Source organism: Theropithecus gelada, chromosome 5 (assembly GCF_003255815.1).
Source record: "Theropithecus gelada isolate Dixy chromosome 5, Tgel_1.0, whole genome shotgun sequence".
NCBI lineage: Eukaryota > Metazoa > Chordata > Mammalia > Primates > Cercopithecidae > Theropithecus > Theropithecus gelada.
In genome coordinates this window covers 144,460,100-144,604,278 of record NC_037672.1, presented here as the reverse complement: position 1 = coordinate 144,604,278, position 144,179 = coordinate 144,460,100, and the positions used below count along the sequence as shown (strand labels likewise).

The 144,179-nt window shown below is 39.9% G+C and overlaps 1 protein-coding gene and 1 pseudogene across 3 annotated transcripts; both read right to left on the bottom strand.

The window, feature by feature from the left end:
• Nucleotides 1-59,254: 59,254 nt before the first annotated feature.
• On the bottom strand, nt 59,255-122,144 carry EDNRA (endothelin receptor type A). Of its 3 annotated transcripts, XM_025386249.1 has the most exons (8): nt 121,682-122,144; nt 116,902-117,392; nt 83,469-83,596; nt 71,426-71,624; nt 68,136-68,288; nt 64,259-64,392; nt 63,725-63,833; nt 59,255-61,730 (listed from the first exon to the last, which is right to left on the bottom strand). In XM_025386249.1, the coding sequence occupies exons 2-8, from the start codon at nt 117,319-117,321 to the stop codon at nt 61,590-61,592; spliced, it is 1,284 nt and encodes a 427-aa protein (XP_025242034.1). In that variant the 5' UTR covers nt 117,322-117,392; nt 121,682-122,144; the 3' UTR covers nt 59,255-61,589. The 3 variants fall into 3 exon arrangements, with proteins under 3 accessions (XP_025242034.1, XP_025242035.1, XP_025242036.1); XM_025386250.1 differs by lacking the exons at nt 71,426-71,624; nt 83,469-83,596; XM_025386251.1 differs by lacking the exons at nt 59,255-61,730; nt 63,725-63,833; nt 64,259-64,392; nt 68,136-68,288; nt 71,426-71,624 and adding an exon at nt 76,228-77,279.
• Nucleotides 96,813-97,544, bottom strand: LOC112625177 (annotated as a pseudogene).
• Nucleotides 122,145-144,179: the final 22,035 nt, after the last annotated feature.

The window sequence follows — 144,179 nt, the reverse complement described above, 5'->3', positions numbered from 1 at the left end:
TATGAACATTCAAAATTCTCTCTTCTAGCTTTTTGAAAATATACAATAAATCGTAGTTAACCATTTTCACCCTAATGTCTGCAGAACACCAGAACTCATTCCTCCTCTCTAGCTGTAATTTTGTATTCATTAACTAACCTCTCTCCCTCCTCCCCACCCACCTGTCTTTTCTAGCTTTTAATATCCACAGTTCTACCGTCTGCTTCCATAAGCCTACATGTGAAAGGGAAGATGAAGTGCTAAAATTTCCTTGGCATAACATAGAGGGAGAAATGTAAAGATTTTGGAAATAGATATACTAGAGTAGATTTTTCATGTGTAGCCCACCCAACCACTCTCCTTCTAACGTTATCTCCCCAAGAAGGGGCCTGATATGTAGGGATGTTTGTGATCATAAATATCAAAATAGAGTCACTTATGACAAGTGACTCAGGCCATGGTCAAAGTGGAAACCATGTGCAGGGTGAAGGGAACTAACCACACCTGTTGTAATTGTCAAAGAATTGTTTTGCGTGAACACTGTGGAATAATTTTTAAAAATGATTAGTTATCATATGATTCAGTCAAGAGTCCAGCTGAAAACACATGGTAAATTAAATCGAGTGATTTGAAGAGAGTTTAATAGGTTATTCACAAAGGTGTGGGCGAGGAGTATGGAAACCATTTGGGATGGTGCAGTAATGGGACAAAAAGGAGGAAGTAATGACTTCTAACGGGAGGTAGACAGGCTGTGTGAATGAGCCATCTGAAAAGAGCTGCGACCTTCTGTGCAGGAATGAGCCCCCAGAGGGGAGCTGAAACAATGAATGCTCAACCTCCCTCTCCTACCTTGTCTGACCTCTGGTTACTGCCCGCTCTTGGCCAAACCTGATGGAAGCCAGAGGACAGGGAAGCCTGTTGTAGTCCAAACAGATGAGCCTCCCAGGGCACGGAGCACAGCAGAGAAGGGGTCTGAGACGATGGATTTGGTGTGACAAATGGAAGAATTCCAACCTGACATAATGAAAGAGAAAATATTTAAAACACACCGTAGCACAAAATATTCCAATTCCCCAATGCTTCCATTACTGCATAACATTTTTTCCCTTTTTTTTTTTTTTTAAGTGAAAGGGAATGAGCTGGAAATTAGATGTTTGGGACATAAATCTACCTACATTCATATGATACAGTATTGTTTATTTTTATTCTGCACCTATATAAATATTAATCATTTACATTTTTCTTGCTAGTGTCCATCTGAAATTGGCTGATACCACGTCATCATCATTCCTATTTTACCTGCAGAGAATGTGATTCATTATGATTTTTGAATATGCCCTCATTCTCCTGTGGCCACCGAAATGGCCTGCTGCAGATTTGACCCAATTATTTCAATCATCTTCACGTTTGATTCTCATCACCATGGGTCGAATGAACGCTGTGGCCATCGACACTGATTATGAAAGGGCTTGCAGGGATGAGATAGGCCGTGCCACAGACTAATAATCTGGCACAGAAACATTCTCAAGAGTCGGTTTAGAAAAAAATCAGTGGAAAAGAAGATGCTGATCCGTTGAAATTCTTTTCCATTTGAATTTTCAGCTACACCGTCACCAGCATTAAAAAAAAAAAAAGAAAAAAAAAAAGTACAACAACAGGACAGGTGTCCTGAAATAGGTGCCCTGTCTTTGGAAAGAGAAAATGGGTGACAATATCCAGATCTGAAAGTTACAGCAACATGAAGCTGACCAGTCTGGTTTTGCTCAGGGAACCCAGAGCCGAGCCTTGTGTATTTTCTGAAAGAGGTGAAGGAAGGCAGAGCGAAAACAAAGTTTGAAACCAAAGACTAGTACACTTTTATGCCAAAAAATATAACACCAAAATGAAGCCTGGTAGCCCAGTTTTCTTTCGAGTTATAGGTAATTCTTAATATTTCTAGTAGTTAGCCAGTATTGTATTGTATTGTGTTGTATTGTATTGTATTGTATTGTATTGTATTGTATGTTACTGTATATTGCATTAGCCATACCATTGTTGTCTTTACTCATGGCCTGAAAGAATTTCAACTTTAAGAGGAGATTGTAGTTTCTTAATTAGATTATTTTAAGTGTGGGAGATTATATGTGTGTGCATGTGCATATGAATATACAGTTACAAACTCTCATACCTAGCAGGGTTTTGTTTTTCCCCAAAGATGGTTTATGACACTAGACATTTTCTTGTTGTGAAAGCTTATTGATATTAACTCATTTCTGTTTATAATATTTATATTGTTTTTATAAATACATCTTACATATATAATATGAAAGATCATATTTATTTAGAGACCACATAATCTAGTTTATTGCTGATTTAAATAAACAGATTTCTTTAGCCTTAACTGGCAGCTCTTTTTTCAAGAAAAGTTAAGAAATCTTACAACTTATATTTTGGTTACTATTTCAATCACTGTTTTCTTTTTTTTTTTTTTTTTTTTGAGACGGAGTCTCACTCTGTTGCCAAGCTGGAGTACAGTGGCGCAATCTCAGCTCACTACAACCTCCACCTCTGGGTTCAAGCAATTCTTCTATCTTAGCCTCCCAAGTAGATGGGATTACAGATACCCACCACCATGCTCCTTCTCTGCTGTGCTCCGTGCCCTGGGAGGCTCATCTGTTTGGACTACAACAGGCTTCCCTGTCCTCTGGCTTCCATCAGGTTTGGCCAAGAGCGGGCAGTAACCAGAGATCAGACAAGGTAGGAGAGGGAGGTTGAGCATTCATTGTTTCAGCTCCCCTCTGGGGGCTCATTCCTGCACAGAAGGTCGCAGCTCTTTTCAGATGGCTCATTCACACAGCCTGTCTACCTCCCGTTAGAAGTCATTACTTCCTCCTTTTTGTCCCGTTACTGCACCATCCCAAATGGTTTCCATACTCCTCGCCCACACCTTTGTGAATAACCTATTAAACTCTCTTCAAATCACTCGATTTAATTTATCATGTGTTTTCAGCTGGACTTTTGACTGAATCATATGATCACTAATCGTTTTTAAAAATTATTCCACAGTGTTCATGCAAAACAATTCTTTGACAATTACATCAGGCGTGGCTATTTCCCTTCACCCTGCACGTGGTATTTTTAGTAGAGACAGGTTTTCACCATGTTGCCCAAGCTGGTCTCGAACTCCTGACCTCAGCTGATCCACCTGCCTTGGCCTCCCAAAGTGTTGGGATACAGGCGTGAGCCACCACTTTTTCCTTTTTCTTTTGCTCAGTAGGAATCTAGTACTACTTTTCAAGCTTTTCCACTTTTATATCCCTAATGGCAGAGAAGATTGAATACCTGTTTCCCAGGGGTCTGAGTATTGCTGGGAGGTACCACAAAAGACAAATTTATCTCAAATCTTATATTTTATTTGAAGAATTTATTGGAACTTTGCAATTTATGTGCATGTGTATACCCATGCACTCATATATAACATATAAGATTAAAGCAAACATATTGTTTAGAGTTTTAATTTACTTACCAATAAATCTGGTAAAACTGTGGCCATTTTTGTCTTGGTGCTCTGGATATTCCCTAATATACTGCTACTCCTTTTATGCACCAAGTTTGAAGAGCCCTAGGCATGCAGGTGGCCTGAATGTCTTTCAGCCATCCAATAAAATATTTACTGAGCACCCACTATTGCTCAGCACTATACTGAGCAATATACTGAGTTACTGTGGGGAACTAGACACCCATTTTCTTGGCTCTGCACCTCTGCCTATGCCAGCCCCTTGTTTAGAATGCCCAGCCGGACATGGTAGCTCATGCCTATAATCCTAGCACTTTAGGAGGCTAAGGCAGGAGGATACTTGAGCTTAGGAGATTGAAACCAGCTTGGGCAACATAGTGAGACCCTGTCTCTAAAAAAAAAGAAAAAAAAAAAATTAGGCAGTGGTGATGGTGCATGCCTGTGGTCCTGACTACTCAGGAGGCTAAGGTGGGAGGATTGCTTGAGCCCAGAAGTTCAAGGCTGCAGTGAACTACATTGCGTCACTGCACTCCAGCCTAGGCAAAAGAGTGAAACCCTGTCTTAGAAACAAAAAAAGTCTTTGGAAATAAGCCTGGGGAACACAGGGAGACCCCCCCGCCATCTTTACAAAAAATGAAAAAAATATATTAGCTGGGTGTGGTGGCACGCACCTATAGTCCCAGCTACTTGGAAGGCTGAGGCGGGAGGATTGCTTGGGCCTAGGAAGTCGAGGCTGCAGTGACCCATGATAGCACCACTGCACTTCAGCCTGGGTGACACAGAGAGAGCTTGTCTTAAAAGAAAAAAGTGCCTAACCCCTTTCCCCTCACTTATCCAACTTCCATCTATGAGTCTATCTTCCCATCTCACCTTACATTTCTGAGAAGACTTAAACTATTTTATTTCTGGATGAGCACAGTGGCTCTCCCTCAACAGGGCAACAAGGTGGCTGAGCAGGGAGGCGTATAAGTTTCAAGGCCTCTAGCTGAACCCAGGACTGATATGCAAATTAACATCTGAGAAAGGATGTTTTTTTCTTATGCTAGCTAGGCTGGATTGCCCAAATTGTTTGAGTGATCCCTGTCCCTCTTAATGCTTCTGTAAGAATGCAAAGTGGCAGGGGACCTGTGGCCTTCTCCTGGAGCACAACCATGGTGTATCCAGTTATATTCTTTCTGAGAGTTGGACGGCAAGTATCCTGAGTATGCACACATCGTGTTCCCCTTGTACCATTTCTTTGAGCCTACACTGTGTGATACAAAGTCCTCTTGTTACACAACAAGGACTATTTGGGCATTTCTTCTTACAAAGACATGATTTAAATGTTTTGTGAGTCTTTGCAGACCAGACTTTTACTTCATTTAGGGATCTAGCAGAGTTTTTAGCAGGTAAGAGACACTCAACAAGTGACAGGTGGATGCAAGAGTAGAGTACACTGCACATTTGAATTGTACTATCTTAGAATCGTATTATCTCCCATAACTCTTATTGCTCTTATCCCGGGTGTACACCATTGCCCATTTACTTTTACATGCATTAAGCATGATGCCCAACTGAAGAACTGTTGAATGAATGAGCAAATGATGGAATGATTGAAGGAATAAATAAAATCCAGGCTTTGATTCCTACGTCCTCCATGATACATTTTCTGACTGTTGCAGTCCCCAGAGATTACTTCCTACTCTGTATCATTCATTTAGGGTATTCATTCTTTCATAGGCTACCATAAATGGTTGGCTGTAGTCTATGTCTGTGTTCCATTCACCCAACCAGGTTTTTTTTTTTTTTTTGAGATGGAGTCTTGCTCTATCACCCAGGCTGGAGTGCAGTGGTACGATGTCAGCTCATTGCAACCTCCACCTCCCAGGTTCAAGCAATCCTCCCACCTCAGCCTCCCAAGTAGCTGGGGATTATAGGCATCTGCCACCACACCCAGCTAATTTTTGTAATTTCTAAGTAGAGACGGGGTTTCACCATATTGGCCAGGCTGGTCTTGAATGTCTGACCTCAATTAATCCACCTACATTAGCTTCCTAAAGTGCTGGGATTACAGGCATGAGCCACCACGCCCAGCCCACTCAGCCAGATTTTAAAAGGCTGGGACTATGTCTTACACACTTACATCTATTCATTCTGCCTGGTACGGTGTCTTGTAATAGCATGCTCAATATGTGTTAGTCGTCAATAATGAAATTCTGTGAGGACAGTAATGAACTTCCAAGCTGTTGTTCCATTTTGCTTTGACCTTTCTGGTAGAAGTTCTTGAATCTGAAGTAGTGTCAATAGCAATTTACATGACTATAACACATACAAATTTTAGCTTTGATTACGCTAAACTAAATGTATTCCACGGTGAACACGTTATGCTTTTTCTATGAGAAAGAAATTAAAAGTATCTTTTTATCATATTTACTGTAGTGGATGATCAAGGATGCAAGGTGGTGTGTAATAAGGAAAAAAGCACTGTGCCAGGAGGCAGAGTTGTTTCCAGGTGTGTAGATTGGTGGTCATTTTGTGTCTCTGTCACCTGTGAAGTGAGAAAGGCCATGGTAGACTATAGCATGGGAAGTTTGTTGATATGCAGTATTGGGGGAAAGCCCACGGCATAATGACAAACAGAGTGATTGGAGCCCCTTGGAACACTGGAAGTCAAGGAGCCCTCTTTGGAGCCAGGCCAATCTTACTATACCTAGTTTTGGGACTTAGGTGAGACATAATGTTACCTTACCACCTGCAGTGAACGCTGATGGAGCTGCTTTGCTCCACATTTACTTTCTTCTGAAAACCGTTCTCCCCTCCCCTATCCACAATGGCGTAGCAGGAGCAGCTGTGATACCATGTGACCCAGTCCTCTGGCCAGTGAGTACCTTCTCAGAATTTATTGGACTGGGCATGAAGAGACAGAGCTGAGTCTCTCTTCCCTTGACATGTCTGAAGAAGCTGCAAGGAATCATGCTTAGGAGTTGTCAGCAGTTAGGTTTCCTGCCATGGAACAGGCCAGTCTAAAGGGAGGCAGGTAAACAAGCAGGTAACTTGAGAGCAGCAAGAGAGGCAAGATACCCTGAGAGCTTGTTGGTATCTGAACTCATGTTTCCAGTTATTCTGAGATCCAGTCTCATTCCTGTCCTCAGTTCTGTGAGGAGCCCCAGGACTTTAATAACAAATTCATCTTTTGCTTAGTCATTGTGCTGGATTACACCATGGCAGGTGGGTTAAGCTGGGAATTACATTTCATGCATAATTCTGGGTTAGAGTTGGCCATAGAGGAAGATGCACAAGATTTGGAAGGTGGAAAAGAAGCAAAGACCATTATTCTTGGAAGGTCGTCATCGTCAGATAGTTAGACACAGAGGTGTCTGCGTCCCCGTTTATTCTTCCTCTCCTCCACACTGTCCAGCTTGGCTTCCTGACTGCCAGCACAACTCACCAAAAGCAGACTCACTCCCTTCTACCCCTTACCCGGGTGCTTGGCTGCAAACCCATAGGGGTGGTAGCTACACAAAGGGAACATCTTCCCATAGACCTCTCTGAGAGCTCCCGCTTTGCAGTCTCACTGAAGTGGCTGGGTATATTTGGTGTCTCAGATTTCCCTGCAAGCTCCAGCTTACCTACTCATGCCAGTGCTTTCAGAGGATTCATTTATGACTGTTTCTTAAATTCTCTGACTTTCACTTTCTCAGCTGCTCTTACATTTGTGTGAGATCTAATTCCTATAATAAATCTTTTATTCCCATAATACTCTAGTGGCTCTGCTTCTCTGATTTTACCCTAACTGCTATAGCTAGTTTGTGTTTCTTTCAAAAGCCGAAATGATAGCAACCATCTTTTCCTAGATATTTTGCATTCTTAAACAAAAGGACACAAAATAAAGGGAAATATCAAGACAATACTTTGAGAAAATATGTAATAATAATAATGATAATCTTTTTGAGACAGGGCTTGCTATGTTTCTCAGGCTGGCCTTGAACTTCTGGGCTCATGAGATCCTCCCACCTCAGCCTCCAAAGTAGCTGGGACTACAGGTGCATGCCACTGCACTTGGCTTTATGCAATGTTTTTAAAGGAGACAAATTTTAGATTTTCTTGCAACTTTTTTTTTTTTTTTTTTTTTTTGAGATAGAGTCTCACTCTGTCTCCCAGGCTGGAGTGCAGTGGTGCAATCTTGGCTCACTGCAACCTCCGCCTCCTGGGTTCAAGCAATTCTCTGCCTCAACCTCCCGAGTAGCTGGGATTACAGGTGCCCGCCACCATGCCCGGCTAATTTTTGTATTTTTAGTAGAGACGGGGTTTCACCATCTTGGCCAGGCTGGTCTTGAACTCCTGACTTCATGATCCACCCACCCTGGCCTCCCAAAGTGCTGGGATTACAGACATGAGCCACTGCGCCCGGCCAACATTCTTTATATATATAAAGGACAGACGGATGATAACTCATGGTGATTTTATTAAATTTGCCTATTATGGCCTGAAATTCTTGAACCCAATTGAGAAAGATAGGTGTGACTTCTGCCTTTCCCAGGCAGGTAGAAAATGACACTTTAAGGAAGGTACATTATGAGAACATCAAGCCTTGGGATAAGGAGGATGCACCTTAAACTTGGATTAGTGACCATGACCTCAACTTTATCACTATAGATTGAGCCAGAGGAGCAGAATCACCAGGAAATGTGTGCATGTGCATGCACGTGTGTGCACACACACACACTCACACTCACACTGTTTTTTATTTTATTTTATTTTATTTTAACAGATATTTAACCTGATGTGATTGGAATAGCTGGTTCAATAGTCTCTTCAAAGGCTTTTGTCTTTGTGTCTGAGGATGGAGCTCCAAGTCCAATCTTCCTAAGGCTTTGATACCTTCCTCTGCACTATTCCAGGAAAGTTCTTCAGACCAAGGTATACTAAATTCCTTAGACACACTTGGAAGAGCTGCTTCTCTTGACAAAGAAGGCTCAACCAAATTTAGAGGTTCAGGTCCCCAACTTCATTGGAATCTGCCAATATGTCTCCATTCCAATTTTCTAAGAGCCTACTCATTTTGGGCATGTGAAAATATCCCTTCTGAGGTGAGGGATAAGTTGTTGCATCTGTCCTCTATAAGTTTTCTATTGCTAAGTCACAAATTACCAGAAACTTAATGGATTAAAATAACCCATATTTATTATCTAACAGTTTCTGTAGGTCAGATGTTGGGGCATGGCATGGCTGACTTCTCTGCTCAGGTATTTACTAGGATGCAATAAAGATATTAGCTGGGACTGTGATTGTCATCTGGGCTTGGCCATTTGTTGCTTTCCTTTTCTGGAAGCTGTTTTGGAGATCTTCCTTTGTTAGTGGCCTCACACAGGAGGGTGTGCAACTAGAGCAACATTTTACAAGTTATTCAAGGTAACTGCAAAGAAACTAGGCATGGAAGGCAGAGAGAGGGGAGGAGTAACACACTTGGGGTGGTCAAGGAAGGAAGAACTTCAGTAATGTGATTTTTAAGATTGAGCTGTTGGCACATGCAGACCACATTTTGATAACGAGCTAGTAAAGCTAGCTACTTAAATTTTTTTGGTAGCAAGTGATCAAAGTTTTATTTTATTTTCTTTAAGAAAAAAATTTGTTGACATAGTTGGAAAGTTCAGAAGCTCAGCTAACTTCAGATGTGGCTGGGTCTAGGGGTTCGTAGTGTGGCTGGATACGCTTGTTTTCTCAGATTTCCCTGACACCCACGACAAATTGGGGGTTGTCAGCAGTTAGGTTTCCTGCAGTGGAACAGACTGGTCTACAGAGAGGCAGGCCTGAGAGAATTTCTCTTCTCCAGGTTTAGCCAGGCCCTTTCCTAGTCTGCATCTCATCCTTTAATCTTTCAGTGTTAATTTTGAACTCCTACCTCCTAATACGGACTTTAATTGTAGCAGAAAGAAGTGCTTCCTGTTATTTCTGTAGAATAATTTCATGGATAGTGATTGGCTTGGCTCCAGCCACATTCCTTTTTCTGAATCACTGTGCTATGCACATGGCATGGGGTGAACAAATTGGCCAGGTCTGGGCTATGTGCCCTTTTTTGTAGCTGGACTAAGGGTGGGAGGACATTGATGGGGGCAAGGTGGAATGGGTCCAACCGCACATGTGCTGCATGGAATGCAATCTCTACAAGAAATACAAATGGTGTTTCCAGGTGCAGGGGGAGGGGATGTTGAGCAGGCGAAACAGCAGATATCTTCTACACTCAATAACCATTGGCTTTGGTTCTATAAGGTCATGGAGAGTGCTGGGGAGAGAGGAGAAGAGATAGCGCCTCACCCAAAGGTTTGAGTTACTTTTGTCCACCAAGGGGGAACATATCCATAATTCCATATCATTCAGAAAAATCTTCCCAATGTATAATTTTTAGAGAAATTATGGTATCTTAAGAGTTATTTTAGTCAGTTTCTTATGTACAACTTTCTAGTTTCTTGTTAATGTTTCCATTTTCCCCATTATCCAAGCACAGTAAAGGAGCTTTCTTTATTCTTTCTCCTCTCTGACCCATCAGATTTGACAACTCCTGCTTTGTAATGTAGTTTACACCTTCCTGGTCATTATTCTGGGTGAGATCTTTATTACCATAGACACAGCCTGTCAGGAGTCTACTAACTAGTCTCTTCACTTCAAGTAATCCTGCCCTGTACTGCCAGATGAATCTGATAAAATCTTATTTTGATTATGTCAATTTTCTACTTTCACAGCCTGCATTTGCTCCATATATGTATTCAGATGAACTCCGTACTTTTTACCTGGTGTCTTAATCAATTTTCTTACGTTTACAACAGAATAACTGAAACTGAGTAATTTACGAAGAAAAAGAATTTATTTCTTACAGTTATAGAAGCTCAGAAGTTCAGGGTCAGGGGACTACATCTGTTAAGGGCCTTCTTGCTAATGAAGACTCTCTGCAGTCTCAAGGTGGTGCAGGGCATCACTTGGCAAGGGGATGAATGTGCTAGCTCAGGTCTTTCTCTTCTTATAAAGTCAGGAGTCCACTCTCGTGATAACCCATTAATCCATTAACCCCTTAATCCATGAATGGATTAATTCCTTCATAAGGATGGAGCCCTCATGATGTAATCACCTCCCACAGGCCCCACCTCTCAATCCTGCCACATTGGATTACATTTCAATATGAGTTTTGGAGGGGACACATATTCAAACAATAGCCCTTGGCGTCCCCAGGCCTCTATAATATGGCCTGGTCCCCTCTATCCTGTCCTCAGGCCATCTTTCTGCTTACAGTCACAGCAAACATGCCCAGTGCTGCTTCTGCACGGTGCCTATTCATCCTTCTCACTCACAACTCTCTCCCCTCCCTGAGTCTCCCATTTGAATCTAATCCATTCACTATGGCTCAGCCTAAGTCCAGCCGCCTGCGAGAAGATTTCTGTAATATTCCCAGTTGACCCTTGTCTCTCTTCTGAACCCCATAGGACTTCTTCTCTGAACTGCCTGTCACACATTTCCCTTACTCTCTTGTGTCACTAGTTATTTTTCATGTATAACTGTTGTGTGTTCTCAACTCCCTTTTCAGTACTTCAAGAGAGTCATGTCCTAAAGCCTGTTGTATTATTGTCTGTGGGTCACAGGGAGGTGGTGTGTTGCAGGAGGATGGCACTTCTTTTTTTTTCTTGAGACAGAGTCTCACTCTGTCACCCAGGCTGGAGTTCAGTGGTGTGATCACAGCTCACTGAAGCCTTGAACTCCTGGGCTCAAGCAATCCTGCCTCCTTAATAGCCGGGACTACAGGCATGTCACCACACCCAGCTAATTTTTGTATTTTTTGTAGGGATGGGATTTTGCCATGTTGCCTAGGCTGGTCTCAAACTCCCAAGCTCGAGCAATCTGCCTGCTTTGGCCTCCCAAAGTGTTGAAACTTCAGGTGTGACGCACTGCTCCCCGTCCAAAGATGGCATTTCTATTACTGTGTGACTTTGGAAAACGCTCTGAGCATGAATTTCCCCACTTGCAATTTGAGCATAATGATAGCTACCAGGCAGGACGGTGGAAAGGGTTAGCCAAGATGCATGTAAATGGAGACTCCCAGGGGCTGGTATATGATAGGAGCACAATGCTTGGTAGCCAGAGGCAGTGCTGAGTAAGGGCTGAATAAGAAGGCCCATCACTATCCATCTTGGTGCCTTCAGTATCTGGCATGCTCCCTGAACCTCTCATCTGCAACTGAGGATTTAATTCAATCAGCATTTTGTTTTAGTTTGAGTTCCCTCAGAAGCAGACCATGAGACAAGAATGTAAATGTGAAGGTTTATTTGGGAGGTGACTCTAAGAATCATAGAAAGGGGAGTGGGGAGGTGAGGTAGGGAAGGAAAGGAAACCAACACAGGGTACATTAATGGGTAGGTTACCACTGAGGGCAACTGGGCTCCAACCTACTGGGACCATCTGAAAGACTTTGTAGAACATGCTCAAAATCATCACCAGAGAGACAGGAAGTGAGTGCCTTTACCACCAAACTCCATCCGCTGTGGCTGCTCACAGGGGTGCTGACAGCCCTATCCTTCCGGACTTTTCCTCCTGATAGTTGAGTTCCTGCAGCAGAGAGAGCTCCTGGGCAGAAAAATTCAGGAAAGAGTTGCCAAATTCAGCCAGTAAAAACACAGAATGCCCAGTTAAATTTGAAATCCAGGTTAACAACAAATACTTAAAAAAATGTGTGTGTCCCATATTATAGATATTTAAAAATCATTTTCATGGGATATACTTAGAGTAAAAAATTGTTTATCTGAAATTGAAATTGAACTGAACATTCTGTATTCTACCTGGCAGCCCTAATTGAGGGGCTTGCTTGGGGGATAAGGGTGGAGTAAAGTGTCTACTTTTATTGAGTATTTATCATGGGTCTAGAGTGGGATTTCTTGTGGGAATGCAGAATTAATGAATAAGTCTCCAGACCCTGCCTTGCCCCTTGAAGTTGTAATTAGATTTGAATGAAAGATGTGTGTAGAACTGCTTTGAAAATGATAAATGCTGCACAAACAAATTACACAGAATTATTCACTTTTAAAACTTATTTTTTAAAACATCAATAGTGTGTCTAGCATAGTAGCTGCTCAATTAATATTTGTCATGTCAAAATGAATTATTATTACTTTTTATTCTTTTATTTCTATTATATTTCAATAGTTTTGGGGGAACAGGTAGTGTTTGGTTGCATGGAAAATTTTTTAAGTGGTTATTTCTGAGGTTTTGGTGCACCTGTCACCTGAGCAATGTACACTGTACCCCATGTGTACGCTTTTATCCATTGGCTCCCTCCCAACCTTCCCCCTGAGTCTCCAAAGTCCATTATATCATTCTCATGCCTTTGTGTCCTCATTGCTTAGTTTTCCATTCCTATTTGTTTTTCCATTCCTGAGTTACTTCATTTAGAATAATGGTCTCCAACTCCATCCAGGTTGCTGTGAATGCCATTATTTTTTTCCTTTCTGAGGCTGGGTAGTATTCCATAATATATGTACATCCCACATTTTCCTTACCCACTTGTTGCCTGATGGACATTTAGGCTGGTTTCATATTTTTGCAATTGTGAACTGTGCTGTTAGAGACGTGTGTGCAAGTGTCTTTTTCTTATATTGACTTCTTTTCCTCTGGGTAGAAACCCAATAGTGGGATTGCTGGATCAAATGGTAGTTCTACTTTTAGTTCTTTAAGGAATCTCCACACTATTTTCCATAGTGGTTGGACTAGTTTACATTCCCACCACTAGTGTAAAAGTGCACTCTTTTCACCACATCCACACCAACATCTGTTCTTTTTTGATTTTTTAATTATGGCCAATCTTTCAGGAGTAAGGTGGTATTCCATTGTTGTTTTGATTTGCATTTCCCTGATAATTAGCGATATTGAACTTTTTTTTCACGTGTTTGTTGGCCATTTGTATATCTTCCTTTGAGAATTGTCTGTTCATGTCCTTAGCCCACTTTTTGATAGGATTATTTGGTTTTTTTTTTCCTTGCTGATTTGTTTGAGTTCCTTATAGATTCTGGATATTAGTCCTTTGTGAGATGCATACAAACTGAATTATTATTATGGGCAAATAATACTATTATTTGTTGATTACTGTCATGAGACTCAGGCAAGGTTGTTTTAACACCTCCCGGGATCCTAGATCTATGCTTATTTTTGGAGTCTTGCTTCATATTATTCATATTAAAGTGAATATTCACATTATTCATAATATTCATATGAAAGTTAATATCTCACACTAATCAAGGGAAACATATATATATTGCTTAAGCATTTTTTGACAGCATTTATGAATTTTAAAATTGTTTAGCTGTGTGTGACTCATTTAAGTTTAGCTTTGATTTCTTAATTCAGGAGAGGAAGAAGATCCATGAACTTGGATGAAAAAAAATCTGTTTTCATTAACTTCAAACTGAAATTTGTAATTTTATTTATTTAAGAATATAGGCCATACATCACATTAATATTAACAATATCTCTCTCACCAATAGAAACGATAGATATATTCATGTCACATTACAGGGATTTTGGATATCCCAAAACATAATTTATACTCATTGCTACTTTGGATATATAGTTGTTATGTTGTTATTAAATCTTGTTATTAAATGCATTAACAAATAAGCATATATTTACAAATTAGTATTTTAAAGTTTCTTTTTTTTTTTTTTGAGATGAGTCTTGCTCTGTTACCCAGGCTGGACTGCAGTGGTGCAATCTCAGCTCACCACAACCCCCGCCTCCTGGGCTCAAGAGATTCTCCTGCCTCAGCCTCCCAAGTAGCTGGGATCACAGGTGTGTGCCACCACGCCCAGCTAATTTTGTGTGTGTGTGTGTGTGTGTGTGTATGTTTGGTAGAGATGGGGTTTCACCACGTTGGCCAGGCTGGTCTGGAATTCCTGACCTCAGGTGATCCACCCGCCTCAGCCTTCCAGAGTGCTGGGATTACAGGCGTGAGCCACTGCACCCAGCCGAGTTTTTAAGTTTTTTGAAAATTTCATTTAAAAATACCTGGCTTTCTTTGTGGGGTATTTTAAAAGATTATTTTTTAAAAGGTTCCAGGAGCTTCATTAGGCTTCCAAAGGGATCTATGGCACAAAAGGGGAAAAGATCCCCTACTGGAGCCTCTTGGGTAAAACAGCCTGGGGCTCAGGCTCTGGGTGACTCTCTCCTGGTATTTTTTCTTTGTTCTTTTGTAGAAAATAGTGGGGACTTAGCAGGCTCAGGCGAGCGCAATTGCAGGCAGAAACAAGAGAAAGTTCAAAATACATCTAAACTTTACTCGAAGATTTACTGGTTATCAACTCAGAAGACTTTGGATCTAGTCCAGGCTTACCTTTAATATTCTCACAGTAGGTGCATTTGCTCATTAAATCAGCAAACCTTTACAAAGGGCCTATCACCAGCCTGACCCTATGCTTGGGCATTGGAGCAGGCAGGCCCAGGGTTCAGTTCATTCTGTCACTCACCAGCAGAGTGACCTTGAACAAGTTATGTCATATCCTGAAGCCTCAGTTTTCTAATCTGTCGAATGGAGACACTGATTCTGAATTTAATAGGGTGGTTGAGAGGATTAGATATGAAGATGGGTATAAAGTACAATAAACACATAGAAGATTATAGTTACTATGAATCACCATTTTGTCTATAGACTGTTGCATCAATGTGCTGCTAGTTGTGAAAGAAAAGCATGTAAAACAGTCTTCTCTTGTATCACTGATGAAATATTTTTCTTTTAAATGCCTTTGAAACATTGTTTAGAGAACTGTAAAAGTAATTAAAAAGGGGAAATGTGAGTGAAAATTCATATTCCTGAAAATATATGAATGTTAAAAATTGTATCAGGTGATATAATGACTCATCAATAACCTTACTAGATTATTTATTCTTAAAAGGTATATTTGACCAGGCTCATGCCTGTAATCCTAGCTCTTTGGGAGGCCGAGGTGAGCGGATAGCTTTGAGCTCAGAAGTTGGAGACCAGCCTGGGCAACATGGCGAAATCCCATCTCTACAAAAAAATATAAAAGAAAAAAATAAAAAGGAAGTGGGTGTGGTGGCTTGTGCCTGTGGTCCCAGCTACTCGGGAGCTGAGGCTGGAGGATGACTTGAGCCAGAAAGCAGAGGTTGTGGTGTGAGCTAATATCACGCCACTGCACTCCAGCCTGGGCAACAGAGCGAGACCCTAAGAAAAAAAAAAAGGTATATTTTAAAAACTTTAAAAAAGTTCTATCTGTAATTATGATTCTAACAGAGCCATCCCACTGTTTTCTCTCCTGATACCATGTTTTCTAAAAGTCTAAACACAAGGTTTTCCTTCATTTTGGTTTTGAAATTTTGACCATTTATTCATAAACCATGCTAAAAACAGCAACTGCCACCAGGTCGCGCTGTAGTTCCACAATGAAAACAGGCTGGGGGTCTAAGGAATTCTCGAAGGTCTTAGTTGTCACATCATTTCTGCTTTTTTGAAGCAAAGAGAGGTGGAAACAAATATTTTAAAGGAAAAAGAAAAGATTTGCTGAAAATAAATAATTTCAAATTCACTATAATTTAAACGTTGATATTCAGCGAAAAAGATTTTATCAGAGAATGTTGCTATTGCTACTTTTAGAAAAAATTGCTTTCAACTCAGTCCTGTTATTTTCCAGACGGAAAAATATAAAACAAATAAATAAAAACCTTGCTGAAAGTTTTCTTTCCTATATTCTCTAGTAGTTGATGGATAATACTATTTTTTTAAAATCCCAAGATAAGGTATATTTTATTTAAAAATTGTAGTGATAGCTTTGATATAAACCAGGCTTTAGAAAATACATAAACACTTCAACTTAAAAACAGTTTTTTTTTTTTGAAAAAGCCCTTTTTTCTTTTTTGGTCTTATTTTTCCCAAATGTCAATATTTATGAGTCAGGGGTTGTGGGAAATGTTACCTAGAGCTACAAGAGCCAGAGATTGCCCTCTCATATCCCTGGGGAGTTGAGCATGAGTGCCAGAGGGCAATGTTTGGCTGGAAGGACCCAAGCCTTTCCTTCTTTGCACCCCCAGTATGCCCTTTGAAGTGAAAGACATTTCTGTACTCAGCTCTACTTCATAGGAAGTCAACTCAAGATGAGCAATGCACACACATTGCTGTATACCCTTTTAGTATAAAAACAGAGGCAGACTAACAGAAAACCGAAAAAGCCAGAATTAATGCAGGCCATTTGGAGTTTTGGAAACCCTTCTGATAACTTAAGTCACAAATCTAAATTTCTGGATGAGACTATTTTTTGATCATGTCACTTTCAGAACATCAGTCACTTGAAGTTTAACCCCTTTTAGGATTTGGGTGGTATTAATAGTTTTGTCAATGGCAAAGACAGAAGGCCATGAGAATGAAATCCTCACAGAAATAAGGTAAAAATCACTAAATATCAGTAAGTTATGAAGCTTACATTTGTTTTGAAAGTGAACTGTTACACATCAGCATAATGAACAAAATGCATTATTTAATCCAAGTGTTTTAGTTTGCTTCCTTACAAATTGTCAGTTATTAGGGACTGAACAAGAAAATAAAAGCTGAAAATGAACAAGATTTACTGAGCACAATACGGGGGAACTGGGAGATATACTGGCAAATTGGAGCCACTAACAAGTTAAAAAAATCAGAAACACTTTTGAAAACCAGAAAGTCACCAGTAAAATATGTGTCTAAGGTCAAATGAGCTGTCCTGATGTTGATTCTCAATTTCCTCCTGCATTTAATCGAAGGAGCTTCTCTTTATTTTTTTTTTAATTTAAATCTTTAACCCCCATAGATGGTTACGTCTCCTAGAATCTTTTAGCTGAGGATTATAACTTTTTCTTTGTTCTATGAACTTTAACAGTTCTTTATTTAACTTGATTTATTTTTAAATGTCCCACCCAAATACTTAACTGGTTCAAGCACTTAACTGGTTTCCAAAGACTTGTATAAATAACAAGATAAAAATTCATAGAACATTTTATTTTCCCACATTGGGAGATAATAGTCCTGTTTCATTTTTAGAAAAATATTGCAAAGAATTATTGAGGTTAATGAAAAATTAGGGGAAATGATAGCATCAGGTTAGTTGGGGAGAAAAGGATTCTCTCTGGGAAGAGACTTTCCTTTCATTTTCCAAACACATGGGTGTGGCCTTTGGCTTTTTCCTCCACCCATGATCAGCTAATTCTAAATGCATTTTCTCCACTTGCCAATGGTATGCCAGCATTTCTGCTGTTTACATTCTGTAGCCTCTTTTTTTTTTTTTTTTTTTTTTTTTCTGTATATGGGGATTAAAATATTTAGCTCGGAGATGTTGAGAGCATTAAAATAGTAACATGTTCAGCCCTTGGCGTACAATAGGTATCCAATGTGTGAAAATTTCCTTCCTCCTTTCTTCATTAACAGGAACACACACACACACAAAGCACAAGTTTACCCATATTAAATACCTCTACGAGAATGTAATGCAAAACTTATTTAAGTTAATTTGTACAGCACTTACCGTTCAGCATATACCATTCTCGCAACCCAGTTATAGATATGCTTAATGAAATTAGCATTGGAATCAAGACTCTGAAATTAAAAGTATAAATTCAGGTGGGTAGAGTTAGCATTTAAATATTTTGTATATTTAATTAATATTCATATGTATATTTGTTTATCACTACATTTATGTTTAATTTATTATTTATCTTAATTTATGTATAGTATATAGTCATATGTATATTTATGTTTATCAGTTGGGCATAGAACATACATTGATTTCCAGATTATATACCTCTGAGAATGTTTTAAGTCTGTTTTGGAATAGGTCACTAAGGCATAATTCTATGAAGGTATTTCAGGTTTTACACTTCTATTCACTCCAAAAATGAATTGTTAAATAAAATTTGATACTGTAGGAAGCTGAAAATAGTCAACTTCCCTTAGCTAGCCACCAATAACAGAGTTTTTATGAAAATCAAGCAAGGCGAGGGTGGCCTGTTTTTCTCTAAGAAATACATCTGTATAAATGAATGTCATCCTTTTCAGAGAAGTTGCTTTGGGAGTCTAGACACTTCTTTCAACTGTACTGCTATTGCACTAAACGTTTTAGAAACTGTTTTTGGAATTACCTTTAGGACTAGTTAAGGAATCAAACAAAGTAAAAGCTCATCTCATTATATTGTAGGCTACAGCACATCTATCCAGTCAGTTACCATCTGCCTTATTAAATGGCTTGGTTGTTTCCAAAAATGAAACTTATCCTGATGAAAAAAAAATTTTTTTTAAAACTACCGGGACATTCAAAGCAATTCCCTCAGTGTGTGAAGGAAGGAAGTTCCTAACTGGAGTTCCAAAACTGTTTTGAAAATCGCTGGAATGTTGCTGCCTACTTTGATGGGGACATCATTCATTTGCATAGATAAATTCAAGTACATTTGTTCAAACCCAGTGTCATTGTCTTATGGTCATATCTTTTGACGGTAACTATTTATAAAGTGAAATAGGGATCCTTTTGAGCTGAGATAACTCATCAAAAGACAAATGCTATTATTTAAAAAGGAATCATTGTGAATTTTTAACTAGAGTCTGCTGTGTTCAGTTACAGGCTCCAGAAACTTCTGAAAACAAAAGGAGAAAAATACAAAGGCCTTTGTGCGCAGATCAGGCCTGTGATGTTCCTTTTATCCTCACATGGATTTGTTTAGCGAGTTAATGCAGTGCTTGTGTATGTGATTAAATTTAAGCCAGTCATCATGGAATACAATTATGAAGGCTGCGGGGTCCATATTTTGAAACAGAAGCAGGAAAACAACATGAACTTGTTAGAGGATGAATCCAGACTTTGATCTTAGCAAATACATAAACAGTAACAAGATAGAAATAAAAGGTAAAAATATTTGTAATATATTTATGTTTGGTTATTAATAAAAAGGGAGATTGGTGAAAAAGGCAGAGTCAAAAAGAAAAAAGAAAGCCTCTGCTTAGGTACTTCGTTAAACCACATAAAAACTGTGAGAGTCCTGAGCAAATGAAATCTGTGACAGAGACTGAAACCCTTGAACCGGGCCTCCAAGGGCTTCATGGTTTTATAGAGGCTGTTACAGACCTGGAGCTTTTCTGGCATCCCAATCTCAGACCCTCCAGACTCAGGGGCTGCCAAACTGCTAATTTCCCACAAAACTTCAGTAGACTTGTAGTCTCTGACCATCCATCCATGTGCTACATTCCCAGTAAAGCTATGCATCCTTTCAGATTACCCATATTGTGGAAACCAGTATCTGAACAAACCTAGGACCCTTTTGCAAAACTCGGTAGCTGTGCTGTGCAAACCACGATTGCACTATTTCCCATTTGATTAGACATTTTCATCTGGAAATGATTTTTGGAATTAACGTGGTGTCTATTTCTTTTTTTTCCAACAAAGCTTTCTCTCTTTTAAAACAAATCCCATGAATAATTTACTCTGCTGCCAGAGATGTGCTTGCTTTTATTTGTATTAAGGCCTGAAGTGTCTGGTATCAGCATCCTTGTGCCCCTCTGGGCTGTATGACCTTATGACCTGCATAGTCCTGCCAGGTCGCTTTCAGGGAAGGAAGGACTCCTGATGGGGTGGAATGAGCCTCCTGAAGTGTCCACACCTTCTCCATCCTGGCCCAATGCCAGCCTGTGTTCAGGCTGCCTCAGATCTCCACAGAAAGAGTTAATGATACACAGCAGAATATCTGGGCAGATGAATAACAGATGAGTTTCCCAAATCTTGGTAAAACAATGATGTAGAAAGTTGGTGAGGTTTTAGAGATAACCCCCAAAGGTTTATATCACAAAATATATTATTCTTTCCATTTTTCACCTTCCCTGGCTAAGGAGGCTAAAATTCTTCACTAAGTGAAGGAAGTCAGACACAAAACGTCACATATTTATGTGAACTCTCCAAAATAGGCAAATCTATAGAGACAAAAAGCAGATTCATGGTTGCCAGGGGCTGAGGGCAAGTAAAAGGGAGAGTGACTGCTTACAGGGTTTCCTTTGGGGTGATAAAAAATGTTCTGTAACTAGATAATGGTGATGTTTGTAGAATATTGTGAAGGTAATTAACAGTTATTAAAATGGTAAGTTTATGTTATATGTATTTTACCACAACTTTTTTCTTCCTTAGGTAAAGCACAGGTGAAATACAAATAGGAAAATTTGCATTTTACAGAAAGTAATTGTTAAGTCATTTGCACTCATCAATATCTTAGTAGTAATTTTTAGGGCAATTAAGGGGTCTCCTAGTTAGTCCCTGATTATTGGGCAAAACAAAAAAATTGGTTATTGGTGAAAATGGATGAATGGGCAAAGCCAGTGTAGCACATGTGAGGAAAGGACAAGAAGGCAGGCTGGGGTAGACTGACCTAGTGTAATGGTGAATTTTATGTGTTAACTTGACTGGGCCACGGGGTGCCCAGTGCCTAGATATTTTGTTAAACATTACTTCTGAGTGTGTCTATGAGGATGTTTCTGGATCAAATGTTTTTTAACTGTTGTTCAAAGACATTGGTCTTCTGCTGTTGATCAGACTGGAACTTACGCTATTGTCTCTCCTGGTTCTCAGGCCTTTGAACTTGGATGGAACTATACTATCAGTTCTCCTGGGTCTCCAACTTGCTGACTGCAGATCTTGGGACTTCTTAGCCTTCATAACTTCATGAGTCAATTCCTTATAATAAATATCTTTATGTTTTTATCTATCTGTATCTATGCATGCATTTCTAACTAAGGATATATGTATTTCTATCTATTGCCTATTGGCTTTGTTTCTCTGGAGAACCCAAACTAACACAGGTTTTGGTACCAAGAAGTGAAGTGCGGCTGTAAAAGATATCTAAAAATGTGGAAATGGCTTTGGAGCTGAGTAATGGGCAGAGGCTGAAAGAGTTTTCAGGTGCATGCTTGAAATATGAATATAAAAAGAGATTTTGATGAGGTCTTAGATGGAAATGATGTTATTGGAAACTGGAAGGAAGGAAATTCTTGTTATAAAGTGGCAAAGAACTTGGCTGAATGGTGTTCAGGTGTTTTGTGGAAAGTAGAACTTGTGAGCAATGAAATTGCATATTTAGCAGAGGAAATTCCTAAGCACAGTGTTGAAGGAGCATCTTCATTCCTCCTGAGTGCTTATAGAAAAATGTGTGGGCTAGGCACAGTGGCTCACACCTGTAATTCCAACACTTTGGGAGGCACAGGCAGGTGGATCACTTGAGGTCAGGAGTTCAAGACCAATCTGACCAACATGGCAAAATCCTGTCTCTACTAAAAATATGAAAATTAGCCAGGTGTGGTGGTGCATGCTTGTAATCCTAGCTACTTGGGAAGCTGAGGCAGCAGAATCACTTGAACCCAGGAGGTGGAGGTTACAGTGAGCTGAGATCATGCCACTGCACTCCAGCCTGGGCTACAGAGTGAGACTCTGTCAAATGTGAGAGGAGAAAGATGAATGAAGAAGAAATTGTTAAGCCAAAACGAACCAGAGCTTTAAGGTTTGGAAAACAATCAGCCTATTCATATTGCAGAAAACTGCGAAAGCATGTTCTAAAGAGTATGCCAAGGGTATGGCTGGATTATGGTTTGAGAAAGAGTTTATGGGATGATATGAGCAGAAACACTGCCAGTTTGAACTGAAGAGGGTGGAGATGGAACAAAATGAAGGAAGGCTCTCAGAATTCTTGGATTCTGTGAAACAGGACTGTAAAGTTATTTGGCTGTGAATGCATGCTATTCTTCAAGGAAAAGGAAGAATGACTTCAAATGGTACTCAGAGATCATTAGGGCTGTCACTCCCACAACAGACCCAGGGGATAAGGCTATCTCCTCTTTGATTTCAAAGAGTGTGGCCACCCCTCTTGTTTTAGAAGGTGAGAAAAGCCCTACTCAGTGTCTTAGGAGTGGGCCCACAAAGTGTCACCTTGGGGGCAGGGCCACTCAGAGTCTCAGGTGCATTACTTTCTTTTTTTTTTTTTTGAGACAGTGTTTGGTTCTGTGGTTCTGTCACCTAGGCTGGTGTGCAATCTTGGCTCACTGCACCTCTGTTTCCTGGGCTTAAGCCATCCTCCCATCTCAGCCTCTAGAGTAGCTGGGACTGCAGGTGTGCACCACCATGCCTGGTTACTTTTTGTACTTTTTGTTTTTATTTTGTTTTGTTTTTTGTAGAGATGGGGTTTCACCATGTTGCCTAGATTGGTCTTGAACTCCTGGGCCCAAATGATCTGCCTGCCTCAGCCTCCCAAAGCGCTAGGATTACAGACTGGAGTCATTGTGCCTGGCCTTGGGTGCATTACTTCTTCAGTGGGTCCTGAAGGTGGGAGTGCTACCCTACTGGGCACAGAAGGCAGAGCATGGGACCAAAGAGAATTATTCTTGAGCCCTAAAATTTGATGGAATTCACCTTGCTAGGTTTTAGATTTTCTTGGGACGTGTCTTCCATCTTCTGGCTTCTCCCTTTTGGAAGGAAAATATCTATCCTATGCCTGTCCCACCATTGTATTTAGGAAGAAAATAGCTTGTGTGGTGAAACTAAATACAATTTAAGTCAGATATGTCAGATATGGGTGAGACCTTATCTTTGGACTTTAGACTTGATGCTGGAATGAGTTAAGGCTTTTGGGGCTATTAGGGTAGAATGAATGTATTTTACACACTAGAAGGATATAAATTTTTGTGGTCCATGGCAAAATGTTATGAAATGAATGTTTGTGTCCCCTCAGAATTCATTTGTTGAAGCCTTACCTGCCAATGAGACAGTATTTGAAGATAGGGACTTTGGGAGGCAATTAGGGTTAGAGTAGGTCATGAAGGTGGGGCCCTATTAAGAAGACGACTTTTTTTTATTATTCCACTTGAGCACAAAGGAAAGACCATATAAGGGCACAGTGAGACAGTGGCCATTTGCAACCCAAGGGCAGAGACCCCTCACCAGACACCAACTTTACTTGTCCCTTGATCTTGGACTTTCTAGCCTCCAGAACTGTGAGAAATAAATTCCTATTGTTTACATTACCCAACATATGATGTTTTATTATGGCAGCCTGAGCTGACTAAGACACCTGGTGCATCTCAGTGGGGAAGGACAGAACAAAATGAAAGTGTGCATGAGCTGGGAGAGGGCCAAAGGCAAACCTGCTGCCTTGTTCAGGCCCCGTCCTGCTTTGGACCAAGAGATCTCAGATTGGGGCAAACATGTGGGTTTATCAGAATGGCAATCCCTCCTGTAAGGTTCCACTCATCAGAAGTTCACCAGGCATGGGGAGGCATGCCCTGCAGAGAACCCAGTAATAGCCATCTACCAAGGTGACTAAGACATCACCTGTCCATAAGTACCACAAGAGGCCAAAACTGATCAAAGTAAATACAAATTTGAAAATCTTTGATGGGGAATGATCATGTTCTAAAACCCAAATTCTTGAGTTAATAATACACTGTGAAATATTTAAAGGTTATTGCAATTATGCATGTTTATTTCTAATGATGATTGCTCAATGACTTCTAGATGCTGGGAGGAAGTGGAATATGGGGAAGAAAAGATTCTCGCTCCCACGTATTTTCATGGAGAAAGACAAATAAAAGGTCCCAACCACACATTCATTTTCTATAATTGTACTTTTCAGCAATTAGGGTCAAATGACTTCTTAGTATTTGTCTGCTATTACTTTAAATGGGTAGTTCAAAGGAGAAATAGTCACATCTCAATGTTTTGTTAAATTATAAAGCAGCAGATTGGACAGAAGCCTCCTTTTGTGAGCTCCCTGACAGTGCAGGGGTAGATTAGATTGGCCCTTGCAGTCTAGCTTTCTCTTATCTTTAAAGACTTGTCTCCTCCTAAACGTTTGTCTTCCTCCTGTCCTCCATCCTACATAGCCCCTTTGCTGCTGCCACATTGAACTACTTAATCCCCATTCCCAGAACCCTGGGGCCCTTTGAAGAGTCCATGCTTTGCACATGCATTGCTTTGGCCTGGAAGTTCCTCTTGCCTTCTTCGTGTGACACAATTCCTACAACCTCCTAACACCCCAAGGCATTTTATGAGCTGTAAGAAACCTTAGAAATCACATCACACTGACCAACAATGTGGGTAACAACTCTTGGAAGAATCTAAGTTGGCTTTTTTACTGAGTCTTTACTTTGGGTAGCAAAGTTATCTTCTGAACTCTTAACTAAACTAAGTAAAAAAAAAAATACATAAAAGCATTTTGTAACAGCAGATTCCCTAAGGGAGGTTGACTTTGCAGATGCTTGCTCTGTTGTGGGAAGCACAAGGAAATAAGAAAACACCCTGAGTCTTACCACACCAGCCTGAGTGGTCCTCTGTAGCCATTTGTGCTGCTATAACAAAATGCCACAGACTGGGTAATTCATAAACAATTGAGATTTATTTCTCACAGTTCTGGAGCTTGGGAAGTCAAGAACAAGGTACTGGCAAGTGGTGTCTGGTGAGGGTCTTCTTTCTGTGTCCTCACACGGCAGAAGGTAGAAGGCAAAATGGGGCCTTTAGCCATATTTTAAGGCATTAATCCATTTACAGGGATGGAACTCTCATTATTTAATTACCTCCCCAAAAACCCCATCTCTCAATACTACCATGATGGGGGTTAAGTTTCAACATGAATTTTGAAGGAGGAACATTCAAACCATAGCAACCATGGAAAACAAAAAGTAAGCATGGTTGTGCCCTTCTGTGGAAGACTGAGGGTCTGAATGTGCTTCTGGCAAGAGAAATCATGGAGGAATAAAAAGAAAGCACATTACTTGTGCTATTATCTACCTCTGGGTTAAACTGAACAGTGAGATCAAAGTGGTTTGTTTGTTCTACTAGTTTGCTTATTACTAAAGCACTTGTTTATTTTGTTTTGAGGTAGTTTCTCTGGAGGGATTGAGGGCAAATCTGAGTGGAAATTACTTGTTTTTTCCATGTAATCCTATAATAAGTACAAGTTGTTTTTTTTTTTTTATAGTCTTTTGGTTCCCACAAAGAGGTCTGTATTTTGTGTGTGTGTGTGTGTGTGCGTGTGTGTGTGTATTGTGTGTGTTTTGGCAGGTGGGGAGACAGGAAGCTGAATACAGAGGGGCTAAATGTTGAGAAAGTGAGAGTAGGAAAATAGTCCATGGTGTGTTGGAAAGTGAAATAGAAGTAACACAAGAGTATCAGGAAAAAGGAAAGAGAAGCTCACAAGTGATAGTGTGGGGAAAGGACATAGGGTAGGCAACATAGTAAATCAGAAGGAAGCCGAGCTGAGTTGAATAGTGATGTGGTTTGGATCTGTGTCCCCACCCAAATCTCTTGTTGAATTGTAATCCACAATGTTGGAGGTGGGGCCTGGCGGGAGGTGATTGGATGATGGGGGCAAATTTCCCCTTTGGTGCTGCTCTTGTGATAGTGAGTAAGTGCTCTTAGGAGCTGGTTGTTTTAAAGAATGTGTCACCTCCCCTGCCTTCCTCCTGTTCCGGCTGTGTAAGACATTTCCTGCTTCCCCTTTGCCTTCCACCATGATTGCAAGTTTCCTGAGGCCTCCCCAGAACCTGTATAGCCTGCAGAACTGTGAGCCAATTAAACCTCTTTTTTTTTTTTTTAATAAATTACTCAGTTTCAGGTGTTTCTTTTTCTTTTCTTTCTTTCTTTCTTTTTTTTTTTTTTCTGAGACGGAGTTTTGTTCATATTGCCCAGGCTGGAGTGCAATGGCACAATCTCAGCTTACTGCAACCTCTGCCTCTCAGGTTCAAGCAATTGTCTTGCCTCAGCCTCTCCAGTAGCTGGGACTAGAGGCATGTGCCACCATGCCTGGTTAATTTTTGTATTCTTGGTAGAGATGGGGTTTTACCATGCTGGCCAGGCTGGTCTCGAACTCCTGACCTCAGGTGATGCACCTGCCTCGGCCTCCCAAAGTGCTGGGATTACAGGCATGAGCCACCACACCCAGCCTCAGATATTTCTTTACAGCAGTGTGAGAATGGACTAATACAAATAGTAAAGAGTATTGAAGCCATCCTCTTCATTTTGAAGATGAATGAACTGAAGCCCTTAGAGGCTATGTGAATTAGCAAATTGGTTAAGGCCGGAACTAATGTGAGCCCCTGTCTCCTGTTCCATGAAGTACATGGCTGTGTGTGGTGGGTGGAGGTGAGGTGGGAGACCTCTGAGCTAAAGACAGAACCATGATATGATTTTTTTTTCCTGTTCATTATTGTTAAAGGCTATTTTTAAAAAATTTGTTTTTACTTTTTTTTTTTTTTTTTTTTTTAAGATTCCGGAGGTACATGTGCAGATTTGTTACATGGATACATTATGTAATGGTGAGGTTTGGGCTTCTAGGGTACCCATCACCTAAATAGTGAACATTTTACTCAATAGGTTATTATTATTATTTTTTGATATCCTTCTCCCCTTCTCCCCCTCTTTGGAGTCCCCAGTGTCTATTATTTCCATCTTTATGGCCATGTGTACCTGCTGTTTAGTTCCCACTTATAAATGAGAACATGTGGTATTTGATTTTCTGTTTCTCAGTTATTTCACTTAGGATAATGACCTCCAGCTCCATTCAGGTTGCTGCAAAGAACATGACTTCATTCTTTTTCATGACTGCGTAGTATTCCATGATATATATATACTACATTTCCTTTATCCAGTCTTCCATTGATGGGCACTTAAATTGATTCCATGACTTTGCTCTTGTGACCAGTGCTGAAATAAACATGTGAGTGCAGGTATCTTCTTTTTATAATGATTTAAAAGGCTAATATTTTAAAAAGGTGAATGTTTATATCATGCATCCAATATAAATATAAAATGAACACATGTAACAAATTTTAGTTAACTCATTAATTGTTGAGGGAACCCATAAAATGTTACTGGTTGAAAGAATTCAAAGTACTGCATACATACATATAAGCAGATAAAGAATGTTTAAATGAATAATTAAATGTGACTTGGCATAGATTTTATTTACATCATTAACTATTGAGAGAACCATTAAAAACTTACAACAGGTTGAAAGGAGAATTTAAAGTACCACACACATATATAAGAAGATAAAAAATGCTAAAATGTGCTGGGTGCAGTGGCTTGTAATCCCGGCACTTTGGGAGGCAGAGATGGGAGGATTGCTTGAGCCAGCTTAGGCAACATAGTCACACCCTGTCTCTACAGAAAATAAAAAAAGTTACCTGGGCGTGGTAGTGCATGCCTGTAGGGTGAGGAGGGAGGATCACTTGAGCCGGGGAAGTTGAAACTGCAGTGAGTTGTGACCAGGCCACTGCACTCCAACCTGGGTGACAGAACCAGACGGTGTCTCAAAAAAAAAAAAAAAAGCTAAAATGAATTTAAAGGCATGTATAACATTGACCTATCCACAGGTGATAATCAGTTGCATTCCAATACAACTAATTTGCATTTGTATGGACAAGAATAATTTGTATTATTTTTGGCTTTCTACAAATTATAGAGTTGTAAAGTAGTTAAAATACGATGAAAGGTAGCAATATCATGGGAAGAGTATGCTGTATAGAACATTCTAGAAAAGAAAAGAAATTTTTAGAGAAAAAAAGTAATCTTTTTTTTCCACGTTCCAAAGTCTTACACAATTTTTCTCAGCAAGAGTACATAATTGGAGCTGAAGGTGCTCCCTCAACTTTTTTGGGTCACAGAATAGTTGGTAATGATGGAAACCAGGCCAAGAAAAGAGGAGGATTCCAGGAATACATCCAAGGTCATACCACAGGCACTTCCGGTCAGGGTGCCACTGCTGCTGTTGTCCTGCTAGACACTCAGCACCAGCGTTGCCAGATGACTCACGTGGCCACCTGACCCTGCATCTTTGCAGTACATTCTCAAGTTTCAAAGTCTAGGAAAGGGGCATCGAGTTGACTCAGATCCCATGCCCTCACCCTAGCTGCCCAGACTGGGAAGAAGGAATATGAAACCATGTGGTTTCACTATGACGAACCAAGACCGACACAATGGGGATTTCTCGCCACAAAGGAAGGATATGTGATGTTCGCTAGTAAAAAAGAAAACGCAAATATTTACTGCAAGCACTATACTAGAGATATACAAAACGATCAGAAAGGATTTAAGCTTTTTCTGGAGAAAGATAACATAATGAAGTGGGAAGATTAAGATCACATCTCTATTAAAAATACAAAAATTAGCTGGGCGTGGTGGCGGGTGCCTGTAGTCTCAGCTACTCGGGAGGCTGAGGCAGGAGAATCGCTTGAACCTGGGAGGCGGAGGTTGCAGTGAGCCGAGATTCACGCCACTGCACTCCAGCCAGGCAACAGAGTGAGACTCCATCTCACAAAAAAAAAAAAAAAAAAAAAAAAAAAAAAGAAAGGGAGAAAAAAAAAGAGCTCTAGACTCATATACCTAGGTCTAAGCCAGGTTTCACCAGGCTGAGTTGTGGTGGGAAAATTGCAAACCTCTCTGAATCCCAGTTATCTCATTTATGTTAACATTGCTATCTATCTCAAAGATGCTTACGACTCTGCATAATCTGGTCTATTGCTGTTTCTATGACCTTATCTTCTTCTACTACTGGTCTCCTTGCTGAAATCTGCTTCAGCCCTCCTAGCTTCCTTGCTGTTCTTTGAGCACACAAACATCCATCTGCTGTAGGCCCCTTGTATTTGCTTGCTTCCATGTCTGAAAAATGTTCCCCCATATGAAATTTGTTTTGTCACCTCCTTCATTCAGCTCTCTTCTCTCTCGCTATCTCTTTTGAGACAGAGTCTCACTCTTGCGCAGGTTAGAGTGTATTGGCACAATTCAGTTCACTGCAGCCTCGACCTCCAGAGCTCAGGTGATCCTCCCACCTCAGCCTCATGAGTAGCTAGGACTACAGGTGCACACCACCATGCCCAGCTAATTTTTGTATTTTTTGTAGGGATAAGGTCTCACTATGTTACCCAGGCTGATCTCAAACTCCTGTGCTCAAATGATCTGCCTGCCTCGGCCTCCCAAAACACTGGGATTACAGGCATGAGCCACTACATCTGGCTAGCTCTACTCTCAAATGTCACCTTGGCTTTGGTAATATCTTCCCTGATAACTCTGACAAAAATTACAACTTATTTTACCTGCCACTACCTTACTTTATTTTTCTCTATAACATTTGTTACTTGTGTCTCTCCCTTCTCTAAACTGTAAATTCCATGAGAATAGGAAATCAAATCTGTTTTTGCATGGTTGTATCTCCAGAGCCTTGAACAATGCCAGGAACATAAAAAGTGCTCAATAATATCTGTTTGGATGAATGAATAATTGCAAAGTGCCTGGCATACAGTAGACACCAAACAAATGCTGATTATTGCTATTTTTATCGGACTCTGATTTCTCTTCCCATACCCTGGCCAGCCACCCTTAAGCTGACCTGCTTTCCCAGAGGACTTACGATCTAGTAATAAAATTTACCAGTTCAGACACTCAATCTCCTAATTCAACAGAAAACAACTAGAATATTGTAGTATTCATTTTAGTGATCACTTTTAGGATTTCACACTTACTCTTTGTTTTTTAATGTGTCTGATCTATGGTGGTGCTACCAAATGATTTGTATTAGCAGCTGGAAAAATCTAATAAAATTACTTTGAAAGTGCCTTTTGGGCTAGGCGCAGTGGCTCACGCCTGTCATCCCAGCACCTTGGTAGGCCGAGGCAGGAGGATTGTTTGAGTCCAGGAGTTTAAGACCAGCCTGGGCAACATAGGGAGACTCTATCTCTACAAAAAATATATATATAAACTAGCTGAGCATGGTGGCACATTCCTGTGGTCCCAGCTACTTGGGAGGCTGAGGTTGGAGGATTGCTTGAGCCTTGGAGGCCAGGGCTGCAGTGAGCTGTGAGTGTGCTACTGCACTCCAGCCAGGGTGACAGAGTGAGACTCTATCTTAAAAAAAAAAAAAAAAAAAAAAAAGAAAACGAAAAATCAAGGTGCATTTTGAAGCACATAAGAGAACATTTAAAAAAAAAATTTGTATCTATAGTAGGAAGACTATATTAGAACATAAGACCGCACATGAGTATGTCACTGTTTTAGTCAGCATTCTTCAGAGAAACATTATAAGAAGTTGGCCTATGCAATTATGGAGGGTGGCAAATTCCAAGATCTGGAGGGTCAGTCAGCCAAGGTGATATCTGAGAGAAGAGGTGAATGAAGAAGATGAGGGAGAAGTCATATGGGAGGACATTTTTCAGACATCAAGGAGAGCCGATGCTTTAGTTCCAGCCCAAGCCTAAAGTCCTGAGAACAGGAGAGCTGATGGTGTAATTCTGGTTGAAAGGTCAGCAAGCTCAACATCCAGGAGTTTGAGTTTGAGTTTAAGGCAGAAAAAAAGCCAGTGTCGGCCGGGCATGGTGGCCATGCCTGTAATCCCAGCACTTTGGGAGGCCAATGCAGGCGGATCACCTGAGATCAGGAATTCAAGACCATCCTGGCCAGCATGGTAAAACCCCGTCTCTACTAAAAATACAAAAATTAGCCAGGCGTGGTGGCAGGTGCCTGTAATCCCAGCTACTCAGGAGGCTGAGGTAGGAGAATTGCTTGAACCTCAGAGGTAGAGGTTGCAGTGAGTGGAGATCACGCCATTGCACTCCAGCCTGGGTGACAAGAGGGAAACTCCATCTAAAAACAAAACAAAACAAAACAAAAACAAAGCCAGCTCCATGTTGAAGATTGCCAGGCGGAAATAATTCTTTTACTTGGGGGAAGGATCAGCCTTCTTATTCTGACCAGGCCCTTCAACTGATTAGGTGAGGCTCACTCACATTAGGGAGGGTAATCTTTCCTCAGCCTACCAATTTAAATGTTAATCTCGCCAAAAAACACTCTCACATAAACACCCAGAATAATGTTTGACCAAATATCTGGGCACCCAATGACCCAGTAAAGTTGATACATAAAATTAACCATCACATTTAGGCTGGGTGTAGTGGCTCACGCCTGTAATCCCAGTACCTTGGGAGATAGAGGCAGGCAGATTGCATGAGGCCAGGAGTTCAAGATCAACCTGGCCAACATGGTGAAAACCCGTTTCTACTAAAAATAAAAAAAATTAGCCTGGTGTGTTGGTGCACACCTGTGGTCCCAGCTGCTTGGGAGGCTGAGGCAGGAGAATCACTTGAACCCGGGAAGCAGAGGTTGCAGTAAGCTGAGATAGTGCCACTGCACTCCAGCCTGGGTGACAAAGTAAGACTCTGTCTCGAAAAAAAAAAAAAGTTAACCATCACCTTCACTCTATCTTTTATATCTATCATCAATTCTTTAGTTGTCATGGAATAGTTGTTATAAAGGATAGTGGGAAACAACGATCTCTTGAGTGAAAATGTGTAAGTCAGCTGCTGTATGTGGATGGACCCATTCAGTGCATGTGTGGAGGCTTTTAATGCTGAAATTAGCATAGAGATCCCATTGACAATATAACATCAGGACTACAACAAGGTCTGGGCACTTGCATTCTAGCTCCTAGCTAGAGATTCAACTTTTAGCAATTCATTTAACCTTTTTGGATTTGGTTTTCTCTTCTGCAAGAGAGGGGGTAGGACTAGATGATTTTTTTTTTTTTTTTTTTTTTTGAGACGGAGTTTTGCTCTTATCACCCAGGCTAAAGTGCAGTGGTGTGATCTCGGCTGACTGCAACCTCCACCTCCCAGGTTCAAGCGATTCTCCTGCCTTGGCCTCCCAAGTAGCTTGGATTATAGGCACCTGCTATCACGACCAGGTAGTTTTTTGTATTTTTAGTAGAGATGGGGTTTCGCCATGTTGGGCAGGCTGGTCTTGAACTCCTGAACTCAGGTGATCCACCCACCTCAGCCTCCCAAAGTGCTGGGATTACAGGCGTGAGCCACCGCGCCCAGCCAACTAGATGATTTTTAAAGATCACTTGTAGCCCTGGAATCTTTGGTTTTAGGTAACAGAATAAGCTGTGAGGGAAGCCCTCTATGCTGCTAGTAGCGTGACACACAGGGACAAAGACAACACATCTTTGGAGTTATGTATGGCAGTGCTGTCTGTCTTTGAAGCTAAATGACAAAAATAATTTGGCCTGGATTTTATTTGTTCCCAGTTGGCTGAAAATAAACAGAAGTTATTCTAGGAACAACTGTGTCTTCTTTATTCTCTATTCTATTCTTTTCTTTTCTTTTTTTTTTTTTTTGAGATGGAGTCTTGCTCTGTTGCCCAGGCTGTAGTGCAGTGGCATGATCTCGGCTCACTGCAACCTCCATCTCCCAGGTTCAAGCGGTTTTCCTGCCTCACCCTCCTGAGTAGCACACTCTCCTGGCGTGCACCACCACACCCAGCTAATTTTTGTGTTTTTAGTACAGATGGGGTGTCACCATGTTGGCCAGGCTGGTCTCAAACTCCTGACCTCAAGTGATCTGCCCACCTTGGCCTCCCAAAGTGCTGGGATTACAGGCATCAGTCACCACACCCTGCTGTGGACTGTCTGGCTTCTCTGTTCTTTTTTTTTATATATCAGATAGAGGGACTCTGGGCATTTCATGCAGTCACCAGACTGCAGTGAAGGTGCCAGGCTCCAGATCCATGAGAGCCAAGGTGTCTACTCTCAGCATCTTGCACAGCGCCTAGCACAAAGTGGCCTCCCATAAGTGAGACATTGAACAAATGCACATGTTTGGCCTCTCGACATAGCACATGAAACACCCTGGGGTACCTGACTTAGTTCGTCCACACTGCTCTAACAAACTATAGTAGACTGCATGGCTTGTAAACAACAGAACCTTATTTCTCACAGTTCCAGAGACTGGAAGTGTGGTCTGGGTGCCAGCATGGTAGGTTCTGGTGAGGGCCCTCTTCTGGATTGCAGGCTGCTATCTTCTTCTTGTGTCTTCATATGGAGGAAAGAAAGCAAGAAAGATCTCTGGGGTCCCTTTAATAGGGGCACTAATCTCATTCATGAAGATTTCACACTCATGACCTGATCGCTTCTAAAGGTCGCACCTCCTAACACCATCACTGTAGGGATAAAGCTTCAATATATGCATTTTGTGGGACACAAACATTCAGGCCACTGCAGTGCTTGCCCCACTTGGGAGACTGCAGTGGTTTGGTCAGTTGCAGTGCCTGTGAAGCCCCTCTCTCACTACTGCCCTGCGCTGTGCTTTCCTAACAGACACCAGATAAATTCTACCCTCCCTTCCATCTCTGTTACTCTGAATCTCTGATACTGGTGTCAATAGCCTCCTTCCCCAGGTGCCAGGTGGGGTAGCCCAGACACTCAGTCTTCTGCTATACCTTGACTTCCCAGCCAAGATGGTGCAGGTAGGTATGAATAACTTTTATTAGTGCAGCCTTGGGCAGGAACCAGAAGAGTGGGAGTTTCTGAGGGTATTTCTTCATCCAGGCCTCTTGCCCCTCGTGGCCATTGAGAAAAGGAGAACTTTTGAAATCAAAGAGAGCCTCATGGAGGAGTGAGAGACTGGGGGTCTAAGTATGTGGATGGAAAAGAATTGCATTTTTATTTTTATTCATTTCCAACTTAAAATTAACATTTGCTTCAGTTATGAATATAAAAAACACATCACAGTGGTACTAGCAGTACCTATGACTTTGTCACCAATAGAAATCACAGATATATTCAAATCATATTAGTTACTGACAAATCTCACAAAATACTATCTATGCTCAGGCCGGGGGCAGCTGCTCATGCCTGTAAACCCAGCACTTTGGGAGGCCAAGGCGGGTGGATAACTTGAGGTCAGAAGTTAGAGCCCAGACTGGCCAACATGGTGAAACCCATCTCTACTAAAAATACAAAAATTAGCCAGGCGTGGTGGTGCATGCCTGTAATCCCACCTACTCGGGAGGCTGAGGCAGGAGAATCACTTGAACCTGGGAGGCAGAGGTTGCAGTGAGCCAAGATTGCACCACTGCACTCCAGCCTGGGTGACAGAGCAAGATTTGGTACCCCCCCGCCAAAACAAAAAACAAAAAACAAAAAACAAAAAAGCAAAACTCAAAAAACAAAAACCACCTATGCCCATCACTATGCGAAATTATGATAGTTAGATAACCTGCCCCTAGATTTTATTATCTAATGTGTTAATAAAGAGAACATATATTGTCTCATCACAGATTTGTTTTTTAAAAATTATTTTAATAACTATGTTTTAATGTAATTGGTGTTCATATAATTCTATGCATGAAAAAATGCATTGAAGAGATTTCTTCACTAGACTTCCAAGGGATCCATGATCCAAAAAAGATTAAGAGTCGCCTGTACAAGGAGAACCTTGCACTGAAAGAAATTAGTCATTGAGGTGGTATTGGTGGCATAGCATTTGCTGAACAAAATATCTTACTCAGGCATTTTCATGACATTATTGTAATACTACTTAGCAGTATTTTGATAGCCGAATGGTTTCCAACTTATACTTAGTTCCTTATTAGGCTCAGCTAGTTTCAACATGTGAGAATCAATAAGTTAGATATAAAACTATTTCCGACAACAAATTAAAATGTTTTCTTAGAAAAGTTTAATCCATTGGCATCTTGACAGATACATTCCCTCTTTGGTAAAGACGCTAGACTCATTGAATGGCTTAGTATCTCACTTTGCCCTGTGTGTTGTGGGGTAGAATTGTTTATTCCTTTAAACGTCATGTTATTTATTTATTTTCTCCACATATAAACATTTCTCTTTGGAGAGATCAGAAGATATAAATTATTATCAATTTATTTAGATAGAATGCTTTTATTTGGCTTTGTATACAAGCTAAATGCTCACAAAAGGTATTAGATTCATGAGGCTGGAGACTCAAGTCTTCTGTTTATCTACTTATTTGGGAAGATCTCTAAGCCATTCAGTGTAAACATGCTTGCCCTGTGTAGCTAATTGACTCGAAGTTGACTCCGGAAACTTTAGAGCTTTATCCAAGAAGCCATAAAACACCAACTACCACTTTAAATCATTGTATAAGTAGCTTCTTCCTTCCCTTTCCTCTTCATCCTTTTACCTTTTCTTCTGGGATCTCCAGGAAGCCACATATTGGTATTCTCAGACTTTTCCTCTCCTTTTTGGATCCAAATACTTAAAGTGCCCACAGCAATCTCCTTTCTAGTCTTTCCTCAATTCATTTTGTTCTTCTCTCTACCTCTTCTCTTAGCCCTACGTACTTACTTTGCTCTGTTAGTTGTGTTTAGCAACTGCTTCCTGAATTAAACAGAAAAATGGGTATGTGGATTTCCAGTCATATTCTGTGAAGCTCCTTACTGCATAATCTGACCCAGGAGCGGGGAGCCTCTGGTCCTGCCAGCCCTGTTTCTGCAAGAACAGCTTTCATCCATTATGTTTGTCTGAACACCCCTAATAAAATGTCATTTGAACAAAGGATTCTGTGGGTAAAGGATTTGGAAATCACTGAACTAAAGAATGCTCTTGGCCTGGTTTACCATTGTACTTTGGCTCTGGCACATGTTAGGAGAACACTTCGACTGTTCACTTATCCAATGATGTAAATCATGATAAATGTGCATAATAACAGTTATTATAACAAGATAATGTGTATAACAACAGATACTCTGTTGGTCCCTGAAGCCACATATCCATGTGGCCAAAAGGACAGAACTATGTGATTAGTTATTTGTCTTTGGAGCCTGTACTGGGTTGAAGAGTGTTTCCCCAAATCCATGTCTCCCAGGAACCTCAGAATGTGACTTTATTTGGAAATAGAGTCTTTGCAGATGTAATCAAGTTAAGATAAGGCCATACTGAATTAGGATGGTCCCTAATCCAATAACTTGTGCCTTATAGGAAGATGGAAACTTGGACACAGAGACACAAACATACACAGGGAAGAAGCCATGTGAAGACACACAGAGATTGAAGTGATGGATCCATAAGCCCAAGATCAGCAAGGATTACCTGCAGCCACTACAAGCTAGGAGAGGGACCTGGGATAGTTTCTCCTTCAGAACTTCTAGACAGAACCTTTCGTTTATCTCTCCTACTTCATTACCTGCTTCCTGAGATCATTTCCCAAATAAACTACCTGCACTTTCACTCAAGTCTGTGTCCAAGACAGTGAGTACTGGAAGTGGCTCTCAATCAGTGGTGGCGGATGCCTGCAGCCGTAGCTCCTTGGGAGGCTGAGGCAGGAGTATTGCTAAGGCCCAAGAGTTGGAAGCTATAGTGAGCTATGATCACACCACTGTGCTCCAACCTGGGTGGCAGAGCAAGACCCTGTTTCTTAAAAACTAAGAAGGACAATCAGGTTGACATTGTTTAGTGGGACTGAATCACTCAATAGCCAGATAGCAACAAGAACCTTGTGGAAGTAGCATCATAATAGCTAAGAGTCTCAGAGAAAGTTTGGCTAGGCTGGTGGGGAGCCCTTGGGGAAAGATTTTCCATTAGAGGAATCCCGTAATGAGCAAGAATGGACCAGCTCTAGAAACTTTGCCATGTTTAGTCTTTGACCAGGACTATGTGGACTTTGAGTGAATGCTGCAAAGGACCTCAAAGTTGAGGCAGCTGGAGGCTGTCAGATAACTACATTCCTCATGGCAATTTCTTCCTTTAAAGGAGATCGGAGTGGTACACCCCAATGGCAGGATGCCTAAGGCTCCATTCTGTGTGGAACTGAGTTCTAGAGTGTCAATTGTGATGATGTAATTCCAGAATAGCAGAGGTCAGGTAGTAGCATTTAACCATCAGTATCATGGTGAATGTAATTATCACGTCAGGCAGAAAGACCAGAGTTGCATCTGGGCACTGAGTCCTGCACAGATCTGTGGCAATGTCTAAGAGACTCTATTTTTCCTGGGGTGAATGAGATAAAGGGTGAGCTAGAACATTGCTTGGCTTATACACACAGAAAAAAATATCAAGAGCTGCTGTGAAGAAAACGGATATCAGCTACCATATTGGAAAACTGCAATCTCTGGTCCAGTTTCCAGCTTGGTCAATTCTTGTGATCAGAGACCACCAATTGGAGGAGAGACTATGTCTGCCTAAGGAAAGACCCCTCAATGCCACTGCAAACATATACAATATGCTTATATCAATCCTAACTCAAAGGAAACTGTAGCTGTTTAACAGAGTAATTGTATGCTATAGAAAGAGGAAGACTTTCGAGAGCTTTTGGACATAGGATCTGAACTGATGCTGGTATCAGGGGATCTGAAAATGCTTTCATGGCTCCATGATTACAGAGGAGACACGTGGAGTCTTGGCCCAGATCTACCTAACAATATGTACAATGGGTCCAGAGATCCAACCTGTGATCATTTCCCCAGTCCTCTTGGGCATAATTGGGATTGATATTCTTTGCAATTGGGAGAATGCTCATATTGTTTCACTGACCTGTGAGTAAGAACCTTTATGGGTAGGAAGGGCCAATTGGTTAAGGCAACTACTTGGCTTCTGCTATTCTAAAATCCTATCATCCCTGAGATTGTTTCTCCAAGCCAAGACAATAAATCAGAGCAATATTATATCCTGGGTGGAATTGCAGAAATTAATACCATTTTTGAATATTTAAAGAATGCAGGAATGGTGGTTCCCATCATATTCCCATTCAGTTTACTGCTATCATCCCTGAAAAAAATCAGATGGATCAAGATGGGTGATGATGAACTGAGCCAAATGGTAGCCCCCAAAGCAGTATCTTATTAGAGCATAGTATCACAGGTCCAGGTCCAGCCTCTGGCACTTGGTATGTGGTTGCATAACTGCCCAGTGGGTTCACCTTGCCCACTACCTAGACAGAGCTGATTTATCAAGACAGGGGAATTGCAATAGAGAAAGTAATTCACACAGAGCTGGCTGTGAGGGAGACCTGAGTTTTGTTATTACTCACATCAGTCTCCCCATACATTTGAGGATCAGATGTTTTAAGGATAATTTGGTGGGTGGGTGGCAGCCAATGAGTTCTGAGTGCTGACTGGTTGGGTCGGAGATGAAATCACAGGGAGTTGAAGCTGCCTTGCACTGAGTTGGTTCCTGAGTGAGGGTTACAAGATCAGATGAGCCAGTTTATTGATCTGAGTGTGCCAGTTGATCCATCGAGTGCAGAGTCTGCAAAATATCTCAAACACTGATCTTAGCTTTGTAAGGGTCATGTTATCCCCAAGAGCAATTTGAGGAGGTTCAGAATCTTGTAGTCTCCAGCTGCATGACTCCTAAACCATAATTTCTCATCTTTTGGCTAATTTGTTAGTCTTACAAAGGCAGTCTAGTCCCCAGGCAAGAAGTGGATTTGTTTTGGGAGAGGGCTGTTATCATCTTTGTTCTCAACTGTAAACTAAGTTTCTCCCAGAGTTAGATCAGCCTACACCCAGGAACAAACAAGGACAGCTTGGAGGTTAGAAGCAAGATGGAGTCGGTTAGGTCAGATCTCTTTCAATGTCTCAGTTATAATTTTGCGACGCTGGTTTCAGTTGTTGATCTGGCAAATGTTTTCTTTTCCCTTCTGGAAAGAGGATCAAAGCAGAGGATATTTATGCAGAAAAGACAGCAAAATATATTCCATGCTGCAAGGTTATTTTAACTCTTCAGGTTTTTGTCACAGTATAGTAGGAAGGAACTTTGTGTATCTTAACGTTCCACAGAGCATCATAGTATTTATTATATTGATGACATCATGTTAATTGTGTTGGTGCAAGGAAGTGGGAAGTACTCTGGATACCTTGGCAAGACCCATGGGTCTTGGGTCATAGCCTGGGAGATAAATCCTACAATGATTTAGGGGTCTGCCATACTTATGAAGATTTTAGGGACTCAGTGGTTTGGGCTATGCAGGGATATCCCCTTTAAGGTAAAGCAAATATTATTGTACTTCAAACTTTTCACCCCCAAAAAAGAGCACAGTAGCAATGGGCCTCTTTGGGCTGCAGTGACAGTACATATTCTACTTCAGAATACTGCTCTAATTTCTTAGGTAAGTTGGGAGACTATTTTGAGTGGAGCTCAAAGAAGACTCAGAAGCAGGTGCAGCCTGTAGTGCAAGCTACTTTACTACTTAGGCCAGAAGACCAGGCATATCCAATGGAATTAGGAGTAATCATGCTGGGTAGGGATGATGTGTAGAGTTTCTGGAAAGCCCTAGTAAGTGGTATGCAGGAAAGACATCTAGAATGAGCACAAATTAGCGTATCAGAGAGGTACTCACCATTTGAAAAACAGCTTCTAGAATGCTACCACAGTAGAAATGGAGTGTCTGACAATGGGAGTATCAAATAACTATGGGCTTTGTCATGAGTTAGATTCCCCAAGTCATAATGTCAGAAAGGTGAAGTTACAATCTTGCATGAGAGAAATACTACATTTGGGTTTCATTCCTGTAATCTCAGCACTTTGGGAAGCAGAGGTGGGAGGGTCACTTGAGGCCAGGAATTTGAGACCAAACTGTGCAACATAGCGAGACCTCATTTCTACAGAAATAAAAAAAAACTTAGCTGGACATGGTGGCATGTGCCTGTAGTCCGAGCTACTCAGGGAGGCTAAGGTGGGAGGATTGCTTGAGCCCAGGAGTCCAGGGTTATAGTGAACTATGATTGTGACACTGCACTCCAGTCTGGGTAACAGAGTGAGACCCTGTCTCTAAAAAAAATAACTAACTAAATAAAAGTACATTAGGGAGCTTGTCAGAGGGCACAAATAAGTCACAAAGTTTCAAGGACAAAGAGAAAAATCACAAATGTGTGAAGAGAGAATAAAATAATATATCATTTTAAATAAAAATGTGATTGTTAAATGTCTCATCAACAAATACGGATAATGAGGACACAAGCAATACCTTCAAACTTCTGAAAGAAAATGACTCTGTACCTAGAATTTGTTACCCAGCCAAACTATCAATCCAGTACAGGGAAAAAATAAAGACATTTTCCAATATTTTCAAAATAGTCATTTTTTTTCCATTAAAAAATTACCCAGGGATGTTTACTGGAGAAAAAAATAAAGAACTTAAAAAGATACAGCATTCAGAAACAGAAACCAGGAGTTCAGTGGAAATCAGTTGCAACCATCCTGCAGCTACATTTGGGATTCATGCCTTGTAATCCCAGCACTTTGGGAGAAAGAGGCAGGAAGATCGCTAGAGGCCAGGAGTCAACCTGCAACTGCTTTCCTTGAAAGCTCAGAATGCGATAATAGCACAATAGAACAGGAAGACAGAGGCTCTGTAAAGAACATCTTTTTTTTTTTTTTTTTTGAGACGGAGTCTTGCTCTGTCCCCCAGGCTGGAGTGCAATGGCGCGATCTCGGCTCACTGCAAGCTCCGCCTCCTGGGTTTACGCCATTCTCCTGCCTCAGCCTCCCGAGTAGCTGGGACTACAGGCGCCGGCTAGTTTTTTGTGTTTTTAGTAGAGACGGGGTTTCACCGTGTTAGCCAGGATGGTCTCGATCTCCTGACCTTGTGATCCGCCCATCTCGGCCTCCCAAAGTGCTGGGATTACAGGCTTGAGCCACCGCGCCCGGCCAAGAACATCTTTTAAAAAATGGTGTCCCTTCCCAGCTTGTGTAATTAAACACACAGAGCATCTTAATATCTTAAAAGTGTATTTCTCTATAGTCAGCAAAATAATAAAAGGAAGACAATTAGAAGGTAAAAAAACCTTTATGTCATACATAGTCCAAATATAAAATGAAGCGAGGCCCATGCTGCCCTTCTGGTTTGTACTGCAGTTTCTAGATAGTTCTGCCGGGTCCCGTCTCGGTCAGAAGATGAGGCTTTCCCATTGTGATACTGTCATCCTGAGGCAGGAGAATAGGACCTGGAGGCAGGGAACCTAAAGACTTCCTAGAACTAAATCAAAAGAAACACTTTAGCTATGACAGAAAATATCCTCTTCATTACATAGGGCATACACCAAGTAAATAACTTTTTAACTTCACTTTAGCCTCTTCATTTACATAGAGCATACACCAAGTAACCAGTGGAAACTTCTAGAGTGTGTTTAAACCCCCAAAAATTCTGTAACTGGGCTCTTGAGCAACTTGCTCATGCCCGCTTCCACCCTGTGGATCCACCCACCTCGGCCTGCCAAAGTGCTGGGATTACAGGTATGGGCCACTCCGCCAGGCCCAAGTATCTCCACATTCTAAACCGAAGTGTTAGAGATGTCACTATTTGCTAAGGGTTGGCTACTGGGCAACCAGACTGGCACAGCTACCATTTCCCACAACACCTTACCTCACAGAGGGCTATTTGTTTAGAATGCCGGTTGATCAATCTGGGTGGCCAGAAGTTTGGGCTGAGCTAGTTCTTTCTCTCTTTTTCTGCAGTCTCAGGGCCTGTCCACGTGTTTTCTTGAGCAATGTGTTTGGTCTTCTGGAATTATGATTCATGGATTCAAGAGACCATGGTGGAAGCTTCTAATCCTCTTAAAAAGCAAGACTGATCATGGGGAACTGTCCTGTCCACTGGTACGTTATTGGTAAGTAGCAGAGGCCAGCCCAAATTCTTGGGGATGGAAGATGTGCCCCATCCCTCCACGTGAAGGGTGTCACTTGTGGCCATCTTTAATCCTCCACAGCTTAAATGAAAAGCAGAAGCCCTTGCTCAACCTTCACTTCTCCTGATGCCCACTCCCCTGAAGCAACCACTTTCAACTGTCTAATTGCTCATGCTGGTGTTTGACGCCATGTTTTTGAACAACATGGCTATGCTGCCATTTCCCTGGATTTATCAATTTCAGACATTATTTATTGGCTTCTTTTCAGGGTAGATGGGGTCTTACCTCAATCTTTCTCTTTCTCTCTAGTTTCTCTCTCTCTGTGTCTCTTTCTTGCCCCCTTACACACACACACGCACGCACACACACACTCATGTAGATACACACAGAGATACACACATGCATAGACATACACGCTTTCCCTTCTCTGATTACCACAAATACAGCAATGTCATAATTTGGACAATATTAGGTAATCTACTAATTCTGTTTCCTCCTGGAGACCAAACCTCCCTTCCAGAGCTTTCTGCCCTCCCGCTGCAGTCTAGACTGGCTTCTCTAGGCCTGTGGCTGTCAGCTGTCATGCCGGGCCTTCTCTTCATTCTTATTATGGGATGTCTCTTTGCCTTTTTCCTGGGTTGGGGCCCCCATTTGTCTGAATCCCTTATTTTCTCTTTTTTGGTTAACTACCTTGTTTTACTAGAGATAATCTGTTTTGGCCCCCAAACTTATCTTGGATTTGTCTTCCTTCCTTCCTTCCTTCCTTCCTTCCTTCCTCCCTCTTTCTTTCTTTCTCTTTCTTTCTTTCCTTCCTTCCTTCCTTCCTTCCTTTCTCTTTCTTTCTTTCTTTCTTTCTTTCTTTCTTTCTTTCTTTCTTTCTTTCTTTCTTTNTCTTTCTTTCTTTCTTTCTTTCTTTCTTTCTTTCTTTCTTTCTTTCTTTCTTTCTTTCTTTCTTTCTTTTTCTTTCTTTCTTTCTTTTTTTTCTTTCTTTCTCTCTCTGTCTTCCCTTCTTTCTTTTCTTCCTTCCTTTTCCTTCTTTCCTTCCTTCCTGCTTTCCTCCTTCCTTCAAGCTTTCTTTCTTTCTCTTTCTCTTTCTCTTTCTTTCTTCTCTCCCTTTTCTCTGGAAGTCATTTGTCTTGTTGGGCATGGGAGGAAGGTAGTAGTGAATGTTTGGGCAACCTTCTTTAGCGTGGAAAGCAAACCTCTCCCTTCTCTTTCAGGAATGGGAGATCTGGAAATACTGTTTCTGGAGAAAGCTCTTCCTGACTTTGAGGAAAGGAATCAATGCTCTGGGGTTCAGGTTTAATGGATTATCATTCCTGTTAACCATTAATAGCTACTGTGTCAGAGAAAGAGAAAATAGAATTTTTCTGCTGTGGCAACAGGAGAAAGGGGACATAGGTTAAATTGGCTGAGGAACGGGGAAGAAGTGTATGTGTGGAGGTGAACACAAGAGCTAGCAGGGAGGTCACTGCCAGAGAAGTTCCACACCCCACCCTGATGGTCCTGGTCTGTACTGGGAGCTTCAGTGCTGGCCTTAAGCGTCCTGCAGGTGAATCACAGCCACTGTGGGTGCCCAGCTGAGTCCTCTCTCCTTTACTCCACAGCAATCAGAGGAAGCTGCTCCCTGATTTGTAGCCTACCTCTGTCTCCAGGACAACTCTAAGACCAAAGGACTCCTTGGACACCTAGTCAGGAGGGTGGTGAGTTGAACTGAGCAAGCTTGAGCATTTCAAACTGAAACATTAGAAGTGGACACTTGCACTTTATACAGAGTAAAGCCCAAATTGAATTAACCTGGAGTGAGTCTGCAACAAGCCTAGCATCTGCATTTCTATGACTGACCTCAGCTAACACTGGAGCTACTTAAATTTCCAATGATTTTAGAAAACTATTTTTTTTTTTAAAGTGTGTGATTTGAAGGTAAATGAACCTATTCCAATTTAACTGCTTTATTTTTGTGGTTGTATATATAATCATATTTAAGCAATTTAAAATCCAAACTCCCTTTTGGAGCTGTTTTATTTTCTGAAGGGTCTTCCTTCCTTTTTCTTATGCCCAAGATGGTGTCTGGGTGCAGAAGGGAGCTTATTTACCTTCCGGCTTTGGGGAAGGGCTCCTTGCCCAAGTGATGTGGTTCTCTTGTTTCCCTGTTGATCACCAGTTGAGATATGTACTCACCTCACTTGACTTCTTTTTTTTTTTCTTTTTACATTAAAAAAAAATCTTTTATTTCTGTAGGTTTTTGGGGAACAGGTGATATTTGGTTATATGAGTAAGTTCTTTAGTGGTGATTTTTGAGATTTTGGTGCACCCAGCAACTGAGCAGTATACACTGAATGCAATTTGTAGTCTTTTATCCCCCACCCCACTCCCACCCTTTCTTCTGAGTCCCCAAAGTCCATTGTATCATTCTAATGCTTTTGTATCCTCATAGCTTAGCTCTCACTTATGAGTGAGAATATATGATGTTTAGTTTTCCATTCCTGAGTTACTTCACTTAGAATAATAGTCTCCAGTTCCTTCCGGGTTGCTGTGAATGCCATTAATTCATTCCTTTTTATGGCTGAGTAGTATTACATCATATAGATATATACAACATTTCTTTATCCACTCATTGATTGATGGGCATTTGGGCTGGTTCTGTATATTTGCAATTGCAAATTGTGCTGCTATGAACATGTGCATGCAAGTATCTTTTTCATGTAATGACTTCTTTTCCTCTGGGAAGATATACAGTAATGGGATTACTGGATCAAACGGTAGTTCTAATTTCAGTTCTTTAAGGAATCACCACACTGTTTTTCATAGTGGTTGTACCATTTATATTCTCCCCAAGCAGCATAGAAGTGTTCCCTTTTCACCGAATCCATACCAACATTTATTATTTGTTGATTTTTTTAATTACGGCCATTCTTTTTTTATTTTATTTTTTAAATTATAATTTATGTTCTAGGGTACATGTGCACAACACGCAGGTTTGTTACATATGTATACATGTGCCATGTTGGTGTGCTGCACCCACTAACTCGTCATTTACATTAGGTATATCTCCTAAAGCTATCCCTCCCCCCTCTCCCCACCCCACAACAGGCCCCGGTGTGTGATGTTCTCCTTCCTGTGTCCAAGTGATCTCATTGTTCAATTCCCACCTGAGTGAGAACATGCGGTGTTTGGTTTTCTGTTCTTGCGATAGTTTGCTGAAAATGATGGTTTCCAGCTGCATCCATGTCCCTACAAAGGACATGAACTCATCCTTTTTATGGCTGCATAGTATTTCATGGTGTATATGTGCCACATTTTCTTAATCCAGTCTGTCATTGATGGACATTTGGATTGGTTCCAAGTCTTTGCTATTGTAAATAGTGCCACAATAAACATACGTGTACATGTGTCTTTATAGCAGCATGATTTATAATCCTTTGGGTATATACCCAGTAATGGGATGACTGGGTCAAATGGTATTTCTAGTTCTAGATCCTTGAGAAATCGCCACATTGTCTTCCACAATGGTTGAACTAGTTTACAATCCCACCAACAGTGTAAAAGTGTTTCTATTTCTCCACATCCTCTCCAGCACCTGTTGTTGCCTGACTTTTTAATGATTGCCATTCTAACTGGTGTGAGATGGTATCTCATTGTGGTTTTGATTTGCATTTCTCTGATGGCCAGTGAGGCTGAGCATTTTTTCATGTGTCTGTTGGCTGTATGAATGTCTTCTTTTGAGAAGTGTCTGTTCATATCCTTTGCCCACTTTTTGATGGGTTTGTTTGTTTTTTTCTTGTAAATTTGTTTGAGTTCTTTGTAGATTCTGGATATTAGCCCTTTGTCAGATGAGTAGATTGCAAAAATTTTCTCCCATTCTGTAGGTTGCCTGTTCACTCTGACGGTAGTTTCTTTTGCTGTGCAGAAGCTCTTTAGTTTAATTAGATCCCGTTTGTCAATTTTGGCTTTTGTTGCCATTGCTTTTTGTGTTTTAGACATGAAGTTCTTGCCCATGCCTATGTCCTGAATGGTATTGCGTAGAGTTTCTTCTAGGGTTTTTATGGTTTTAGGTCTAACATTTAAGTCTCTAATCCATCTTGAATTAATTTTTGTATCAGGAGTAAGGAAAGGATCCAGTTTCAGCTTTCTACTTACGGCTGGCCAGTTTTCCCAGCACCATTTATTAAATAGGGAATCCTTTCCCCATTTCTTGTTTTTGTCAGGTTTGTCAAAGATCAAATGGTTGTAGATGTGTGGTATTATTTCCAAGGGCTCTTTTCTGTTCCATTGGTCTATATCTCTGTTTTGGTACCAGTACCATACTGTTTTGGTTACTGTAGCCTTGTAGTATAGTTTAAAGTCAGGTAGCATGATGCCTCCAGCTTTGTTCTTTTGGCTTAGGATTGTCTTGGCAATGTGGACTCTTTTTTGGTTCCATATGAACTTTAAAGTAGTTGTTTCCAATTCTGTGAAGAAAGTCATTGGTAGCTTAATGGGGATGGCATTGCATCTATAAATTACCTTGGGCAGTATGGCCATTTTCTCAATATTGATTCTTCCTATCCATGAGCATGGAATGTTCTTTCATTTGTTTGTGTCCTCTTTTATTTCATTGAGCAGTGGTTTGTAGTTCTCCTTGAAGAGGTCCTTCACATTCCTTGTAAATTGGATTCCTAGGTATTTTATTCTCTATGAAGCAATTGTGAATGGGAGTTCATTCATGGTTTGGCTCTCTGTTTGTCTGTTATTGGTATATAAGAATGCTTGTGATTTTTGCACATTGATTTTGTATCCTGAGACTTTGCTGAAGTTGCTTATCAGCTTGAGGATCACCTCACTTGACTTCTATCCTCACTGTGCTGATAAAATGTCAGTTTTGTCCTCCATTAGCTTTCTGGCCTACCCTGTGTAACCTGAGGCCTTCAGTGTCATCTCACCTCTCTCTGTAGTGACCCAAAGATGAGATCATAGATTCCTGACTCTTGGCTAGCTTCTATGACTTTCTCTAGAAACAAGTAGGAGCTTCTAGCTCTTTTCTATAGGGCAAGGGAAAGTGTAGGAAACTTGAGGATGGCTAATACAGTTCTCTCTAACAACTCATGCTTCTTTCTCCTCTGCTGCAAACCCCCATGCTGGTTTAGGCCAGCAGGCACTATGTGTGATGTGGTGGTCTGCCCCCCTGTCCCAGAGAAGAATTGCAGTGCCTGAGGGCCCTTTTCCACCCAGGGCACTACTCGCCACTTTGAGGTTTCTAGCTTATCTCTCTTCTCTGCCTCATTTCTGGCTCCACATTCAACCCCTCCACTGGCTAAATCTTAGGTGTCCAGAGTGGGACCGTTGAGATCCGAAAGAATCCAGGCAGGGCGGGCACTTTGCTCCCTGCCAAGCTCTCCTGCTGCTCGGGACGGGTGCGTGCCCTCTCCTCAATCTGGTAGACACTTCTTTCATCAATGGTTTTGAAATCCTCCACTGATGACTTTGTTGTTCTGGGTGTTTCCTCTGTCTTCTCCTCTCATATCTTAATGGTGGATAGGGTTTTAGGGATTAAAAAAACCCTGGATTACTGAAAAGAAAAATGTTTAGAGAGGCATTTAAGATGATTTTTCTTACTATCACTTTTAAACCCACACTGAAGGTCTAGGTCCTATACCTGTTCTGTTGGAATCTTGGCCAGTCTCACAGTTTTTCTGGTCATTCTTAGAATAGTTATAATGGCCTTTGTTTAAAAAACAGTTTCATATGAAAACTAAAATCTGCAGGTCAACATAATGATCAAACCCTTGTACTCTTACCTAAATGTCATTATCTAGGTTTCCCCCAAAAATCACCTCCACAGGGAGGCTTTCTCTGACCATTAAATGTAGCCTCATGGAAGTTCTAGGCAACCTTTGCCATTTCCTATTGTAACACCTTGATTTAGTTCACTTAACATATACATACTGGGGGCTTACTACATGGCATCCAGAATTATTCTAGGCACTGGGAATATCACAATAAATAAGATAGAGCAGGTCCTTTAACTAGTGGAAGGAGACAAGCAGTAGGCAAACAATTAAATGAGCAAGAAAAATATTGTTTAGCAGCATGTGCTATGCAGAGAATTTTGAGACAGAGTCTCACTGTGTCACCCAGGCTGGAGTGCAGTGGTGCAATCTTGGCTCGCTGCAACCTCCGCCTCCTGAGTTCAAGCGATTCTCCTGCCTTAGCCTCCCAAGTAAATGGGACTACAGGTGCCTGTCACCACACCAGGCTATTTTTTTTTTTTTTTTGTATTTTTGGTAGAGATGGGGTTTCACTATGTTGGCTAGGCTGGTCTTGAACTCCTGACCTCGTGATCCACCCACCTTGGCCTCCCAAAGTGCTGGGATTACAGATGTGAGCCACCACGCCCAGCCTATGCAGAGAATTTAAACAGTGATATGATAGGGTGACTCAGTGACTAGTTTAGATTGTAGGGTCAAATAAGATCTCTCCAAGGAGAGACCTGAAATCAGGACAACCACCTTTAACTTGTTGTATACTGTGTGATCAACAGAGGCAAAATCTTGTAGGATTGTATACCATGCAGCATAATTTCTGGATGAGAGTTCATGAGCGTAACCACAGAATATTCTTTGGAGTATTCTGCAACAACCTGATGAAATGATGAGTAATTCCATGCATGGTCAGAGGTAATGCCATTATTTTGCCTCAACCAATTCATGGTTCAGTAGAATATTAAGCTCCCATGATCCTTCTATATTTTGATTGAAAAAGGCCTGAAATTCTGGGCTGATTACAAAAATGGGTGGCTGTACCACCTAACCAAGTCCAAGGAGTTTTGCAATTCTTAATGTAATTGTTGGATATTTAAAATGATACTGGATCTGAGAAATAGGGGAACAATGTGGAGAAAGTAGTGAACTCAGAATCCCTTCTGCCTAGTGAATATTGAGCCCAAGTATATTTGGAATCTAACACTTGGTGGAGGTGTGTGAGAGGGGAAGGAAGGAGTTAGAAAACAGTCTACTATTTTTCTTTTTTGAAACAGGGTCTCACTCTGTCACCTAGGCTGGAGTGCAGTGGCATAATCTTGGCTCACTGCAACCTCTGCCTCCAGGGTTCAAGCAGTCCTCTAACCTCAGCCTCCTGAGTAGCTGAGACTACAGGCATGCGTGACCATGCCTGGCTAATTTTTATATTTTTTTGGTAGAGATGGGTTTCGCCATGTTGCCCAGGCTGGGACAATCTACTATTTTACAGATTTTCCATGGACATACACAGGAGTGGAAGATAGGCACGTTAGATGGCCCTAGGGCTTCATCTCCTGCAGCCACCCTAACTGATAGATTTGGAACACTTAGAAAGACTCTTTAATGTGGAACAGCTTTGAGATTAGGACATATCTGTCAAATAAAAGATTAAGGGATAGTTATGCAGATAGTATACACCTTCAGCTTCTTGGAAATGTATTTTCTCTGACTGGTTCTATAAGAAAACATACATATATAAAGAAAAGATTTTGATTTAACTTGGATATATAGTGTATAGTCAACTGTTAAACTGAGGAAGTTTAAACATCATTATCATAAAAATTATATATAAATATAAATTATGTGTGTGGTGTGTATTTGACCACCAGAGCAATGAATATTCCTTATAGAAAAAAATCTGCACAGTTATGTTCCCACTGGTACCCAAAAATAGCCTTGAGCATGACTGAGATGCATTTTGACTCCAGCCCTAGGTGAGTCTTCCCCTAGTTCCCTGGCTAGATTGTGGCCAAGGTAAAGTATTCATGCTGGTGCATTGGATGGTTATCTTTCCAGGATGCTCCTATAAGGCACTATTTAAAAAGGCACTGATATAGTTTGGATATTTGTCTGTGCCCACATCTCATGTTAAATTGTAATTCCTAATTGTATTAGTCCATTTTCATACTGCTATGAAGAAATACCTGAGACTGGGTAATTTATAAAGAAAAAGAGATTGAACGGACTCACAGTTCCACATGGTTGGGGAGGCCTCACAATCATGGCCCAAGGTGAAAGAGGAGCAAAGGCACATCTTACATGGTGGCAGGCAAGAGAAAAGTGCAGGGGAACTGTGCTTTACAAAACCATCAGATCTCATGAGCCTTATGAACTATCACGAGAATAGCAAGGGAAAAACCTGCCCCCATGACTCAATTACCTCCCACCAGGTCCTGCCCACGACATGTGGGGATTATGGGAGCTACAATTCAAGATGAGATTTTGGTGGGGACAGACCCAAACCATATCATTTCACCCTGGGACCCTCCAAAATCTCATGTCCTCAAATTTTAAAACCAATTATGTCTTTTCAACAGTCCCCCAAAGTCTTAACTCATTTCAGCATTAACTCAAAAGTCCACAGTCCAAAGTCTCATCTGAGACAAGGCAAGTCCCTTCTGTCTATGAGCCTGTAAAATCAAAAGCAAGTTAGTTACTTCCTTGATACAGTGGGGTACAGACATTGGGTAAATACACTCATTCCAAACAGGAGAAATTGGCAAAAACAAAGGGGCTAAGTCCAAAATCCGGTGGGCCAGTCAAATCTTAAAGCTCCAAAATGATATCCTTTGACTTCATGTCTCACATTCAGGTCATGCTGATGCAAGAAGTGGATTCCCATGGTGTTGGGCAGCTCTGCTGCTGTGACTTTGCAGAGTACAGCCCCCTTCTGGCTGCTGGTGTTGAATGTCTGTAGCTTTTCCAGGTGCACAGTGCAAACTGTTGGTGGATCTACCATTCTGGGGACTGGAGGCTAGTTGCCCTCTTCTCACAGCTCCACTAGGCAGTACTCCAGTGAGGACTCTGTGTGGGGGCTCCCACCCCACATTTCCCTTCCCCACTGCCCTAGCAGAGGTTCTCCATGAGGGCTCTGGCCCAGCAGCACACCTCTGCCTGAACATCCAGGGGTTCCAAACATCCTCTGAAATCTAGGTGGAGGTTCTCAAACCTCAATTCTTGACTTCTGCTCACCTGTAGGCCTGACATCATGTGTAAGCTGCCAAGGTTTGGGGCTTGCACCCTCTGAAGCAATGACCTGAGCTGTACATTGGCCCCTTTTATCCACAGTTGGCACACAGGGCATCAAGTCCCAAGACTGCACAAAACAGCAAGGCCCTAGGCTCAGCACACAAAACTGTGTTTTCCTCCTAGGCCTCCCTACTTGTATTGGGAGGGGCTGCCATGAAGACCTCAGGCATGCCCTGGAGACATTTTCCCCATTGTCCTGGTGATTACAATTGGGTCCTTGATACTTATGTAAATTTCTGCAGCAGGCTTGAATTTCTCCTCAGAAAATGGGTTTTTCTTTTCTATTGCATCATTAGGCTGCAAATTTTCCAAACTTTTATCCTCTGCTTCCCTTTTAAACACAAGTTCCAATTCCAAACCATATTTTTGTGAATACGTAAAACTGAATGCATTTGGTAGCACCCAAGTCACCTCTTGAACATTTTGCTGCTTAGAAATTTCTTCGGCCGGGCGCGGTGGCTCAAGCCTGTAATCCCAGCACTTTGGTAGGCCGAGACAGGTGGATCACGAGGTCAGGAGATCGAGACCATCCTGGCGAACACAGTGAAACCCCGTCTCTACTAAAAATATACAAAAAAAAAACTAGCCGGGCGAGGTGGCAGGTGCCTGTAGTCCCAGCTACTTGGGAGGCTGAGGCAGGAGAATGGCGTAAACCCAGGAGGCGGAGCTTGCAGTGAGCTGAGATCCAGCCACAGCACTCCAGCCTGGGCGACAGAGTGAGACTCCATCTCAACCAACCAAAAAAAAAAAAAAAATTTCTTCCACCAGATACCCTAAATCATCTCTCTCAAGTTCAAAGTTCCACAGATCCCTAGGGCAGGGACAAAATGCTGCCAGTCTCTTTGCCAAAACATAGAAAGAGTCACCTTTGCTCCAGTTCCCAATAAGTTCCTCATCTCGATCTGAGACCAACTCAGCCAAGACTTTATTGTCCATATCACTATCAGCATTTTGGTCAAAGCCATTCAACAAATCTCTAGGAAGTTCCAAACTTTCCCACATCTTCTTGTCTTCTGAGTCCTCCAAGTCTCTAGGAAGTTCCAAACTTTCCCACATTTTTCTGTGTTCTTCTGAGCCCTCCAAACTGTTCCAGCCTCTGCCAGTTACCCGGCTCTGAAGTCGTTTCCACATTTTCAGGTATTCTTATAGCAGTACCCAACTCTACTGGTACTAATTTATTGTATTAGTTCATTTTCATACTGCTATGAAGAAAACCTGAGACTGGGTAATTTATAAAGAAAAAGAGGTTTAATGGACTCAGAGTTCCACATGGCTGAGGAGGCCTCACAATCATGGCAGAAGGCAAAGGAAGAGCAGAGGCACATCTTACATGGTGGTAGGCAAGAAGGCATGTGCAGGGGAACTGCCCTTTATACAACCATCAGATCTTGTGAGACTTATTCACTATCAAGAGAATAGCCTGGGAAAACCCTGCCCCCATGATTCAATTACCTCCCACCAGGTCCCTCCCATGACAAGTGGGGATTATGGGAGCTACAGTTCAAGATGAGATTTGGGTGGGGAGACAGCCAAACCATATCACCGATATTGGAAGTGAGACCTGGTGAGAGGTGTTTGGTACATGGAGACAGATCCCTCAAGGCTTGGTGCTGTTTTCTTGATAGTGAGTTCTCATAACCTGATTTAATGTTTAAAAGTGTGTGGCGCCTTCCCCCTACTCTCTCTCCCTTGCCCCTGCTTTTGCCATGTGACATGCCTGCTCCCTCTCCACCTTCCACCCTCCCAAGGCCTCCCTAGAAGCTGAGCAGATGCCAGCACCATGTCCTCTCCTGTAAAGCCTGCAGAACCAGGAGGTAATTAAACCTCTTTTCTTTATAAATTACCCAGTCTCAGGTATCTTTATAGCAATGCAAGAACGGCCTAATACAGGCACTTTTCTATGTATGGCACAAATAGGCCTTTATCCTTAAGCCTGACATACAGACAGAGGACATGGAACTCATAGGAAATCCTATGCCAGGAGACACAGGCACTTTTGATCATCAGTGAAGAACATTCTTCCTTTCCAAGGCTGCCATTTCCTCTCCATCTCACCTTCTCTGGGAACTTCATCCATCAAATATCTTTTTATTTTCATCCCTACACAATTTTTTCCTTTCACTGGCATCAATTCTTCTGTCCTAAAAATGCTGAGGTTGTTTTTTTCTTGAATATACATACACCTTTCCTTCACCCCTGCTGTTTCCTCCAGCTGCCGCCCAAGTTCCCAAGTGTTCTCACAGTCACACTCCTTGCACACTCACAAGCGTATGCTTGCTGCCTGCACTTTCCCGCCCACTGTGACTTAATCTTGTTACCTCTCTTATTGGTTTGCAGCTTCATAAATGACTCAAATGTTCATGCGACAGTTACTTGAGAGGGGCATGTTCTCTAAAGGGCAATTGCAGCTGGCTTCTGGCATGAGTAACATTTGGAGACACAGAAACGCCTAACAGCCATCCCTCCGAGAGTCTGAAATGGAACTCCTACAGGGGTCGATGTAACAGTCCCGCAGAAAAGCCATGCTCTTTGACAGCAGCTGGGACTGCAACTGTAGGGGAGGAAGCTTGGATTGTCAATTAGGAGAGAGATTTTAGTATATTATACTAAGATGGCCCAGTAAAGAAAGTGAAAGAGTAGTTTTAAATAGGAGCCCAAATTTAGTATGCTGAAGAATCTAACATGATCAATGTCTGGAATTTGTCATTTATGTTCAGTAGTGAAATAGAAATGTGTGTCTTTGCTCAGATTCTTCCTGAAGCTGACCTTGAACCAAGGATTTGGGTGTAAGTGGTTTGTTAAGGCACAGCTTCCAGAGGAAATTAGTAAGGGAGTGGAAGAAGTAGGCTGCGGGAAGGAAAGAGAGAAGTTAAGTAAAGTTGAGCTGTCAGGTGAAGTCCCAGACTCAGCCTGATCTCCAGGGTGCGAGGTGTTTACCTTGAGATACAAGAGCTGGTGTAAGTCCACACCAATAAGTCATTGGCTATAGGTCATGGCGAGGGTGGAGGAGGTCATACAATTCCCAGGCAGTTCTTCTTACAGTCTAGGGAGGCTCCACTGTCCAAGGGCGAGCCACCGAATGTTGCAGGTAGAAATATTAAGCAGTAGAAACACTGAAGCTGAGACTGGAAATGGTGGCTCATGCCTGTAATCCTAGTACTTTGTGGGACAGAGGCAGAAGGATCACTTGAGCCCAGGAGTTCGACACCAGCCTGGGTAACATAGCGAGACCCGCTCTCTACTAAAAACAAAAAGTAAAAAAATAAAAAAAAGTCAGGTGGTGGCACACACCTGTAGTCCCAGCTACTCAGGAGGCTGGGGTGGGAGGATTTCTCGAGCCCAGGAGGTCGAGGCTGTACTGAGCTGTGATCACACCACTGCACTCCAGCCTGGACAAAAGAGCGAGACACAAACAAAATCCCACAAAAAATTCCCAAAACATTGGAGCAGGAGATGAGTGAAGAGAGCTGGTAAAATGGATGCAAGGGGGTCTGGACTGGTCTTTGACAGTGTCTGCTTACGTGTCCCTAATGGTGTATGCTTCTGCATTGTGATGGTCCCAGCGTAAACTGGGGCAATTGCATGGCATCTGGAGCTGCTGAACTCTTAAATGATGGATCAATCCAGGACTAGTGTGGCCATTCTGGAGACATCCTGGCTGTAATTGGTGATATTAACTATGCACAAACCTTATGATCCAGCAGCAGTCCTGCTTATGTCTCCCAGAGAAATCATGCAAATCTCCCTGGAGACTTGACAATGATGTACAGCATAGTCTTGTTTAGGGTAGCAAAGGACTGGATAAGTAAGATATATATCCCCATATGTATCAGTCCATTTTCAAGCTGCTGATAAAAACATACCTGAGACTGGGCAATTTACAAGAGAAAGAGGTTTATTGGACTTACAGTTTTATGTGACTGGGAAGGCCTCACAATCATGGCAGAAGGTGAAAGGCATGTCTCACACGGCAGCAGACAAGAGAAGACAGCTTGTGGAGGGAAACTCCCCTTTTAAAAACCATCAGATCTCATGAGACTTATTCACTGTCATGAGAATAGCATGGGAAAGACCTGCCCCCATGATTCAATCATCTCCCACTGGGTCTCTCCCACAACATGTGGGAATTATAGGAGCTACAAGATGAGATATGGGTGAGGACACAGAGCCAAACCATATCACCATATATAGAGTTTCCCTCCATATATACATGGATTGTTCATTAATTATTGTTCTGTAAGAGTTTTAAAGACATTATTGACATATTTGATATATTCTTTTTATAATTTGAAAGGGAAAATTATTTTTAAAAACTAATAACAATTGATGAATGAACTGAGCTAAATATGTCAAAAAGGAGCTGAAATAAGGAGTAGCAAGATATATAGACAAGTCTCCTTCTTTCTTTCTTTCTTTTTTTTTTTTTTTTTGAGACAGAGTCTTGCTCTGTCACCCAGGATGGAGTGCAGTGCAGTGATCTCGGCTCACTGCAATCTCCACCTCCTGGGTTCAACCAATTCTCCTCCCTCAGCCTCCCGAGTAACTGGGATTACAGGCACCTGCCACCATGCTTGGCTAACTTTTGTAATTTTAGTGGAGATGGGGTTTAGCCATGTTGGCCAGGCTGGTCTTGAACTCTTGACCTCAGGTGATCCACCCACCTTGGCTTCCCAAAATGTTGGGATTACAGGCATGAGCCACTGTGTCTGGCCAATTCTCCTTTCTTTGGGAAGTCACCCTTCTACCCCCAGCTCCAGGGGTTGGCCCTGCTTGCTAGATCTAAGTTGGTCAGCAGAATTCCATTTGTCCCAATGGAACTGTGACTAAGAGTGAGGGACAGCAATCCAGGCCTAACCCTATCAGGTTTGATAACACAGAGAAAAAGTTGGACCTGTGACATTAATTTTTCATTAGGCACAAATGTATTCCCTTTACCTGCTCACACTTAGATATTCTCATTTTAGGATATTTTAAAAGCACAAGCACTTAACTGAAGTTAACCCTAAAAGTCATACTCTGAGAGAAATAGAGCGCTATAGTTCATGGAGAAATGGCATTATTCTGAAAAAAGGATGCACAAATGGAGTGAGTAAGAGGCTGAGTGGGTTGGCTCACGCCTGTAATCCCAGCCCTTTGGGAGGCTGAGGCAGGTGGATTTCTTGAGCCCAGGAGTTTGAACCTCCCTGGGAAACATGGTGAAACCCCATCTCTACTAAAAATACAAAAAATAGCGAGGTATGGTGACATGTGTCTGTAGTGCCAGCCACTGGGGCAGCTGAGATGGGAGGATTGCTTGAGCCCAGGAGGTCGAGGCTGCAGTGAGCTGAGGTTGCACCACTCCACTCCAACCTGTGCAATAGAGTGAGATACTGTCTCAAAACAGAACAAAACAAACCACCCACCCCACAAAAAAAAAAAAAAAAAAAAAAAAAGGAGTGAGTCAGAGCTGTGCTCTGGAGGTGCCTTGGGCCTGTGATTTGGCTGACAATGTGGTAGTATGCAGACTATGCAAGGTCATTACTCCCACCTGGGACAAATCTATCACACAACATCAAGTATACAATTGCATCCACCTTCATAGAATCAAATTCAAGTAAAAGATGACCAGTTCCATTTAGATAAACTAAATGGAAGATAAAGGTCCTGCGGTTTAGCACTAAAAGAGAAAAAATTGTGGAATTCTCTATATTCCTCTAGGAAGATTCCATGACTCTTCTGATTCTAACTAGGGTTGGCATTGCTGTTCCTAATTTATTACCACCCCCAAAGAAATATAGCTGATAGAATCTAGAATAATATTGATGCTAAAAGCTTCGGAAACTAGGAGATATAATGAGTTCTGGCTTCATCAAATCAAAAGTGAACTATTCTAGCATGCCTCATAGGGAAAGCCCAGTTTTGCAGTTACAATGTTATTTTCAATCATTGATTCTTTCTTGATTCTAGGAACCCAAGTCTGTCCCCTTTCAGTTTTAGAAACAAAAAAGTCGAAGTATATCAGTGCTGACCAAATATAGACACTGGTTTGTCTTTGTTACTATTTAGAGAAAACTATGGCAGAAACTTTTTCAAATGTAGGATTATTAAAAGACAAACAAACAAAAAAAACCACTGAGTTTTCATTGTGAAGACCTCATTGGAATTTCAGAAACATTCAACTGCCTGTGGTGAACTTGTTCTCTGATTTAACTTTGCTTTGAAGTATGGAGTAAAATCAATAAATACAGGGCTGTACTGTATTATTTTACAAATAAAGAAATAGAAGACTCAGAATCATGAGCTTGGAGTGGTTTGGGAAGGCTGGCAGTATGTTTCCTTCACTCTACACATAGAAGGTTTTCCATGTTATCTCATGGACTAGTAATACTCATAAGAACAACAATAGAGGTAATAGACTAGTCAAAGACTGACATTTGTCTCAGGTATTTCCTAATTATATCTAGGAATTGTGTTTCATTATTTCGATAATTTTAAATTACTTTTGAATGGAAAATAATATGTATTTACTGACTTTATAAAAACTCACAATGTAGAGACAATACTATATTGCTTATTCTTGTGCCTTTCTCCTAGAGGTGACATAATATTCATGCAAAGTAAAATGAGAGTCGTGGAAGCAAAGGCCCTCATACTTGTCTGCTGGTGTTCACCAACTGAAGTTAAAAGAATTTTGAGTACTCTTTCCTTTGTGCCTTTACCAGCCCCTATGCTGACGTCTGTTGAGCCACCATAAAGCTCGTCACTGCATGTATTTATTTATTCATCTGATTTCCTGTTCCCAGCTATTAGCACAATGTAATATGATGGTTGTTCATGGTATCTGTGTTGAGTGAACAGATAAATCAAGAGGGGGATGGAGGGATGGATGAAATGATGCAGCACAGGAATTTTTAGGGCAGTGGGACTCTTCTGAATGATACTGTAATGGTGAATATGTGACATTATACATTTGCTCAAACCCACAGAATGTCGAGCACAGAGTGAACCTTAATGTAAACTATAATCTTTAGTTAATAATATTGCATTGGTTCATTTACTGTGACAAATATGCCACATTAATACAAGGTGTAAAAAATAGGGGGAAACTGCGTGGAGAAGGGGGAGAAAGGAGGGCATGTAGGAATTTTCTGTAATTTTGGATCCATTTTTCTGTAAACCTAGAACAGCTCTAAAAAACATAAAGTCTATTAAGTTAACAACAACAAAAGATGACTCAAGATAACTTACATGAGATGGTCTTACAATGTGTGTATTACAAGCAAAAGAAAACCAGATTTAACTAGTGTAGGTGAAAAGGTAAATGTGTTGGTTTGTTTACTGAAGCCATGAGAAAGCATCAAGGAGAGCTAGAACTGGGGACTTTAATGCTCTTCTTCATCTTCATGACACTCTAGATTGACTTTCTTAATAATGCTCAACCACAGTGTCCATCCACGCCCAGGCTCACAACCTCCCAGCCCTGCTTTAGTAGGAAAATAGCTCTTTCTGACTTAGTTCTTACTGAGAAACTCCCAGAGGATGCTGGTCAGCCTAGCCTAACCTAATCACTTATGGGAGAGGAGAGACTGGCTCCAACTGGAATACAGCTGTTTACAAGGCTGGAAACGAGTAGGCATGTCAGGAGCCTATTGTGGTTATCTTGGCAAGAGAAGATGGTGCTCAGAGTAGGGAGGTAGAGGCAGAGACAGAGAAGTGGTCAGGTTCTGGATATATTCTGAAGACAGGGCTCTCAGGACTTATGGAGATGTTGGCTGTAAGGTATGAGGAAAAGGAATGAGCAATGACTTCAAAGTTTTTATCCTGAACAACTCCTAAAAAATGTGACTGTCTATAACTGAGCAAAGGAATATTAGGCAGTGCAGGCTGGAAGATATCAGGAGCTTCATTTCGGATATATTATGGTGTACTAGCCATCCAACTGTGGATGTCAAATAAACAGTTGGATATATATGAATCTCTTCCTCCAGGTATCTACCTGACATATTGCTTATTGACTGTAATTGTTTATTGCCTAGAATGCAAGCTCCTTGGGATCAGGGACTTTGCCTGTTTTGTTTACTATGTCCCCAATATCTGGAAGAATGCCTGGTGCATAGTGGAAGCCCAATTAAACTTACTGGAAAGGTAAATGAAGGAATGAATGACAGAGTTAAATGCTCAGTACAACAAAATAGGTTCGTTGAGTATAGAGGTAGGAAGTACCTGTTTGATAGTAAATTGCTTTCCAGGATATTACTAAGGAGAGGTTTGCAACAGGCATTATGTAACAAACATTTTCTATGGAAAACTATGTAAAAATGAAGAGACACTTGCAAGGTTTCTGTAAACTTTTATACTTATGGGCCACTGCCAACTCAGGGCCTTGGCTTCTGGCTCATTTCTACAAAGTTACTTGTTGAAAAGATGTCGTAAAGGTAGAAATTGGAAATATTCCTACTAGTAAACCACAGTTACTTACCAGTCCATAAATAAAATGCACATCGAAGCCTTCAGAAATCTATGACTTTCTGAATTTATAAAATGCATTTTTTTTCATATGAAAGAAACAAAGCATCTTGAAAGAAAGATAATTGTCTAAACAAAATGGTGTGAACCTATGGCTTATATTATAGGCATATATCACTGCATATGATGTGCCAGTGGAATAATAGATTTGACTGCTAACACACAAAGGGGCAGTACTTCTCAGCTTTGCAATTCAAGCAACTGGAACCTGATGTTATTTTATCTATGCCTGTCCTAAAATATGGCCCAACAAATTATCTTACCTAATCTATTGTTAGCAATCTGTCTGGTGAAGTCTGAAAGAAACATCAGACAACCTGGCAATTTTATCACCACATTGAATTGAGGATAAGAACAATATAATACTTCAAAGTGTAATGACTTTTGCTCCAGCACAGGAAACAATACGACCCCAAATACTGCTTTATCAAACCAACCAACCAAACAAAACCCTATATTGCTAGTCCACAGCTCATCTGCTTTCCCACTGCCTCTTCTATCCCATTTGTAATGGTAACATGGTTACAAGATTTATGAATGCAGAAGATTGTTACAGGTTAAAATGGACTGAGGCAGGTTGTCATGATGAACAGTCACCTAGATTTTACTCAGACTATGCACTTTGGCACAACTGCGGGGCACAATTATTAGATTAGATTAAATCCATACATACCATCACACACATGCATATATCACACACACAATACATTCCACAGAGACAGTCTAGAAAAATGGGCTAAAACAAATTTACAATTGTTTATATATATACACACACACTAGTAAAAGATTTTCTGCTGTACTTCACAGTCTGTAAACATCTGGGAAAATGCCCGGCAAAAGTCACTGTGGGCCCTTTGAAATGGTGGCAGTGTGGGAGGGAGACATTGGGGTAGGGATTTAGGTTCATACTGAAAACCCCGAGAAGTGAAGAATCGTTAAGTTCTGGTGGCAGTTGGGGGTAATTATTTTTCACTGGCATGATAAACTCATCTGGCCACTTCAAAATTATGTTTCCTGTATGGAAAAGGGAATGACCAAAAAGGCTTACTGCCAGTTAACATTTTAAGAAAAATTAAGAGAATAGGAGGTGATATGTATATACATATATATGTCACTATTACAAATACCGGAATGAAAATTTCCAAATCATCTGAAAAATTCAATCTTTTCCTCCTAGGTGTGCTTTAGACTTCTATATACAGTGCACTGAAAGTCTCAGGTAGAGTTAATGACACACACATTAAAATTTTGGTACTTGACACTGATGTTTCATACAAAATTTACATGAAAAACAGATTGAACTTGTGAAAAAGAACTATCTGATTGAAGCATTACTTTTGAATTTAACATACAAAACATGCTCAAGATATCTTGTAATCAAACACCATTTAAAAAAGAAAATACGTTTAAAAAAAATTCTTTGAGTAACATCTATTAAACTGCCAAATGTATCATCAGACTGTGCTTTAAGGGTCTGTAGTATTTGTTGTAGCTTTAGAATTTCTGTTTTAAAAAAATAAACAGTGACATAGAAAATACTAACCTAATTGCTCACCTGAATACTATTTTCGTCTTTTTATTTTTTGCAAACTATGTGTAAATAAGTTCAAATAGTCATGTTAGGCTATTATGCAGTTAAAAAATACTGGCACCAAATGACATTTCAAATAAAAGCAACTTGAGCCCATATTGTGTTTGGCTGAAGGACAAAAAATCAGTTAAAAAAAGTAGAAAATCTTGTCATAATCTCTAAAGTTTCATGGTGACCAGTTCCCACTGAACATTCACCAGAACTGCCATAAAAGCTAGCCATGTACTTGAAAGCTCTATTTTCATGCAAAAGTAGTAAATATCCTTCTGGTTTCATTGAACAGTCTTCATTCTCTCCCAGCTCCCACCATTTTTTAGTGCTGAACACAACACGCGGAATATGTAAATCAGATTAATTAAAGAAGTACGATTGGTAGATGTCATGGGTGGCTAAACCGGTCTACCCTTGCGGTTTTGGAAAGCATTTCTTCTTGGGTGTGGGAGTGAGTTAAGGAAGAAGGTTCGGAGAAGAGATTTCCGGAGTCACAGTTGCCTTGTGATTTTTTTCTCCCAGAGGATTATGGGAGTACCCAGGAGTGCTTCGCAGGGTGGTCAGTTCATGCTGTCCTTGTGGCTGCTCCGGTCTGTGTTGTGGTTGTTTTGATCATGGTTCTTCCACTGGATGCTTGTTCCGTTCATGGGGACCGAGGTCATCAGACTTTTGGACTGGTAACAGCAGCAGCAGAGGCATGACTGGGGGAAGCAACAGACTCGAAGTAAGGCAAGCCTACCAGCCCATTCCCAGCCAAACACAGCGGCCTCGGGCCACGCTAAGGAGGGGCAAATGTCCATTCACATTCGAGGGACGTGAACCTTGACAGTAACCTGGAGTGGAGAGCCTGTTATCACCAGGCAGGAGTTATACTATCCATTCCGGTGCAGAGAAATAGAACCCTTGTTTCTCATTTTATTACCAAGTGCAAGAGAAAGGGAAGGCAGTGCTGGTGAGAGGGAGGGCTCTCCACAGCTTGAGGCAGGCATGGGTAGGGCTGGGCCGGCGGGGGGTCCTAGTATTTCTTCAGTGTGCACCACCTGTGTGGCTCTCTGCACCAGGTGCCTCATCAGATCCTCACAACAACCTTGGATGTTCCCCCATTTTATGCTGTTCCCCCATTTTATGAATGAGGACAGTGAGGTCCAGAGAGGATAATGAGAGGCAGAAGTGGAATTAGAACCCAGGACTCTCTAGATTTGGGCTCTTTCTCTTGGGTATGCTGCCTTTTTAGGAAGATTCATCAAAAAGTGGGATTCATTTCTGATAATTTTTACCTTGATTTTCCCTCCCCCAATGAATATGTAAATTAATGAGTAAGTAATAATTAATTTCAGCTTACATAATGTACTAGTTTTAACCTGCATGTTTAGTCAGTCCATTTTGGGCACAGTGTTTTGTGACGGGCAAACATTTCCAAGAAGACCTCAGAAATATGGCCCCAAACTTCCATACCGAGTGTCATCTGTTTGTGTGATTCCTTGGTTAATATATGTCTGCTTTGTTTAGACTGTGAGTGCCATGCAGGCAGTTACTGTGTTTTTCCTCTCTACTCTGTCCCTAATAGTAATCAACTCATATTGAGCACTTATTATTTCGAGCATTTTACATATATTACCCTTCTTATGAGAGAGATACTGTGATTATCCAATTTTATAGGTGAGGAAACTGAAAAAGCAGGAGAGGCACTAACCAGACCTGGGGTAGACAGTTAGCAAGTGCAGGGCTGTGATGTCCATCGCGGCTCTTTGCTTCCAGAGCCTGCATTCTTGACCTCTACCCTACTCTGCCTCATATGTACTGTAAACTAAAGTTAAACAGCCTGGTCCAAGATAACAAAATCCAGTGAGGATTAAGCCTATACTCAAATCATTTCAGGAACCAGAAAATGACACATCAATAAGACAGGCTTGGAGCTTCTGAAGGATGTGGGTGGCTGAGCTGGCTGGAGGTTTGAAAGCAGAAGGAAATTGATTTTGAATAAAATTATATTTGTTCAGATTCCCACAGCAATAAGCATTTACTTTCCTTGAAGAGTCTATTACTAAGTACACAATTAAATAGCATTTAGTGAGAGCTTTCTTCTTTTTTTTTTTCTGAGACGGAGTCTTGCTCTGTCGCCCAGGCTGGAGTGCAATGGCATGATCTCGGTTCACTGCAAGCTCTGCCTCCCGGGTTCACGCCATTCTCCTGCCTCAGCCCCCCGAGTAGCTGGGACTACAGGTGCCTGCCACCACGCCCGTCTAATTTTTGTATTTTTAGTAGAGGCAGGGTTTCACCATGTTGGCCAGGATAGTCTAATCAGTGAGAGCTTTCTTAACAATAGAGTTTATATTTTGTCGAGACTTTGGTTCAAGTCTAAAGACAATATAAGGTACGAATAGGTCTTATGTACTCTGTGTGGCCGGGAGCATACATTGAAACGTTACTCTCTAAAAGGAGGGTTCTAAATTGGCATGTGATTTAGTCCTTTTGATTTTAACCTCTTTGTCTGTGGTTGTCTAAATAGGAACTGCTTTTCTGTTATGCCGACAATCTGACTCTCTTTCTGGGTAATAAAACATGATTTTCACTTCACTGCTAAAAAGGAGTACAGCTGATCAAAGTACTATTACAGTTGGAATTGGCTGTGTCTGTTGACTGTTTAATATACTCATTTTGTTGTCTTCAAAAAATACTTGAAAAATCATCTTACCTGGAAACAATTTTTAAATTTCTTGCTCACAAAATACAGAGCTATGGGGTTTATACATGAATTCATGGTTGCCAAGTTAATACCGATGTAATCCATGAGCAGCAAGAAACTACAGCAAAAGAAAATGGTGCAGAATAATTAGAAAATATTGTTTTAAAATCTGCTAACTAGCATTTATTCCTAGAATAAGCATTTTTCTTGCCCAGAAGCCATTTCTTGTGGGTGGCAGTTAGAATTTTGTAAAAAGTGCCTGTTTAAATGGCAGTTTCAGTTTTGCAGGACAGTTACAGATACATCACTACTTGGTTAGCTCAAACCCTTATGCACAGCCTCAGGAGGGGAGTGGCAAGATAACAGATGTGGCTTGCACAAATTTTGGGATCAGTTATAGGCTATGTCAGCTAAAGAAAAAAAATCAGCTTTGCACTTTTAATTTTCAGGGCTAATGGGCATGTAGAGTAGCTGGTTTTGTAAAAGTATTATAAATGAAAATTTGAGAAACTCCAATTTTCTAGCGAGTACATAGGCTCGTACCTAAGTAATTCACATCGGTTCTTGTCCATCTCATTATACACGGTTTTCTTCAATATACGGCTTAAATGAAGAGGGAACCAACACAGAGCAAAAATTACGACCAAGCAGAAAACTGTTTTTGCCACTTCTCGACGCTAAAGGAAAGTGAGAAAAAAAAAAAAGGACAACAAATTTAGTGTTTTTATACTAGATGCAAGAACTACAGTACCAGGAAGTAGCAGACAACAGGGAAAGAATAATTCAAAGAAGAGCCAGGAGAACAGCCTGGCTTACAGTGCCTCTACCTCTTCAAGATTCTAAGGTCAGTGTTCTAACCAAGGAATTGCTAATGATGCTTCTGGGCAGCTTCCAGGAAGGATGGGGACCTCAGGTTGGTTATTAGGGCCAGGACAGAGTTTATATGCCAGGAGAGAGGTGGAAACCGGCTGGAGGGGAGCCAGCTGAGTCTGCAGCTGTGTGTGTGTAGGTGGCTGAGTCTGCCTGTGTGTGTGTGTAAGGGGGTGGGGTGTGACTGCATGGGGGAAAGGGTTAGCTAATGGCTCTTAATAACAGGTAACTAATTAGCATTAATGATGGCACGGCAGGCAAGGAGACTGAACATCACATGATCATGCATGGACAAATCAACAAAGACCTTGGGAAAACAAAATAGGAGTGGGGAGCAGAAAAGGAAAAGTCATAGCACTATGTTTTTTCCTTTTCCTGATCCTGAACACAGTTACTATTGGGACTTTTTGCTCTTTAAATTCTTTTCCTAATGACATGCAGTTTCTTAATGACATATAAAAATATTATATATTGTTTGCAAGCAGAAGGATGAGGGTAAAGGATTATCAGCAGTGAGGACTAGAAAATCTGGAACATGCTGACCTTGGACTGACTTCATGGAAGGTTTGCATGCCTTTGAGTCTGCTCAGGATCAGAAAAACTATAAATTAGGAATTATCTGCAACTATTCATTGGCCTGCATTATTTGAGTATTATATTTCATGCATTTGTGTTCCTGACTAGGAACACAAAATGCAATTTGTCTGTAACTGGGATCAGCTAATGTCCAAATAAAACTGATTAAAAACAGCGCCTGGAAGGGTAATGCTGGCTCAACCTGAAACATATAACATTAAGTCTGGGAAGCCTATAATAGACTCACATGATTGGCTGAGCCATTCAAAAATATTCTGGGGCAGTTTTGATAACTCGCTAATCTAGCTCAAAGAATTGGGAGTTCTTTAACCTCTCATAGTCATTGGGCTAGCTGGGATATGGCTTCGGAGTAATGATTGAGGGAAGAAATAAAATATTCAAATCTTCCGGAATGGGGGCTCTTTTTAAAGGGTCATTTTGTGTGTCCAGAAAGACAGTGTGCCCAGAAAAATAGAAAAGCAGTGTATTAGGGGAGAGGTTACCTTTCTTGAGTGCATATTCAAAGAGGATAACGCTTTTAAAAGGTAGTAGTATTAGTACACTGCCATGATAGTCTGATATTTGCTTAACCAATATCCAGTCTCCTGTCTTCCTTACCATCACTCAGGTCTTGATTTGTTAAGGCAGCTGGGGAACCTGGCCTAATTATCTACATGCCCACTTGGCACAGTTTTGACCCATTAGATGAAATAGAAACCAGTGCATGGGTTTCTGGAAAAGCTACCGAGAAATATAGGGACACTCCTTTGATGCACACCCACGATGTGTTGTTTTCTGTTCTTCCCCTCTTGCTGCTTGGAAATCAGATATAAAAGTAGAGCTGCTGCTACTGTCTTCTCAGACTGAAGGAAAGATCAGCAAAACAGTAGATACCTGGCCTCTAAGTTGGCTTGACCACTAAATCTTGATGTCTGAACTTTTTGCTATGGGAGAAAGATAAACTCCTTCTTGGTCAACTGTTATTTTGGGTTTTGTGTTCTCAGCATCTAAACACAACCCCTGATTGATTAAACTGTCATCATTACAATGAGGAGAAATTAGAGACAACCAAGTAAGAAGCAAAACTATGAGCCCCCCAGAGTATTAGTCAAGATGGCAAGGCTTTGTGCTCTATGCTGGTTCTCCCACAGTCCCATCTGCAGGACCTCCAGTTACCCTTGCTCTTCTGTTCTTAGGATTTGCTACAGCTTTGAGGGGCACCAAAAGGAACTTTAACTGCATGAGGGCAAAATCTTGGGTTCTAATCTCCATTCAGTTGAGCAAACCTCTTAATCACCTGTATAATAAAGAATATATATCCTATCAGTCTCACAGGGCGCTTGGAGGAATCAAATAAGAAAAAGACATGGAAATGGACATGCACTTTAAAAACTTAAAAAATGCTATGTAAACATGAAACAGCATATGACAACTGTTCCTAAACCTTACTTAATTATTTCCACAGCAAATACCACTCATAGCTTAAACAGTCTCAATCATGGCACGAATGTAAAAATCTGTATTTTAAAACACTGTTTTTCACAAACCCATTCTAACTACCTCCATTCCAAGGATGAGAGGAAATAATTGTAAACATATTAAGCAACTGGAGTATTTGAAACTTTCATGCCTGAGCAAAGTCATACTAAGGTTTCTCAATGTAATCTTCCTGCTAAATGTCAATGAAAGATAATAGCTACCATTTGTATGGCATGTTAGATTTTATAAAGTACATGCACACACATTCATCCTTTTGATTCTCATAATACTATTGATTCAAATATTATGCTCAATTTACAGATGAAAAGCTGAAGCTCAGAAAAATCAGTATAGTAGTTCAAAAGAGTTGCTGATGAGGAACGATGCTTGCACATGGTAATTATATAGGACAGATTTACAGACTCCATCAACAACTTACATTAACTTTTGGTGTAGTTGACCATCATTATATACTTTTCTGTTGCAACAGAGAACTTACCTGAAGTCCTAGGTTTACTCTTAGAATTAATGTAAATTAACATATGTTTAATACCTAGTAGGAGCTGGGTACTGTTAGGTACCTTACATGTCTCAGGTAATCCCCATGATGTATTATTACATACATATTATGAGAAACTAGATGTTCAGAGAGATTAAGCAATTTGCCCAAGGTCAGAGAGCCAAGTATGAGTCTAGTTTTGCCCTTGAAAGCCCACAGCTTTATCTTATCTGTTCCAATTTCACCCAGGAGGGACCAACGTTAGCCTCCTGTTGATATGTTCAAATTCCTTCTAGAACTTTGGGTCTTCCAACATTTTACCTCTTCTAATGTACATGATCCTATTTCCTAGCATAAGTCTCACATTAGACATTGCTCTGGAGAGGTTCATCTCCTTTTTCCCATTCCCCAAATGCATGGTTCCTATTCCACATTCTAACTAGACTCCTGTTCTTCCACCTGAAATGCTTTCTGTCAACTTCTTCCCCATCAAATCCCATTTAGCCTCCAAGGTCTGGTTCATGAACAGCTTCCCCATGACTCTGTCTCATACCCTTCCTGGCTTTCCATAGCACAGGCTACTTTTACCACACCTGTGATTCTATTTTCAAGTTGTTTTGCATGTGTATTTTATTTCTACAACGAGACTGTAAATCTGCATGGGGAGAAAGTCATATGCTTCTTTGTGTCCTGGTACAGTTCCAAGCCCAATTCAATGCATGAACTCACATACACACATGCTCAGTATACTCTTGGCAAAATAGAGGGATAGTTCTTCTCTCTCTGGGCCCAGCCTTCAGGACCACTTGTTTCACAAGCAGGCTTCCCATTTTACAAAAGAAATTTCTAACACTATTACCATAAAGAAAACAGTTACAAGATAGTATTTTTATTTTAGGAAATCAGGCTAATTCTACTAAAGATGGTATTTGCAGGCCTGCTGTTGTCAAGGACTAACCAGTCCTGGCCAGATTTTCATGATGTTGTGGGATTTACCTGCTTAAGATGTTCACTGAGGGCAATTCTCAAGCTGCCATTCCTTCTGTTCAACATCTCACAAGTCATGAGGGTGTAGAAGATCGCAGTGCACACCAAGGGCATACAGAAATAGAACCCAAAGAGCCACCAGTCCTTTACATCTTGGTAGAACTTCAAAGTGAAAAAAAAAAAAGAGAAAAAGAGGAGCAGAGTCATGTAAATTAACTGTGCTGTGCCTCTGGTAGCTTTAAGGTCTTTAAACTTGCAGATATGTCTTTAAAATCATGCTCTCTGGTTGCAGTAATGGGTTTGGGAGTGGTCCTCAAAACTCAATTAAATTGGAAACTTCAGAAATTATCCTGGCTTTAAACAACACATAAAGAAACTGCACTTACAAAAATTATCTTGACAAGGATATTTTCGTAGATGGATGGTTTCAACTACACAATGGAAGAGCCCTAATCAATAAAAATAATGTCCTTCTAAAGCTCATAAAACACGATTTTGAGACAACATAATATATATATTTATCTTTATTTCTTGATGAACCTCAACATTTTGTTAGCTCCTGCTTTACTTTTGACTATTGTGGTGAAAGTGTATTTAACCTGAAACAGTGAAGGTTATGAATGGCTTGTCTGTGTAGTTTTGGTTAATAGGGGTTAACCCTCTGCCTGGTATGCCTGCTATGTGACCTCAAAGCCAGCCACTTTGAACATCAATAACTATACTCTTCTCCCTCCTTTAATACTTACCACCTGGAAATGATTGAAGCAGCATATCTCAACTGGGGCATATCTGGTATTATCTAACTGGGTGGGATTTATAAATACTAAGGTTATTCAGTTTTATGTCTGCTTAAAGAAGAAAACAATACCCTATAAAAATGGAAAATGAAAAATGATATCTAAATTCTTCTTCCCATGAAATTAATCACCAACTTGGGAAGAAATGCTTTTTCTTTCCTTATAATGCTTCTTCAGATTGTTAATTTACTAAGGACAATGCAGTTCCCACAGTAAAAAAAAAAAAATCATGCTGCTCTGTAAAAAATGCGACAGTTTCTGAATATAGAAAGAGGCTAAGTGGGCTGCACTTATAACATGTCTATTAAAATAATCTAAAAATGGTTCCCAAAGACAAAAAATTTGGGGGAGGAGTTCTTGACTATTTTTATGCCACAGACCCTTTTGGAAGTCTGGTAAAGACTATAATGCCTTCTGAGAACAATAATTTTACATGCATAAAATAAAATACATAAGATTGCAATGGAAACCAATTACATTAACGCACAGCTATCAAAATATTAGAAATTAAATTTTGATATAGTAATATTGTGTTTATTCACAAATAACAAACCTAATGATGGTTCTAATAACTACCGAACTATTGAAGTATTGAAGTTCTGATGAGCATAAATAATATTTTGAGATTACACAAGTGTTACATGGTATGAAAATATCTGCTATTTTTATTACTGAAAAAGTCATGATACTGTTAAACACTATGGTGATTTGTTGGGTACATTCATAATGGAAGGAAATGATAAATTCAGTTAGAAGTTAGTGAAAATAAACATGTTGTTTCTTTTCCAACCAAGTTCACAGATCCCTGAATTCTATCCTCAGGTTAAATGCAAACTCCCAAAGGAGTTGGTTTATTCTAAACTGCTTACACAAACATTTCCCTGTTCCCAACACACTGTAGAAAGATTTCAGTCCTGAACTTATAAAAAGTCAGAAGCACTCTCTCTCTTTCTTTTTGAAGTGCAACACGAACACTCCTTTGAGCACCTGTTCTCCCTTCTTTGGTATCCTCTTTTTCCTGGTGCACTTGCTGACTGGGTATGAATGACCCAGAAGCAGTTGCAAAGGGTCTGGAGGCTGACCCTTGAGAGTGCTGAATGGAGTCCCCTGCCCCCTCCATGGCAAAGGCCCACAGAGAAGCGGGTAATACATCTCTTTGGAACTGATGTCATCCACATGGGTAGAGAGGGGCCTCTCATCAGTCTAGGGTAAAGTTGAAGAGCAAGAACAGAAAAAAGAGGGGAAATAAATTTAGAAAAAAAGAACAGGACTTCAGACTTGGAATGAACTCTAAAAAACTATCTGTTCAACTCATACCCTTTACTACAACCGTCTAGCCCACCCATGCCTGAAGAGTGGCTACCCTTTACTTGAACATGTCTAGAAAGGAGACTCCGTCTTTAAGAAACAGCCCATTTCATTTTGTCCGGCTCTAAGGATTAGTAAGCTTCTTCTTATAGTGAACCTCTTTTCTCTAATGTTTGCGTCTGGAATATCTAGATTGCTTATTCACACTGCCCAAATTCTGACAATCTCCTGCTGTCTGCTTTGTTTTTCACTTTGAAGACGGACCCAATAAGAAACTTCAATTTTAAGTTGTTGGTTTGGCAGTTTTCATGAGCACTTTTAATTTTAAAACAAGAATTTCCAAGCAGGATAACTGGTCAACTGTAAAACCACGAATTCTGTGAAATTTCCAAGTTGGGAAAGCATACTTTGAGATGTCTGTAAATAATTACATGTGGAATGTGAGCTACATGAAACTTACATCAAAGCACTAAATTACACTGATTTAAGAGAAATAGTTATCCCTTTGGTTTTCCTCCTCAGTCCACATGTAACTAGTTTTGCAAAGAAAAGATGCATTTTAAATAGGTTTCCCAAAACAGTCATGTGATTAAGCTTTTCAGAAAAACATTAATATGGTCAGGTGTATTAAAAAAAAAAAACTGAATTTGTTAAACCAAAAAATTCTTTTAAAAGTTCTACAATTTTGTATTATTTGTATATTAGACATAGAAACCATTCTAAGTACATGTAAGTACTACTCTCTACTTTGAATTAGTAAATTCATCTTTAAAGAATGTGAGAAATATGCTTCTCCCTAAATGACATAAGATAAACATCAGTATGTCTTCCAGATGGAAATTGTTGTGTTGTATTCATTATTACAAAAACAAATATCATATGTACACACACACACACACACACACACACACCCCTAGTCCCTCTTTCTTAGTAAATTTGCTTTGGTATTCTTAGTGGTTTGGTGCAGAATAACAGATGTGTCTACCATTGTGGTATAATACAAGAGTGAAAGCCAAAATAACTGTTCTATTCAAGAATCTAGACACAGGTTTAACTACTTTTCAGGCAACTGAGGAATATTTGACAGAATAAACCACACTTGGCATTGTGGTGATGTCATCAAGTCTCAAGATGGTGAAGTCTAACGCAGGACCTCCTCCCTTCCCCAGTTAATTCATTTTAAACGTTTAGTACCTCCATGAATTTTGACGTAGCATTGAGCATACAGGTTTTATGCTGTTCACCCCTATATTCAAAGGGTACCATGACGAAGCCAATCGCTTCAGGAATGGCCAGGATGAAGGACAGGATCCAGATGGAGACAATTTCAATGGCAGTTACCAAAGGAATCCCAATTCCCTGAACACGACTCCAGGAGGCAACTGCTCTGTACCTGAAAGAAACGGTAATGGAACCAAGTTGTTAGGAGCTTTTAAATGTATTTCAATTAAACAAAAATTGTAAGTGCTGGGAAGCTCCTCCCCATTGCCAATACCAGTAATTGGCTTTTTGGGAATTTTCTGAGTCTTGATATGAAAACCAAGTGGGGCTTTTTTTTTTTTTTTTGAGACGGAGTCTCGCTCTGTCGCCCAGGCTGCCAGGCTGGAGTTCAGTGGTGGGATCTCAGCTCACTGCAAGCTCCGCCTCCCAGGTTCACGCCATTCTGCCCCCTTGGCCTCCCGAGTAGCTGGGACTACAGGCACCCGCCACCACACCCGGCTAATTTTTTTTTTTGTATTTTTAGTCGAGACGGGGTTTCACCGTGTCAGCCAGGATGGTCTCGATCTCCTAACCTTGTGATCTGCCCGCCTCAGCCTCCCAAAGTGTTGGGTTTACAGGCATGAGCCACCACACCCGGCCACAAATGGGGCTTTTAAGAGTTCCACCCATTTGGAAATCAATTGCCTGGCAGGCCTGAGTCTGAGGTCTTCATTTGGTCTAGTGAAATCTTAAGAGAGTTTAGAATGTGGCAGTAACAGACAGTTGTGCCTATGTCTTTTAAGCTGGGGGAGAAATTGGATGGATGGGAGGGATCATGAAAGCTGCTCATACTTGTTATAGTCATATCTTATTCCTCTTTATAAAATAAAAAAAGAAACCTTAAAGCATTATTTATGAAGTGGGCCTAGATGTCCTTGAGTGAATAATAACCACAGATATTCCATTGTTTCCTCCCTTCTTTCACCCCCAAAATGTGAGCACAGTGGGCTTGTACCAGGTGGTAGTTTTAGTAAATACCTATTTGTGGTAAATGTTAAAGAGGGACTATATCACTCCCATTATGGCCCTGTGCTAGAGTAGATAAAACTTATTTAAAAATACTTTGGTTCCTAACCTTTAGGGTTTACAATCTAACGGAAAAGAATGGTTCATACAGAGTATATAACATAAATGTGACTGAACAATTATGTCAGTCAAAAAACTATCTGGTAATAAGAAATTATGCTCACTTTATTTTTTACTTCACTATTTTAATGATAATAATCACATTTAAATGTTATGTCTAAGGAAGGTTTGGTTTAGAAATTCTATGCTCTTTGACCTGATGTGATGGTCTGATGCTAACTGCTTTTAGACTTACTATTAAGAAGAGGCCTGTGACATGGTATGGTATTTTTGTGGCCTCATTCCTGAAATTTTTGTTGCTGCCGTAGTGGAAAAGAAACATTTTCTTTTTATAGTTTTCATTAGATAGTGCCAGAAGAAGGCTATGAAACAGACCAAATGCATTGGAGACAGGTGCTCATGGGTTTGCAGCACATACAAAGTAATGTAGAAGATTAATCAATAAAGCCAAGGCAATATACAAGCTACCCATATCCACCAAGACGAGCCCCATCAGTTACATTTAGTGTACTGTCTCAGTACAGTTACACAGTACATGCGTGAAAACACAACTCTTAGAATTATGCTGACTTGATTCTTTACCAGAATTCCCTAGAGATGAGCATGTACAGATTTGTGTATTTTATGATGATGCCACATGGCATACTGTATAGCACAATTTGCTGGAGAAATGTTTTATAAAAGATTTTTAGGGTAAATAAGATTTGTGTACAATAAAAACCTCAAAAAAGTCCAGATTATTTCAAAATGGGATAAAATACAGCTATGCAAACAGACCAAGAAAATCCTTTTATGATCTAACCAAGATTGAATTTTAAAATTTATGGTTATTTCCATAAATTGTCCAGTGGGATAAAAATCGTTGTTTATTTTTCTTTGTTCCCTTATTAAACTGGCAGCCTGATACCCAGTAAAAGCTAAGAGGAATGGAGACGGGATGTCTATATCCCAAGGCTGTCAACGGAGTTACATCTATTTTTTCTTCCCTTCTCTCAGGTTGTTTACCAGGGAAGGTGATTTAAATAAAACACCCTATTTCAATAGAGAGTACGAAAGCCTGATTTCCCTGCCAGGATTTGGGGTAAAAAGTGGCTTAAGGAATAAAATGTGGTCAACATGTTCTTATGGTGAACATATTCACAGACCGGCTTCATTTTTACAAAGTGCCATGAGTTCCCAGAATATTACACATCCATAATCCAATGTAAATTCAACATTCACAAATAAGTAGAAGTCATTTTTAGAGTCTAGTTTAGCAAATAATTCACGATCAGTCTGCTCCTTCATTAACCCACTCACTGAGAATTAGAATATTTTCCATTTATAATCACACAGATCTTGATAACATCTCCATGAGATAAGGGGAAAACGACCATAAGAGCAATTAGAAACAATCATTTGTGATCATGAAGGTGGGGAAAGGTATGGAAACCATGAAACACTGGATGTTTCAAAACTGATTTCTATTTGGAATATAATGGCACAACACACTGACACACAAATATGCTTTTCTTATGAGGTGCGATTATAAACAGCCTTCCATCTAGTCAGTATGTATATACATCTCTCTCTGTATATCTATGACATCTTCAGTTGTCATGGAAAATCTGCAAGTGTAGATTCCACCACTGACAACTGCTGTTCCAGAAAGAATCCCTCCTCTCTGAAATGCTTTCTTCACTTGGTTTTCACCACAGTCTCCCAGTTTTCTTTCTGACTTACTGGCCATTCCTTCTCACTTACCTGGTTGGACCCTGCTTTCTCCACAAATTCTTAGCACTGGTTTTGTCTGAGGGCTTAGTGCTCAGACGTTTTTTCTATCTATGTGCTCTCCTTTGGTGATCTCATCTAGTCTCATGGCTTTAGTATCATTTTAACTATCCATCTACTGGTAATTCCTAAATTTGTACCTCTAGCCTGGTGCCTCACCTTTAACCTTAGACTTGTATCTCCAACTGCTTACTTGCGAGCTCCACTAGGACACCTAATAAGCATCTAACACTCCCAAATCAGCCCTTGTTTTCCTTGCCACTAAACCTTTCTGCAGTTTTTCCCATCTCTGGCCCCAAACACTGGGTTAGATTTTACTCCTCTTCCACCACACATCCAATCCTTCAGCAAATCTTGCAACAACTTCCTTCAAGATATATCCAAAGGCAACCACTTTTCACCATCGTACCTGTTACCGCAGTGCCTTGATGATGGCCATAGCTTCCTAACTGATCTCCCTATGTCCACCTTGCTTTGCTACAGCCTACTCTGAACATAGCAACTGGAGTGAGGCTGTTACGTCAGACAATAGCACCCTCTGCTCCAAACCCCCCGTGGCTTCCCACCCCTGTGAGAATGCCCACAGGTGTCCTCACAGCTGCTTCCTCACTTCCTTCAGGTTTTTACTCACTTGGAGTTTTTCACGGAAGCCTTCCCCAGAAACCCTAAAGTTTGCCAACCCCCCCTCCAGAATTGTTTCTCTCACCCTGATTCATTTTCCCCCAGAGCACTACTATGCTCTATTTATTTATTTTGTTTATCATCTATGCTCTCCCCTCTCCTTTAGAATATAAGTTCCCAGCTGGGTGCGATGCCTCATGCCTGCAATCCCAGCACTTTGGGAGGCCGAAGCGGGTGATCGCTTGACACCCTGGGCAACATGGTGAAATTCCATCTCTACAAAAATACAAAAATTAGCCAGGCATGGTGGTGCGTGCCTATAGTCCCAGCTACTTGGGAGGCTGGGGTGGGAGGATCTGCTGAGCCCAGGGAGGTTGAGTCTGCAGTGATCCGTGATCATGGTACTGCACTCCAGCCTGGGCGACAGAGTAAGATCCTGTCTGGGGTGGGTGGGGGGGGGGGGAAGAAAGAAAGAAAAGAAAAAAAGTGAAAAAAAGCATGTAAGCTTCATAAGGGCTGACATTTTGTATGTTGGTCACAATACCTAGAACCACAAATGCCGAATAAATACCTGTTGAATGAAGTGTCTTTTTGTTGGCGTTTTCATGTATGTTACCATGCATATACCTTACCTTAATTGGCTAGGGAATTCTTAATCTCTAGGGAATTCTGGTGACGAATCAGTCAGCATAATTCTAAGAGTTGTGTTTACACAGATGTACTGTGTAAACTTACCTTACCTTAATTGGCTAGAGCTAATAACACACGATATTCTGATCATTTTCCTATTTTTCAAGCTAGCCATGAATTAGGCCACAGATTAAAAGCAAATACTTTTAGAGGTCTAGATTCAATAATTTAAAGGAGGGATTTATGGGCTGATCTTTCTGCCCCATATGTTCCAGTTGGGAACCTGAGAACTGGCATCTTGCCACATCCTCTGCCTGGTCTCCAGTGAACCTGGGGTGTCTGGACCACGGCTCAGCGCTGCCAACTCCTGGTAGAGCCTTTTCCCATTATGTCACCTTGTACCCTGTCATGTGATAGGCCAAAATAAAAGTATAACATATATATTTTATTCATGTAAAGATGTTTGTTAGTGCCTGTATCTATAAATAGATTTTTACATGTTATCAAGGCCAGAGGCATTTAATGCATGTTTATTGAATCTTGAAGGTGTGGTCTGGGACAGTCATTAAGTTTAAAAATGTTTATTCTTGAAAGAACTTTAAAACATTATAAAATAAAACTTAGATCACTTCAACAAAATCTTTTTTTTTTACTCTTTTCTTGTTTTTATTCTCATAGGCATAGTTTGAATAGACTATAATCATATGACTCACAATTTTTAAATTTTAGCTTTATTTACATTAAAAATACTCTCATATGTTTCTACATGGGCGTGGCACTTATCAATTTAATGGCTGCACAGTATAACAAGATTTTGATATAATTTACTTGAATCTTTTTTCTATGTTCACATCATTTCTAGTGTTTCACAGCTGTCAATAAGACACCTATAAGCTTGTTTGTACATGTAATTTTTTCTCTTTCTGAATGATTTTTCTGGATTAATTATCTTGAGTAGGATTACTGGATCAGGGAATAAATAGGTGGCTGAAGTGCCTTAAAAAAGAAGTTTCTACCAAGTGCCTGTCAATGAATGCTTGCCTGTGTTAGCATTTATTATTTACTCTTATTTGCCGCTTCCATAAGGTACAGTGCCACCCCTATCTTGACCTCTGCACATCTTTAATTAACAGCAAACTTGATCATTTGTAATGGTTGTTAATGATTTATATCTCTCACACCATAGGGAGGTTTGGAAGCTAAATACTAGCAGGAAGAATTCTTCTTTAGAGACAGGGTCTTACTCTGTCATCCAGGCTGAAGTGCAGCGCACAGTCATAGCTGCGGCCTCAAACACCTGTGCTCCCTTAAGGGATCCTCCTACCTCAGGCTCCCCAGTAGCTAGGAGTATGGGTGCCCACCACCATGCCAGGCTAATTTTTAAAAATGTTTTTTGTAGAGACAAGGATCTCGCTATGTTGTCCAGGCTAGTCTCGAATTCCTGACTTCAAGCCATCCTCCTGCTTTGGCCTTCTAAGGCTGAGCCACTGCAACTGCTTGGCCAATTCCAATTTAGAAGAGAATCAGGTATGGTGAATTAAAAGAGAGCCGCAAATGCTTTACCACTTCTTCAGCTGAGTTCTTAAATTGAGCTGACCTGTGACTACTTTGATCAATTGAGTGTGGCTAGAATGATGTTTTGCAGTTCCAGGTCTGGCTTCTGACAGGAGCCTTGAGCCTGCTGGAGCAAAAACGTTGCGAGGACCCTGAGACTACATAGAGGGGGAGATGGGCTCTGCTGAGCTCAGACTTCCAGCTGTCCTTGCTAAGGTGCCAGGCATGTGTGTGTTGGACCTCTGAAACAAGCTCAGAGTCAGTTGAAGTCCACCAACCCCAGCTGAAGTGACAAGGAGCAGAAGAATTGCCCAAATTCCTGACCTTCAACATGGCGAGATATGATAAAATGGTTGCGTTCTGAATTGCTAAGTTTTGGGGTAGTTATCCAAGAGAAATGGGGTAGCAAAATTAACCAATTGCTTTACCTTGACAATAGAATAAGAAAAAAGAACAAATAACTCAGTGCAATAGTGAACAGACCCCCAAATAAGATCCTATTGCCTTAGCCAGCCTTGGACTTTGTCCAGTTCCTCACTCATGTCTTCTGGCTCAGACCCTTCCTCTGTGTCTTCACTATTGTCATGATGCAATAGAAAACCATAACACCAAGAAAATAAGGAGAAACCAAGTCCAACTCTAACAAAGAAGTTTTTCTGAAAACCACCTTCATGTTTCTTGAGTTAGGATATGTCTTTGAGAATATCACAGAGACCACTGAGCAATTATTTGAAATGATAGGTTCAAGAACTGACATCAGGTTTTCAGCCATGTAAAACAAAGCTGCCTTATTAATGGATCTTTGCAACTTTTCCAAGTATCTAATAACACATCACTCTGGAATAGTTGTTAAAAGAGTTTTATCTTTTTACAGCCTTCTTCCCCAGGCAACTTTTAACAAGTTGGATCTGTACCCAGACCTGTTTACTGGTCTGACTCCCATCATCATCATCTTCCACTTTAACACGACTTAGCAAAGAACAACAGTGATCCCTCCTATCCCCCTCCTGCTGCTGCTTTTTTTTTTTTTTTTGCCTCCAAACAAACTCAAAGTAATATATAAAACGTGTCACTTTTAGCATGTAAAAATACCTATTTTAATAGCTGGTAATGGCTGGTTATTCATTTTTGTTGGGAAAAGTTTATTCATTATAGAAGTATACTGCCTTAGAATTAAAAAGATATTTCACTGAGAAAGCTGGATTGGGGTCAAAATTTGTTTTTGAATTTCTTCAGTTCCTGATTTATCTTTTTCTCAAGTGACCAAGGATGTGAAGCTAGATTCGTGGAGAATTATTCAAAAGGTTAAACTGAGACAAGTCCATAGTTGAAATTAGCAACGAAAGCCTATCCATTCTGGCAGAAATCTTGTGCTTTCTCTCAGTCCTGTTTCCCTTATTCAGATTAAAAGCTGATAGTGAGAAAGCTAGATCTTTTCTTTGATCTTACATCATTCTGTAATCATTGATTAATGAAGTAATAAAGAAATCCTATAGAACTTGGATGTACGGGTTCTCTCATTTTCTTTCAGACAACTCTGAAATGTGAGATAATAATTATATTTTTGAAATACTGTGTAAAAAAATCATGGGAACTCTTTGTCCTGGGCTATAACTTATTCAGCTCATAAAACGAAAGCAGGGATTCACAAACTGCAACAGGTTCCAAACTCTCTTTTTATTCCCTGTTTTATTTGAAAAAGTTTTTTTTTTTAATAGTAGAATATAATGCAACCAAATGAAGAGTTAAAGCAAATGGAATCTTATCTTCAGGAATTAAGTGTGAATGATTCATTCTCTCGTGTGAAAGCTTTTGAAATAGAAATGTCAAATAGATTCCCTACATAGAAGTCCTGGAGCTTACGGTCAATACCAAATGAAATGTAAAATAGTAAAGTGTGTGTCTAGGGAACAAAGAATGATTAGTTTATTTTCAAGGAAAAACCTTTTGGATTAAGGCTGATTTTTTTGTGAGGGTGGAATTTTAAAATAGTTCATCTCCTTGATCTACAACTCAGATCAAATCTTAATGAGATAGATTCTTGGCATTATGTTTTCTTTCTTTCTTTTCTCCTTGTTTCTTATCTTTCTTTTCCTTCTCTTTCCTCCTTCAGTCCATCCTTTCTTTTTAACTAAGAATGACTCACATTTCATTTGATATACAACTATTTATCGTGATGGAACATCTTATTTCTTGTTCTTCATGCATGAGATGAAGAGAGGAGGTGGTATGGGCGAGGTGACCCAACACTAGACATAGGAATCTATGACCTAACCTTCCCCCATCTCCCCGACTCAACACTGGGCATGATTGAAGCTGGGCATGATGCTCCGAGATCCCCTCAAAGAAGAAAGAGGAGGCAGAACAAAAACGCGAGGAGGAACCAGCTCTGCCCCCTGGGCCTGGGAGAGGAGTGACAAATATTTTCCCCAGCTTATTACTTGTTTTTTTTTGTTTTTTAAGTTTTATGAATGTTTAATCTGAAGGTTTTAAAGTGCTGTATCATAAAATATATTTATAATTTTATCCAGAATTTCTACCATTCTTTTTAAGTTCAGAAGGGTCTTCCTTCCCTTTCCAGAGATCAAAAAGATAGTCTGTTTTCTTCTACTGCTTTATGGTATAAACAAAAAATAAAATTCTAAGCCCCTCAAATAACTGAATGGACCCCTCCTCTTGGCCAAGGGGATTTCAAAGAAACCTAAAAAACGAGTTCAGGCCATGATGGGAAGGGGATGTCGGACCTGCCTCTTCATACTTTCCTCTCTTTGGAATTCAGGCACAACAGGCCAGCATTAACGTTAAAATAGATCTTAAGACAACAAAACAGACTCTCTGTAGCAGTGAGATACCAAATCCCAACCATACTCTAGTATAGCATCACATGACAGAGAGGAGGCCCTGAAAGAAATAGAAGTATTTCACTCCAAAATATATTTATTTGACCTATTTTGAAATGACCCTGTATAGCCATCTCTTGTTGGGAAAATTTACATTCTGTAGATAATTCCCTTCCATTTCCAGGTCTTTTCCTGATCCAGGAGAGATTTAACTAAGAGTCTGGCACCTTTTAAGATCTGATAAGAGGCGTTTACCATCTATTCTCATACTACCTGGAGGTTTCATCTACATAGAACCTTGGCTTCCACAACCCCCTTATCTTAACCCCAAGCACTTCTTGTCAGCATTTGCTGACTTCAAATCTTTAGGCAAAACTTAACTCTTTCAACTAAATGCCAGTCAGGAAATATTTTAATCCACCTATGACCTGGAGGTACCGCCCTGCCCTCCTCACGCACCCTCCACTTCAAGATGTCCCACATTTCCAGGCCAAACCACTGTAAACCTTACATGTATGGATTTATGTTTTTGCCCATAACTTCTGTCTCCCGCAAATGTATAAAATTAAACTGTAACTCAACAACCTTGGGCACAGGTTCTCGGGACGTCCTGAGGCTGTGTCACAGGTCATGATCTTCACATTTGGTTCAGAATACATCTCTTCAACTATTTTTCAGAGTTTGACTTTCTTCGTCAACAATGGTTTTTTACGTGCTTGAGTATAGTGGTTAAGAATGCAGACTACCAACATTTGATTACTGGCTCCAGCACTTAGTAGCCATGCTGACTTGGTTAATCTCTTTCAACCTCAGCTTCCCTATCTGTAAAGTGGAGATAACACACCAACTATCACAGTTACATAAACTAATTTTTTTTTTTTTTTTTTTTTTTTGAGACAGAGTCTCACTCCATCGCCCAGCCTGGAGTGCAGTTGTCTAATCTCGGCTCACTGCAACTTCCGCCTCCCGGGTTCAAGCGATTCTTGTGCCTTAGCCTCCCAAGTAGCTGGGACTACAGGTGCCTGCCACCATGCCCGGCTAATTTTTGTATTGTTTGTAGAGATGGGGTTTAACCTGTTGGGCAGCCTGGTCTTGAACTCCTGGCTTCAAGCGATCCGCCCACCTTGGCCTCACAAAGTGCTGGGATTACAGGCATGAGCCACCTCACCCAGCCCTAAACTAATTTTTGTAAAGTATTTTCAACAGGGCCTAACACTTAGTAATACTCAATAAATGGTAATAATTATAAATATTATTATTGATATGTAGCAGAAGACTTTAACATGCTTTTTCCTTCAGATGGCTAAATAGCATTATTTATTGATAAAACTTTCCTTCCCCGATTATATTCAAAGTGATTTCAGCCTATATTATTAATACATTCTTGTGTATTCCAGCCCCTGAGTCGAGTTTTCCACTGATTTGTCAGTGTGTTCATGGATTTGCATTATATTGTTTAAAACACTGTAGCTTTATAGCACTTAAAATGACCACATAGGCCACTGCATTCTTGTCTGGGTGACAGAGCAAGACCCTGTATTTTAATAAAAAGAAAAATCATATAGGAAGAACATGTGTGTGGGACACATTGATCTTTTTTCAAAATGTCATGATTATTTTCCCATTTCTTTTCTCTACATGAATTTTAGAGTTATAACTAAGAAATTTAATTAGATATTATAATGAAAATACATGGTTACATCTCTGAAAGAAATGTAACTTGATATGCAGCTTGATGAATACAGGAAAAATTTTACTTGTATTAGCAATGTAAAAGAGGCGATTTAATGCCTTTAATTTTTAGATAATAGAACACTTTGAATGAAAGAAGAAATGATGTTGGGATGCTGGGAGTGAGAACATCAGAGTGAGAATTTATTAGTGAATCAAATCCACATCGTAAGTGTTTATTCAGCTTTTTATGGTCTGAGGTACCAGGATCTATTTAGTCAAGTGGAGTTTATACAGTTGCCACTTATGGTATGCAAGTGTTTTTATGCAGCAGCCTTTAACATCTAATATAATGTAGACGTAACCCAAAGAGACCCTAGGCTTTCCTGCAAATCAGTGAAGGGTCTTATTAATAGATGATAAAATTATTTCTAATCTTTGGGTTTACCATTGCAATGGGAACATTTTTGTCAATGGTATGATTGCATTTTAAATTACTAATGAAATTATTTTTTGTGTTTTATTTTTAATAATACTAACGATTTTTATTTTGTGTTTCACAGTTAAAGTCATTTATTTATTTATTCATTCCTGGGCTCAGGTGATTCTCCCACCTTAGCCTCCTGAATAGCTGGGACTACAGGCATGCACCACCATGCCCAGCTAATTTTTTGTATTTTTGGTAGAGATAGGGTTTTACTATATTACCCAGGCTAGTTTCAAACTCTTGGGCTCAAGCAATCAGCCCACCTTGGCCTCCTAAAGTGCTAGGATTACAGGTGTGAGCCACCGCGCCCAGCTGACATAAATTTATAACAAGGATACCATTCTAATTTTCTAATTACTGACTGAATGCACATTTTTATGTTTTAACAGTAACAATTTTTGTCCTAACAATAATTATAAATGTAAAATAACAGAATATCTGTAAACACTTTAATGTTCTTTAGGAGAGTGGGCTTTTTATTTCTATAATGATGAGACTCAGGTTCCCTCATAAAGTGTCAGGGAATAAGTTAGAATGAAAACCTCTTTTAAATTGTATGTAGGCTAATTAAATAGGCCATTATACACCACTTGTGTGAGATTATAGTAAATATAAAAGAGTACCACAGAATGTGTTATAAAGTTCCTAATTTCATTCTTTATCATTGCTGCTATGAAAACCAGAAGGTAAAGAAAATACCATCTAGAAGTTCACAGAATTCAGAAGGGCTTCTTTAGAGAACTCTTAACAATCATGTGTGCGGATTCTGGAAAGACTAAGGGACATTTGATGGAGTTTTCAGAATTGGATAAAGGGATGCTTCTGGTGTTGCCTTCTTTTTAAAACTTATGAAACATTTCAGGCTTTCAAAAAGGCAGGGAGAAGAACATAGCAATATGGCGCACTTACCTCTCACTCAATTAATTAAACATTACGGATATAATTGAACAGTATCTTTTTTTAATGATAAATTTACCAAGTGAAATATAGGATTTGCATATCCTGGAATCTCCTTTTCACAAAGTTTATTCCATCTAATATGTTAATTTTCCCTTTGTTGTCAAAAGGGTGTCAAATGGGTATTATTGATAAAATGCTCTATGTACATAATTGTCTGAGCCAAAGATGGCTAATAATCAGCAAATGTGGAACAGCAAAGGCCTTTGCCTAAACAGCAAAGGCAAGGTGGTTAATGCTTTAATTCACTTGAAGCTATATCAGCAACTGTCCTGGGCACCAATTCTCTTGACTTCTCTTCTTTTTGAGAAAAATGCTTTTCTAAGCCCAGCAAAAGAGCAAAGGGAAAGAACCACGTTACCTGTCAACACTAAGAGCGCAGAGGTTGAGGACGGTGATCCCCACTGAGGACTTCTGCAAAAAGGGGAACAGCTTGCAAAGAAATACGCCAAAGTCATTGTGATCAAAAGGCCAGCGCCCAGCCAGCAGCTGAAAGAAGGAGACACAGTGGTAAGAAGTGGTAGAGCTGGCACGGAGCATGTGGGCACTTACATTTCTAGTTATGCGTCCCAGCTTCTAAATGTTATTCACAGTGCTTTTCAGTTAGCACTGTAGCAAAAGAGTATTACTATTGTTATTTTTTTCTTTCATATTTTAAAGCCTCAGCAATTTTTAGTCTGGAAAGATATAGAGAATATAATATATTATAATTATTAATATATAGTAACATACGAATCTATTGATATATATTTAATATATAATATATACTTAATATAGTGTATTAATACTATATTACATACTTATATATTAAATATATTACAGTTATATAACACAATTTAATAACACAAGAGATGTGCCTTTGATCTCACATCAACTAGTCATGCTGCCTACTTTTCAAACAGTAGCAAAAGTTTGGGATTTTGGGAGACAACTCAGCTGAGAAGCAGACAGTGGTTTTTTATCTGTGCTTACTAAACCATGGGTAAAGCAAATAATTTCAACTACTGAAATTGGCAGATTATATTATCTCCTGACAAGCAGCCAAAACTGTGAAAGGTTAGGGAGAATACTGGAAAAAAAACAAAGTGGTGTAGAAGCTACTAATTTTGGCAGGTAGCTAACACCTAAAGCCACTTACCTTTTCCTCTGTGCTTAAGGGGCTGACTTTGCTTCAGTAGATGTGATGTAAGTGGTTTTTCTCTATTCAGGCTCAAACTTCCCCATACTATACAGAAAAATGTGATTACCTTGCTCTGTTGGTATCATTTGCAGAAAAATCTGTTCTTCCATGTTGACAATTTCCAATCTTGTTTGCAAGGCAAGAGTGGACACCCTCTGGTGGCTGTGCTGGGTAGCAGACACATAACAATAGCTACCAGTACTCTGTATTTGTCTAATTAGGTATTGTACTAAGAGCATGGGCTTAAATAATAGTTCAGCTACCTAAAAGGGGGAAGGAAGTTCCTGCTGAACATATGATGCCTTTTCAAGTGTGAAAATGGTATTGATTTCCTTTCTAATTTTTTGCTTAGTGACTCAATTTAAACTTAACTCACTAGGAAACAGAATTCTACTAACCTGACAAACACTCCTTTTTCTCTTTTTTTGAAAAGTTCTTTTTGCCATAGTAACTCTAAGCTAGGCTTTGAATTTCTTTTCTACTATTTCAAAAAGATGATGTGAGGTTTAATTTCATGGTCAGTGTGATCCATAACACCAGTCTATTGAAAGAGATTAGGAAACCAGTACCCCGTAGATAAAGAATGAGAACTTGGTTACACAGGGAAGTCTCTCATTCTGTGATTTTTGGCTAAGACCCTATACAACTTCATTACAGAAGTTTTCTCTCTTTAGTTTTCAAGCTTACTTCCCTTTCTTCTAAATAGTTTTTGAAAAGAACCTTTTTCTTCAATCCAATTGTGCTTCTGGTTTCTTCTTCATCTCACTATAAACAGTCTCGATTGGTGTCTTCTCAAAATTTCCTCATAAACTTTTGTCCAAGGACAACCACAAAACTCTTTGCACAAACACTGCCTTCATTTCTTATGGTTTTCATGAAGCTGACAAATAATTACGCCATTGCTGACTGCTGGTTATTAATGCTTGGTGCAAGTAAAGACGTAAAACACTATTTCTGGGATGAATCACCCTGTAAAAACAAGAAAACCTGAAAACTACTTTTTATAGAGTAAGAATTTAGAATTCTGGCCTAGAATTATAATTCTTCAAAGACCACAGCTATGTAATTAAAACAGTGTAGGCACGGTGATAGGATATGCTCTGGAACAGTTGAATTGTTTGTTCATTTCCGGAGATTAAGAGGACCCTGATAATCCACATGTATGGATTTCCCAATTCACACATCTAACAATGAGAGAAAAGAAAAAGATGTTCTTGCTTAATAAGGGAGACTTTGAAATCCTGTGAAGGTCTCAGTGGCAAGTGCTAAGAAAATGATGCAGAAAAACCATGGATTTTCTGAACATGGATTCTCTCAGATTCTTCCAATCTCAATGATATCTTTTCCTTTTACATGCTTCCTTAAACTTTTAACTAGGATTAGGTTAGGGTTAGGCATAAAGAAGGACAGAGAGGAAAGACATCATGGAATCGGTGGGAAGCAAGAAGGTCATGGAATTGTCTTTCTTTGAGACAAACGGGTGTTGGTGGTGGTGGTGTTCTTTTTCCTTTTCCTAGGAGTGAGCACTGATTCTTCTTGGGAATTATAGATAAAGGGGAAGGAAAGAAATCATTGGAGAAAATTATTAGGTGAAATCACTGTGTAGACTTCCCTAACTTGTATCTCCTTCATTTTGAAAGGATGTATGGGTAGTAAGTGTTCAATGCTGCTAGGAAGAAATTAGGTCCCTGTCTATAGGCAACGTCCCCCTCTTTTCCTTTTCCTCTCTGGTTCCATGTGGCTTCCTCAAAGAGGCCCTCATTAACTATCTAACCTCAAGTAGAACCTGCTTGTTAATCTCTTCCACGGAACCATTGTTGGAGCAGTCCTACATTCAAAGTCTCCTTCCAGCTTGCTTTGCTGGAGCAGAATCAGGAGTCCTCATGGAGGCAAACAGTGGGGCTCACTGGTTTTCTCATATTTAGCAGAAACACTTGGAGCTTCTGAAGGACTACTGGGAATGCATCCTGTTATTTACTAGCACTTAAAAATATAATACATAAGATGGCAAAAATTAAGCTGTATAAAAGCTTATATAATGAAAAGTTAAGTCTCCCTTCCAATCAAGGCCCCCAAACTCCCTGCCCAAAGGCAACCACTGTTAATTGCTAAGTGTGTTTTCTTTGAGAAAACATCCTACGTACATAGAAACATATGCTTTTTTTTCTTTTTTTTTTTTTTACAAAAAGAAAACAAGTGGGAACATATGGAAATAATATGTTTTAGTAATGTATTATGATCTTTTTTTCCTGGAGTAATTTTCTGGAGAGCAATTCTATTGCTTAATCAAAAAGTTTTGATTTTTAAAAGCATGCTAATGAAATAGACTAGGAGAGGAATAAATACGTAACTGTTTAAGAAAATACATTCTAGACCATGGTAAAGAACTCACTGATTTCATTAATGTTAAGCTACTGTCAATTCAATTAAAAAAAAAAACGCAAAAGAGTCTGACAACCTGACGAGTATTGGTTCAAAGGGTTAATCAGGCACCTCAGATCAGTCATAGCTTATTTTTGCTACAAAAGAGTCTATGTACCCTAATATTTATTATTTGCCACCCTCATATTTATAATTTCCAAGGACATTACACAGTACCTAGCACAAGTAGGTGTTGGATGAATCGATGACTCCAACTCTTTAAATCAGATCGTATTTTCATAGTTTGAAATGAGACAGTACTAATTTTAACCTGAAAACACATTCACCTTGAAATTTATTTTCTATTTGAAAGTTGTTTATCAGTGTCTCAAAGTAGTGAGTAGTTTAAACATAAACACTCTGTATGTTTAAAGAAACCTGCCATGGAGTTGTTTGAGGAAGTGGGAGAATGCTGTGCTATTTAAGAGTCTAGGCTGAAGAGAGGCTGCCATTCACTCTCTGCTTGGAGACATCTCATTCTGGGCTGTGATGAGTCTGCCCACCTTCCTAAGAGCTGCAGGGCAGGCCGTTGGAGGTGAGGCACATCCTGTGGTCTAAATGTACACCATGTTCTCCTCTTCTCAAGCAGATCACAGAAGAACACCACAGAAAGAATCATGGAGACACAGAAGGCAATCTGCTGAGCCAGGATTTTGCATGCCTTTGTTCTAACTCAGGGGAGTTTTCTGTAGTTGAAATATAGTTAAAGCCCCTGATCCCCACCTGAAAATGAAAGCGCTTCTAAATGGCATAGATTAATATAGAAATTTTGCATTTGTGTGGTTGATTTGGACTGTATCAAAATCAACATCATAAAATTGACAGGCTGCACTTTTTAACCTGTCAAAAACAGATTTAGGTAAGAACTTGTACCGTATGATACACTGAGATGCACCCTGTTTGTAGAATGGATAGAGCCAAATGCAGGATGTACATTCACCACTATATTTAGTGCAATGCAAGATCTCACTTGGCTGGGACCTCCTAAGTATGGGGAACATACTTGTTTACATTCGTTTTCTGGAACAAACCTGACAACCAGAAAGTAAGGAGCCAAATAGTTGTGAAATTTATGCCCTAAAGCTCATGTGCTTTAGTCCTCAGCAAACTGCCTGAGTCTTCACTACAGGGGGATTGATTCTCACTTTACACCAGTGGTGTGAAGCTTAGCTCTTATTGTGCTCTAGCCCATTGCACATCCAGAGCTGTTCATTAATAGAGACTCTCCAGAGGCATAGTTCTCAGTGTTGCCTGTATATTAGAATGATTTTGGGAGCTCTTACATATCCCAGTGCCTTGGCCATCACCCTAGGCCAGTGCTTATCAACCAGGGGGCAATTTTGCCATCCTCCTTCCCCCCACCACCACAGGGGACACTTGGCAATGTCTTAGATATTTTTAGTTATTACAGCTGGGGGTGGGTGTGCTACTGGCATCTAGGGGTAGAGGCTTGGGATGCTGCTAAACATTTTGCAATGTACAGGACAGACCCGCCCTCCCTAACAAATAATCACCCCGCCCAAAATACCACTGGTGCTGAGGTTAAAAAACTGTGTCCTAGACCAATGAAATTAGAATCTTTGGAGTTGGGACATAAGCATTAGTAGTCTTTGAGGCTCCTCGGGGGATTCCCAAGGACAGCCAAGGTTGGGAATCGTTGCTGTGCAGCAGCGGCTCCCAAGACTTAGCAGCTGCAGAATCACCTGGAGGGCTGATTGAAACACAGATGGCTGGGCCTCATCCCCAGAGTTTCTGATTCAGTAGGTCTGGGGCAGGGCCTGAGAATTTGCATTTCTAGCAAGTTCTCAGGTGATGCTGCTGCTGCTGCTTCACCAACCATACTTTGAGGATCACTGCTCTAGAGGCACCACGGTCAGCAAAAATGACAGCTGACAGTCAGATGGAACAGGAGGAGCAGAAAAAGGTATAAAATATAGTCATAAGAAATAAAAAATCTTGGACTAGGTGCGGGGGCTCACACCTGTAATCTCAGCACCTTGGGAGGCCGAGGTGGATCAATCACTTGAGGCCAGGAGTTCGAGACCAGCCTGGCCAACGTGGTGAAACCCTGTCTCTACTAAAAATACAAAAATTAGCCAGGTGTGGTGGCATGCACCTGTAATCCCAGCTACTCAGGAGGCTGAGGCAGGAGAATCACTTGAACCTGGGAGGCAAAAGTTGCAGTGAGCCGAGATCATGCCATTGTACTCCAGCCTGGGCAACAAGAGTGAAATTCCATCTCAAAAAAAAAAAATAAATATAAAAAAATAAAAAAATAAAATCCGTAATGTTTGGGGCCATGTAGCCTGCATCCCCTTACACTCTCACCCAAAGACATCAGTCCCTAAAGACATCAGCACATAAAGTCACAGTACAATAACAGATGTTCTACTGCCCCAGGCCTCACCAGCTTAGCACTACAAAATAAGGCCGTTCTCCCCTATATTCAAGATGGGTTGTGAACCTATAAGACATAGGTTCAAGTACAAGATTGACCTGTTGCTAACTGTGATCTTGGGTAAGCCAGTTCCCTGTTTTAAGTCTGTGTTTGTGTATTTGTTAAATTTACAAACCTCATACCTGTTACAAGGCTATGATGCTCATTTGGGGGACTCAAATGGGATAATGTATATAAAAGAATCCTGCAAACTGAACATACACCACATGAATGTTATTTTGAATTGCTACAATTTGTAATCACAAACTGAAACGGACCAGTTATACACAACCATGAAAATATAATGAACTTATGCTTCTTTATCCATTCCAGATGTTAATATCTCCTGCTACTTAATCCTATTACTTGTATGTTATTTTTGTTATTGTCATGGCATCTTAAAATGGTACAAATGGTACAAAGAAAAACTTTGTGCTAATTTTCCTCTCATCTCATCCTGTGAGGCCAAGGGATTTTTTTCCTCTCCTTCATCTCCTGCCCGTCCTAGACAGAAATGAGGGATTTACAAGTATGGTCTGTAATAGCTGCAAACCTCAAAGCAAATAAAATCTTCTTTTCCCTTCAATATGAATTATTATAGGGTCACTTAGAATTGGACGTGACTGACCAGTTATCAGGCTTTAAAAACTGGGGTTCTGAGGTTTTTCTTTCTTCCTTGGGGAGGGACTGGGATGTAAAAGTTGGTACATAGTTGACTCAGTAGCAAATAAAAACATCTTCCAACAGCACAGACTGAGATGATTATAAAGCTTGTGATGCCCAGGACAGGCCATTTATAAGAACATGCTCTCTGACCACTGCAGATCTCAAATCAGATACTACAAAATAAGTCACTGCGTGTGACCAAGAATAGATTTTGTTCTTCTGTTATGCATTAATTGCTTCAGGATTGAGAAAGAACGTTCATACAAATGTCATAAAAGCTATGGCGTCTCCCAATCCCCTATCCATGCACTTTTTCTTTGAACAGGCTCTTCTTGCCTCCTGACCAGTCCAAGAATTCAGGATGTATGACAAATGCAGAGTAGAACAGAAATTCCATAAATGGTTTTGACTCTGGCCTTGGGAGACCTCTATGAGCTGGGGGGATGGAAAAGCCCTCCTTTTAATCAAGACAGCTGGCTTGGCATAGTAGCTCAGAGCATGGGCCCTGAAGCTGGACTCCTTGGGGCAGACTGACCCCAAGCTCTGCTGTCTTCTTGATCTTGTGACATTGACGTGTTTGTTAACCTCTGTGCCTGTTAGTTTTCTCTTCTATAAAATGAAGATCATTCTGGTAGCTACCGCAGAGGATTACTGTGGGCCAGAGAAGAGACAGTCCAGAGGAAGGGCTTAGCAGAAGTCAGAATATGGAAGGGTGAGCAAAAACTATTGATGGTTCATGGTTATGGTCACCCATGGTCCAGGTCAGCAGGTGCAGGGTGGTGGCGGGCCACACAAGAACAAAAGACCCCACTCTCTAGGACTCATTCCTAGAAGATAAGCAGAAATAATGACTTCTCGAGAAGCTCTAAGCAATCTTCCCTGGGCACTCCACAGAAGAGGATGGTATGACTTAACAGTAAAGAGAACAGGCTCGGCGGCTTTATCCTCTGGTGTGACTTAGACATGTTAACTGTTCCTCACAGAAAACTGCAGATAAAGAGAGTGCCCATGCATATGGCTGATGTATTAAATGGGTTCATACATGAAAAGCACCTAGAGCAGGGCCTGATCTACAGCAAATCATAAACGTTAGTTCCCGTAGGAGATGGATTCTGAGGAACTGCTTCTTGCTAAACAACATTTAGATGGAAAGAGATGGAATTGTTGATACTCGCTAACCACATCTTTCACTATTGAATATTCAGTGTTTCAGTCTCTGCTGAGGTCTTCACTTTTTAGAATCTGAAATACATAGATGTTAATAACAACAAGGTGGATGAGAGGAAACAAGGAGAAAAAAGAACTTTTTAAAGCCAGGGTTCCAGAGCCATGAAGATTTTTTCCTTTGAGGACAGATTGTTCACCCAAGATATAGGCTTATCACCCCTGAGAGTCTCAGTCACCTGAAGGCTGGGAATCAAGAGGAACATCTCTTTTTAACAACTCTCTTTGCTGTAAGAGCACCAATTCAAAAGTGAGGGACTTGAAGCTTCTACTTATTTTGTAAGCATACAACCAAAGGATCATTGCATAGAGAAAAATAGAACTTCAAAGAAGAAAAATTAGATAGCCTCAATATTGAAACTGCAAGGTTTGTGTTGATTGTATGTGTCAATACTTTAAGGTTTAATTCATAATGGAGAGAAGATTCATGCTAGAAAAAAAGAACCCTGGCTTTCCTGGAATGGAGAAAAGATTTTCCATGTGTTGTGAGTGGAGCCCTACATTTTGTCATAACAACGTACAAGCACAGTTTTGGGCCTTATTTGTGTCTGGGTCAGAGCTCCCATCATAGAAATGGGGTGCTTGGACCTGGACAGACAGTAAGTCCCAAAACCGAATGGAAATGTTTTATAGTTGATTTTAATCATCAGTCTCTATGGTCAGACATGCTAGTGCCTATTTAAAATAAACAGGCAGGCAAAACCAAAGCAGAACAAAACAAAACAAGATAAAATGGAATAGCAGAGATCCCCACATATAGATTTAGGTAGTGGATCCCAAAATCTTATCAGTGATGTAGGTGATGATGAATAGGAGAAAGGAAAAACAAATGGCATATTTGAAAGCATGCAGCTGATTTAATGATCTAATATATAAGTTCTGAAGAAACTTGAGTTCTTTATTGTAAAGTTTGTCATGTGGTCACAATTATACTGAGTGTAGATGGAAACAATGAGCCAACAAAGATATGGTATGCAGCATGAGCAAAGTAATACCATATGTGTGTTTCGGGAAAAAAAGAATAAAGTAGAATAAAGTTGATGCTCTCACTGACTTATTAGTAAATATAGTTGAGGTGATTTTAATATTTAATAACAGAAATTCATTAGAAAATGAAACTTCACTATTACTCATAGTTGAGGCATAAAGCAAAATAGAAAGACAAAGTCAGGATGGCTGGGTTACTAATCATATTATGAAACCCCAGATAAGAATGGCATACATTTTAATAATTCATTCACTAAAGTTTTAGAAGCCAGGCTGTCTTCTAGGGAAATGCAATTTGCGGTGTCAAGAGTATTAAAACCACAAAAGTTCTATTGAATGCAGAGATGGAAGGATGGAACATACTGAAGGAGAAGTTAGAAATGCTGGTTTCTAGTCTAGCTCTGTCAAAAATCTTGAAGATTTAGCTCCCTCCTCTGCCAAAGAAGAAATGTTAGGCTAGAACGAGATACTCTGAATTCTCTGCCAGCTCTGAAATTGTATGATTATTTTCATGTCAGAACTCTAGTCTGTAACTAGTTTATCTGAAACTGTTATTAACTCCATTTATCCCTAAATTAATCTGTACCCTTCCATGTACTGTATATGATTAATTTTACTTTCTCAATTTCTTTTCATTCTTCCCATGAAAGAGTGTTTTAGTCCCTTTTTTTTTTCTAACTAAAAAGATTAAGGATTTCAGAACTTGGGGAATCCCAGATTGAAGCCTTGAGACTATTTACCTTGACTATATGAACAATATTTCATTACTCTCAAATGAAAAGTCAAAATCTATAGTAAATTTGCCCAGTGAGGTGTAAGCATAATATTGTATACACAATTTGAATTACATATAAAATGTAGAAAAAATATCAGTTAAGTGGTGATTTTAAACTTCCAACCAGGGGTCTGTTATAAACAATAATGTAAAGCTTTTTGAAAAAGTTGTAAAAATTAGTTTGATGTTACTTTACATCTTATGGTCATTTGGAAATGAGTTAACATTAGGTTGTACTAGTCTAGAATGATAGATTTTTACCTTTGGAAATGAGTTAACATTAGGTTGTACTAGTCTAGAATGATAGATTTTTACCTAGTTTTACTTCTAGCCTTGAGCTTTGATATATATTGTATCTCCACTATAAGCATTCTGTTTTAGTAGAACAAAAAATACACAAATTTGAGGTCTAATACAATCAGCCTACAGTGACCCTGGGTTCCTTTCCTAGACACCTGCACACCTAGAGAGCCTTCTTTTGCCATTTTCTTGAGACTAGGACCAGTGTTCTATTTCCTTTCCATCTCTCTCAAAGGACTAGATACATTGTTCCACATGCAGCAATTGCCTAAGAAATATTGACTGCCGAGAAAAGCAGCCATTTAAGTAAATTTTGTAAAGACAAATCTGGTCAACACTGTTCATCTTAGGTTTTAAAAACTATAGCATTTTACACTTGGATGGGAGCTTAGAGACCATCTAGATCAGCAGTCCCCAACCTTTTTGGTGCCAGGGACCCATTTTGTGAAAGACAATTTTTACGCGGACCTCGCGGGGGGTGGGGGGGCAGGATGGTTTTGGGATGATTCAAGCATATTACATTTATTGTGCACTTTATTTCTATTATGATTACATTGGAATATATAATAAAATAATTATACACCTCACCATAATGTAAAATCAGTGGGAGCCCTCAGCTTGTTTTCCTGCAACTAGATGGTCCCATCTAGGGTTAATGGGAGACAGTGACAGATCATTAGGCATTAGATTCTCATAAGGAATGCACAATCTAGATCCCTTGGGTGTGCAGTGCACAATAGGGTTCGTACTTCTATGAGAATCTGATGCTGCTGCTGATCTGACAGGAGGCAAAGCTCAGGAGGTAATGCGAGTGATGGGGAGCAGCTGTAAATACAGAAGAAGCTTCACTTGCTTGCCTGCCACTCACCTCCTGCTGTGTGGCCGGTTCCTAACAGGCCATGAACTGGTACTAGTCCATAGCCTTGGGGGTTGGGGACCTCTGATCTAGATCCCTGGTTCTCTCAGTGTTGTCTGTAGACCACTGGGGAACCCTGGGAACCTTCCATGAGGTCTGCAAAATCAAGATAACACTCAGAGATTATTGCCTTTTTTCACTGGTTGACATTTGCACTGTTAGTACAAAAGCAATGGTGGGTAAACTGCTGGTGCCTTCACATGAATCATGATGGTGGTACTAAACTACCTAAAGGTCATTGTACTCTTCACCATCACACATTCGCAGGAAGAAAGCTGATGGTGCAAAATAAATAGAACTTGAACAAAGTCATAGGATACAAGATCAATATGCAGAAAACAACTGCATTTCTGCATACTAGCCATGAAAAATCTAAAAAAATTTAAAAAACAATTGCATTCAAAACTGTACCAAAAAAGAATAAAATAGTTGAGAATATATTTAACAAAAGAAGAATTAAGATTATTAAGATGCCAATTCTCCCCACATTCACCTAAAGGGTCAATGCAATTCCTTTCTAAATCCAAGGAAACTGAAAAATTCATCTTAAAATTTACATAAAAATATAAGGGATCTAGAACAGCCAAAACAATTTTGACAAAAAGCAGAGTGGGATAACTTACAGTACTTATTTAAAAACTTACTATTTATAATCCTTTATAAAGTATAAAAAACAGTTCTTTAAATTAAAAAAAAAAAAAAAACTTAATATAAAGCTCCAGTAATTAAGACAGGATGGTATTGGCAAGACAATAGAACACAGGTCCTGGAGCAGAAAGAAAATCCAGATACAAGCCCTTATATTTATTGCCAATTGAGTTTTAATAAAGGTCCAAGGCAATTCAGTGAGAATAGTCTTCAAAAAATAGTGTTGAAAAACAGTATCCATATGCAAAAAAATCAACTTAGATGCCTGCCTCATATCATACACAAAAATTTAACCAGAAAAGATTGCAGACGTGAATGTAAGAGCTAAGCCTCTAAAACTGTTAGAAGAAAACAGAGGAGAAATTCTCTGTGATCTTGGGTTAGGCAAAGATTTCATAGATAGGACACTAGGGCATGGTCCATAGATGAAAAATTTGATAAACCGGATTTGATCAAAATAAGAATTTTTGCTCTTCAGGCTGGGTGTGGTGGCTCACGCCTGTAATCCCAGTGCTTTGGGAGGCCGAGGTGGGTGGATTGCCTGAGGTCAGGAGTTCGAGACCAGCCTGGCCAACATGGTGAAACCCTGTCTCTACTAAAAATACAAAAATTAGCCGGGCATGGTGGTGCATGCCTGTAATCCCAGCTACTCTGGAGGATGAAGCACAAGAATCGCTTGAACCCAGGAGGCGGAGGTTGCAGTGAGTGGAGATTGCCCCACTGCACTTCAGCCTGGGTGACAGAGTGAGACTCCGTCTCAAATAAATAAATAAATAAATAAATAAATAAAATAATTTTTGCTCTTCCAAAGACAAGAAGAAAACAAAAACAAATCCACTAACTGGGAAAAATATTTGCAAATCATACATCTGATGAAGGACTTCTGTCTAGAATCTATAAAGAACTACAACTAAAATAAAATAAATACAAATAACTTAATTAAAAATGTGCAAAGGATTTAAATAAACATTTTGCCAAAGTAGATATATAAGTAGGTAAAGACATAGAAAATGCTCAACATCCTTAGCCACTAGGGAAATGCTAGTTAAAACCACCATGGCATACCACTATACACTATTAAAATGACTGTAATGAAAAAGACTGACAATCATAAGTGTTGGGGTGAGGATGTGAAGAAATTAAAATCCTCATATAAAGCTGGTGGGAATATGAAATGGCACAATTTTTTTTGATGTTGATATAATCTACCAATATTATTTTATTTCCCCAGTTTCACATATACTAATTTGCGTGCATTTAGCTCTGTGCAATTGAGTGACACGTGTAGGTTTGTGTATTTATCACCAGTCAAGATGCAGAACAGGTTTATCACCACAAGGATCCCTTTTGATGTCCTCTTCTACCCATATTTCCCTTCTCTCCCCTTCCCATTCCTAACCCCTAGCAACCATTAATCTGTTATCCATCTCTACAACTCTATCATTTCAAGAATGTTATATAAATGGAGTAATAATAGTATGCAATCTTTTGAGATTGGTTTTTTTCACTCAGCACGGTTCTCTGGAGATTCACCCAGATGGTTGTGTGTATCAATGACTTGTTTCCTTTCATTGCTGAGTAGTAGTCTCTGGTATGGATGTACCATGGTTGGTTTGACCACTCATATTGAAGAACATCTGAGTGGTCTCCGGGGTTTGGCTATTACAGGTGAAACTACTGTGAGTGTTAATGTACAGAGTTTTTAGAATTTTTTTCCTCAAAATAAGGAACTTTGGCTTTTTATTCCTTTTAAGAGTTTCTGTAGTTGACTGTTTTTTTCTTGCTATACTATTCTCTCTGATTCTGTACTACCTCAGCCCCTCAGAGATACAGCAAGGGCAGAGAGTCCTCATTTAAAAACCGTTTCCTAATTTTACATGCTAAAAGCTAATATTTAAGAGAAATCCTCTTCATCCTCCAACCCTTATTCCCATTGTGAATAACCTGGTTTAATACAAGTTAAGTCTATAAATAAATTTGTTCTTTCTCCTCAAAAAACACTGAAGACACTTTACAATAGTTACAGGTTTAGAAAATTTACCAAGAGAAGGGAAAGTATTGCCACTAACGTACAGCGTTCAAGCCTTCCAGTATCAACGCGTTTTGCTTAGCATCGCTGTTGTTTCAGCAACATGCTGGCCAGGAGCCATCTTAATCACTCATTTCTTCTCCTTGATGATGTCTGTACTCTGGCTTCAGCTCCCACGTGTTTTTGTGGATCTCTTTTACATTCTGAACACCAATTTCTTTTAAGAGTTCCCTCAGGTATACCACAGGTTGTTTTGTGACGTCCACCAAGTCCTTAACGATGATATTGTTGTTTCTAAAGGCTGAAAATAACATGTCTGAAACGTGTTGTTTATTAGCTGGAGCTTGTTTTCCATCTGCTTTCTCTTTCCTTTCATATTTAGTATCGCACTGATGATTAGCAACAGGTTCGAAACTGGCTGTTACAACTTTGTCCAGTTGTTGTGATAGCCTTACAGATTTGGAAGATTCTTCTATTTGCAACCTTTTTAATCTCATGCACTTTTCACTGGCAGTCTGTTGGCATTCAGCTCTTTTCACCACTATTCCTTCCAAAGACAGCTTATCTGATGAGCTCTCAGTAAATATTGTTCATATATGTCCTCCAACACTTTGCAAGACAAATGGATGTTCTTTATGAGCACTGACTGAAGCTGCTTTTCCGCCAATGTCATGAATATTTGCAAGATCTTCATTCAAAGTAAATGACACCTCAGGCCTTCCTTGAGTCTTGGCAATCCACAGTTTCCCAAGTTCACCTCTTTCAGGGGCTTTAGCTCATTGCTGTGCCAAATATTCAGGAAGCTGCCAGGATACTGGGACCCCGGGGAAAGAGCAATGTACAGGTTTTTGCATGAACATAATTTTCACTTCTCCGGGATACATGCTCAAGACTGCAACTGCTAGGTCTTATGGAAATTGCATATTTAGATTTATAAGAAACTGCTGGCCAGGCAGGGTGGCTCACGCCTGTAATCACAGCACTATCCGAGGCCGAGGTGGGTGGATGGCCTGAGGTCAGGGGTTCGAGACCAGCCTAACCAACATGGTGAAACCCCGTCTGGTGGTGCACACCTGCAATCCTAGTTACTCAGGAGGCTGAGGCAGGAGAGAGTCGCTTGAACCTGGGAGGCGGAGGTTGCAGTAGCTTAGATTGTGCCATTGCACTCCAGCCTGGGCAACAAGAGTGAAACTCTGTCTCAAAAGAAAAAAAAAAAAAAGAGAAAAGAAACTGCCAAACTCTTAGAGTGGCTCTACATTCCGTTTCTACCAGCAGTTTCTCTTCATCCTTGACAGAATTAGGTGTTGTCTCTCTCTCTCTTTTTTTTTTTTTTTTTTTTGTTTAAACATTTTAGCCATTCAGATAGGGTTTAGTGACATCTCACTGTGGTCTGACTTGCATTTCCCTAGTGGCTAATGATATTGAACATCTTTCCATGTGCCTATCTGTCATCTGCATATACCCTTCAGTAAAATTTTTGTCTCTGTCTTTTGTCCATTTTCTATTTGGATTATTGATTTTTTTTTTTACCATTGAGTTTTGAGAATTCTCTATATATTCTAGATACGAATCCTTTTTTTTTTTTTTTTTTTGAGATAGGGTCTCACTTTGTTGCCCAGGCTGGTATGCAGTGGTGCAATCTTGGCTTACTGCAACCTCTGCCTCCCAGGTTTAAGTGATTCTACAGCCTCAGCCTGCAGAGTAGCTGGGACCACAGGTGCATGTCACCATGCCTGGCTAATTTTTGTATTTTTTTTTTTTTTTGTAGAGATGGAGTTTTGCCATGTTGCCCAGGCTGGTCCTTAACTCCTGAGCTGAAAGTGATCTGCCTGCCTTGGCCTCCCAAAGTGCTGGGATTACAGGTGTGAACCACTGCACCCGGCTGTTGCCTTTTCATCCTCTTAACAGGGTCCTTTGCAGAGTAAAAGTTTTTGATTTTAATAAGGCCCAACATTTTTTTTTCTTTTATGGATCATGCTTCATGAGTTTCCCTTAAGATATTCCTGTTGAAGCAGCAGAGAAATTATAAATTTTGAACATATGTTGAGCTTAGGTACATGTCTTTTTAATATTCCATGTGACAAAAGATTGGTACTGATATTAATGAATGTAGTTTTTTGATATTATATAATTAAATAAGGCAACATTGAGAAGATCCTTGTAATTGGTAAACTAGTAATTCCTAATGGCCAATGTCTGATGTCACAAAACCATGCATATGTAAAACATCTATGCAAAGTACAAGAGAGACAACATATTTTAATGTAAGATGTCTGAAAAGTTCATTAATATGGTTTCAGATTCCACATTGCAACTAATCTTTACAAAACTGCCAATGGGAGAGTTTTGATGTAGTATCAAAGAATACTTGCAATTATCTGAAAAGATGATTAACATTCTCATCCTTTTTTAAACTACATTTTTTTGTGAGGCTAGAGTTTTTAAATACGCTTCAACCAAAACAACATAGTACAACAGATTGAATGCAGAAGATGATATGAGTTTTAGCTGTCTTCTATTAAGCCAGACATTAAATAAAGAGATTTGTAAAAATGTAAAACAATGCAATTTTTCTCACTAAATAATTTTTTTTGTTTTGGAAAATATAACTTTTTTCATAAAAATATATCATTTATGTTAACATTTAATGGGGTTCATGAAAATTAATAAATATTTTTTACAAAATGATTAGTTTTAACTTGTAACATCATAAATATCAATCAATATAACATACATGAAGAAAAATTTGGTGTCCTCAATGATTTTTAAGAGTATAAAAGGGTGCTGAGAACAAAAATTTAGAGAAACACTGATCTAGATTAATACTTAGTTTTGAAAATGAAACTCTGAAGGTCACACATAGCTAGTCAGAAGCATCTTCATAATATTTTAAATATTTAATTTTCTTTGCTGGTATAGCAAAAAAATTACAATCTGTATTTCTCTTCCTTTCAAAATTGTGGTAATCACTTTTTTGAAAGAGGTGGTTGCAATTTCTAACCTACTGTAACTTTTAACATAATGATTTGTATCTACAATGAACAATACGGTGGCAGGCATCAGTATGGTTCAATACAGAGGCAGTTGAGCATTTGTTTCCATGAATGCAGAGACATTCTACACATGGGAACTAAAGGCCCTTTTCCTGCTATTTCCTGCTTCCTGTTCCCTGCTCGTCCTGGGAGCTCCGCCTAGATGCTGGAAGGTCAGTAGATTGAGATTCTTGTCACTTAGCTCGGTCAGAACAAGACTTGCAACCAAGGTATTCATCCAGTTGATTAGATTATGTATTACCTACATTAATTTAGAATTGGCTTTCTATTAATTTCAGCTAAAAAGAAGTGTGTGTGTAGGATGAATTCAACAAAATGAAGCCTCATATCTATAAACATACTGTACAAAATAAATTTTAAAACATATCTGAAGAAATATAATGGTGTTTTACAATTCCCCCAAATTTTAAAATTACATTTCTCTCTTTTATCAAAACTAAAGCTCTCAAAACAAACTCAAGGCTGAACAAAAGAAAATGTAAAAAGATTATTTTATTTACTGGAAAGTCATTGTTTTCTTCAAAACACTAAACCTATGAATTTAGGTACAAAATTTAAATGTCAATTTCAGGCTGAATTCACACTACATGAAGTTATAAACTAGATAAATGAAAAAAAGCAGTCATACCAGTCCTTAAAATATAAAGTATTTCAGCAATTAGGCTAAATACTTATTTTTGAAGAGATACTTCCCATTCTATCATCCTAGATTATTTCCAAAAAAGCTACAGACATGTTATCAGATGACATTAACGCTCAGTTGTCACGGTAAAGTTGTCATTCAGAACGTCTGTCTCAGTCCTCAACTACTGCCTGAACAGTGGAAAGTTCTGAGGTAAAGCTTGGATATTGGCTTCTGGGTGTTTCATTCTGATCTATGTCAAAAAATGGGAGTCGAAACTGGATGGAACTTAGCTACTACAATTCATAAATTAGTTTTCAAAACTGTTATATTTGGAAAAAGTACAATTCTTCAGCCTCAACGCACAGGCTTATCTTGGTTTCAACCTGAAATATCAAAAAGCTGTTCAAGTTGGAGATGAAAATAATTTGGTTCCATGATGAGTACTTTTTTGTTATGTAAATGACTGGGAAAAATGGACACAAACACTTTACAGATCCTTTTTCTAAATATCAATACTCTAATAATTAGAGTTTATATATTTCACAATTTTCAGGTATATGAATTCTGAAATAATTTAGTGTATAGAATCCACTGACAATCAGTGACTGCTTCAGAGTAGAAAAAATATCTAATTTTCTATGATACTTTCTTGAATTAGTATCCTCTTCATTATGGGTAAAAATGTATACTTTTGCAAAAGTAAATGACACATAAAATTATCATTGGGCATTTGATTTAGTGACCCAACACATTTTCCAAAATTAGTTTCCTATTTTTTCACCATTTTTTATAAGCAATCTTAGTGTATAGGAGCAAAAAAAGACTTCCTCCCTGACATTTTCTATTTAAGATAATCCAAAGGAAAGATAAATAACTAAACTAAAAATACGGTTAGGCAATGGGGAAATAGGGACTCCTACATTGCTAATGGGAGTGCAAGACAGCACAATTATTATGGGGCATAATTTGGCAATTTATATCAAAGTAATACAGATACTTGACCTATGGCACAGGAATCCTATGTGTGGGAATTTGTCATATAGCTGTACCCGCAGATATAAACATGACATGCACATGGTTACAATTGTACCATAGTCTGCAATTGTAGACTAAAAGATTGGAACAATTGATTATATAACCTATGGCACTCTCCCACAATGGGATACTATGAAACTATTTAAAAAATGAGGCAGCTTTTCATATATTGATATTCAGAGATCTCCAGGATATACTGTCAATTGAAAAAAGCAACGTACAGAACATTGTATAATAAACAGGGGAGAGAATATAAATATATATTTGGATTTTCTTATATCTGCATGAAGAAACACTAGAAAGATACAGAAGAATCTTTTAAAGGTGATTTGCTATAGAGGGTGGGAGTGGGAAAATTTGGTGATCAGGACTGGTCTAAGAGGAAGACTTCTCAATGTGTACCTTTTTCTATTTTCTTGATTTTTGATCTATTCAAATATATTCCCTATTTAAAACATGAAAAATTGGGATTTTCTCTAATTTATACAAAGGCATAAATGTGTGAGAGTGTACCTGCTACTAGTGTGGGAACTGCCCCTGCACAGGCATATTTTTAGCAGAGAAGAGGTCGTCTGAACAGAATATGGCGTGTTCGAAGGATCACAACCTAAAAAGTAATTGAAGGACAAATATTGAGCCCTACCTAAGGCACTTACTTTTCTCCACTCATTCATTTATCCAAAATTTCTGGCTAAGAAAAATATACTTCATTAGACATCTTCAGTTCTAATACCAGCTTTTTTCTTCTGGGCCATTTCCACAAATAAACTAAATGTTTATCGCTTCATGAGGGTTCATTGGAGCTACTGCAAACAAGTAAAGAATTTCAAAACCACAAGACAGATGGGCTTTGGTGTAGATACTGAGAGGCTCTTACACCAGCCTGCTTGGAGGGCCGATCTGAATGAGTGCCTCTGCAAAAATCATGAATAGGTCAATGCTCTGGTTCTTCAAGCTGCTTTCATATAGTTGGAATTACAGATGTTGACTCCTCACATTTTGAGAGCACATGCTTCCTCCCTTTCTTCCTCAAATATATGAAATGTCACCTGTGTGCTGGCAGAATGACATGGTTGAGTCCTAAGGATGGGTCTCCACTACCCAACTCTGCTTTTTTTCCTCCATCCCCTGTAGCTCCTGTGTCCTTTCCTCCCAACATTTTTTTTTTTCCTTCCAAGCTGGAGCGCAGTGGGACCAATCATGGTTCAGAAGCCTCGACCTGGGTTCAAGTGATTCCCCCACCTCAGCCTCCCAGTAGCTGGGACTGCAGGCACATGCCACTATACTCAGCCAATTTTTGTATTTTTTTTTTGTAGCAATGGGGTTTCATCATGTTACTCTGGCTAGTCTCGAACTTCTGGGCTCAAATGAGCCTCTGGCCTTGGCCTCCCAATGTGCTGGGATTACAGGCGTGAATCACCTCGCCTGACCGCCAACAGTTTGGAAAAATCTAATGTAAACAGAGAATATCTGTGTCACCAAAAATAACATGTATGCATACATACATACACCTAGTGATAAAAAAATGGAACAGGAGATATTTCTTTTCTTATCCCCTACTTTCCCCTTTGTCTAAGACATGGTCTTTCTGTCCATTATTAAAGAAATAGTCCCTGATTTTCACAGCATAGAGGTAAGAAAATTCATGTTTTTAGTTATGATCATGTAATTCAATTGGTCCACCCAAAGAAATATAAAGTGTTGTGATTTTCTGACTAAGTAACTTCAAGTATGTAAAGCTTTATCTTTAAGACTTTTAGAGGCTGGGCGTGGTGGCTCACACTTGTAATCCCAGCACTTTGGGAGGCTGAGGCGGGCAGACCACCTGAGATCAGGAGTTTGAGACCAGTCTGACTAACATGGTGAAACCCCGTCTCTACTAAAAATACAAAAATTAGCTGGGCATGGTGATGGGCACCTGTAATCCTGCCTACTCGGGAGGCTGAGGCAGGAGAATTGCTTGAACCCGGGAGGCAGAGGTTGCAGTGAGCCGAGATTGCATCACCGCACTCCAGCCTGGGTGACAGAGTCCATCTCAAAAAAAAAAAAAAAAGACTTTTAGAGAGTAACTCTATTTTCATATGAAATTTCTCTAAAATAAATGAAAAATCTTCATCATCTCCTTTTCCTTTTTCTTTTACTTAACTGAAACATAAATGGCTACCCAAAAATCTAGCCATCTGGCTTAGTGCTGCTTTTAACTACCCAAAGGACAATGTATTGAATATTTCTAAGTGTGCGACAAAGAGTTTAGAAAGTGTTTAATTTTGATTAGAAAACACGTGAATTGTGGTTGCCAAGACCTCTCATGAGACCAAAGTTCTGATGTTTACTAACATAAATCGAGACGACGAAGAGACAATAGACCTTGGTTGTTGTAACTGGTGTTGGCTGTCAGCTTAGGAATAAGCCTACTTTGTGTCATTATGCCTAGTGGGATGCCATGAAATGGTCCCTTCATTATTTATTTTTTTCAAATAAAAATAATGACTTGAGGCCGGGCGTGGTGGCTCACGCCTATAATGTCAGCACTTTGTGAGGCTGAGGTGGGAGGATCACTTGAATCCAAAAATTTGAGATCAGCCTGGACAACACAGTGAGACCCCATCTTTACAAAAAATTCAAAAAATCAGTTGGGCATGGTGGCATGTGCCTGTAGTCCCAGCCACTTGGGAGGCTTAGGTGGGAGGATTGCTTGGGCTCAGGAGCTTGAGGCAGCAGGGAGCAGTGGTGATGCCGCTGAACTCCAGCCTGGGTGGTAGAGTGAGGCCCTTTCTCAAAAAAAGAAGAAAAAGAAAAAGAATGATGTGAGAGGTCAAGTGATTTATTCAAGATCAGTGACAAACCATTTTAAAAAATAAAACATATTTTGATTTCTTGAGATTATGCCCATTTACTTCTTGGGGTTAAGGCATGAGGCACTTAAAAATATCAAAGGTTATGAAGTGTCTGGGTGCAGTGGCTCATGCCTGCAATCCCAGTGTTTTGGGAAGTTGAGGTAAGAGAATTCCTTGAGTTTAGGAGTTCAAGATCAGCCTGGGAAACATAGTGAAATCCTGTCTCTATTGAAAAGAGAAAGGTTATAAAGCCTTATTCACATTTCTGAAGTTCAGATCTTGAGCTTTGACTGCCTGTGGGTCCAAGTGGAGGCAGATAAGAGGCAGGGATGAAAGGCAGGGGCAGGGCAGTTGGTGAGATGCCACCAGGGTTGACAAACTTTTTCCATAAATGGCCAGATAGTAAATATTTTAGGCTTTCTGGGCCATATTATGTCTGTTGAAACTACTCTCAAAAGCTGCCATAGAAAATACATAAGCAATAGGTATGGCTGTGTTCCAATAAAACTTCATTTACAAAAACAGGCGGTGGGCCAGATTTGGCTCACTGGCTGTAGTTTGCTGGGCCCTGGGTGAGCAAATCAAGCAGGAGAAAGCAGCAGTGCTTGAAATTGGGTTCTGGAATATCACCTTAGTGAATACCACTCCCTCTGGCTTGACTTCCTTTATGACAGTACAGGAGCTGGAGATGATTCTGAAGTCACTGCATACACTTTGTTCTTTGGTTTCAAAAAGTCCAAGAGAGGCCGGGAGTGGTGTCTCACGCCTGTAATCCCAGCACTTTGGGAGGCCAAGGCTGGTGGATCACGAGGTCAGGAGATCGAGACCATCCTGGCTAACACGATGAAACCCCGTCTCTACTAAAAACACAAAAAATTAGCTGAGCATGGTGGCGGGCGCCTGTAGTCCTAGCCACTCGGGAGGCTGAGGCAGGAGAATGGTGTGAACCCGGGAGGCGGAGCTTGCAGTGAGGCGAGATAGCGCCACTGCACTCCAGCCTGGGCGACAGAGCGAGACTCTGTCTCAAAAAAAAAAAAAAAAGTCCGAGAGAATACTTGAGTATAAAACTTGAGTATAAAAACTCTGCTGGTATCCAGGCTAACTTTGTTGACTATTTGCTTGTATCCTCAAATAGAACGTGAGCAACTTGAAGCCTAGATTCCTGTGTGTTTTCTACAGGTGCTTAGTCAATGTGTGAGTTGATCTGGGAATTATCCATTATGAAGGCAGATAATAGATTTTCTTGAAAGGCAAATAATTATCATGGACCAAGTTCATATACAGGCCACACAGGTCTTAAAGCTTTTAGAATTAGAAAAGAATTCTGGGCCAGGCATGGTGGCTCATGCTTGTAATCCCAGCAATTTGGGAGGCTGAGATGAAAGGATTACTTGAAGCCAGGAGTTTGAAACCAGCCTGGGCAACAAAGCAAGAACCTATCTCTAAAAAAACAAAACAAAACAAAACAAAAAAAGAATTCTATTGTCTAGTTCTTAATTCTGTACCTTACCCTCGTGTAATTCTCCAACATTACTGAATAGTAAAAGATAAAAGGGTTGTGATCAAGAAAAATTATATGAGAAGTATATATTTAGGTATATTTAGTATGTAGCTATATATGTTGCTACATAAATATTACCGATATTATATATACAGCTATAGGTTTTTATATCTATATACTTACATAGATATTCAACATATATATGCACCAAAAAGATGCATAGGAGAATGTCCACAGCTGCACTATTAAAAATAGCTCAAAACTAGAAACTACTTAATAATGCCCATCTTTAGTAGAATTCATAAAGTGTGATATTCACACAGTTAAGAGCTATACAATAATGAGAATGACTGAACTACAACTGAATGCAACAATATGGATGACTCTCACAAACATAATGTTGAGTAAGAGAAGTCAGACACAAAACAATACATACAGACATCATAGGATTCCATATGCTGGAAACACAAAAACAGGAAAGCAAATTCATGCTGTTAGAAGTCAGGAAAGTGAGTGGCTTAGGGGTTAGGATAGTGACTAGGAGACTTCAGGGTGCTGGTAATGCTCTGTTTGTTGATCCTGGTTATACATGTGTTCATTTTGTGAAAATTAACAGAGCCGATGCTTAGGCATATTATTCTATGTGTATGCTACGTTTCAATAACATGTTTAAAAGTTTAAAAAGTATTAAGATTCTTAAATGATATAAACCTAATTTTCATAGATTTAGCTTCTTTAAGCAAGTAAAATTTGTGGAAACAATGAAAATATGCAGAGAAATACCATACTTATGAGATCAATGACACCATTTTAAAAGAGAAACTTTGCTGTATTCTAGATATTTCTATCTGGTGAAAACTGAGATTTAAATCTTCTTTCAAACTAAAAGTTCACAGTGGTTAGAGATTTTTTTTTTTTGTACAGACATTCTGCAAAATTACTTTATGTGACATAAACCTTATGTGGGATGAAGTGTAATGTGTTATTCAATATTTTGTTAAGAAATATGTATCCGGCCGGGCGCGGTGGCTCAAGCCTGTAATCCCAGCACTTTGGGAGGCCGAGACGGGCGGATCACGAGGTCAGGAGATCGAGACCATCCTGGCTAACACGGTGAAACCCCGTCTCTACTAAAAAATACAAAAAACTAGCTGGGCGAGGTGGCAGGCGCCTGTAGTCCCAGCTACTCGGGAGGCTGAGGTAGGAGAATGGCGTGAACCCGGGAAGCAGAGCTGAGATCCGGCCACTGCACTCCAGCCTGGGCGACAGAGCGAGAGTCCGTCTCAAAAAAAAAAAAAAAGAAATATGTATCCATTACTTTTCATATTTTGATAAGCAATATTTTGGACATTGAAAAAATGTTCAATAATGTTTCCTTTATTTGTTGCTTTTAAAATTAGGAATTAATAATGAAGTTCCTTATGCATTAGATTTCATGGAAAGGTTTCACAAAAGGTAAGTTTTATATGCAAATCTTTAAAAATTGAGGATTGCTGGCTTCTTTTTAATGATCAGTTTATACATATCCACAAATGTCATCTGTTACGCTTCCACATCCTCCTTTTAACTCCTGCACATCTGGTAAACCCCAAAGGAGGAAGGTCTAGAAAAGCAACCTCTAACTTTATCAGTCAAGCCTGATGTTTCTAACCCAACTGAAACTATGGGCTAGCCATAGACATTCATTCTTCTGTATCCTGTCCACAGACAAATTGCCTCGCCTTTCAAGTGATAACTAGATGAGCCATTCGTTTGGCAAAACGCATTTCTCTGAGCAGATGTGTCGAGGCAATTAGTCCATCAGAAACTCAATCTTTCCTCTCAGTTTATTTATTTTTTATTTTCTGGCTCTCCTTCTGTCAGTCGACCTCACTGACATGACAATGAATATAGGCTACACAAATCCTGTTCACCAGATGTCCCAAGGCTATCTGCAAGACTTACAACATAGATGCTATTTTGGAGTGCAATCTATTATACACATTTTCTTTACGATGTGTTACTTCTGTCTTAAAGAAGGAACTAATGAAGCTGTTGGATTTAGTGGAGAGATAAAAGGGAATGATTTTCTTCTTTGAATAGTCTTTGAAAATCTATTTGTGTTAGGGATGACATTTTGGTAATTATAAGGTTTGTCTTACGAGGTGTGTGGAAGAACAGTATGGCAGGCTGGCTAACAGCACAGCCTCTGGGGTCAGGCTGGATCCAAATCCTGGACCTGCCATTTCTAGCTGTGTGACTTTGAGAAAGTTACTTAACACTCTGGGCCTCGTTCTTTTCATATTCATATTCACATTCAAGCAACAGTAGCATGTCATAGATTTGTTGGGAGGCTCATACGACTTAGCTTGGCATAGAGTAAACACTACACTTTAGGTAATATTCTCATGTTATATATTAGTATAAGGCATGAGCCACCGTGCCTGGCCAGAATGTTCCTGTTAAAATGTAACATGTTCATGTCACTCATCTGGACATAACTTTTCAAAACTTCCTATCTCATTCAGAGAAAAATCCAAAGACTTTTAAATGTGTATAGGTTTTCCTTGTTTACCCAGGACAATAGGTTTATGCCTATTGTCCTGACATAATAGTGTCTCCCTTCACTCTCAAAATTGTCCTGTTTGGACAATAGATGATACAGTCACCATACTATCAGGCCCTATGTGCTCTACCTCTCCCCTACTCTTGCTCTACCCTCATATCCTTGTGATCTCATTTGCCATGAGTCTCTCTCTCACTCAACCACCATGGCCTCCTTGCTCTTCCTTTAACCCTCCAGGCACATTCTTGCCACAGGGCCTTTGCACCTGCTGTTTCCTCTAACTGGAATGCTCTTACCTTAAATAGCGGCATTGTTTGCTCCTTCATCCCTTCTTTTACTCAACTGTCACCTTGTATTGAGGTCACCCACTTAATATCTGTCTTCTTTCCACTCCCTTTCCCCATTGTACTTATCTACTTAGCACTTATCTTACATACTATGTATTTACTTATTTATTTCCCTTTTTGTCTTGCTCTTCTACCAGAATCCACAAGGGCAAGGATGTCTGTCTGTTTTGTTTGCTGCTATTTACCCAATGTCTTTATTGAATAAATGAAGAGCAGTTAGAGAATAAAGACCTTATATTACTGAGTAAACAAGTGGTGAATGACTTGCCATCTTTATTGCCTTCTAGTATAAATCTGATCTAAAATAACAGGAGTCTCATGTTTAGGGCAAGTATGAGATGCAAGATTTGACTTGCTTCCTTTCTTGGTACAAGTCTCCAAGGAAGTTGTTTTAAAAGTTAGAATGTCAATGAAACTCTTAGAGGTGTTTAAGTTCTGAGAAGCGACCTCTAAATGTGCACAACCAAAAATAATATTAAGACTTTCTGAGGGCACATTTAATTTTAGGTTCCAGAACCCAAGAACACTGAGGGTTTCAAACCTTCCAAATTTATTTATTTTATTTTATTTTCCAGGTTGCTTTTCTGCAAAAACATACCAAATTTAAATAGATGCTTCAGAGCAGAGTTTTGTATAATTTTTGATGTTCAAATTTAAACATAAGGCTACCAAAAATTAACACTGAATGACACATTCAGTTTTATTATTAAATTTAATTTCAACTATTAACTTTTAATCTTAGGACAGTTTTTCTAACAAAAACTAGACCTAGTTAAAAATAAAATTGTAGCTATAGAAAGCAGTAGTTCTAACTCCCAAGAGAATGTGGTAGATCCAGAAGGCAGTTGTAGAATTTCTGGCAGCATATCAAATTTATTTTGATGGAATTTCTTAGAACAGCCTTTTTTTAACTACTCCAGTCTCAAACTCAACTTCAGAGACAGCAAATTTGATTCCCCAGCCCCCTGCATTTTAGTTCGCACACTCTTTATACTAACTGTATATACTTTGTATAATAATCAAGCAACTTATAAGACTACCCTATAGAAATATTTCAGGATAAAATCGCCTGAACTTCTGCTTTTATTGATCAGAACGCTGAAACCAGAGCAACATTTATACACACACACACAAACACACACATGCATATACAATGTATCATGTGAAAATTCTTTTCTAAAACCTAAAACTTTCCTGCATCATTATTTTATGTTAAATTTAGAATACAGCAAACTCTTCCAATGAGCTAAATGAACTCTTTGATGGGGCAATATCATCAGCCATGAATCTACATCTCAACACCTTACTAACAAGAACACGACTGAAACCATCTCTCCCTCCTCAGCCATGGGAACAGTCTTGCAGTGATGGACGGTTTCCATCCCCCATCACTGACACGGGAATAACTGTGCTGTGAGCCAAATGCTGAGGGTTAGCAGAGTAACCTCACATGAGAATAATTACTTAGCATGACCATGAGAGAAGGCAATGAGGTTCCCAGACACAGGAAACGAAAAGTCAGAAGGGGAGGTAGAGCTGGACAGGGTTCTGAAGCCTTTCCAGACAGCAACTTCCTTATAACAAACAGCAAATTGGCTAATAAATTTATCACTCTGTCATTTTATATGTACATATATTCTTAAGCTATTAGCATAATGTTTTGCAATGTACATATATCTTAGTAATGCCAGAAAAATAAACCTATTTCCTATTCTCTCAAGAACAAAAAAAAAAATCTTCTGTGATATGAATGTTTATTTTGATATTCCAAATCACTTATAGGTTAATATTTCAATCAAAACTACAGTTACAGCTATACTTAAAGAGTGGATATTGCACAGAAATAGTTAACACAATGCCTGAACCATGAGACAACAACTCTTGACCCCTAGAGACAAAGGGAAGGGGAAAATCATTTTGCTGTTATGTGCTGCTCTGCTTCCCACGAGCTTCTCACAGATTTATGGACCCTGAGACATTTTGCTTTTCAGAAAAAAAGGTAGAAATTCAATAAACTCAATAAGCAGATCTGGTTGTAGATCTGTAATTGCAAGGGAGAAAAACATTCTAATAGAGGCACCTACAGTGCATTTTCTTTTTTCACTCATTTATCAAATATTTTTAAGGCTGGGCACTGGAGATACAGTGATAAATGAGAATGATGGCAGCACGCCTCAAGAAACTTGCGGACAGGACAAGGAGCTGGTAAATACAATAGATTATGTGTTAAGTGCTAGTACAGGGTTAATAAAGGGGGTCTTGGGAGTGCCACTAACCCAGTTTGGATCACGGATACTTGCCAAAGAGATGATTAAGCTGAGATCCAAGGCATAAAGTGGAATAAGCCAGAGAAGGCCTGAGGAAAAAATATTCCAGGTAGAAGGACCATATTCCAGGCAGAAGGACTCAGATAGATAGACCAGGTTAGCTGGAGTAGAGAGAGGTAGCGGAAAAGTGTGGAAAGAGAGGTGCTTGCAGAGGAGGCCGCATCAGAGCTACCCTATGGGAAAACATCTAGCTGGAATACAGTGCACCAGTGAGGAACAGGGATCTTCCTCAAGAAACACATTTTCTCTCTTAAAATTTAGAGAAGACAGTTTCTATAGCTAATTTTATTATAGCATGATTCTTAAGAGGACATGAGAAAAGTGTGTTTTTATTTGCTTGATGATGCAGTAAAAGGGAAATATGCTTATCACGTACAGTATTTGGTGGGTAATTTGACTAAGTTGGGGAATAGTATGTACATACCACAGATAATGTCTTCTGCCTTGTCTATAAATGAAGAATCCCTTTGACAAATCATCATCATCGTCACCACCCCCACCCCCACCATCATCATCATTTTAATTTGAATATCTCAGATTAATCTGATTTGAAGTTAAGAGTGAAGGCCCTTATCAAGTCAAATCATAACAACAAGCATTACTGAACATCTGCTATGCTTGAGGTATCTAATCTGTAAGTTGTGACAATTTATTTTTAAGGCACAAATTGCTGTGGTGATTTGATATGTCAAGAAGTGACTTTTGTAAAGCTGCCCCAGAAGGATGGATTCCAGTTGCACAAGATGTCAAAGGCTGTGTGAACATGGAGAAAACTGGCTGTATGTGAATGTCTCTCATTTCCACATTGTTCAGATCCTCTGCCAGAGCAACATATTGAGTCTTGACTTTTCATTGCAAAATATTCGTGGTAATTTCATGCAGAAATAAGATGTGTTTATTATTCATTGTTGTCCTCAATAAGGGGTGGTTGCTTAGGGTAGACAAAATTAGTAATCAACAGTTACTGGATTCTATCACTGTTGTTCTCACAGATCTGCTTTGTGCCACATGCTAAGTGGAGACGTGATTTACGTGGCATATTATCCATGGTATCAATTCCCTGCTATGCATGTCAAAAGCGTCTATGGCAAGCCATTGGACTGTACCTCTTGCTTCTTTCCATAGCCACCATTCTAATCCTCTTTACTCCATCTCTCTCATACATACATTTCCCTGCATTCTTGTTTCTGCTTAAGAGATGAGATACAGTGGTATATGGAAATGTCTGTGTATACATATGGCGGAGCTGTTATCCTGAAGCTACACAGTGCCAAGCCTTGGCTCATGCACAAATATCACTTTTAGGGCTTCCACTCTGTTCAAAATTATAACCCATCTCCCTATGGACAACACTCTATGGCATATATTTCATGAATCATTAAATAATTATTAAATTCTATGCTTTTCATCTATTTTGTCATCTAGTAATCAGGGGTTATTTTTGGTCTCCCAACATGGAGACAATGTTTTAACTATTTTGCCATTCTAACAAATGTAAATATCCTATATACAGATTAATTTACTTAGCTAAGTTTTTGTTCTTCTTGAAAATTTCAGATATCAGATAATGTAATTTATTGACAAATTGAATCCACCAGCAGTATGGGTTATAAGCTTGGGTATATGAAGAAATCTGCTAACTCCTTTCCCTTCCTCCTTCCTGCTTTTGTCAATCTTCTACTGCAATTAGTAATATTATCCTTTTTTTGAACAACTAAAAATCAGTTATCCTTTGATAATCTTAGAAACAGTTTTTCTTTAACATTAGCATTTGCAAGGCCATTGTGTTTGAAAATCAAGAAGGCAACTGGCATTCATTGGCTTGGCTTGGTTCCTTCTGCCTTGCATTTTACTTTCTTAGATTGCTGACTTTCTTTTATCATCAGGTTGTGTGTGTGTGTGTGTGTGTGTGTGTGTGTGTGAGTGTATGTAAGCAAGGGCTATAGGAACTTCTTTTCATCTTTTGGGTTATTTCTGTTTGATGCAATGTATATAATTCTAGGCCTAACTCATTTTTCAAACTAGGATCTGTAAATGCTTCAGTAGCGGCAATTCAGTGACTATATTCAGTCTCTCTGAGAATGTTATTTAGGGCAAAGGATGTTCCTTGGGGGTAGTGATAGCATTTCGACAGACCTGAGCCATGTGTGTTGGGAATTACTTGGAAGGAGGTGAAGTATGGCCTAAGTGTGGAGGGCCTTGATTACTAAACATGGGGGACAAAGGGGACAGGTGGGAGCTCCTGGGTGCTTTTGTAGAAGCAGTGGCACTTGACAGATGAAAGCAAAGTCCTGGATATATTATGGGGAAGAAGCTCTGAAGATATGGAGATCAATTAAGAAATTTCTGAAAATTTAGGTGTGGAATGAGCCCACCCCACCTTCCATGCCACAGGCCATCCATCCAGAGCCACCAAGCAACAGCTACACGGGTTAATGACATCTGAAATAGCCCAGCTGTTTGATACCTGTTGCATTACTTTTCAGTTGTGTTTTATATCACATTGATCTATGAAACCGTTTCAGTACAATCTTTTTCAAAGTGAGAGAAAGGGAATAAAACGTTAATAGGAAGAATATTTTATCGTGCCTTCTTTTTCTTGTAACATTATTACAGTCTTATCAGCAATTCTAGCTTGCTTCAGATATTAATACAATCTTTAAATAGTCTACTTCCACTTATGCTGACTCTGATATGACTCAAAGCAATGTTGTCTGTCTGGAGACACCTTAGAACTGAGCATAAAAGCAACTGAGAGTGGATGATGAGAAATTTCATAGTGGGTACAATGTATGTTATTCTGGTGATGGATACTCTAAAAGCTTTGACTTCACCACTATGCAATAGATGCATATAACAAAACTACACTTGCACCCCATAAATTTATACAAATTAAAAAAGAGAAACAATTAATATAATTGTTAAACACAAAAATAGGTGTGGTTCAAAACTCATCTTTCTTTGAAAAGCATATTAGATACTTTCAACTATTTATTCTTCTTTCAACCTAATCCTTCTAATAGTGAGGGACATAAAGAAGGCTCATGCATCCCTTTAACTGAATATTCTCCAATTGCATGCATTATTTTCACAGCTACATAAATGTAATAGTAAAGTGAGATGGACAGCTGCTACCTTGCCCTGCAATACAGAGGTAGTGAACTTGATATGGTTAGAGGAATCTATAGGTTTAATATGTGACAGACTCCAAAGCACCAGAATTTTACTGTGGGAGGCAGCTATGGGGGAAAGGGATGGGGGCCTGTGACTCACATTGCTTGGAAGGATCTCTTGAGTATCCTGGTTAGAAGTCAGAAGAATAGCAACATGTATGATCTCATGACCTAGAGAGGAGGATGACAGAAAAATGTGGAGATCGCTCCTAAATACTGTGAGGCCTTTTAGCACACTCCATTGCTTTTTTCTGTTTTCCTCTGGAAAAAGATTGAAATAACTAAAGAGTATATTTCTTTTTAGCCTAAAGGTTTACTTTCTAAAATTAATGATGGTTAAATGTACTCCTATGATGTGAAAGTACCAGTCAAACTGTCCGCATTATTTAGAACTACAGTAAGGTATACAAAGTATTGGATTCTAAGGAGGGGAGAACAATATGGTCAAATAAAAATGTGTTAATTTTTATTCATTGCTAGGTGAATGCAAAGCAAAGTTCTATTTGCATTTTTACCAAATCCAGAGACATTCCAGATGATCTGGCTTAAAACGTTGCCATGGAATAGAAATGATGTTTAGTCTGGTGATTGGCAGTATCACCTCAAAGAGATAAGCAGGTATCCTTCCCAGCAGTTGTGGATATTGATTGGCTAAGAAGCTGCTTTGCACATGGTCAAATCTACATAGTGTGCTTCAGGATGAACAGCAGCAGGGAGTTATTAATGCAGAAATGGTTAATTATTTTCTTGAGCCATGATGGGTTGGTTCACTAGTTCATAAGTATGAATAATCAATGTTTGATACTCCACACTCTGATGGCTGAAGAGTCAAAATTTGAATTTTCCAATTTATCATTAAGGAGAAATGTCAGGAAAAAGTCAAGTGGTTGCATGCACATAGTATTTCATAAAAAGAAAACTTTTTAAAAGAAAAACTTAAAGTTATGTAGCGTATGCTAAACATTTTAAATCGATTATGCATTTTCAATTTTGCATCATAGTTTAGTTCTCAATTCCTATTTTAAGCTCTAATAGAAAACACATGTATTTACACTATCCTGTGGAAAGAGATGATAATTTTTTGATTGTTCGTTCTCTAATCTCTTCAATTTTGGAAACAGTGTATTGGTGTAATTTTGGGAAGTTTTTATTTGTAATGTCAAAATTGTAACCATTGTTTTCATCTATATTGTCAGACCACTGATTTTTCTGCTAGGGTAATATAATGTAATCACAGCTTAAGTGTACTTATTGGAAACTGAGAGATTACTGTTTTACTTAAATTGTGTTACATCTTCAATTGACAAAACTTGCCATTTAAAGTAATATTTCAGAATATTACCTCTTAGAATAGTTGCTTTCTATGTGTAATACATAGAAGGAAAAAACAAGGCTGAGGAAAATACTCTTCCTGGGTTTAGAATAAACACATTTCATAAAATCTGGCATAGATCAAGCCATTTCATTTGAATTTTAGTACATTTGAATTCTTGCAGCAATTTTTCCCTCACAACAACTAGACCAAATATGGAATATCTAATTCCTTTGGCTTTAGTTTGTTTTGGGACTAAGTAGTCTCTGATATAGTTTGGATGTTTGTCCCCTCCAAATCCCATGTTGAAATGTAATCCCCAATGTTGGAGGTAGGAACTGGTGGGAGGTGTCTGGCTCATGGGGGCAGATCTCCCATGAATGGCTTGGTGCTGTCCTCCAGTTAGTGAGTGATTCCTGAGACATATGGTTGTTTGCAATAGTGGTGCCTTGCCCCCTTCTCTCTTACTCCTGCTCTCGCCATGTTACGTGCCTGCACCCCTTCCCCTTCTGCCATAATTGGAAGCTTCCTGAGGCCCTCACCAGAAGTAAATGCTGGAGCCATGCATGTACAGCCTGCAGAGCCGTGAGCCAATCAAATCTCTTTTCTTTATAAATTACCCAGCGGTTTTTTTGTTTTTTTTTTTAATAGCAATGTAAAATGGCCTAATACAGTCTGTAAGCAAGGTGATCGCAGACGGGTTAGTTATTTTCCTCTCACACTGAGGCACTGGCTTTGTTGTGTTTCTCTTCAGTTCCTTATTGCCTGGCTCAGGGGTGGGCACACAGTGGGTGCTCGATAAATGAAGACTGAAGAAATGAAGGAGACCACAGTAAAGCAGGCCAGTTTTAAGTGGTATTAGTAATGCTGCTCAGCAAGGTCAACACTGGTCTGCTATCATGTGGACCCCATTATCTCTAAGTCACCCAAATCACTGAGAAAAGCCAGGATGCCCTTTGGCTTTAATCATTAATCTAGACAGTCAAAATAAAATAAATACCATTCATTTCAAGTCGGACTGTAGATATCTGGCTTCCGAACAGCATCATATTCAACAGGTAACCAAACTCAAGGATATGTTTGTTTCAAGTATTTCCTGGGCTCAGTAGCTCTCACTCTGGAAATTGCATTTCATAAAAATCCAGGGATCTTGCCAAGACTGCCTGTCTAACCAGCAAGCTCAGGGCTGGCATGAGAATCCAAGTCATGAAACACCATGATTTTGAACTATCATCTCTGAAATACTATTTTGTTACAATCAAGGCAGAAACTAAGTGTAACATAAGACAGATAATAAAATTTTTAAATCTTAAAACTAGTAGTTAGAAGATAGCAGAAATAGCTCTCAGTAAAAACACAGATAAAATTCCAAAGGTCAGAAAAGTCTGCAGCAACTCTCCATGTGGAATCAGAGCACGGGTTTAAATCTGCAAATACATTTGTGGTTACTTCCTACCTTAAATACATTGATAGGGAGATCAATGACCACATAGATAAGGTCTCCAAGGGCAAGGCTGGCTATCAGCGCGTTGGGGCCATTCCTCATACATTTGTTCTGGTAAATGATCCTGAGCAGAGTTGCATTCCCCACCATTCCCACGATGAAAATAGTACAAGATATCACAGTGTTAATGTATTTAAAAGCTGAAGTAATTTTAGTCTGCTGTGGGCAATAGTTGTGCATTGAGCCATTGCTGGGTAGGACCAAGTTAGTGGGTTGATGAGTGGTAACCAGGAGGCTGAGCTCTGTGCCATGAAAAGTGGTGAAATCATCCACATGATTGCTTAGATTTGTGCTGTATCTCTCAGCATTATCACTGATTACACATCCAACCAGTGCCAGCCAAAAGGATGCCCTGAGGCAAAGGGTTTCCATCTTGAGGCAAATTTGAGGAAATATCTCTTACTGCACTTGTGCTGCTTTTACACCTTCACTATTTTTTTCACCTGAAACAAAAGGAAAAATAATTTTTGTTACAAAACGCAGTTGCCAAAAAGATCAGAGTCAATGATCATTTATTGATTAAATTAAAATGCAAGATATATTTGGTGATTAGATAAGATATATATCAGGTTACCCTATGGCAGAGTAAAACCAGAAAAAAACCAAAGCTCTATTAGGGCAAGATCTAGCTCCTCTATGTCAGTCTCCATCTCCATCTCCATCATCTCCGTCATCTCCATCATCTCCGTCATCTCCATCTCTGTCTCCATTTCCATCTCTATCGCTATCTCTGTCTCTATCTCCATCTCTAGCTCTATCTCCATCTCCCTATCTCTCTTGCTTTGTCTCTCTCACTCATCTCTATACATAGCTATACTTATATCTACATTATAATATGGATGAGGCTATGGCAGTTTTTCCTTCAAGTAGTAGTTACTCATTTCTCTACATTCAGGTTGATAAGAACCTGAATTACAAAAATCTTCAACAGTTGAGATACAAACATATTTTTTAATGAAAGAGAAAAGGCATTATATGCTGAGTAAAGGGTACAGAGTATTGAGGCATAAAATAAAATTATCAAATGTAAAAATTCAATGTTCTAAAATGTGTGCTGTCTTGCATATGGTAAATAATGAACATAGGAATGAAGTGCAGCACAGGTAGCCATCTAAAGTGTTATGAAATGTTAATCAGAACTCCGGTTAACACCATTAACACATTTTAGTTTCAATTAAAAATGAAATAATTGATAAAAACAAAACATTTGTTTTGAAAACCTTGATGATTAATATATAAAATCTAAGTTTTCTACATACTTTTTTTGCTTTTTCATTTCTCAGAAATTATCATCATAATACGGTATTTGTTGATGAACGAAATGGGAGTAATGAACTTTCCCAGGTTAGTCATAGTATTGGTTTTCCAAGGGACATCTGTCCCCATACTATCTTTTTACCATCCTATATAGCTACATTTGTTTTATGCCAGTCACTGTACCCAGTACTATATGTGCATGATGCCCTATAATCCATACAGTGGTCCTATGGGGGTAGATCCATGGTTCAATTTTGAAGATAGGGAAACAGAGACCCAGGAAGGTGAAGCAGCTTGTCAAGGCCATGGGTGATGGGTGGCAATGCTGCGATTCTAAGGCAGGTCAGTCCAACTCTGAGCTGGAGCTGTTAACCACTAAACTATCCTCTGTCTCATTCTCATGCTTTATTTGTACATAAAATATTTTAAAGAAGTCTCCAGAGTTTAGATGAAGCAATAGACTCACATTTTCAAAGACCATCTGGTGTGGTTTGTTTGTTTGTTTATTTATTTATTTTTAAGTCACTTGCAGAGAGCAAGTGGTCCTTCCTGTCCAGGAAGTCTAGGAGACTTTAATGAGGAATAATCAAAGATAATTAAAAATAGCTTATCCTATTTCAATATTTTATATATTTCCTTTTCTGTAGGCTTTTATGAATCTTCAAATGAAGACATAATCTGATTTATGCAATGGTGTTTGTATGTGTCTGTGAAGTATATATTTTCAGGTCATATAATTTAATCTTAATTAAAGATTAAGGTTATAATTTAATCTTAATTTAATTAAATAAGGTCATAATTTAATCCCAGGTCATAATTTAATCTTAAAAAAATTGAGTCCTGGCTGGGTATGGTGGCTCATGTCTAAAATCCCAGCACTTTGGGAGTCCAAAGCAGGAGGATCGCTTGAGCCCAGGAGTTTGAAACTAACCTGGGCAACTTAGTGAGACCCTTTCTTTACAAAACATAAAAAAGATTAGACAGGCATGGTGGCGTGTGCCCGTAGTCTCAGCTACTTGGGAGGCTGAGGTGGGAGAATCACTTGAGCCCAGGAGGTTAAAGCTGCAGTGAGCTATGACCGAGTCACTGCACTCCGTCCTGAGCAGCAGAGTAAGATCCTGTCTCCGGAAAAAAAAAAAAAAAAAAAATTAAATAAATAAAATGTAAAAAAAATTGAATCCTTTTTCTGAATCTATTCAAGGTTGGTATTAACCACTTTTAGGAATTTTGACAATTATCTTGAGAAATCAGCAAAGCTTAGGTTTGGCCAATACGTGGATAAAATAAGGTTTATTCAAGTTGTATAGGGTATATATAAAGTGCAAGTATTGGATACTTTTGCCTTCCCCAGAGATTTCCCCCCCGAACTCTGAAATAATAATAGTGTTTACATATAGTAACTTATTATATATGTATCTGTTATCTGCTTTGAGCTTTATGACTCTAGGTAGGCAGGAGCAGTATCTCCATTTTACTTATAAGGAAACTGGAGTCTTGAAGAAGTATTTAGGTCAAGGTTTCAAAGCCAAGAAATGGCAGGACACGTAATTTTGCTTATAGGACTTGACTCACTCTGATTAAATGGGAAAAATATCAATTTTTCAAGGTTAGAGGCAGGCCATGTAATTTTCAGCTCTGATTATACTTAATTATAAACAGTTTGCAGTTTTTTCCTGCTTCTTATAATCTGGAGTGAGTATCTGGCCAAAAATTGACAGACCTATGAAATGACACCATTTCTATTCCAAAGGGAAGACCAGGACTCCAAGAGAAAAGCTTCTTGTCATCCTCCTCTTTGGATCACAGAGACAGGGGGAGAAGAAATACTTTCATATCTTGTACTGTTTAGTGACTAATGTCTTCCAGCTTCCCAAGTGAAACAGAACCTTCAATAACAGCTTTCTTAAAAATGAGAGAGAGAAGGCCTTTTCCAGAAATGGAATGGCTTTCTGCCAGTTCCAGTCGGCTGGGAACCGACCTGTGAAGACCTGGCTACGGTGGGTACTGCTCTACTCATCAGAGGTCCCGTGGTGCTTTGAACCTCAGCATGCTGGTCTGCTTGGTTAGATTATGGCAGGAAGTAAGGCCAACGCTGTGGGTTCTTAAGGCACAAGCCAGCTATCATTAAAATCCCCTTCCTTCCTCCTCCAACAACGACACCACCACAGAAATCATTTCTGATGACTTCTCTGTCAGCTCTCCACACATGGTAAGCTGCAAAACGAAGGGATACTTGGCAAAGGCATGTGGATGTCATATTTTCATTGGGTGAAAGTACAAAATCAAATGAAAGAAGCCCATCAACTGCAGGTTCTTCCAAGGTGGGCTCGTAGTTCATTTCCAGGAATCTGAGTCAGGCTGTGCTTTGAATCATCAGTCATAATCAGTCACAGCGCTAGTGAAGCATCTCAGGTTCAGACCTGAAGGGCATGGTCTACAGATTCAGCATTCTTCCTGTTTGGGGTCTGAGAGTTTGGGGAGTGCAAAAACTATTATTAAGGAAGAGGACTGAATCCTTACGCTTACATTTTAACCATTTAACATATGAGACTTTCAGGATCAAAGTTCACCTGTAATTGGTAATTTGGAAATTCAGACCCTATCAAAATGGCATGAGTTTAGAGCATTCAATTTACAGAAATGACTGCCAAGGTGTTTCTCAATCAGCGAACACATAGACAACTACAGGTGGGGGAAAAAACAAGGAAACTAGGAACTTTTTACAAGTTTTCTGTGGGTTTGCTCTCCGGTTAAGAAATGAGCAACTCTCCTTAGAGACAACGCCTGACTTTAACGTGCCTCCCACCCCCAACTCTATCAGGGGAAAGCCATTAGGATGATGTAAACAGAGGGTGATTATCTAGAAGCAGCTCTTGTTTTCTGCACGTGCGAAGCAGCAAGTGTCCTTTAAAGGCGAGCGCAGAACAAAACACCCAGACCTTCACAGGCAGATTTCCAAAACTAGCTACACTGGGGGTTTTCCCAAACACCTCAGTCCCTCACACTGAGTGCCCTTGGCTACCCTTGGCATACCCAGACCCAGATGTGGGGGAGGAAAAGCAAGCGAGTAAGAAAAGGCTGTGGAACCAACTTCACAAGTAGGCGCTGGAGCAAGCCACAGAGCTCGGTGTTCCTCAAAGTTCTTGCATGCCTGGGGAAAAGGGTTCACCCAGGGAAAACCATTGGGCTTCCTCTTCCTAAAACTCCGAATCCTAAATCCTACACGTGGGGAGGTGAAGTTCCCCGAACCCTACACGTTCCCGGACCGCACCCCTCACAGAAGGCGCCCGCCTCCCCACGCGCCCTGGGGCAGGTGGGTGCCAGCCCCTGCTGCGACGGGTCGCCCAAGCTGCAGGGAGTTCGGGCCAGAACGTTCCCAGTTCTCGTCTTCCCCCGACCCAGGGGCCCACGCAGTGTATCAGCCATCCCCGCACCCGCCCCAGTCCTAGTCCCGATAGGAAGGACTTGCACCGACCGTGGAGCTCGGCGGGCGCAGACAGCTGCCGGGTCCGCGAGGCGCCTGGGCCAGAGGAAGCCGGAGCCGGCGAGGGTGGGTGGCGCGGAGGGTGGCCGGTGTCCCGGGCTCCGGCGCGGCGGCGGCTCCGGCTGCACAGCTACCCCGGCTTCAGAAAACTTCCTGGGCACTGCTTCTCCGGGGGAGGTCTCGCTGGGACCCCAATTCCCCGCGACGACCGGGTGGGATGGACGAAGCCTCTCTACCTCCTCTCCACAATCGTCAGACCAGCGGGATGACTGTACGCGCGCGCGAGGGCTCTCACGAAAAAGAAAACTCCGGAGGAACACGCCTCCAGTCTGTCCTCCCCGTCTCCTCCCAAAGCTCCAGACCTTCCACTCCACTCTGGGACCGCAAGAGCGTCCTAACCTTCCAGCTATCCTGGGACACAGCCACCACTAAAAAGCACAAAGCTGCCGCCCCCTTCCAGGCCCCGAAGGGCAGGAGTCTTTTTTAACTATTTCCTTCCTGAAAGAAGAGGTGGGGGATGTGGAGGAGAGAGGGTAGAGTTTGACAGACAAGACTCAGAATTCCGAAAGGCCTTGCAGAGGAACCTATCCACTTAGTGCAGGCAGATTTGATTTGTGATGGAACAACTGGACCCAGAGCCAGGGCCCGCGGGTGGTTTCTTCTCCGTCTTCCCTGCCCTCTTTGCTTGGCTTGTGTGCTCCCTTTTAGGCTTGGAGGCCGTTGAGGAGCCGAAGTGGGCAGCAGTTTACTGGATCAGGTGGTTTGCTTCTATCTTGTCCCTTGTAGCCGGCATCCCACGGCTACAGACCTCCAGCCCAGGGCGAAGAAGGAGCCTCAGGAGAGATGATGGAAGGTTCCAGTGTGTGGCTCCGTGAAACCTCAAGAAATTCAAACAATGAGGAAGCAGACCTTACAGAAAGTGGGTCTCAATATCTTTATCATGGCAGAGACTTTATCCTAAATTGGGGGTGGGAGAGGAGATGAGGGACAAAGGCCACTGCCTGTGACATGTGAGTAAAAACTGGGGGCTCCTCAGGGAAGGTCTGCCTTGGAGTCCTTCAGTGCACTGCTAGAGTCAGCACATTGTAGAAATGTGAGGTTGGAGCACTGGTCACGTTGTATCCCATGCTGTTCCGGTTATCTGTTGCAGCTAAACAAATCACTATAAAATGTAGTGGCTTAAAACAACAACACTCATTTACTCTGTTTATCAGTCTGCAGTTTGGGCAGAGCCTGTCTGGGACGGCTCGTTTTTGCTCCACGTAACAGGGGCTAGAGGATCTACATCCAAGATAGTTCACTTGCTTGGTGTTGAGTGTTAGTTTTTCTCCACGTGCGTCTCTCCACAGAGACTTGTGGAGACTTGTGGTTTGGGCTTCCTCACAGCATGGTGGCGGGGATCCAAGAGTGAATGTCCCCAGAGACAGAAAGTGGAAGCTGCCAGTTTCTTAAGGGCTGAGCCCAGAAATTGGCACTGTGTCATTTCTGCTCCATTCTATTAGTTGAGCAGTCACAGATCCCAGATTGAAGGTGAGGATCTATAGAGCCCAACCCTCAATGTGAGGAGTGTCAAATAATTTAGGGACCATTTTGTAAAACCATCAAAGAGATCTACAGAACACTACCATTGAAAAAGGCCTTAATAGTCATCTAGTAGGGTTAGACTAGGTATTACCCTGTGCATTAATCTTACAGCTTCTTTATGAGGGAGAATTGGCCAATCAGAATGACTAATAGCTTTCATAAGTGCCATCGTTTACATTAAAAAAAGGTGACTCTTTGGGCATGTGGCTTGGCAAGCTCACAGTATTTTCGGGAAAGGAAAAGTTACTGCTTTGTCCCAGAAGAGGCAGTTCACATCTTGGCCTGTGAAACATGTGCTGGATTTCAGCCCTTATTCACTCTATGGCCAGACACACTTGGACAGTGCATCACCTGCATATCTGAATGTGTCAGTCTGTCCAGTGTTTGCTAGAACACACCCATCAGGCCCTACCTCTTGGGACAGCTGATCTTACTGTGGTGTAGGACTAGTTATTAAAAATTCTTCCTTCACACCTATTAGGATAGCCATTATAGTAAAACAAAAGCAAAAACAGCAAAGAACAAGTGTTGGCAAGAATGTTGAGAAATTGGAACCCTTGTGCATTGCCAGTCTGAATGTAAAATACAGTGTAGCAGCTGTGGGAAAACAGCATGGTGACTCTCCAAAAATTAAACTTAAAATTACCCTATGATCCAGCAATTCCACTTTTTGGTATTTACCTAAAGAATTGAAAACAGAGACTCAAACAGATATTTGTACACCCACGTTCATAGCGGCATTATTCACAAAAGCCAAAAGGTAAAAACTAACCAAAAGATGGAAACAATCCAAATATCCATCAGTGGAAGAATGGATAAACAAAATGTGGTATATACATGTATGTATATGTATATAAATGCATGTACATAACACAGAACATTATTCAGCTTTAAAAAAGAATGATACATGCTACCACATGGATGAATGTTGAAGATACTATGTTAAGTGAAATAAGCCAGACACAAAAGGAAAGATAGATATTTTATGATCCCACTTAGATGAGGTACCTAGAATAGTTAAATTCATAGATACAGAAGGTAGAATAGTGATTACCAGGGGCTTGGAAGTGCTGAGGGGAGAATGGGAACTTCCTGTTTCACATGGTTCAGATATTTAGTTTGGGATGATGAAAGAGTTCCAGTGATGGATGGTGACGATGGTTGCACAACAATGTGAATGTACTTAACACCAATGAACTGTACACTTTGAAATGGTTAAAATGGTAAATTTATGTTATGTATCTTTTACCAAAATAAATTCTTCCTGACATCAAAATGAAATCTGCCTCTATACATTACCTGTTGATCTGCCCTCTAAATTCATAAAATGAGTTTACTGTCTCTTTTAAGATCTTTAAATATAAATAAGTGTACTTATGTGAATCATCAGCACAGACCTGCCTTTGTAAGAGAATAGGATTGCCTCATTCTAGATGAGAACAACATAAATGTTCTTTAGCTGTTGGAGATTTATATCCTCATTTTCTCAGCTTTATTTGGGGAAAATGACTTCAGGGGACTCGAACCAGTTTTTAGTCAAGTTAACTTTACCTCCAGTTACCCTTCACCCCGTAGATAATACTGTATATACTTGCCCCAATCTATATTCCATGCTTTGTACTTTCAAAGAACATATAACTAATATATTTGACTAAGCTTTTCAACTTGACTTCCAAAGGTTATTTCTTTACCTTGGAAAGTGAGTTGGATGCAGATTTGCAGGTTTTCTGGGTTTCGGGGAAACTATCCTATTCACACTTGACTTCTGGTTCAAGCAGCTCACTAAGTGGATGATTACTGTAATGAAGTTATCTTGGCATCATGTTAGTATTATATTGATTTCATGAACAAAAATTGCTGAAGATTAAGAAGTACTCAATATAGCACTTAAAAAACCATTTTTTTTTCATGTGTCCTTGGGGCAAATGTTCTTCTGAATTTAAGTTTCTTGATTTAAATTTACAAATCCATTTTACAGTTGCTAACTCCCAAGATTCTCAAACTTGAAATGCAGTAGTGGTTTTGAGTCTACGGTGTTTGCTAGAGATGTTGTGTTCATCATGGTTAAGCTCTCTGGAAGAAATGAAACATGAAGGTTTCACAGAAGAATGACAAAGACTGGTTGTGAGAGTAAAGGCAGAGGAATTGGGGAAATGTATGTCAGAGATCTGAAACTGTCACTACAGCGCTCTCATTGGTTAGTGCTGTGGCCAAGACTATTGGCAGCAAACAACACCTGCCTGGAGATGAAAAGACAAGCCCTATTAGTTGAAGATCCATTTTTAATTAAAACTGACTACAGGCAATTTGTTTTTGAAATAAGCACAGTCATGTGCCACATTACATTTTGGTCAATGGTAGAACACACGTGGTCCCATAGGATTATAATACCTAATTTACAAGAGATTTGAGAAATATGCTTTTAAAAAAAGAATAAAACAAGATTATAATACTGCATTTTTTTTTTTTTACCATACCTTTTCTATGTTTAGATATGTTTGGATACACAAGTACCATTGTGTTACAACTGCCTACAGTATTTAGTACAGTAACTTGCTGTACAGGTTTGTAGCCTATGAGTAATAGGCTGTACCATATAGCTTAGATGTGTAGCAGGCTCTATCATCTAGGTTTGTGTAAGTACAGTCTATTATATTCACACAACAATGAAACCACATTTCTCAAAACATATCCCCATCATTAAGACACATGACTGCACTCTAAAATTAGTCTGTAGATGAGCTGCTGGAGATTCTAAAGTGTTTACGAATTGCAACAATATTGCACATGGTGGTTTAGACTAGGTTATTCCATTAAAATATATTTAATATATCATGTAGCCCAAAGTGTTTTTTAATTGCTGGTGGCCCCATTGGAGAGCTGAGAAATCAATCAATCTTAGTATTACTAATGATAGGGTAACCAGATATTAAGTGTCCACTGATCATGTATTCCATTCATTTAAAAATGTTTCAGTTGAATATAATCAGGTCTTCAGCTGTGACTTCCAGTTACCAACAAAGATAGGGAATAGATGAACAAGGTAAACAAATACCATGAGGATGCAAGTAAACAAATCTGGAAGTTACAACATTTTACAGGGCAAGTAGCCTGTCTCTCCAACAAGTCAAGCAATGAAAAGATGATTATCTTTTTCTAGATTAAAAGAGATTTAAAGGAACACAACATTCAGTTACGCTGTTCTGGATTGGATCCTGGTTTGGCTAAAACAACTATAAAGCTCAGTTTTTTGAGGGGGGCAGCTGAGAATATTTGCATTTAGACTAGGTACTGGATGCTATTAAGGATTTATTAATTGTATTAAATGTGAAAATATTATTTTGGATATACAGAAGAATGGTCTTATATTTTAGAGATTCTTTTAGGGGGAGATATAACTTACTTTTAACTACCAAGACACAAACAAAAGTGACATGAGTTAAAAAAAACCTGAAAAGTACAATGAAATACAGTGGTGGACAGGCATAAAACAGACATTCCCACTCCAAAGGGAGACATAGGCAGGACCATAGAGCTATTCAACTGCAAACGTGCATGGGTTATTCTGCAAGGAAAGGGAAGAATGGCCCCAAAGGTGATTCAGAGATCATTGGAGCTGCCACTCCAGCCATGGCCCCGGGATCAAGGCTGTTTCCATTCTCACTTTCAAAGAGTGGGATTGCCTCTTAGTTTCAGCAAGCCAGGATGGCACCTCCCAGTGCCTCAGGGGCAGGGTTGCCCCACAGAGCGACAGGGTGACACTTTCACCCCAACATGCCTGAAGGGCAGAGTATGGAACTAAAGAGGCTTATTCTCCAGCCTTAAGATCTGGTGGGATAGTCCCTACTAGGTTTTGAATTTGCTTGGGAGCTATCACTCCTTCCTATCTTCTGGTTTCTCCCTTTTGGAATGAGAATGTCTATCCTCAGCCTGTCCACCATTGTATTTTGGAAGTAGGTAATTGTGTGGTTTCATAGGCACACAGCGAGAGAGAAATTTTGCTTCAGCGTGAATTATACCTTGAATCTCACCCATATGTGATTTAGATGATTTTTAAATGACTTTGGACCTTCCACTGTAGAGTTGATGCTGAAATGAGTTAAAACTTTGGGGCCGTTGGGGTGGAATGAATGCATTTTACAGGTGAGGAGGACATGAATTGTGAGGGGCCAGGGGCAGAATGTTATTTTTTGTATCCTCCCAAATTCATATGTTGAAGCACTAACCTCCATTGTGATGCTGTTTGGAAATAGAGCCTTTTGAAGGTAATTAGCATTGGATGAGGGCGTGAGAGTGGTGCCATCATGGTGGGATTAGTGCCCTCATTGGAAGAGACACCAGAAAGCTTGCTTTCTCTTTCTCTGCTATGTGAGGATCCAGTGAGAAGGTAGCTATCTGCAAATCAGGAAGAGAGGCCTGAACAGAACCAGACCTTGCTGGCACCTTGATCTTGGGCTTCCAGACTCCAGAATTGTGAGAAAATAAACTTCTGTTGTTTAAATTGCCCGGTATAAGGTATATTGTTATGGCAACTGACTAAGACGCTAATTTTGCTATTCGTAAATTTATTTCAATGTTTCTGATTGCTTATATGCATGTGGGTTTATTGAATTTTCTTTTGAACTTTTAGTGGGAATGTTCCCCATGGTCACATTTCTTTTTTTTCTTTTCAATTTTTTTTTTTTTTTTTTTGAGATGGAGTTTCACTCTTGTTGCCCAGGCTGGAGTGCAATGGTATGATCTCGGCTCACAGCAACCTCTGCCTCCCAGGTTCAAGCGATTCTCCTGCCTCCGCCTCCCGAGCAGCTGGGATTACAGGCATGTACCACCACGCCCGGCTAATTTTGTATTTTTAGTAGAGATGAGGTTTCTCCATGTTGGTCAGGCCGGTCTCGAACTCCTGACCTCAGGTGATCCACCTGCCTCGGCCTCCCAAAGTGCTGGGATTACAGACGTGAGCCACTGCTCCTGGCCCTTGGCTGTATTTCTTCTACAGATAGTATTACCTTTAGTTAGAGTGGCTTTTCCTAATCTGTATATTTGCCAAAATATAACAATGGCAGTAGAATGATCCCTTTAAAATAATAATAACGAACACTGTTTTTCCATTTACCACATGCAAACATGTTGTTGAGTGCTTTGTATGTGTGATCTCATGTAATTACTACAACAGCACTACAAATTACTGTTTTGACTCCTAGTTTACAAAAAAGAGAACTGAAGGCTAAAAAGGTTAATTGACTTGCCCAAGGTTATAAACTTAGAGCTGTGGTTTGAATGTGTCCCCTCCAAAATTCATGTTGAAACTTAATCCCCATTATGATGGTATTAAAAGGTGAGGTATTTTGGGAAGTGATTTGGTCATGAGGGCTCTACTTTAATGAATGGATTAGTATTCTTCTAAAAAAGGTCAGAGCGAACTAGCCACAACCCCTTTTAGCCCCTCCATCCCTTCTGCCGTGTGAGGACAGAGCATTCTTCTCCTCCAGGAAGATGCAGCAACAAGGCGTCGTCTTGGACACAGACAGCAAACCCTCCCCTGACGTGGAACCTGCTGGTCCTTTGGTCTTGGATTTCTCAGCCTCTAGAACTGTGAGAAGTAAATTTCAGTTCTTTATGAATTATCTAGTCTCACATATTTTGTTATAGCAGCCACATAGACTAAGATATTTAATGAGTAGCAGACAGATGGAAATGATTTTTTTGGGGCTGGAATGAACCTTAGCAATCATCTATATCTACTCCCTCATTTTATGGAGAGGGACAGAGTGTAAGTGGATTAAGTTTCCCAGTAGTGGCAATGGTTGCTTATTAATTATGGTTCCTAATATCTGGCAAGTACTCTAATAGTACATTAACAAAACATCATGGAAAGTCATTGTTTTGCCTCCAGTTGCAGTAAATTTTCCATCGTGTCATATTTAATTGACTCCTACCTACATTTGCCATTAGTCTCTTTTACCATGGCCCTTACTGCTGCCTCTTTGCCATCTTTTACTCTGCTCCCAGGAAACTTCATCTGTTAATTCCAACTGCATTACTCCATGTTAACCAAAGAGTGGGAATCTCATATTCCTTCATTTTGTAGGCATATGTAGTAATTCAATGCTCTTTTGAAGCTTCAAAATCTTCCTGCTATGATGGCAGTAAATCTTTGAGCAGCAAGCAACTTAAAAATCTACAGACAACCTACATTCTTTTTCTTTGGAAACAAACCATAAAGTAGTATCTGTGGCTGGCAGAAAGGCTTTATTATAAAATTAATTGCTTCATTTCAATTAATAGAAAAGATAAGAGAGGTTTTGTCTAGACACAGAGAAAATGAAATCGAACTAAAACACTGTACATTAAGAAAATTATGTTGACACAAAAAATAAATGTAAGTGAAGGGAAAGAAGTCTCCAGGCAAAAAAAATATCCAATTCTTTGATGTGTATTTTGCTGTTATTGATAGTGTCTGTGGCAGTTAAATTGATTAGAGCATGACCAGAGTGGGGTCATTCATGAGTCTGAGCCCTGGAGAGCCTATTGAACTTGTCCTTGTCATTGTTCTGGAGTGAAATTGCCAACTTTTTTTGTAAAGGACTGGATGTTAAGTATTTTTGACTTTGAGGGTCATATGGTCTCTGTTGCAATGATCCAACGTTGCCTTTGTAACTCAAAAGCAGTAATAGAAAATATGTAAACAAATGACCATGCTGTGTTTCAATAACACTTTATTTATAAAAAACAGATGACTGTCTGAGTTTGATTTGTGTACTGTAGTTTGACAACCCCTAATAGAGAGGATCAAATATTAGTAGGCTAGCTTGCAGATAGATGACCATCACTAAGAAAAACAAAAAGCCATTTATAATGTTCTTTATGCTTCCTCTTGGGTGATGGTGGTGGTGGTAGCAGTAGTGAATTCTTGTCTCACCAAAAAAATTATACAGGTAGTGCGTAGATATATTGTCACTTCAAACAATACAGAAGTATAGAAAGATATTGTCTCTTAAAAAGTCTAAAAAATACAGAAATATATAAAGTAAAACATAAAAGGGCTCCCCCATCATATTCTTTGATTTCACTTCCCTCTCTTCAGGTTGTCGCTTTTAACCATTTAGTGCTTATTCTTCCAATCCTTCTTCTGCTAATTTAGAAACATACATGCATACATCTTTACATCTACACACATATACACATATACTTTTTCACTTTTTTGTTTGCTTATTTTACATAAATGGGATAATATTATATCTTATGTAATGCAGTATGTGAATTGCTTTTCTATATAACTATATATCTTAGCAATTTCTTTATTTCACAGATACATAATTCTATTAAACAGTACTTCATATTATGGATGTACCATAATTTGTTTAATCTGTGCCCTGCTCATGAATGTTTAGGTTCTTTACAATATTTTCCTTTTATAAACAGGGTTGTAATGAACAACTCTGTATATTTTCTACTGTGAAAGAATATACAGCAATACGTTTTATATTATGTGTAGGTTATTCCTGTAGGATTGGTGGTTTTGAGTGGAAGTTGCTGTCATCAAAGAAGGAATGATTGATTCACCTTAGAAAATGGTAAGCTCTAAATATGAGGTGACAGCTGACAGGATTCGGAGGTGAGACTGAGGATAAAACTTCCCACCATCATGGTGAGAAGCCCCTATTCCAAATGAACACTGTGGCTATAACTTTTAAAGTAATGGAGAATCTGGTCTTCTAATGTAGGAGTTCATTCAATAAGAAAAAGACTTTTTATAAGTTTTTATAGCATATCACAATTAAAAGAGAACTAGAATGAAAATTGGGGAATTAAAATTCTAGTTCACTCCTAATGTTAAGTACCTGTGTAATCTCTGGCAAGTTCCTTTGACTTTTTGAGTCTCAGTTTCATCACATGTAAGGGGAAGTTGTAAGATTAAATGAACTAAAAGCATTTTCATGATTTGCAATTTTACAGTTTATTTCTCATGGAAGTTCTCTTATAATTGTTTTAAGATCAAAGTAATGTTCTGAATATAAAAATAGGCATTTAGGATAAAAAATGACTTTATATTTAGAAAATAAAATGCCATTACTTATCCTGATCTTATCACCACATCAGGATGTGGTGAAAGAAAAGTTTTAGGAAGATTAATTTGGCAGAAGTGTTTTATATACATGAATAGAAATTAGAGGTAAAAAGACAAGTTGGTGAGTTATTCTAGTGTGGAGCATGAGGGTGGAGGATAATGTGATGATGCATACTGCTCTGTTGGTTTGGGGTAAAGTTTAAGGCACAAATCCTAAAGATGTTTATAATGAAGAAGATCAATGTAGCGGCTAGCTTATGCTGTATAACAACCCCCTACCCCTCCCCACCTGCAAATATTGGCTTAAAACCGCAATGGTTTATTAGCTCATGATTTTATGGGTGAATGATTTGGGCTAGGTTCAGCTAGGTGTTTTTTTTGCTGGTCTTGGCTGGGCTCATTCATGCAGTGAGGTTTCCTTATGTACCTGCAATCAGCTAGCATTTGATGGCTTCACTCATCTCTCTGGCTCTTGGCTGGAGTAGGAAGTAACAGGGCCGTGTATCTTTCATCATCCAGCACGCTAGCTTGGCTCTTTCACCTGGTGGCATCAGAGTTCCACATGCAGCAAGAGAGGTCAAGTTCCAGTGTTCGCATACCCTTCAAATGTCTGATTGCATCATATGTGCCATTACTCCATTGACCAAAGCAAGCAGCATGTTCAAGTCCAAAGACAGTACTGGAGGGCACTAACCAAGGACATGGAAAGAGACGGAATTAGGACAGCCATTTTTGCAAATGATCTAATGCAACAAATATTTTTTTTAGGGGAGCAGATTGAATCTAGAGGATATAGTGAGAAGAGTCAAAAGATGATTCTAAAATTTCCTAGAGGGAGTTCAAAATAGTTCAAAATTCCTTGAGTAAATACTGTGTACCAGGTGCTGTGCTAGGTATAGAAATAAAAAAAAAAGAGTAAGACTTGACCCTATTCTAAAGAAGCGTAGAGTCTAATGGGGAAAAGATGTGTGAACTGCTTAAAAACAAATTACTAAATGTTAGCATAGAGTTGTCTGCTATATAGGAGGTGAGAAAATACTTTCTGTAAAGGACTGTCTAGTAAACATTTTTGTCTTTGTACATCATCCAGTCTTTGTCAAAACCACTGTACTCTGGTGTTATAGCACAAAAGGAGCCATAGACAATATGTAAAAAAGTGGTTGGGTAAGAGAAATGGACAGCAAAGAAAGCTTGAAAGGAAGCCAGATTTGGAAGGAGTGCAAAAGGGGTTTATGTGGGAAGGAGAGCAATTCAATTTTGAAGCAGCTTGAAAACATTCCAGTGGAGATCGATGATATCTGATGGCATATGGCACTGTAGGCCTTGGTCTAGGTGAGGACTTCAGGTTTGAAATATGACAGTGTAGTAATTAGTAACTGCAGCCAAGAGTTGGATGCATTTGATTTAGAGACAGAATCTGAAAAAGAAAAGGTCAAAGAGACCAGGACAAATCTCATACAAGGCATGCAGTTAGGATAAGCACTGACTAGAAGTTTATCAAAAAGAGATAGAAACGTCAGGGAGAGAGTCAGGGAAGGGCAGTGTCTGCAGCACTAATAAAGAGGAGAGTCTCAGGAATGAATGGGTGGCCAGGAGAGGGCAGAGGTCACGAAGAGTGAGGACAGGCCATGGAGGGATGATGAGGGGTATTGTTCTAAGGGTGTCAAGCCTTGCCTTTAGGAAAATTCTTCTTCCTGACATGCATTGAAGACAACTTAGTAATTAGAAACAGTGCAAAAGACATACAGAAATATTGCTTAGCAGTGAGAATAACTCTTTTTGCTAAAATTTTTTACTTATTTTATTGTATAATAAATGGACAATTTATAGTTGTATAAATTTATGGGATACGAGGTGATATTATCATTTATGAATGCAATGTGAAAGAATTAAATCAAGCCAGTTAGTATATCTATCACCTCAAGTACTTACCATTTTTATGATGAGATCATTTGAAATATAGTCTCTTAGCAATTTTGAAATATACAATACTCTATTATTAACTATATTCACTATGCTGTTCAATAGAACTAAAAAAAGAATCTCCATATTCGTCCTGTTTACCTGAGACTTTGTACACATTGACTATCATCATTCCATTCCCCACCAGGCCCTAGCCTATGTAACCACCATTCTACTCTCTGCTTTTTTTTTTTTTTGAGACGGAGTCTCGCTCTGTCGCCCAGGCTGGAGTGCTGTGGCCGGATCTCAGCTCACTGCAAGCTCCGCCTCCCGGGTTCCCGCCATTAGAGACGGGGTTTCACCGTGTTAGCCAGGATGGTCTCGATCTCCTGACCTCGTGATCCGCCCGTCTCGGCCTCCCAAAGTGCTGGGATTACAGGCTTGAGCCACCGCGCCCGGCCTACTCTCTGCTTTGATTGTTTTAGATTCTACATATAAGTAACAATGTTAGGTACTTGTCTTTCTGTGCTTGGCTTATTTTACTTAGCATAATGTTCTCATTCCATCCATTTTGTTGCAAATGATAAAATTTCTTCCTTCCTTCCTTCCTTCCTTCCTTCCTTCCTTCCTTCCTTCCTTCCTTTTTTTTTTTTTTTTTTTTGACAGAGTCTTGCTCTGTCGCCAAGGCTGGAGTGTAGTGGGACGATCTCAGCTCATTACAACCTTCGCCTCCCAGATTCAAGTGATTCTTGTGCCTCAGCCTCCCAAGTAGCTGGGATTGCAGGTGCCCACCACCATGCCTGGCTCATTTTTGTAATTTTTAGTAGAGATGGGGTTTCACCATGTTGGCCAGGCTGGTCTTGAACTCGTGACCTCAAGTGATCTGCCTGCCTCAGCCTCCCAAAGTGCTGGGATTACAGATGTAAGCCACTGTGCCTGGCTATTTTCTTTGTAAAAGCTGAATAATATTTCTTTATGTTTATATACCACATCTTCTTTTATTTATTTATGTGTTGATGGACACTTCAGTTGGTTCCATTTCTTGGCTATTATGAATAGTGCTGCAATAAACATGGGAATGCAGACATCTCTCTGACGAACTGATTTTAAATCTTTGGGTAAATACTCAGAAGTAGGGATTGCTGGGTCATACGGTAATTCTATTTTTAGTTTTTCTATTTGTGGAAGAAAAATCAACACCATCTATTGTTAGCATGTGCTACATTAGGCTTTTTCAAGACTTTTTGGTAACTTCTGGAAAAGAAATTGTCTTAGGAGGCAATTCTAATTATATTTTTATATGGAGGTGAAAAAGAAAGCAGTAAAGTTGTGAGATAAAACTTGAAGCAGTGCTTTTTTTTTTTCTAATTTCTAATTTATATTTTTAAAATTTGAAGATATTCTTCATTACCTTAGCTGAATTCTGAGTTTAAAAAGCAATAATTGCCAAGCCTGGTGGCTCACGACTGGAATTCTAGGCGTGAGAGGTCTTTGAGAGGCCAAGGTGGGAGAATCTCTTGAGCCCAGGAGTTGGAGACTAGCCTGGCAAACATAAGGAGACCCTATCTCTATAAAAAATTTAAAAAATTAGCTGGGTGTGGTGGCGTGCACCTGTGGTCCCAGCTACTTGGGAGGCTGAGGAGGGAGGATTGTTTAAGCTTAGGAGTGCGGGGCTGTGGTGAGCCATGACTGCACTACAGCACTCAAGCCTGGGTAACAGAGCAAGACCCTGTCTCAAAAATTAAAAATTTTAAAAAACCTTTTAGAAAGGCAATAATTGAGACTTTCAGCTCTTAATGTAATTTTCAGTAATGTAAGTTTAAATAATGTCTAATGCAGAGTGTGTTCTGTAGCAAAGACTTACAATTTTTTTCATCATTAATTGTCAACCAAGGCTTTAAGACTACAGTTCTGAAATAGATGGGTTTTGTGCTGTAGAGAATTTTGAATCAAGATTTCAGAATTGTGTTCTTATTGTACCATCTCCAGCAACTCAGCCATCTTCCATGGATATCCAGTATTCTTCTCAGGCATTCTTTTTGTCCTTCAGTTGGAAGACTAAGAGGTAGAGGATGATGGATAGATTAGATGGTATTCCAAGGACGTTTGTCTACAGCTTTCTGACTGAATATATTTAGGAGGGTGTCTGTATTAGTATGCAAAGGCTGCTGTAACAAAATACCAAAGACTGGATGGCTTAAACAACAGAAATTGCTTGTCTCACAGTTCTGAAGGCTGGAAGTCTGAGACCAAGGTGTCAGCAAGTTTGTTTTTTCTGAGATCTTGCTCTGTGCCTAGGAGATGGTTGTCTTCTTCCTGTGTCCTCATATGGTCTTTTTTTCTGTAAGCATGCATATCTATCCTGTGAGTGTCTGTGTCCTAACCTCCTCTTCTTTGAAGGACACCAGTCCTACTGGATGGGGCCCGCTTACAGCCTCATTTTACCTCAGTTACCTCTTTAAAGGCCCTATTTCCAAGTATTGTCACATTCTGAGGTCCTGGGGGTTAGGAATACAATATATAAATTTTGGGGGATATAAGTCAGCCCTTAATAACATCTACACTTGCTCTCTATGGCTTGAAATGACATTTTGCAGACATTTTTGTACATACCGCTGTACTCTGGACTCTGTAGCTTTGTTCCAACTTATTGCTTCATGAATTGCTCTTTGGGCTTGAAAGAATAAAATGTTCACAGTTTGCTTTATATGCTTCATAAAGGTATATATTTCTGTGGAAGTACTGTGAAAATTATAGACATCATGACATTCACCCCAAGTACTTCATTATGTATCTCTGAAATATAAGAACATTTTCCTACTTAATTTATTTGTGATTCTATTCAATGTTTATTTCTTCTCAAACCTATGGATTCGATTTTGATATTTTCTTCAAGCATTTATTTTTTGCTCTTTCTTAATAAAGTGTGCAAAATATCTTCTAGTTGGTGTTTTATCAACATTTTATAATTCCTAAAGCATTCTGTAGTTAAATCACATTAGGAAATGCTGATATAGGTGAGTCTTGAGGATGTGGTTATGCTTTATTACTCATCATTTTAGTGATACTATGTTGATGTTAGTCACTACAGGTAAGGTTTACTCATGCTACAGTTTGTAATTTCTGTCTGCATGAGACTTAAAAAAATCATGCCTTGGAGATACTAAAGAAGTATCATGTCTTGAAAATACTAAAGTGTTAGACGTTGTTTAAAACAAATTCTTGAAGATACTAAAGTTTTAGACATTGTTTTAAACAAAATTCTAAACTCTTTTATTTGAAACCCAAACCTGCTTTATTCATTGGAGATGTTCTCTCTTTTTTGTTTTTTTTAGTTCTGGCTGTGGTAGTGTTTCTCAAGAATATTTTCTTTATCCTTAATACCTCATAGGAATTAACTTGAGAGTTCATATGAAAGACTCCATTCCCATTCCCTCTTCCTATCTTTATTCAAAGCCAGTTCCAGGATTCATAGAGTCGTTATGTTGTTAGCTTCTTAGTCCATTTGGGTTGCTCTCACAAAGTACCATAAACTGGGTGGCTTGTAAAAACAGAAATTTATTTTTCATAGTTCTAGAGGCTGGGAAGTTCATGACGAAGGCACTGGCAGATTTGGTGTCTGGTGAGGTGTTTGATTCCTGGTTCACAGATGGCACCTTCTCTCTGTGTCCTCACATGGTGGAAGGGAGAGCCAAGCTCTCTCAGGCCTCTTTTGTAAGGGTGCTAATCCCATTCTTGAGCAGTCCACTCTCATGGCCTAATCACCTTCCAAAAGGCCCCCCTGCCACTCCTAATACCATTACCTTGGGGTTAGAATTTCAACGTATGAATTCTGGGGAAACACCAACATTCAGCTGTAATGGCTTGTATCTACACCTCCATTCCAGAACCCTACGAGGACATTAACTTTCTTGTACCCTAAACTACATTAAACTAAAACTTCTGGTGGTCTCATCTCTCCATCAGCATTGCAAACTAAAATTCTACTTGTTTGTATTTATTATTTGACATAGGTAAGTCTCATCCTTGAGCCTGCATGCTCTTTGAGTTGAGTCAGAAAAATATATTTGATAACTTTCATGCAAGTTTCACCTTCTCTTCCCTCCAAGCCTTCACATATTCCACTAGCTCTGACCAGAATACCCTCCCAATTCCGTTTCAGAAACACTCTCATTCTTTTATCACAACCTGACTCAACTCACTAGTGGGCTATCTTCAGATTTGGCCAGCTGAGTCCACTTACCCTTATCTCTCTGGGGATTAGACTATATCCATTCTCTTTTCTAGATTACTGAAATGATTGTTAAATTATGTTCTTTTTTGTTTTCCTTATTTGGATTTTATAATGGAAACATATATTGTAGGTATAATCTTTGGTCCCACAAATTTTAAAAGCCATGCTGTATAGCATGCTGGCCACCTTAGGATGGAATATTCCAGGATATGAACTGAATTTTTTGATAGTAGTTTGCATCTAGTTCACTTAATGTTTTCAAAATGCAATTATAGCCAACACTTTTAAAGTTTCATACTATTCCTGTGAGAAAGGTAGGACAGGTATAGGCATATCTCATTTCCTTACCAGTTTCTCTGAAAAGTGCATCATAAGGTGAATCATTGTAAGGAGATCCTACTTTCCCCAAAGGGCCAATGTTAAATTTGAGGGCTACGCACTTTAGGAAAAGCTCCCACTTACCTTAGAGCTATTCTAAAACAACATAGTAGGTGCCCAATGACAAACCTGACAAAATGCTTTCAGATACTTCTTCTCACTGACTGTGTTCTTTAAAATAAAGGACCAACCCAAAGAGTGTTACCTTTATCCTCTCCAGCATGCTCAATTCATTCGAAGGTACAAATGTAGTTACTTAATAGTAGACAGATGGAAGATTCCCTTCCTTCAAAGATATTGGACCTCCAGACACTTTGTTGACAGATACCAGATATCAGAATTCCTCACACTCAATGATAAACTATAAGTTGCATTACTAGGGTATCAGACCAGAACTTTAAAATGAAACATTATTATAATAGTGCTACAATTGGAATAAGGTACTGTCTTAATTTAAGACTATAGACTTTTTTTTTGCTTGTTTGCTGACAGTGAATTGTCCCCGAGTGCCTGGATGGAGCCCAGCACCTCCTGAAACATGAAGGTGTGTGCATCCCCGGGGGAGTACACTTCTTTCCTGGCTCCCATCTCCTCCTCCAAGCTGTACAATGAGGTCTGAGCCTGTAGGGCGAAAGATCATGACCCGGACACCCAGTTTGAGGTCCTTACGTGGTTTGACTGCACAACTTCCACCAGCTGTCTGCATCCCAGCCCTGTTTCACCTTCAGCCATCCCAACAGAGATCCTAAGACTGACAACAACTGCTACTGGACCTTAAGAGTTTCCCATGGAGGTGAATACAGTGCTGCATGGCTTTGCAGGCTACGGTGAGACTGTGCTTTATCAGGACATCACTCTGAGTATCTGTCCAGAGACTCACTCTCCTGGGATGTTCTCATGGTTTCCCATCCTCTTCCCTATTAAGCAGCCCATAATGGTGCGTGAAGGCCAGACATCTGTGTGCATTTCTGGTGATGCAGCAGTTCCAAGAAGGTGTGGTATCAGTGGGCTGTGACAGCACCAGTCTGTTCTGCTATTCACATCCCCACAGGCCGCTTATATACCATTGGCCTCTAGCCCTGTGTGCAAGTGTCCAGAGCCTTGGAAGCAGCTTCAGGTTCTGCTCCTGTAGCACAGAAGATGCAGTACATCTATGGGCTGTGATTCCCCTTGCCCATCACACAGGAGCATTTCAATCTGCTTTCCTGCCTTATATCAAGGTGGGCAAGGGATTAGAATTAATTGCAGGACTCAAGCCACCAATCTGTGAAGACCTCAGGCCAGGGGTTGAGGAACTAGTGCTGGATTCGAAGCTACACACTCAACCTCAAGAGCTCCCTGGAATAACTCAGCCTCAAGAGCTCCCTGGAATATCCCTGAGGACATGGGGTTTGAACAGATTTTCAGCCCTTCTCTGTTCTTGTTTTGATGGTTTTGTGTAAGAGGAAATACAAATAAAGTTACAGCTCTTTCCTGCACTAAAAAAAAGAATATAGACTTTAAAAAATTATTTGTTTATTTTATTTTATTTTTTAAAATTTTACTTTAAGGTCTGGGATACATGTGCAGAACGTGCAGGTTTGTTGCATGGGTATACATGTGCCATGGTGGTTTGCTGCACCTATCGACCTATCATCTAGGTTTTAAGCATGGCGTGATTAAGTATTTGTCCTGGCAGGGCGCGGTGGCTCAAGCCTGTAATCCCAGTACTTTGGGAGGCCGAGACGGGCGGATCACGAGGTCAGGAGATTGAGACCATCCTGGCTAACCCGGTGAAACCCCGTCTCTACTAAAAAATATGAAAAACTAGCCAGGCGAGGTGGCGGGCGCCTGTAGTCCCAGCTACTCGGGAGGCTGAGGCAGGAGAATGGCGTAAACCCAGGAGGCGGAGCTTGCAGTGAGCTGAGATCTGGCCACTGCACTCCAGCCTGGGCGACAGAGTGAGACTCTGTCTCAAAAAAAAAAAAAAAAAAAGTATTTGTCCTAATGCTCTCCCACCCCTTGCCCCCCACCCCCGACAGACCCCAGTGTTTGAACTTCCCCTCCCTGTGTCCGTATGTTCTCAGTGTTCAACTCCCACTTATGAGTGAGAACATGCAGTGTTTGATTTTCTGTTCCTGTGTTAGTTTGCTGAGAATGATGGTTTCCAGCTTCATCCACGTCCCTGCAAAGGACATGAACTCAGGAATATATATTTTGGATAGTGGCAAGTATGGATTACTAAAGGCTATAAAATTAATGTGTGTGTTAATTATAATTGCATGAATATAGCATCAAAATCACTGATTTCACAAACTTAATTTTATTTTACTGAACTTCTATAGGCCAGGCAGTGGCCTACAGGCAAGAAGAGTATATTTGCCTTTATGGAGCTTATATTCTAGAGTAGGAGTCAGATGATTGACAACTGGACAAAATATACATATGAAACAAAATTTTAGTGATAAATGTAATAAGAAATGTAAATCGGGGTAGGTAAAGATTCTGATGGGATGGGGGCTCTTTTAAAAGAATGATCTAGAAATGTCTCGCTGTAGTGTGGCATTGGAGCAGAGAACTGACTGAAAGAGGGAGTAAACCATTCGAAAGTTGAGAGTAGAGCAATCCAGGAGAGAAATCAGCATGCACAAAAGGCCTGGGCAAAACCACTTGGCAAGGGATAAATGAAGGGCAGTGCCCATAGAGTAGTGTTTGTAAGGAAGAGAGAAATAAAGGCAAGATGGACAAGGCGGTCAGGAAGAAGATCAAACAGAGCCTTGTGGATGTGTATGTTGGTCTGGGCTATCCAAGCATCAGATGTGAAGATGAGATTAAAAGTGGAAGCTATTCAGGAGGATGAGGCAGGAGAATCGCTTGAACCTGGGAGGCGGAGGTTACAGTGATTCAAGATTGCGCCACTGCACTCCAGCCTGGCAACGGAGTGAGACTCCGTCTAAAAAAAAAAAAAAAAAAAAAAAAGTGGGGGTAGGATTTCATGAAGTGAATACCTGGGTGACAGAAAATAGGGAGAATCTAGTGAAGGCTAAGAGAGCCATGAGACTGTGATACTGGAATGTAAGTCTGCCCTGGGCAGAGGAGAGAGGAAGATCGGGTGGAAGTGTGTGGACTGCCGAGCAGTGTAAGGAAGGTGCAGCAAGATCACTGATGCTTCCTTGAGTTCTGGTTGGCCATCAGAAGAGTATTGTGATTCCCAGGAATTAGTTTGATTTAGTATTATTCACTGGCTGGGAGCAGTTGGTGGAAAATGTGGCTTTGGTGCAAACACAGTGATGAATCAGAATGTCCTGAGAGGCAAGGACTTTTGGTCAATCATGCTCCCTGTAGTCGGTGCGTTCTGTGGCAGCCACAGTGTGGTAAAGAATTTGGAATTTATTCTAAATTGGAGGGAAGCATTGGAGAGTTTTGAATAAGAGGAAAATATAATCTAATATGTATAAAAATGTTACTCTGACTCATTGCAGGACTTCAAATGGAAAGATAAGCACTCTGACTAGGATAGTAGCAACAGAGATTATGAGATGTGGTAAGATCATGGATGAATTTAGAGGGAGAGCTAAGGAGCTGCCAATGGATTGAATGTAGGTAGTGAAGAGTTAGGGATGGCTTCCAAGTCTTGAGATGGAGCAAGTAGGTATATATTCTCACTCACTGAGACGTAGAGCACTAGGGGAGGGAGGAGCTACATCAAAGGTTCAGCTTTATGTATGCTAAGTTTGAAATACTGATTTCAAATTCAGTCATCTAAATGGAGATATGTGGTTGGTAATTGGATATATGGGTCTGAAGAGCAGAGGAATTGTCCTGGATAGAGATATCATTTTTTTTTTTTTTTGGTGGAAGGGAGATCATCTGTGTTATTTAAAGCCATGAAACTGAATGAGGTCATCTAGAAAGAGTGTGGTAGTGAGGACAGGAAGGTGAGGACAGAGCCTGGGCCACTAGCTCTTGGAGGTCAGAAAGAGGTCTAAAAGAGGAAGAGATGGGGAAGGAAACGTCAAAGAAATAGCTACTGATGTGAGAGGAGAACTGGAGGATGTAGTGTCCCAGAAAACATGGGAAGACAGTGTTTAATGAAAAAAATGACCAATTTTGGCATATGCTGCTGAGAAATTGGTGGGGACTCTCGGCGGTTAGGCAAGATGAGGGTCTTGATGACTTTGACGCGAGTGGGTTCATTAGCAGGAAAAAAAGCAGATGGCTCAGAGGATGGGTTTTGATCAAATGCAGACAGTGAATGGAGAGAGTCCTCTGGAAGGAACTGCAATAAAGGGAGCAGAGAAGGGAGTTGTATCACAGCATGTTTGTATTTTGATGGGAATGATTCAGAGGAGAGAGAGACAGAAATTGAAGATGCAGAGCAAGGGGCTATACTTGCAGGAACTAACCTTTCAGCCGGCTTCTGGAAAAGGGCTGAATTCATAGCCCCAGTGAATGATCTGGCCTTACATAGGAATAGGGAGGGATTGGTCATTGTAACAGGAGGAAAAGTTGAATGTAGAGGTACTGGCACAAATGCTGGTGGATTATGTGGTAGAACAATGAGGAAGTTATTTTCAGATCACTTCTGTTTTCATAGTGAAATAGGAGGGAAAGTCACTAGTTGAAAATGAGGATTGAGGAGGAATTGATGGAAGTTTGAGAAAAAGAAGGGGTGAAATAATTATCACTAGTCCTAGACTCCAGGAGAGATTGACTAGTGTATAAAGTAAGCATGTCGGGCAATATAGAGGGCCCATCTCAGATTTGTGTTACCAATATTGCAATGTGGCAATGTGCACGGTTGAATGTACTTTATCTTTCATAACAGTGGTTCTCAACTGCAGGCAATTTTATGCCAAGGGGACATTTTGGTTGTCACAGCTGTGAAGTGGGGAGGGCAGTTCTACTCATATTAGGAGTTGAAGATTTGGGTGGCAGCCACAGCACCAGTAGAGAGTTTAGATTTATTGTAAATTCACAGAAAGTCATTGAAGGGTTTTGATACTATGCTTGATCTTAGCCGAAAGGCCGAGAAGCTATCATTGAAGGGTTTCGAATAAGAGAAAGAGGTAATCTGATTTGTTTATAAAAACGAGGCCAGGGATGTTGCTAACCATCCCGCAATGCACAGGGCAATCTCACACAACTAAAAATTAGATGCTCTCAAGTTCAGTAGTGTTAAGGCAAGTGTTTTCTTAGGTCCTGATACGAGGTCAAAATTCATATGTGCCTGAAGAAAGCACACTGTGTCACCTCATTAGAAATAACTAGATGTTCACCCTTAACCACATTGTTACTATTAGATTTGCACGTAATATTACTCAGAGGTTACAGGCATTTGATCTTTATGGATTCTCCACAGTGTATTTAAAATGTTCTTAAATTGCACAGTCTCATCAGCTTCCAGGCTCTAGGGATTACTCTGGCTGATCCTGATGCACTGAGGTGCAAGGGTAAAGAAGGCTTTATTTATGTCCTGTTTCATAGATTTCCTTCACCATTGCTGACACTGGACATATCCTGGAGGGGTGTGTGTGTTTGTGTGTATGTATATCTGTATCTATATCCATGTTTACATCTATATAGCTATATTTTAACATGGATTCTGTGTTTTAATTAGCATGGCATTAGCGTTTGTTTTAATATTTGTTAGGGCAAATTTCTCATTTGTTTTTATTTTTAAGCACTTCTTTTGGGGGTCAGATTTACTATTGCAAGTAAACTTTAGAATTAACTTTTCAAGTTCCTTTGAAAATGGTTTGGATTTTCATCTGAATTGCATTGAATTTATAGATATCAATTTGGTCAATCAATATCTTTACTAATGGAATCTTCCTATACTCAAAGGAATAATGTATTTTGATGTTTATTAGGATTTTTTAACAAAAAGTTTTCAAAAATATTTAATAATTTTCTTACATCTCTCATTTGATTATTCTTAAATACATTATATATAAATTGTAATTGTTATTATAAATATGCAATTTTATGGCATTTGATGGGTTATTGTTGTTTTATAGTAATGGCATTATTTTGGTATACTTACCTTGGATCTTGACCCCTTAGGACACTCTCTCATTAGCTCTAATAATTGTAAATTGAGTATCTTCTACTAGAACTCTGCTCCTTGTGTGTGTGTTTGTGTGTGTGTGTGTGTGTGAGAGAGACAGGGTGTTTGTGTGTGACAGAGAGAAAGAGAGAGACAAAGTGTGTGTGTGTGTGTGCATGTGCCAATTGTGGATGTCTGGAGTTACCTCAGAGTCTGCTGTGCTTCTGTTTCTTCCCTTATTTTAGCAGTCCCGCCCAGCTAGAGTCTCTAGAGTGAATAGTCTAGCCAAAAGATA

Coding starts and splice junctions, on each gene's coding strand:
- EDNRA (XM_025386249.1), bottom strand. CDS start 117,321: ATGGAAACCCTTTGCCTCAGGGCATCCTTTTGGCTGGCACTGGTTGGA. Junction 71,625..83,468: donor TGCGCTCTTAGTGTTGACAG/GTAACGTGGTTC, acceptor CGTTTCTTTCAG/GTACAGAGCAGTTGCCTCCT. Junction 68,289..71,425: donor CTACGTCAAAATTCATGGAG/GTACTAAACGTT, acceptor TTCACTTTGAAG/TTCTACCAAGATGTAAAGGA.